General features: G+C 39.2%; 9 protein-coding genes and 2 long non-coding RNA genes across 20 annotated transcripts; 6 read left to right on the top strand and 5 right to left on the bottom strand.

Moving 5' to 3' along the window:
* Nucleotides 1–4,256: 4,256 nt before the first annotated feature.
* Nucleotides 4,257–15,786, bottom strand: LOC128253400 (sodium/potassium-transporting ATPase subunit beta-2). 7 transcript variants are annotated; one of them, XM_052981759.1, is made up of 8 exons: nucleotides 15,576–15,786; nucleotides 14,678–14,999; nucleotides 12,610–13,121; nucleotides 6,043–6,183; nucleotides 5,859–5,978; nucleotides 4,897–5,189; nucleotides 4,666–4,834; nucleotides 4,257–4,599 (listed from the first exon to the last, which is right to left on the bottom strand). In XM_052981759.1, the coding sequence occupies exons 3-8, from the start codon at nucleotides 12,752–12,754 to the stop codon at nucleotides 4,496–4,498; spliced, it is 972 nt and encodes a 323-aa protein (XP_052837719.1). In that variant the 5' UTR covers nucleotides 12,755–13,121; nucleotides 14,678–14,999; nucleotides 15,576–15,786; the 3' UTR covers nucleotides 4,257–4,495. The 7 variants fall into 7 exon arrangements, with proteins under 7 accessions (XP_052837719.1, XP_052837720.1, XP_052837721.1 ...); XM_052981760.1 differs by lacking the exons at nucleotides 14,678–14,999; nucleotides 15,576–15,786 and adding exons at nucleotides 14,120–14,435; nucleotides 14,489–14,572; XM_052981761.1 differs by lacking the exon at nucleotides 15,576–15,786 and having other exon boundaries at nucleotides 14,678–15,017.
* A 3,941-nt stretch (nucleotides 15,787–19,727) lies between these two features.
* On the top strand, nucleotides 19,728–20,388 carry LOC128253407 (uncharacterized). Its single transcript, XR_008267444.1, has 3 exons — nucleotides 19,728–19,972; nucleotides 20,037–20,231; nucleotides 20,288–20,388. It is a non-coding gene; the product is annotated as an uncharacterized LOC128253407 (long non-coding RNA).
* A 1,336-nt stretch (nucleotides 20,389–21,724) lies between these two features.
* On the top strand, nucleotides 21,725–22,267 carry LOC128253406 (uncharacterized). 2 transcript variants are annotated; one of them, XR_008267443.1, is made up of 2 exons: nucleotides 21,725–21,808; nucleotides 21,867–22,267. It is a non-coding gene; the product is annotated as an uncharacterized LOC128253406 (long non-coding RNA). The 2 variants fall into 2 exon arrangements; XR_008267442.1 differs by having other exon boundaries at nucleotides 21,730–21,812.
* A 1,740-nt stretch (nucleotides 22,268–24,007) lies between these two features.
* On the bottom strand, nucleotides 24,008–25,034 carry LOC128253404 (uncharacterized). Of its 2 annotated transcripts, none has more exons than XM_052981769.1 (4): nucleotides 24,883–25,034; nucleotides 24,775–24,822; nucleotides 24,255–24,416; nucleotides 24,008–24,198 (listed from the first exon to the last, which is right to left on the bottom strand). In XM_052981769.1, the coding sequence occupies exons 2-3, from the start codon at nucleotides 24,803–24,805 to the stop codon at nucleotides 24,310–24,312; spliced, it is 138 nt and encodes a 45-aa protein (XP_052837729.1). In that variant the 5' UTR covers nucleotides 24,806–24,822; nucleotides 24,883–25,034; the 3' UTR covers nucleotides 24,008–24,198; nucleotides 24,255–24,309. The 2 variants fall into 2 exon arrangements, with proteins under 2 accessions (XP_052837729.1, XP_052837730.1); XM_052981770.1 differs by having other exon boundaries at nucleotides 24,775–24,825; nucleotides 24,883–25,033.
* On the bottom strand, nucleotides 24,008–27,853 carry LOC128253405 (keratin-associated protein 5-7-like). Its single transcript, XM_052981771.1, is given in 5 exon segments — nucleotides 24,008–24,198; nucleotides 24,613–24,788; nucleotides 27,214–27,554; nucleotides 27,619–27,662; nucleotides 27,712–27,853. Coding segments are annotated over 4 exon segments (555 nt in total). The 5' UTR covers nucleotides 27,646–27,662; nucleotides 27,712–27,853; the 3' UTR covers nucleotides 24,008–24,187.
* On the bottom strand, nucleotides 26,620–31,922 carry LOC128253402 (uncharacterized). Its single transcript, XM_052981767.1, has 7 exons — nucleotides 31,749–31,922; nucleotides 31,580–31,690; nucleotides 31,113–31,226; nucleotides 30,317–31,048; nucleotides 27,712–27,869; nucleotides 27,571–27,662; nucleotides 26,620–26,904 (listed from the first exon to the last, which is right to left on the bottom strand). Exons 1-4 carry the CDS (start codon nucleotides 31,826–31,828, stop codon nucleotides 30,547–30,549), a joined length of 807 nt encoding a protein of 268 aa, XP_052837727.1. The 5' UTR covers nucleotides 31,829–31,922; the 3' UTR covers nucleotides 26,620–26,904; nucleotides 27,571–27,662; nucleotides 27,712–27,869; nucleotides 30,317–30,546.
* Nucleotides 28,652–30,141, top strand: LOC128253399 (D-aspartate oxidase). Its single transcript, XM_052981758.1, has 4 exons — nucleotides 28,652–28,907; nucleotides 28,958–29,170; nucleotides 29,278–29,574; nucleotides 29,633–30,141. Exons 1-4 carry the CDS (start codon nucleotides 28,705–28,707, stop codon nucleotides 29,943–29,945), a joined length of 1,026 nt encoding a protein of 341 aa, XP_052837718.1. The 5' UTR covers nucleotides 28,652–28,704; the 3' UTR covers nucleotides 29,946–30,141.
* Nucleotides 31,923–57,529: 25,607 nt separating the features above from the next.
* On the top strand, nucleotides 57,530–79,062 carry LOC128253397 (zinc finger protein sens). Its single transcript, XM_052981756.1, has 5 exons — nucleotides 57,530–58,482; nucleotides 68,586–69,405; nucleotides 70,186–70,557; nucleotides 71,228–71,409; nucleotides 77,902–79,062. The coding sequence occupies exons 1-5, from the start codon at nucleotides 58,143–58,145 to the stop codon at nucleotides 78,273–78,275; spliced, it is 2,088 nt and encodes a 695-aa protein (XP_052837716.1). The 5' UTR covers nucleotides 57,530–58,142; the 3' UTR covers nucleotides 78,276–79,062.
* Nucleotides 79,063–101,998: 22,936 nt separating this feature from the next.
* On the top strand, nucleotides 101,999–103,554 carry LOC128253398 (uncharacterized). The gene has a single exon (XM_052981757.1). It carries the CDS (start codon nucleotides 102,098–102,100, stop codon nucleotides 103,331–103,333), a length of 1,236 nt encoding a protein of 411 aa, XP_052837717.1. The 5' UTR covers nucleotides 101,999–102,097; the 3' UTR covers nucleotides 103,334–103,554.
* A 1,321-nt stretch (nucleotides 103,555–104,875) lies between these two features.
* On the top strand, nucleotides 104,876–113,498 carry LOC128253393 (HEAT repeat-containing protein 1 homolog). Its single transcript, XM_052981747.1, has 4 exons — nucleotides 104,876–106,139; nucleotides 107,258–107,520; nucleotides 107,577–111,302; nucleotides 112,281–113,498. Exons 1-4 carry the CDS (start codon nucleotides 104,971–104,973, stop codon nucleotides 113,426–113,428), a joined length of 6,306 nt encoding a protein of 2,101 aa, XP_052837707.1. The 5' UTR covers nucleotides 104,876–104,970; the 3' UTR covers nucleotides 113,429–113,498.
* Nucleotides 113,499–114,625: 1,127 nt separating this feature from the next.
* LOC128253396 (sodium/hydrogen exchanger 9B1) lies at nucleotides 114,626–127,047 on the bottom strand. Of its 2 annotated transcripts, none has more exons than XM_052981754.1 (6): nucleotides 126,823–127,047; nucleotides 120,383–120,691; nucleotides 120,070–120,178; nucleotides 117,761–118,015; nucleotides 117,017–117,189; nucleotides 114,626–116,021 (listed from the first exon to the last, which is right to left on the bottom strand). In XM_052981754.1, exons 2-6 carry the CDS (start codon nucleotides 120,677–120,679, stop codon nucleotides 114,741–114,743), a joined length of 2,115 nt encoding a protein of 704 aa, XP_052837714.1. In that variant the 5' UTR covers nucleotides 120,680–120,691; nucleotides 126,823–127,047; the 3' UTR covers nucleotides 114,626–114,740. The 2 variants fall into 2 exon arrangements, with proteins under 2 accessions (XP_052837714.1, XP_052837713.1); XM_052981753.1 differs by lacking the exon at nucleotides 126,823–127,047 and adding an exon at nucleotides 120,770–120,922.
* Between the last annotated feature and the right edge of the window lie 2,090 nt (nucleotides 127,048–129,137).

The raw sequence follows: 129,137 nt of genomic DNA, 5'->3' as shown, positions 1-129,137 counted from the left end.
AATGCTTTTCCGTAATTCAAAAATCTATTTTTCTGAGTGTACACTTTAATAAATTAAAAACTCCAAGTTTTATTATTCAAATAAAATATAAAGCAATATTTCGATTTTAAAAATAAAAAATTGATCATTTGGTAACTTTACCAAATGGAAAAAAAGGTAAAAAAGGTTGTAAATTTAAATTAAAGCTCAGTTTTTAACTATTCGTGCACGAATTCTTGTCGGAAGAGAGAAAAGGAAGCGAACTTTGTCAGGCGTAAGATTATCCTTGCAGCTATTCAATAAATTAAATTTATTTTAAAACGGCAATATTCTTATTTTATGCCTATATGCTTAACAACAGTGATGCTGTGATAGTTTTCCGCTAAATTATTCGATCGGTCCTATGGCAGCCATATGACATCGTTGTCCGATTTTAATAATAAACCATTAATAATAAACCATTACTATGTATCGAGGTATATTCAAATCAATTAAAAAATAGCCAGGACACATTTTGTTGGTGTCTTTTTTGGATTGTTCCCATTGGAGCTTTATTATATAGTCGTCCGATTTTAATGACATTAGAATCGTAATTCTTAAATATTATTTTTAAACTATATTTCTGAAATATTATTCTTAAATTATATCTCAGGAACATTACAAAAAAAAAGAAGTTATTATTTGTTTTTTATTCAGATAGCTTTAAGGCAGTGGTCGGCTAAGACCTAACTCCGGAAAGGCCTACTCGGCAGAGCAACAGCAGCGCTGCGGCAGAAGCTGTCGCGAATAGTATAGAACCACACACACTGACACACAAAGAAGTGCGAGCATGTTATACACCCAGAGCAAAATCAATGTAAACCCAAATAATTACACTTTCAATTAAATATTTTCGGTACTGATAAAATCAAAGTGTGTGACACTTTTATTTTTATACCCTTGTAGAGGTTATTATAATGTCAGTCTGAAGTTTTAAGATACATTTCCGTCCCTATGAAGTATATATATTCTTGATCAGCGTCTATATGAGAGTCAGTCCGTCCGTCCGATTCTACGCAAACTAGTCTCTCAGTTTTAAAGCTATCTGCATGAAACTTTCCCAAAAGATGTCTTCCTATTGCAGGTAGTATAGTAGTAATAGTCCGAGCCGGATCGGACGACTATATCATATAGCTCCTGTTAGAACAATGAGAAAAAAAATTATAACTTTACTGTTCTTCAATTTTATTTATAGTTCTTCGATATTTAGTAATGGTATATTTTTGTGGGATTATTTTTTAAATTTGATTAATATCGGATGACTTTATCATATAGCTCACATCGGAATATTAAAAATATTCAATGGGAATATTAAAAAAAAAATATTTTCAATTGTAACTTGTCTTATTTTAAATTTTTTTTGTAATTACGCTTTTAATTTTATTAAAATCGGAAAACGATATTATTTATCTGCCATAATAATTGAGCTGAAAACCTTCATAGCTTCTATGTTTTTAAACTAATAGGCATATAAATCGAAATTTAGATGTTTAAAGAGTTTTTAATTTTTGTAATAGCTGCAAGGCTATATAAACTTCGGCTTGCCGAAGTTTGGTACTTTTCTTGTTATTTTAAAGTATGGAAAATTTTTTTTTTAATTAAAACAAGAAAAGGAAGCAAACTTGGGCAAGCCGAAGTTTATATACCCTTGCAGCTATTGCAAAAATTAAACATTCTTGAAGACATTAAAGTTATGATTTACTTGCGTGTATGTTTAAAAGCATTGAAGCTATGATGATGTGCAGCTCAATTATTTGAGTTCCTAAGGAAGCTATAAGATATCGTTTTCCGATTTAAATAAAATAAAAAGCGTAATTCTAACCTGTCAAATAATTAAATAATCAAAAAGAATTTCTAAAAAAAATTACAAAATAAAAAGGTTAAATTTGTTTTTTTATTTTTTCCATGTTTCCATTTTTTTATTGTTTCCATGGGAGCTTTATGGCTTAGTCGTCCGATTTTAATGAAATTTAAACCGTAATTCTGAAATATTTGACCATTACTATATGTCGAAGATCTAAAAAAAATTAAAAAACAGCAAAGTTATAATTTTTTTAAACATATTTTTCGATTGTTCCTATGGGAGCTATATGCTATAGTCGTCCGATCCGGCTCGTTCCGACTTATATACTACCTGCAAAAGAAAGACAACTTTTGGGAAAGTTTCATGCAGATAGCTTTAAAACTGAGAGACTAGTTTGCGTAGAAACGGACGGACAGACGGACATGGCTAGATCGAATCTCCTAGTGATGCTGATTAGGAATGTATATACTTTATAGGGTCGGAAACGTCTCCTTCACTGCGTTGCCAATTTCTGATTGAAATTATAATACTCTCTGCAAGGGTATAACAAACGTAATCTTCAATTTTTCTTTTGAATAAAAATAGTAATAATAATAATAAAATTTGTTAATTATTACATCATAATGTTTTTAGTTTATGTTAAGTAAGTTTACTTGAAATAAACAATGTTGCATTAATGTTTAATTTTACTATGGGGTTTTACACTGGGTGTAGTATGTGGGCCGATCACTACTTTCAAACTGAGAGACTAGTTTCCGTAGAGACTAACGGAACGGAAGACGGACGGACAGACGGGATTGGCTAGATCTTCGCTTTTACTACCGGTGATTAAGAATATAAGGTCGAAATGTCTTTACTGCAAACTTCTGAGTAAAATTCAATATTAATAAATCAATTTAATAATACCCTAATGGTATACAAATATAACAACTGCTTCTACTTTTTTGTATGAGCTCCAGGCAATCGAATTTATTCCTCGTGTGCTTATGTATACATTTTGACCGTCGAGTTATAAATAAACTTAATATCAAAAAACAAACAAATCGATTCGTTAATGAATTTTAATGACGCAATTGGCCGACTTTTTATTTGGGCTGATAAAAAAATGATCTACAGCTTGCATATGTATGTACAATGTACATAAGGGTGGTAGATTCCGGTGTACTTGTATTCAAAAGCCAACAAATATTTTTATTTTTTCGACCTAAAATCACGTCGCAAAGTAGTAACATTGAATTTGAATCCATTTGACTGAGTCGATTTGTACCAACCCAATGTGGCACGAACGATATAACATTGATTTCTTAATGCATATGTGTGTCTATCTATGACTATTCTTGTCTAAATAAAAAAATAAAATAATAAATGGACAAAAGCCAATTGATCTGGCTCAAGTTTATTAATCAGTCACAGGGGCTGACGAGTGTCAGATGACGGCAGAGATTTGTGATATCGCATTATCAACTTTATCATTATCTTATCACAGCAGGGCAACTCCAACGTTTAAGTAAATCCGAAAGTATGTCATATGGCCAACAGAAAATTTGTTGTTAACAGCCTAGCAGAGCTGTGCCTTCAAGCATAAGCGTTGATCATTAAAAAAGTAATGCTACTGAAAACATATCAAAATAAATGCTATTGAAAAAATATCTTATTTGATATTTTAAAAGTAATGCTATTGCTACAGTAATTTTTTCATTTCATTTTCAAAAAGTTATGCTAAATGCTTTCATTTATTTTGTCTCCAAAGATTTTTTTAAATAAAATAAAAATACGCGCCATTTGTATCCTTGACAAGAATTTGTATCTCTCTGGAAATCATACCCAGCCCTTAAATAAAAAAACATTAATTTTATCTGACTACTTTCATTTTATTTTTATTAAAAAGATTTGAAAGTGATTCTTCTCAGCCGTTTTAATTCATGTAATATTCATAAATTTCATTCTTTGCAATTATGTTATATTATAAACTTACAAATTATCCGAAGTTACGTGTTTCTGGTGGCCAAAAAGAATTGTCGTTATCAAAATGTGATGTATAGAGATTTCACTTTTGACTAATTTATTTATAAATATGGTATATTCTGAAGCTAGCTGTAAATGTTAAATTTGTTTTTTTGGTTGACAAAATTGGTCTGTTTTGGTTACAGGTATAGCAGACTCAAAAATTGAAATCCATAAATTTTCTTTAAAAGTTTGTATATCTAAGGTTTCGTTTGTTGATTTATTGGAAATGGCAGTTTGGATTAATTGCTGTAAATTTGTTGCATTTGCTTGATTTAGTGGTCAGCGTTAAAAAAGATTCAGGCTTGGCTATTGCAATCCTGTTCACTGATTTCTCATCTTGCTTTTATTATCTGATGTGAAGCTTTCATCGTAAAGTGCATACAAAGTTCTTTAAATTTAAAAATGTATATTTTAGGCGTCGCAAGTCTGGTTATAACTTGTATTTATATGTCAAGAAAAAATACAATTAAACAATTTTGAGTTTTAAATTACAAACTGAAATCTGAACCTTTCACAATTTTCACTACAACAAACATCAGGTGGTTTGCCTCTGGTAGGATTGTCTTAGACGATATTGAACGACGTCCTCACCCCTCGGGTCCGAGATTCTTGGTCAACGGAGATTCTTCTGTTTTACAATGTGTTATAGGTAATATTCGATAAACTTTAATCGATGAGGAGCTCATAGTGGACCGAACCGATCCTCTCCTTGCGATCGTGCAAAATGTTGCGAGCCCAAGCCTTGCATTCGACGTTGATGATGATTCCGCCTGCAAAGTGGCCAATAAGCGATTAATCAGGAGACCGTGGACTCGCGGGATACAAGGACTACTCACGTTTGGGCCGCTGGAAGTGCACGGCCACCAAGGGACTCAAGTAGCCCTCGGAGTTCTGGTAGGGATAGAAGTAGCCGGGAAAGCCCCTGATTGGCAGGTAGTTGACGGCTCCAATGTTCTCCTGATCGGCTGGATTCTCGCCCTCGCACGACACCCAGATGGTGTTTAGCTGGAGTAATTCGAATGTTGAATACAATGGGTTAAAGTTCATGGTCCGAGCACTTCACTCACCTTGTGTGGCTGCGTCTTCTGTACCTCCCCGATGTAGGTCTTCAAGCTCAAAGGCATGGATTCGGGCAGGTCCTGCGAATCGTTGTAGTACTCCGGTATCCAGCCATAGATTTTGTTGAGCTTGAGGAAAATGCAGGGCGCACTCTTGTGGTAACTGTAGTTGTTTTCCTTGGTGCAGGGAGACCACGACTTGATGTCCACGTCGCACACCTGACCCTTCGGCGGCGGCTGGTTGTAGTCGCAGTTGTAGATGTTCTGGCCACGACCGGGAGTCAATCCGGGTACTTTGTAAACTGGCATGGTAAAAAATAGAATATTAAAATATAATTACGGACTTTATTTATCAATCCTTATCGCTTTAGGGGATGATTTGACCCAACAAATTAAGCTAATTACGCATATTTAGAAATTTCAAAAGGCAGATATTGCTGTGAAGCTTGAACCTTTGTTTTTTTTTTTTTTTAAATAGGTTTCATGACATTTCACATGTGTAATGCTTGGGGCTGAAAAATGATGTGCTCTGAGTGTTCTTTGTTCAACGTACATTTTCTTACTGTCTTCGATTTAGACATGAGCAGTAAGTTGTGTGAGATATTTTGTTTAAAAAAGCGTGCCCGTACACATCTTAGCCAAGGTAGGACTGATACACAGTAAAAGTCTATGCAAAATACAATGGAAGTGCTTACCCATTCAATAAACAGAGCTTGATTTGAAGCATTTTTAACAATCTGACGACAAAAGTGAGTCATTTAGTCATGAAACCATGTGTACCAATACAATAAATATCTTTATACATATAAAAACGCAAAGGGTCAGATCGACCCCAAATCAGGGTAATGTGTTTAACTTTATGTGCACGGGTCTAAGGTTAAACTAGCTGGTCTGATTGACGTAAACTGCTACTTTTATCCTGAACCGGAGTGTCTGTCTATGAGAAAAGTGTTCACTATATTGGTACTCACCCGCAAGGAAGTCATCGAGGGAGTCTGTCCAGTGCTTGTAGTTCTCATGCTGGGTGCCCTTGTACCAGATCAAGGTGCTTTCCACGTTGTCAACGGGTGGCAGGGGGCGGAAACCCAAACCTAGGATGGCAAGGCTCGGTTAGGGGGAAATTGGCGAGGGCTGCTACGAGCGGCGGCGACTCACCTGGGTTTGTGCCGATCAGGGAGCGGTCCAGGGTCCACTTGGGAATGCGAGGGTCGAGGGTTTGGAAGAAGGCCCACATGCAGATGGCCACCAGGGCGGCGAGGACTCCGTAGAAGGCCACATAGAAGATTCCAATTTTGGCTGCGAAAGGAGGATAACGGTAAATACTTATTGAATTACACCGATTAGAGTCAGCCCCTCGGCGATCACCAGTCAATTGAAGCGATTGAATTAATTAATTGTCGCTGGCCCCTCGGTCAGCATGGGTTAAACCGATAATTGGCGACAGCCGGCGCAAGTGGGCTGCATAAACAAATGGAAATGGAAATGGGAACGGTAACGGGAACGGGAACGGGAACCAACCCCCAAGCTGTGCTGCCTCTCAAGTTCGGAGTAGACGGCGAACTGACGCCGAGCTTCTCCGCTGAATCATCATTGGCATCCGAACACTCGTATAAGTCTACATATTCTGCGGAACGACACTCTTAGACTTCGGAAGAGAGCCGCCTCGTGAGTCAACTGCGCTCAAGAGCCAACTGGTTATGACCCGGTCAAAGGGTGTGTGTGTGTGTGGGTGTGTGTGCAGTGATCGCTCTTAACTCTCACAGGCACTCTCACTTCCCATCTGACATAACCTCAATTGGTCCAAGAAGTTGGATCGCAGGAGAACAATCAGCTAAGAGAGAACCGAAGCCAAACCGGAGTTGGGTCAATTGGGTATGCTATGTGCAAGAAGGTTAGCACATTTTACATCACCTTATTTACTTGATGCTTAACACCATGCGTTGGCATAAGAAATGGAAAGCTACTTTCCAACAGTTTTGATTTAATTATTTAATTATCCATATTAAAATAAATATTTGACTGTTCAATTCAAAATTGTATACTAAATATTTAAATTAAAAATGAAATCATAATTTTAAATAAAATGCGTATTAAATTTCATGGCTTAACATTAGATAATTAAATTGAAATTATTGGATTTAAAAAAACTCCCATTTGATTTAGGTACATTATTTTTGTAGTTCAATATGGTTTAAATTTAAATTAAATTCAGTCCTTGCCGAAATTGCTAAAATTGCAAAAGTAGCAAAAAGAATAACAGAAGTGTAACAATTATTCCTATGGAAGCTATAGATATAGACACATCCGATCGGCAAGCAATGTATGCGTAGATAAATAAGACTTTGAAAAATTGATGTCAGTAGCTCATACACTGCGCGAAATATCCTGAAACACATCAAATTTGGATTTCGATTTCACCCTATTATTCCTATGAGAGCTATAGGATATAAACGTCTGATCGTTACTCCCTTTTACCCTGATCAGCCATGGCTATATTCACTCCCCTATTGACCCTTGTCAAGAATATATATATATTAATTTTTTTCAAATTTAAAATAAATAATACCTGTAATGGGTGAAAATCAAAGGGAAAATATTTAAATTGAGTACAAAATATTTGGATTTACTTCGTTCATTTTTATGTCCTTATAACAATTTAAATTTTATTTATATCGGACGAATATATCATATCAGAAATATTAAATAAATAAACAAAAAATTTTACGTTCTCTATTTTTCACTTTTTTTTTATTTCTTTTCGATGTAGAATGGTTTAATAATTCAGAATTACGCTTTTATTTTAATTGAATTGGAAAACGATACCATATAGCTGTCATAGAACAATCGAATAATTGATATAAAACCAGCATAGCTTTAATGTTTTTAAACATATTCGACTTAATACATTTTACATTCTTAACTTTTCTAATAACTTGTTTGAACAAAATGGAAATGCAGTTAACAAATGAAAAAGTTAAATTGTTTAAATTAATTTTGCAGTTAATTAAAAATTACGGTTTACAGGGTAGGCCAATTAAAAGAGATTTAAAAATATTGACAGCATGGACATTGATTTCCTCACTTCGGCTGGCCGAAGTTAGCCTTCTTTTTACTTTAAATTGAAATTTGATAGTTAATCTCATATTTTTCCGCTTCAGATAATAGCGGGTCTTCGGCATCAACCAATTAGTTTTTTTTGGGTGTTTTACTAAACATACTCGGTTTGGCATTTGCACTTTCGTGAAGGCACCTTTAGTTCTTAACGACATATTCTTTTCTCTGCCAATATCTGGCCAATGTAAATAGTACTTATTTCCATTTTTATATATCTCAGCTTTGCTTTGCCCATTTCAGCATAATTGCGATGTGCACTCGTCTATATACATACATACATACATACAAATGTATGAATATATGTACACGTATAGAGGGCCTTGGGCTTGCCAACTTTTAAATGCCACTATTGGCGTGCTGGGAAAACCTTTCCGGTGCAATTGATGATAAACGCTGCAGCGGACAGCTTAACTAGCGGTAATTGATGGCGAACAAAAATAAGATGCCGCCTTTCCCCACCCTAATTTGACCCCGTTGCCGAGCATCGTTACATGCAGACGTTAATTTGCCCACTACTCTACTTTTTACGAGTGAGTGCAACTCTCGACACTTCAGGCGGTGCAACAGACGACACGTTCGCAGTGCCGTCTTATTATATTTGAATAAATTCCGAGGCACGGCTCGAATTGGCGACAGGCCCTGATTTACAGCGGGCATATGCGAAGGCGAGCAAAAAGTCCGTCAACTCGTCAGTTTAATGGCAGGAGACTGCAATAAACACGGCAACACACTTACCCCATGACGATCGATCTCGGCCCATAACAGTGCCGTCCTCGGCGTTGTATAAGAACTGGCCGAAGTTGAACGGCTTGGGCTTCCGCAAGTTGTGCAGATCCTCGTCCGCGAAGGACGGACTCATCGGTACGGGCTTCGACATGTTTGTTTCGGTGGGTTTTCTTTAAACTATAAAGGCCTGTAGACGGTTCAGTTTCGGGTTTGAAGTGGGCTAATAAATCAAATACTACGTTTATATGCCTGCAACTTGCTCTTTATACGTTATTTACAAACCGTAGAGCTATAATATTAGAAAGCATTTATCTCGTGCATATAAACGTAGTAATTTATTACGAAAAAAAAAAAAAAAACACTGCAACTGAACTGAAATTTGGCCAGCACTGATGTTTTTATATCGTAAATATTCGTTGACCGCCAAACAGTTGTACAGATGTACACAAATAGTACTCAGGCGACGCGCTCAATGACACACACTTTCTGTTGTTTTTTTTGTAACAATCCAGGTCCTTTGCTCTTAATATCTCTCGACTCTCTCGCTCGCCGTTTCACCCCTCTTGCGGTGCAGAAAATATGGCGCCTTTTTTGGCTCTCCTGGCCGAAGCGAGAGGGCATCCGTCGGATGCGAATACAATCTGCAACTGGTAGGGCTGGAATGGGCCAAAGTGGGCCGAAGTGGGCCGAAGTGGGCCAAAGTAGGCCAAAGTGGGCCAAAGTGGGCCGAAATGGGGCGAATTAGTCGGTCGGCGACACAGTCGCACTTCCGCGTCTGCTGTGGGGCTCTCAATGCCGCATTGGCTTTGACCCGGCATTGGGCATTGGCAAAACGAAAGTGGCAGATACAAAAGTATCTCGGCATCGGTTCTTTATTTAAGCACATATCCACTGCTGTGCATTCCTTTTATTTTTGCCTCGCAACCACCACAACAAACCGTGCCCTCTGCCCGCTCCCGCTCTTCGCGAACGAGCGAGCGGAGTGTGCATTGTACGTGCTTCTCTTAGCTGGCGCTCTTAGCGCTTGGCCACATACAAACAACCACACCTTTTTGAAGAAATTTTGGAGCGTTCTTAAAGACGGCCCTTGGAATTACTTATTATCTTTCACTAATTGCCCGCTTAAGGGGGCTGTGTGTGCGCAACAGAACTTTGAACTATTTGCAAGGACTCTTATTTTTGGAAATTGCCTGTGAGGAAAGCAGGGGAAACTTCACTGCACGGACCACAAACTCTTTTAATTTGTTGTTTGCAAACGAGTCGCGTCTCGACCACGTTACGAGTTCTCCGTGACACGTTTGGTCGCCGCTCAAAACAAATTTCAGACTGAAACCCGAATCTGAAGTCTGTCGATTCGCAGCCAAACAACAGACTTGGCTTGAGCCGTTTTCGTTGGCCGCTCTCTCGAGCCGAGTTTGTTTTGAGTGAAGAGCGCTTTTGGCAGCATTGCCGCACTTAAGCGTTTCCCAGTCGAGTGGAATCGGATCTGGGATCGGTCGGCTTTTCCGGACTGAGATTGGGTATCGTTCTAATTGCCGTGGAAACGCTGCCTCCTTGTGCACTCGCTTTAATTAGGCGGTGGCAATGCGGTGCAATGCGGTGCGGTGCGGTGCAGCGCATTTAGAGCCAATTGCCCGGGGTTCGATTCCAGACCCATGGGCACACTGAGAGAAACACCAGGCACCATATGTTCTTATGGTAATACCATATTGATTTATTGATATATTTCTTAATTTCTTAAAAGTTTAGGGCTCCTCAAGAGAGACTTTCTAAGGTCGCTTTGCTTCGAAACGATAAAGTGCGCATTTAAATATGGTTGGCACGCCAACATTAGCATTCAAGCAGTTTTGCTCTTGTCGTCGAGCTGGGGAAGGAACTGGTTTAAAGGCGGCCACAGGACATGGGTATTCAGGGAAGTGGGCCAAGCTGAGAGTTGCTATACATACACGCTCAGGGGTGGGTTTCGTAGAGCCCTCTGCTCCACTGGCAACTGCTCCGCTGGAGTTGTATTCAAGGACCAAACTACGGCGTGCGTACGACTGCGGGCAACACGATAGGACCACGTTGAGGATACAAAACTGCTCTAAGGAAGTTGGGCCTGCCTTGCTCGATAAAATCAACGATAAATGCAACATTTTCTAACAGTATGGTTATACAATTACGTGCAAAGAACGTTCTAATGCATACACAAGTGCAGTGGATTTGTGTAATTGGGCATGCCCAATTCCGCAGATCGGGGCGGGGAAAAATTAGTAGACTAATATAATGTATTTAACTTAAATCGCATGCAATGTACCTGACTGCCCCAAAAAGTTGCTTGAGGGGTGATATACAGGAAGAATTCAAAATTAATTAATTTAATTTATTCAGTACACAGAACATCTCATATCGTTCGGTGAATATTTATGATGTCGTGTTAATTGTAAATTGTAAATCGGTGACCGATTAGTCTCAAGTTTAAACACAAGCTTCTTATAAATTTATGTCCGAAATTTTTGTCAACAATCCTTTTTTTTCAAAAACCGCCAATTTGTCAAAAGAAAAATACACTCTTCCTTCTTTAAGGTTATATACAGTTAGAATTTAAAACAAATCAAATTTGGTTTTTCAATACACACAGACAATTTTTAAATTTCAGAGTGCTCAAAAGTACCAGTACAAAATTTAAACGCGTTCTTCTCAAAATGGTGTGTTCAAAGTCGGTTTCAAAAAGGGATATATATTTTCTAGTAATCGAGATTTTTACTCACTGACAAATACTGTTTTTTTTTTTAAGTCAAAAATGCAATTTTTTGGAGTAAACTCCATTTTGTCACAAAACAATTTTTTCTTGCTCTTCGTTATTTACTGTATACTAACCCTTTAAACACCCACGCATGCATCTGGTAGATACTTTTTGGAGATAAAAATCAAAATTTAACAAATTTTAGCAAAATTCTTGAAAATTTTCATTTTTTGGACTTCTAACTGTATATATCCCTAACGTTTATATCTTCAGGGAGATCATCTTTGAATTAACATAAGTTCTCGTCATTCCTCATTTCTATTTGCATATTTTGTTTGTATTTCAATGTCTGCCTTAAATACCCTTGCAGAGGAAAAGCAGTGAAGAGTTTTGAACACTTTCTGATAGGCTGACTTAAGGATTCCAAAATGGGATGAAGAAATTTTCGGAATACCTAGAGGCTAATGGCTATATTTAGTTTAGTTTTTTTAGTTTTACGAGAGTTTCTTTGGTTGAAACAGGGTGAAAATGGTCATTTAAAGCGAAAGCTAACAGGCATAAAGAAAAGTCTTTGCGATCGGTAAGAGCAAGGTAAGACAAACTCAGGCTTTGTTAAATCTCTTCAATCCAAACGATCTAAAGGCCTCTGGGTTTTTTTGAAGGTCAATGCTCAATCAGTGGCAATTGACCTTTTGAGCCGGGCCCAAAGGCAGCCCTAGTCAGGATTCTCCTGAACAGCCCTTACCACCTGCTCCTCGGTCCCCCCCGCTGGCCTACGACCCTCCGTCGAGATCAGCGACGGTTCTGGAGAACGGTCGCGGGTTCACCGCCGCCTGATTGCATAATGGCATAATTGACCGACATTGCGGCTCGAGTGCCCCCAGCGGCACACGGCACACCGATCTGTTCGCGCCGGGGTCGCCGCAGCGCAAACGCCATTGGGCGGGCAATCAAAACGGCGGGAGGCCGGTAAATGGATACATCCACCCACATCCACAGTAATCTGTGGCGCGGCCAAGTTAATGCGACGACAAAGAGATTTGGATAACCAGAGATTCAGAGATTCAGAGACTCGGTTGATTAAGGTCAGACCTCCATCAAGAGCGTCTATCAAGACGGGCACTTACGCAACCGCAGGCTCTGGGGCCCAGACTCACCCCAGCTGTCGATGGAGCGGCCGAAGTAGGAGTTGTCCTCCGAGTCGTAGACCATCTGCTTCAGCGACTTCTTCTTGGGCCTCTCCGGCGGCCGCGAGTAGTACTGCTGGAAGCCATCGATGCAGTCCTCCGTGATGGTCGGCATTCTTCCGCGCTTCGGCAGCTGGCGCTTCCTCAGTTCGGGTTTGGGTTCGACTTTCGACTTGGTACTTGCGACTTGGTACTTGGGATTTGGGATTTGGGATGGCGTTAGCGTTAGGGATCGGTTCGAGTGCAAGTCCAGATGAGCTCCTGTTTGATCTTGGCCTGGGACTACGCTGCGTTACTTCTGGACACTGGCACTATCACTATCACTGGTACTGGTACTGGTACTGATACTGGGACTGATACTGGGAATTTGCGCTGCACACGACAAGTTGACACCGCTGTGCGCCGCGCGACACTGATCCGAATTTGACAAGAAAGACCTAGCCACGCCGACCGGGGGTGATGATGTGTCCGAGTCTGAAAATCTGGAATACGCAAGAGTCGGGCTTAATCAAGTGCTTTGTGTGTGGGCATGTGTGTGCGGAAATACGCGCCATCGCCATCGGTGCCGAAACGGGATGGCAACCAAAGCTGGCGGCTCTGGATGGCTGGCATCTCCAGTTCCACGTCGTGGAAGACGCGAGTCGCGGCGCGTGACACAATTTTCATTTAATTGAAGTGTAAAATCGCGGGGACAACCATCACGGACCGGGACCGGGACCGGGACCGAGCAGTCGGACAGATCCCAACGAAAATTAGGCATGTACGATGAGCGTTGCACTAATTGCCGAATGAAATATGACTTCCTTTGGCACTGAACGCTTTTCCCAATTGAAGTTCGGCCCGGCCGAGCTGGCAGATTGCATTCAAGCAGGTGAACAACGGATCGGAAGGGATTGAACTGGCAACGCATCGGATTTGAGCTTCTGAAGTCAGAGCGCTGATGAACCCACATTAATGACCCCAAATTAGCACTTCCGTTGTACGCCCACTAAAATTCGTGGACAGAGAGCAGTGTGCATGAATTAGGCGGTGTCGAGAAGCGACTCTTCAAAAGACAGATTATTTTTAACACCTGGCACAGCACAGTAGGTGTTAAACTTTAAATGAGGGACTACCAGAACGAATGGAAAAAACGAAAAAATTCGAATTTAAATTTAAGCCATCGATAATTAAGAACGGTTATTATCGGTTACACTTTTCTCTGGCGCCACCTAGTCGGGCTGCGGCGGTACTTGAAAAGCGGTTCACGTCTCCGCTCAATGAGTTTCGACTGCGCCGCTAGGTGTCGGTAAAAAAAATGTAGACGTGGGCCTACATGCTCGAGAGAACTGCCCAGCACTACACTGCTTGCCTATATAAGGAAAAGTTTCGTGCGGTACACTGCTTATAGCATTAGCAAAATGGCTGGTTTCAAATTTAATTTAAATGCGGCCCGACACCCACGAGAAAATAATGTAATATTTTAACAGATAGTACTTACTATAAGACCCTAAAGATGGGTGATTTACCCCTCCTGCCCCTGAAGAAAGCCATGGGAATTAGTATCAGCATTAACGTCACCAGAAACACCGTTACGACGACGAGAATTGTGACGAGCGTCGATTTTTCTACCATGGCGCAACACTGATGTTAATATCCCAAATTGGCTGGTTAGAATATAAAGTAACAAAAATTGGCAACTGTGTCGGCGCCGCCTTCAGTTTATCAAAACCAATTAAACGGGCTCCGGGTAGTTATAACGCGATCAAAATTTAAAAATATGTAAAACACAATCATAAGCAAGAAAAACAGAATAACTATAACGAGAGTTAGAATTAATATCAAAAATTTCGTGTCCATAACTTCTTACGTTTTATTTGTCACGGAATTTGGAGATACGTTTTATGTTTAACACGACGAAGGCAGTATTGGGATTGATTGAAAGCGACCTAAGTTTCAGGACAACCACCTGGAAAACTAAGTCAGAGCACGGTTGATGCCTAAATTCAAACACTTGGACGATTCGGAAGCACTTAGAAAGCACTTAGAAAGCACTTACAGTTTTTAGCCTTCTGCGGCCGGTGCTTCGCCTCCTTCTCCGGGACCCTCTCCCGCCTCCGGAGGTTCAGTTTCCTCCTCTTCCGTCACTGGTTCTTCGGTGGTGGTTGACGGCTCGGTTGAAGGAGTTCTCGTAGTAGTCATTTGGTAGGGATTGTCGATTATAAAGTATATAAAGAGTATGTTCAAAATGATCAGGCACAGAATTACTGTTATGCCGATCACAGCTAGTACTATTTGTTGATTCATTCTGGCAAAGAAGAAGGTATAAACCACCAACCGTCACGCCGTATTGGAATGTCCCTTGGTTGTATTGCAGGATCCTAGGAAATAAATATTTCTGTTGATTTGCGAGAAAAACGAATTTGTGTATTCTTCAGGTTCAAAAATTATTTGACAAGCATTTCGATATAAAACTCAAAGCACTCTTTGGAAATATATTTTTTTTAAATTAAATTAAACAAGATAGAACGCTTTAGTCGAGTTCCCCGACTATTAGATACCCGTTGTTTAGCCAAAAAACTTCCCCCTACAAAACTATATATGTTTAGGTGGCGCCATCTGTCCAACTGCATAGCCAACACTAGAAGCTAAGTGCGTGCAGCACTGCTTGCACTTGCGGGCAGTTCTTTCGTTTTGAGGGGCAGCAGAGGTGCGGCAGAGCGGCGGCAGAGGACTTCATAACTTTCATAACTTTTAAAATAAAGGAAACACACACAGAAACCAACACCTACTTTCTAGCATGTCAAATGCCGATTTGTGGGCAACAAACAGTTATCTAATATTCGGGGAACTCTACTAAAGCGTTATTTCTTTTTTTAATATTCCCAGAATAAGTATTTACGAATATGTGATCAAAAAGTGCATAACATAAAGTAAATATTTAGTTAATAGCTTACCGGACGCATCGCATAAGCATACACCTGATCCTTATACCAGCAGTCCATTGCAATATAGGCGATGAGAAGAATGTTTATAACAACAATCAGTGTAATAATAATCGCAAAAATTATCACGATACCCTTAGTTTCCATTTTCCCGCAAAGTAATGCGTTCAAATATCAATAATTTTGAAGTGAATTTAACTTGATGTTTTTCAATAATTTAACTTGTGTTGTTTGACTGGATAAATGACTAAACTGATTTTGGCAGTAAATTCAAAAACTATTTTATATGGTAGACTATTGCTCTAAACTATATTTCGATAAGAACTTGAGAAACAGTTGTAATCTTTAGTCATGCAAATGATTTTGAAAAGTGATTTGTGCGTGTTTCTTAATTCCAAACCTTTTATACCTTAGTAGGCGAGCTTAGTTAAGTGCCCCGAATATTAGAATACCCGTACTCGGCTAATTTCAAAATAAATTATCTCCAAAGACAACCTGGTTTTAGTTGCCACCTTCTTCCTTACTGCCGATTATTAATTTATTATTATTTAATTAGTTCCGTAATCCGCACGCTGCTTTGGAATTCTTAAGTAACGGGGCTGATTTATTGTGCAGCCTTAATCCGATTACGAAACTAATTACATAAAAATAAAGTAAAACAGAAAAAAAAACCTTTTTGTAATACAATTTATTAAAAAATTTAACCAGGTCAATTTGTTCTTTAAGAAATTGAAGTTGAACTATGATATTGTGTATACGCTCTAGCAGTCAAGTCTAGTCGTAGATAAATGTAAAAATAAATATCTTATATCTTGCATATGCGGTGAAATTAAACTATCACCTACCAGTGAAATTGTGCTATTTTTATTAACATATTGTCGAATAATTGCAGAATTGAATTTACTGGTATCAACCAAATTTAAAAACAAAAATATAACAAAAATATTTCAGTAGCTAAATACCAACAGCAAATTCTTAAGATAATTAAAATCAAAATCTTTACCTAGGTAGGGTAAAAGGAAGCCTCACATTTGATTATTTAGGTAAGGTTTTAGGTACCAAAAATATACCTCGGTCCAAGTATCTATGAACACCACAACACAATTTTACAGATAAAATGATTGTCCTCTAGTCAGCAAGCAGTATCCAAGCAAGTTGCTGAGGAATGTATTAATCATTAAAGCAGTGTCTTAACATACGAAGCAGTTCACTGTTAGTTAGTTATAATTTCTGAGTATGCAAAAACTCTCAGTTTTTTCTTGGAACTTTCCCAAAATTATTGCAGTTAAGTTGAATCGGACGACTATATCATACACCTCCCATAGAAACATTTAGGCACAATTTTTTTAAAATTATTACTTTGTTGTTTTTTAATTTTTGCTTAGTTCCTTATATACTATTTAATATATTAGAGTTGCGGTTTTAGTTTTGTTAAAATTGTACAACTGTATCGTTTAAAAGTACTTATAAGTTCGTGTTTATACCCTTGCAGAGGGTATTGTAATCTATAAATTATTAGCATCTTTAGGAGAGTCGATCTAGCCATGTTCTACGCAAACTAGCCTCTCAGTTTTAAAGAAATCTGCATTAAACTTTCCCAAAAGTTGTCTTTCTATTGCAGGTAGTACATAAGTCGGAACGAGCCTGATCGATAGCATATAGCTCCCATAGGAACAACCGGAAAAAGAAATGAAATAAAACTATAACCTTTATCTTTTTAAATTATTATTTTTAGTTTTTCGACATATTGTAATGGTAAATAAATATATATTTCAAAATGTCGGTTTAAATTTAGTTACTTAATTTAATACTTTGACAGTTCAGAATTACGCTTTTAATTTTATTAAAATCGGAAAACGATATCATATAGCTGCATAGGAACTATCGAATAATTGAGCTGCAAGTCATCATAGTTTTCATATTTTTAAACATATACGCAAGTTAATCATAATGTTAATGTTAACGTTTTCAAGAATATTTAATTTTTGCAATAGCTACAAGGGTATATAAACTTCGGCTTGCCGAAGTTTGCTTTCTTTCTTGTTTATATATGAAATAATGTGAAGAAAAAACTGGAATGATGCTGAAATGGATTATGTTAATGGGGGAGGTCATCTAGCGGCCTTCCAAGTTTTGCCAGTTAGATGTCTAAAACAACACAACATTCTCAACTTTGTCATTTTAATAAAAAAAAGAACGCAATAATATTGAAAAACACCAAGTCGTTAGTATAAATAACTTCCAAATTTTAATTTATAACAATTAAAAATAAAATCGTATGGCTACTGGTAAAAGTTTCAGCAGGTCTTACAATTTATTTAAAACGGCAAAAACATCTATTTTAAATTCTGTTAACGTCTGTTAATTATATTATTTAAACTCCTTTAAAAACATTATGAAAAAAGGCTTTAATTTGCCGTTACTAATTTAATTGAATGGCCATAAATGCTGGTAATAATATTGGAATTTCTTGGTATTTTGAAACGTTCGAGACTTGTATTTTAAATTTAAAAAATGTTGATAATATAAGTAATGTAATAGCTTTAGAGTTATTACAAGAATTATATAATATACTTGAATTAAGATATATATCGAACACAAAGTTCCCTTATTCCACCATTGGAGCAAAAACCGGAAATAACACATATCGTGAAAAACTCGATAAAATCGTTCTCAAGTGGAATGGGTGCAATGGGAATTGGTCGCCCCAAATTTTTGATAAGAATGCCCAAATTATTAGGGACAAATAGAAACATTAAAAATAGGTTTTTATACCCTTGCAGAGGGTCAGAAGTCAGTCAGTCAGAAGTTTGCAACGCAGTGAAGGAGACATTTCCGACCCTATAAAGTATATTTATTCTTTATCAAGTGTGATGAGTGTGTTAAAAAAAAATTACGAATTCCTGTCGATTTTCCTGTGATTTTCCTTTTTATTTTTGGGTGGAAGCTATATGAATAGTCCTGAAAGTTTCAAGAGAGTAGAATAGAGTTCGAACGAAGAGTAGAACACAAATTTGAATTCCTTTATACATACTATTGTTCCTTTACCGATTAAGTTCTTTCTTCAGTATTATTTGTGCCAGGGTAATTGGTCGTCTTCAATTGGGTATATATATTATATGTTAGAAGTGCCGAATGTCAGTATTTATATGTTTCCAAATTATTTCTTATTTCGGCACTGTAAAACTCAGCTGCGAGCACCAATGATCGAGATAAAAATTTTTGGCAGCTTGAGAACTGGCTCAGTTTTTCTGCTGTTGATTTAAAAACTAGGCACTCTGCAATCGAGGGTCAGTCGTATTTGGCACTTCGTATAGAAGGTTGTATATTTTACACAATGTGGCATTGGTTTTTAATCGGTAAAGCTTATATTCAATAAATCAGTTTTCTTCGGATTTCCAAACTTGTGTGGATTGTCCAACCCAAGTTTAGAACTGGATTAAAGCAGGCAGTCAAAGAAATCGTATCTCGCTATACAACTGATCTTGTTACGTGTCCTTCTGCTTTTTTATTATTTTTAGGCGATTTGATATCCGTGATTTGCGTTGTCCCAACAATTGCAGTGTATCTTTACGTGGAAAAACTTCGAAATGTGCTCGGAAAGTGCATTGTCAGCAACCTTTGCTGTCTGCTCATCACTACTCTGTTTGGGATTGCTGATAATATGATTGATTTAAGCGACAAACCTCTAATATTAGGTTTGTTGTTGATTGCAGAGATTTTTGAAACTTTGCTGAGATTGTAATTTAATTAGCATTGATCGTTTTCAGAGCTCATTATCCATGACATCGGATTCGCTTACTATCTCTGGCATTCTGTCATTAGCTATCACTTGTGGAAATTGCTAACGTCACTAAGTTGCAATGAAGATCCTAATCAGTTCCGGATCTACAGCATCTTTGTCTGGTTCACAACCTTTATTTATATGTCAGCCTTTATTATTATGCTATTCCATTTAGACATCAGTTATGGTGATTTTATAAAGCTTTCATAGCTTGAGATATACATAGAAATATGCAATGTTTTATCAGTTTTTCATGACTATTCATTCTAAATAACTCTAAGTTAAAATCTGAAATGACGAAAAGTCATGAAAAACTGACAAAACATTGTAAAATCTAGTCGCCAAAAGCTCATTCCAATCGATATGAAATATTTTAGAAACGTTCGTTCGAGCTTTGGACCGATCGACAATATTTAAAAAGGTTACACTGTATCTAAACACCTATTATTTCTTTTCACAGAAACGGAATTTTTCATATGGTTTCCCGTAATTTTCAAACACATTGCTTCAGTGTTATTATGTTTATCCTAACGGCTTATTACATTATCAAAGTGAAAAGAGAACTGAACCGGTTTAAAGTACAGGAGGAGACGACGGTGACCTGCCTTAATTTCGACAGTCAGACGTAAGATCTTTTACTTTGTAAAATAGTAACCAAGCGTAATAATTATTCCGTATTTGAATTATAGATATCTACAGTTTCTGCGAATCTCTGTCTTGATGGGCGTTTTTTATATAATTTTTTCAATTTTATACATTTTTAGACAAAGCTATTTTTATAAACCGCTAATTAGGGTTGCCAACTGTTTCGAACGCTTTTATGGTGCTTTCGTTTTTTTTATGCTCATTCCAAGACGCAGCACACTTAGCCTGCTAGTGGATAGGTAAATCCTTTATAATTGAGATAGTCCTTAAAATTACTTGATTCTCGTACTTTCAGCTATCGGAAGAAGAAGAGAGACAAAAGGGTCGGCGATGCCTGTGCAGCGCAATCTTAAAAGTTCCACTGAATTGCTCCGCAGTCCTAATTTTATTATTTGCACAATATCAAAAAATAATTTATTAAAAAAAAAAATTCCTACCTAAAAAAAATTTAATATATTTTAATATTTTAATGTATTTTATTTATTTATTTATTTTTATACCCTTGCAGAGGACATTATAATTTCAGTCAGAAGTTTGCAAAGCAGTGAGGGAAACGTTTCCTACCCTATAACTAGGAGTTAAATATTTCAGAATAACGGTATAAATTTAATCAAAATCGGACGCCTATAACATAAAGCTCCCATAAGAAAAATAATAAATTTAAAATTTTTTTTTTTAAATTGTACTTCTTTGTTTTGTAGTTTTTTTTGTAATTCTTTTTGACTTATTAATATTTTGACAGTTCACACTTAAAGAAAAAATTCAGAATTTCGATGTCAAATCAAGAACGAACGATGTCAAAAGTAGGGTAAATTCGATTTTTTTTGATTCAAGAACGAAAGGCTATATTCAAATACGAATTATTCAATCCCGAAGTTCTATATTTGAGAATGAACGTCATCAATCCAAGTACTCAAAAGTGCTTAAAGAAAGTGCGAAAGATATTGGTTTGAGTACGAAAAATTCTTAATGCAAGTATGAAAGTTTCTTAACTTAAGTTTTTTAAAAAAAAATAACATAAAAACAAAAAAAAAAAAAAATAGATAACTTTGTCTGGGATTTGAGCTCGGGTTCTTAATAGCTTACCCAATGATTGATGTTTCAAGACACTTACCCCCTAGGCCAATCATTTCAAGAGCGAAGTGTTCTTGTTTTAAATTTAAAGTTCTTGTTTTTTTGTTAAATTAATAGTTTTTAATAGAGTTTAATAATTCTGATATTATTTACAAACACTATAAACAGGGATAAAGCGAAAAATATCGTTTTCTCTATGTATTAAAAAATCATTTTAAAATATTATTATTATCAAATTTTAAGAATTATTCGGCCGATTTTCAAGAACGTTCGTGCTAAAATTATTCGTTCTACTTCTTTCTGGGTGCAGAATTACGCTTTTAATTTTATTCAAATCGAATAACGATTTCATATAGCTGCCATATGAACTATCGAATAATTGAGCTTCAATGTTTTTAAAAATATACGTAAGTAAATCATAATTTTAATGTTCTCAAGAATATTTAATTTTTGCAATAGCTGCAAGGGTATATGAATGATATTTTGATATCATTTTTTTAAAATTGTGACACTCGTTGCTTCGATGCTGAAAATAAATATTTTTTGGACCCGTAAGCCGCAAAAAATAATGTTTTTGAGCACAACTTTATTTTTAGCTTTTACAGCTGGCACTTAACCAAAAACCGTAAAGTAGTGTTCATATCTTTCACATTTATCAGTATGTCTATGTCTTTTCATTCAAAACTGTAAATAAAGAATTTATTTGAGTGTATAATAAGAACGTTAACATTTCGAAAAAATTGTTGGTAAGTTCAAAATCTGTTTGGGGAATGCTTGCGAATGATTTCTTCATTATACAGGTGCCGGTAACGTTAACCATTCAGAAATGACGGGTCCACAGACAATTGTACTTTATGGCTTGATTGGAGTTCTGATAATCGTTATCGTAATCATTTCCATCATTCTTATCGTCGGATTGTACATTAATGATCCAAATCGTAGCACAACTGCAAATGCTACCACAACTGAGCAAAGCTGGTAAAACGTGGTGAAAGAAGAGTGACCGGAAGTAAAGTGGCTGGATCTGTTCAATATTTTTGGATTATAAATAAATAATGAACCATTGATTGAATTTGCACAAAGCATATTCTCAATATAAGTCAAAATTAAGCGCGTTACAAAGGAATCGTCAGTTTTATTAGTTCAAAAACCTAAGCGTGTTAGCCTCTTTAACGCAAGTTAAACGAATATTGAGTTGTAATTCATTGCGTTTAGTACAGTTTAGGCGTTCGGTAAAAAAATGGCTTTTACAAGAGTGTTAGTTTACTTGCAAAAATAATAATAAAATAATTTTTACTAAAGAGCCAAGCCATCTTTTTTCGCGAAGATAAGGCATAGATCCCTGCTTTCTAAACGGCAATACTTTATCTATGCAATAAGGTTATAGAACCAATTACAAAACTATAAATAATATTAGTAAAGCAGCGCAGTTTAAGGCAAAATTAATTTAACACTTTCAAGAAACTAAACATAGCTTTAGCATTAATATAAATGCACCCAGAGAAAAACCGCATAGTAAAATTAACATTGTTTTTCAAAATATAAACGTAATTAAAATAAACTTAAAACATAATAATTTTATTCTTTTTTAATTTAAAACTAAATTGTTCAATATTAAAAAATAACAATAACACACTTTGATTTAAACAAAACACCCCTCGGGGCTAAATCAGTACCGAAAATATTTGGATTTACCATGATTTTTCTCTGGGTGTATAATTAAAATTTTGTTGTAGCGTTAAATTAAAATTATGACTACAAATTAACTTTTCCAACTTTAAACAATAAAATTATAATTTTATTTTTCTTTTTTTTCCGATTGTTTCTATGCTTTATACGTCAGATCCGGCTCGTTCCGACTTATGTACTACCTGCAATAGCAAGAAAACTTTTGAAAAAGTTTCATGCAGATATCTTTAAAGCTGAGACACTACACTGTTTTTAATATACTGTTTAAATATTTTTTATTCAATTTAAATATTTTTCGCTTTGATTTTCATCCATTGCGATTTATAATTACTTTAAATATGCATCATATTAATTTTATTTTCGTATTTAATTTAAATATTTACAGAGTAATTTTAAATATTTTAAATATTTCATTTAAATTTGGTCCATATTTAAGTTAAATATAATTCAAAGTTAAATTAAACACTATGCTTATTTGTTTTAACTATTTAAACATTTAATTTAGCTAGAAATCGTATTTAAAAAAAATTTTTTTTTAATTTGTAGTTTTTGTACTATAATTATATATGACATTCTTAATTTGACTATGTTTTTTTTAAGTCTAAAAATTTTCAATTTTAATATGATAAAATTTAAAACAAATCGCCCAAATTTTAAACTCAATATTTACCACATTGGTTTCAATATTATAATATTTAATTATGGAATTTAATGTTTTTTATTTAATTTAAATATTTTTATATTTATTTTATGCATTTTACAATTCAATATGCACATATTTATTTTTACTATTCCATTTTTTTACCATTGTAGTTTGTGTAGAAAAGGACGGACTGACGGACAGACGAACATGGCTAGATCGACTCTACAGTGACGCTGGTCAAGAATATATACGTTATAGGTTCCAAAATGTCTCCTTCACTACGTTGCAAACTTCTGACTGAAATTATAATACCCTCTGCAAGGGTATAAAAAAATACGGGACAACCAATTACCGAACGCTTCACAGACGACGACTAGTCTAACAAAATCATCTGTTGGTGATAATCCTTAACGAGGTCACAGATTAACAGAGCTAAATAAAATAAATCTTTCCTGAGGTCACTTAATAATGGGAAGTGGTATCGGCCATGCCCAAATTTCCATTACTGCGCCCTTTGGGAATGCACTTTTCGTCGAGAGAATAGGCAGATCGATTGGAAACGCGGTAGGGCTGCTAGAAGCCCAGCCCCCAGATAGATTTCAAATAAGATTCAATTCATTTAAATTTATTGCCTAAAACAGTCCAAAACAGATGCCAAAAAATGGGCAGCTTAAATCAAGGCTGACGGTAAATCAGCTGCTCGGCATTCTAAGTCTTGATTGAAGCCAGTTTCGATCGAATCTCCAACCAAAATGGCAGCATCCCAACTGAAGACCTTTCCAGAGCCACTTAAAATCCACCTGCAAATATAAATCAATAAAAATCGATGAGAATGGCAGCTACTAGCACTACTTACACGCGAGGCAAGGCGAAGGGCGGAAAGAATTCGGATCAGGACAGGGTTCGAGACCCTAGCAACAGCATTTGGGCGGGGTGTTGTAGCAGTGGGCCTTGCACGGCCCGCACCAGACACAGGGCATGTTGTCCTTGTTCACAAGGTAGCGTTTGGGGCAGGGAGCTTCGGGAGAAGGCAAGGCGTCACACCAAGGTCCGATCGCAAGGATCGATTTCGAGACGCTGTGGCACGCACATTCAGCGTACGTGTCCGTGCTTTCCCTAGCTTCTATTTGATGGACGGTCAAACGGACAAACGAACGGACAAACGGACGGACGGACAGACAGATGGGGGCTTACATGAACGGAACCGGACTTACATGGATACGTTGGGGGTGTGTTATAGTAGTTCCAGACACGCGGATCGGGAATGCCACCTTCGGGCAGCGGAGGACAGCACATGCCCGGAGCAGGAGAGCACGGAATGGGCGACGGGGCACCGCACGGCGGACTGTGTGGGCCACAGCAGGGCGTTTCATTACAGGGTCCGCAGCATCCACATCCGTTGCACATGTTGAGTCCTTTTAGCGCTGCTGGCGACAGATAAAACTGGTTAAACGGATAATATAACACATCTGCTACAAGCTTACAATTTTAGTTGAATTTTCTTCGAAAAAAATTTAGAATTTTGGGAATTTTTGGAATATTGGGAATTAGAGGCCGAAACGACTGTTCAGAGGGTTTGGGATCGAATGAGGATAGCTTTCCACAGCCTTAGCCTCGTCCGGTTGAAGTTTCGGGTTCGGTTCCAGCTGAAAGTCATAGCCAACTTTATCCAATCTCCTGGCCTACTAATCCTCAAAGGAAAGCACAAACTTTTTTGCGCAAAAATACACTGTGTAGCTAAAAATGATTGTTTGCGACTAGTATATGCAGAGGTTTGCTTTAATATTTATATATTTAAAAAGCTTTATTTTTACTTTCGTTTACCGAATTACGAGAAACTCTCGCAAGTTTGATGAGCAAGTTAATTGAAGGGGTTGGGTCGTTGAATTTGTGACGTGAGTAAAAGCATTCCATAAAAGAACAAGAAAGGAAGCAATCTTCGGCAAGCCGAAGTTCATATACCCTTGCAGCTATTTCAGAAATTAAATATTCTTGAAAACATTAAAATTATGATTGACTTGCGTGTATGTTTACATTGAAGCTATCTGAACTTATTTGATAATTCCTATGGCAATTATTTGATATCGTTTTCCGATTTTAATAAAATTAAGAGCGTAATTCTGAACTGTCAAATTATTAATTAATCATAAAGAATTTCTAAATGAAATTACAAAATAAACAAGAAAGGAAGCAAACTTCGGCGTGCCGAAGTTCATATACCCTTGCAGCTATTTCAAAAACTAAATAGTCTTGAAAACGTTAAAATTATGATTTACTTGCGTGTATGTTTAAAAACATTGAAGCTACGATGATTTTCTGCTTATTTATTCGATAGTTCCTATGCCAGCTATACGATTGTTCCTATGGGAGCTAAATGCTATAGTCGTCCGATTTTGATGAAATTTAAACCGTAATTCTGAAATATTTAACCAATACTATATCTCGAAGCAATAAAAAAAAATTAAAAAAAACCAAAGATATAATTTTTTTTATTTATTTTTATGATTGTTCCTATGGGAGCTATATGCTATAGTCGTCCAATTTTGATGAAATTTAAAACGTAATTCTGAAATATTTAACCATTACTATATCTCGAAGTACTAAAAAATAAATTAAAAAACACCAAAGTTATAATTTTTTTTATTTATTTTTATGATTGTTCCTATGGGAGCTATATGCTATAGTCGTCCGATTTTGATGAAATTTAAATCGTAATTCTGAAATAATTAACCATTACTATGTGTCGAAGAACTAAAAAAAAAATTAAAAAATATAAAAGTTATAATATTTTTAAATTTATTTTTCCGATTGCTCCTATGGGAGCTATATGCTATAGTCGTCCGATCCAGCTCGTTCCGACTTATGTACTACCTGCAATAGAAAAACAACTTTTGTGATTGTATCATGCTGATAACTTTAAAACTGAAGGACAAGTTTGCGTGGATGGTTTTGTAAATTTTCATTCAGACAGCGTCAAAAAATAATAATACAGCTACCATATCCTGCCATATCCATATTACTGTGCTGTTTTCGAATCTACATAATAGATCGCTTGCCAGAGTCTAAATATCTGATTAGTAAGATTAAATACAGACAGTCAAATAAGCGAAACATTATGCAAACATTAAGTAGGCTGAGACGTAGCTCTTAGAAAAGAAAACAAATTATATATGTCTGAACAAATTAAGAACTAATTTATTGATTATAAAAGAACAAATAGCTTTTCATCAATTTTATATAATTTAATGGCAAAATTAGAGTCCAAAATAACTACAAAAGTTTGGTGCTTAAATCAAGACAGACAGACGGTTTTTTACAAGGTTTTCCAACAAGTTCTCGACCTTTCGAAGGTCCGGCAGCTAGCACCATCTTGATTTAAGCCGCCTTCAATTTAGTACCAGCCAAAAGTGCGCCACTCGACAGTATGGTCCGGCAAGATCCACATGAAAACCACCTGTGCCAGTGATCCTGCTTGTTGGCGTAGTGGTGTGATGGGCATGGAGCTTCTGTAAAACGACAAAGGGTTTGGTCACTACGGTCTGGTGTTTAAAAAGTCATGGCCCGCACAGTCGTTGGACATGCCCCAAGGTCCCAGAAAATGACCTTGCTCTCTACTGTTATCTACGGCTCTCTACAATACTCAACGGACGGACGGACGGGGAAGGAAACTGGGACTGGAGACACGGACGCACACCTAGACCGCACCTTAATGGGTACGTCCCGGGCGAGTTAAAATAGTTGTGCCAGACACGCGGATCGGGAATGCCGCCTTCGGGAAGGGGAGCACGGAATGAACGACGGGGCACATCTCTGTGGGCGGACTGTGGGGGCCTCAGCAGGGCGGTGGTTCCTTACAGCAGCAGGGACCGCATCCGCCACAGCAGCCGCCGGCAACTCGTCCGCCGCATCCTGCGCCGCCGTTCGGCGCTCCCGTGGCGGCACAGCGCATCCGCTTGTTGTTCACGCCCATCGTCATGTTGGCGTAGCGCAGCGGAAAGGCCGCAGGACCGCAGGTGGGGAACGGGAAGCACAGACAAGCCGGCCTGCCCTGGCAGGCGGAGCGCGGACACTTGTCCTGCAGTCCGTTCCGCTTCACGCACTCGCAGGTGGTGTACATGATGCCGCAGCGCAGCTCCCTGCTGCGGCATCCTCGCGGCTGCAACGAAACTTACGGGTTAGCGGGTCAGGTGGTCTGGAGGGCCGGAGGAGGCTCCACTTACCTCCAACGATCCACATCCGTCACACATGCTTGGTCCTTCGAGCGCTGCAGAACAACGGGTTAAACAAACACCACATATCCTGGGCACACTTACTATATTTTTTGGCAACGTCACTTGCGAATGAAAATTTTGAATTTTGGAAATTTAGGTGCGGGCCGAAACGAGATGTCCGAGAGTCTGAAAACGAATGGGGCTAACTTCTCAAATCCTCCTCCATATCCGGTTCCGTTTGAGCTTACATCCAAGGCAATCTTGTTGATAAAACACAAATACATTGGTGCGATAGTTTTTATACCCTTGCAGAGGGTACTATAATTTCGATCTAACCCATGTCCGTCTGTCAGTCCGTCTGTCCGTCCGTTTCTACGCAGACTAGTCTCTCAGTTTTAAAGTTATCTGCATGAAAATATATAAGTCGGATCTAGCCGGGTCGGACGACGATATCATATAGCTCCCAAAGGAACAATACGAAAAATAAATGAAAAATATGATAACTATTCATTTTTTAATATTTTTTTTTGCAATTTTCGACAAATAGTAATGGTTTAATTTTTCAGAATTCCGGTTTTAGTTTTATTTAAGTCGACCGACTATATAATATAGCATTGGAACAATCAAAATAATACACTTTTTTTAAAATTTATTTTTAAAAGCTTAGATTCGTTGACTAGATTTTAATTTGTTTAATATTTATAATAAATTTATTACAAGATATTTGTTGTATATATCCCGAAGCTTGAACCCTCCCATCCCTGAAAATAAACTGAATATTATTGCTTAAAATCGCTGTAGCCAAAATTTCTATTGGAATAAATTAATTATTATTGTAATATATTAGTAGACGATAAAAAAAGGGCAACACGGAAGTTGAGTTTTTTCACTGGATATCACTTAGATCAGCCACATGCATTTTCCAGTCATAACACCGATAATTCCTGTGCAATCATTTAGGAAGCTTTATCGTTGTCGCGAAAGCTCTGTTATCAGTAACTATGAGTGCGCGTACCAGATCTAGCTAGAGCCTGATAAGCAGCCCGCTCTTCAGTTCGGTCCGAGTTCCCAAGCCGATCAGATCGGATCGCAGCCATGCCGAACATCGCAGTTATCGGGGCCGGGGTGAACGGCGTCGCCAGTGCCATCAAGATACTGGAGCACTACGTAAGCGAGGGGAAGAGGCCGACCAGGGTGACCATTATTTCGGAGGACTTCACGCCCAACACAACGGGAGATGGGTCAGCGGGACTCTGGGGACCCTACCTGCTGGGCGGCACTGCGCAGTCGAAGGTCTAGTAAGTGCTTCACGTCACCGTCTTGTGCCCTGTAACTTTATTTCGAGCAGCAAGTGGTCGAAGAGTATGCACCAGTTTCTGGAGGAGATCTGGCTGAGTGAGGACGCCGGAGAGGCTGGGGTCTGCCTGCTGCCCTGCATTCGTCTGAGCACCTCCACGGTGGACACCGTCGAAGACTTCTGGCGCGACATTGTCTATGGAGCTCAGGATCTGTCCGAGGAACAGCTGGCTGCCTACAATCGAGGACGCAGCGTAAAGTTCACGTAAGGACAGGGACCGCATCCGCTACTTTAAAAGTCATTACACCTTTGCTTTGAACTCCCTAAGCTTGTTTAGGATCAACGTTTGAGCTAAGATCGAATTATTTCAGGTCAGGATTGTCCTTCGTTACCTACACCTCGGAGCCCGTTAAGCTGCTCCCGTACTTGATGAAGCGGTTCGCCCGCAGCGGCGGTGCAGTCGTCCGTAGTAGGATTACCGACCTGGAGGCTTTCATCGCCGACTCCGAGTACGATGTGGTGGTCAACTGCTCCGGCTTGGGCTCCCGCACTCTCCTGAACGACGACCACATGTACGCAGTGCGCGGGCAGGTGTCCCGCGTGAAGGCAAACTGGATTTTCTCGGCCGTTTTGGACGAGAGCGACGATGGAAACTACATCATTCCGAAGTGAGTATGGGACACGGTCCGCTGACTTACTGGCGCTTTAAAGCCATCGCAATTAAAGCACCGAGAGCGTCGTCCTGGGCGGAACTCACCAGGAGCGGGACTACAACACTCAGGTCTGCCAGCAGGACAAGCGGCTGATTGTGGGTGGCTGTCGGCGGTTTGTCCCGGGTCTGGCGCACACGGACACCCTCTTCGACTGGGTGGGTCTGCGGCCGGGTCGCACTCAACTCCGGCTGGAGGCCGAGCGCCGCGGCCGAAAGCTCCTCATCCACAACTACGGACACGGCGGCAGCGGGGTCACTTTGTGCTGGGGCTGCGCGGACGATGTCCTAGAAATCCTATTGGCATCCCAGAACTGTTCCAAGTTGTAGTCCGCATTAGGGATGGGTAGCTGAGTTTACTTACAAAATAAAGAATCGTCTCTTTACTTTACCTAGATTTACCCTACCTACCTTATACAAGTATCATAGTTCGTTACTTATCAAAATGTTTTCTTTGCCAGAAATAATTGACAGGAAGAATAAAAACGAACTGCAACTTCGAGTGATATGCAAATATTACAAATTGTACCTAAAAAATTTGTTTTTTTCTTTTTTAGAACCTTTTGCCTAACTTAGATACTTGAAAATGTATTTTCGCAAATACCTTATCGAGGCCTAAAGAACTAGTAACCCGGCCAACGCTGGCAGTGCATTAGAATTACCACAAATAAAAACTTATTCTTAATAAACTGATCGATTACCTTCGGTAAGATCTATACATTTTTATTGTCTTAGCACATTGAAAAGTGTAATCACAATCTTTATCGCACTGGCATGGGGATCGTACTGATAGGCTTATCACCGCCTGCTCGGAAACGTGCATTTTGAACACCCCTTTAAACATCGCCCTCTTTTAAGGGAGGCTGGGGGAACTACGAGGGCGAAGCCCAAAAGTAGGCAGACATGTGGTGAAGAGTGGCACAGAGACATCTCACAAGTCGTCGTCGTGCCGCCTTTCGGCCTCCTCCTTGGCCAACTTTGCCTCCAGGGCCTCGTGGAACTCCTCGAAGCCGGACATGTCGCCGTACTTCAGCAGCGGGCTGACGGGCAGCTCGAAGAGCAGCGCGTACATCTCGTCCAGCTCGCGCAGGATGTCGAAGGGCCGGGTGTTGCCCACCTTGTAGATGGAGTAGATGGTCCGTCCGATCTCGTCGTACTCGATCAGGCTGGCGGCCTCCTGGTCCACGGAGCTGAGGGCGATGAAACTCACGCGGGGCATGTGCATGTGCTGGGCCACGTAGCCGAACACATCGAAGATGGTCATCAGGAAGTCCCTGTTGAAGTACAGCTCGTCCGGAAAGGCAATCTCGTGCACGACCAGCGAGTCGTAGGTGGAGATGCCCAGGTTCGCCTTGGTCGCATCGATGAGCTCCTTCTTCATTATTATGATCTGCTGGAACAGGTTCCTGGGCATCGACGAGGGGAAGAACACCCTGCGGAAAATGGGGCCATGTGAAATTCGATTGGGGCAGTTCGAAGTGGGTCGTATAATCGTACCAGGAGTGCCATTCCTCGGTCATCCATTCGAGCAGGCCCACTGCCTTTATCTGGGTTTCGTCCTCGCTAATCATCATCACCGAACACTCGTTTCGCAGGATGTGGCGCACATACCTTTAATTACATACGATTACGATTAGGCTGTCAACTTGAACATCTATAATTTCACATCAGTAATGCATTGTCAGTGCGTAGGATCCCATAACAGAATTACAAAAGATATACATAGCTTAACCTCGAACATTTGACGTAAAATATATTCTTTTACTTCTCTTAGCTTGTATATATACGTTTTTAATAAATTATATATTTTAGCTTGTATATATACGTTCTTAATAAATTATATATTTTAATAAATATATTTATTCTACGTTTTATTATTGCTTTGGAACAATAAAAAGAGATTGAAATCATAAGCTAGATGTGTCTCAAAACAATTATCATAAATTAAGTAAAACAATCCTTACCTAGAATATGTCTCCTTCATGTCCGGCAGATCGAACAGACCGAGACTCTCGTAGACCAGGCTTTTTAAAAATGATTGCGACCACATAAACTCAATCACCATGTCGTAGTACCTGCAAAGGTTTGTCAAGATTAGACTCTAGTCATTTACTTACCTTGGGCTGCACATGCTTTGAGTTTATGTCAACGATTAGCATCCCCTCGAAAACATCCCACTGGATGTCGTACCGCAAGGTCCGCACATCGTCCATCGCAGCTTTTTTACTTCGAATTTTTAATAGCACAAATGATTTAATTGATAAATGAGTCGAAAACACCAAATAACATCTAAAAGTAAAACATTATTATGAGTTCCTAAAATACAGAAAAGCATAGCATACTTTTTGGGTGTTTCTACGGGAAATAATTTACTTTTCTTTATGTTGCGTTATCAAACGTAATTACAGTGAAAGGTGCTTTGGATTATATATATATATATATATTGCATCAAACGCCACGGCAATACTTACAAAAAGAAATGAAATCTAATAAGCTAAAGCATATTTCTTGGATGTCATTCACTTATGCTAAGACTGGTTAGCATATTGTTTCCCGAACAAGGTGATGTGCTCTTGGATTTCAATTGGATTTTTTATATTCAAAAAGAATAACCGTGAATGTTTATTTGTACAATAAAATGCTAATTTTCTGTTCTGAATAAGGTCATAATTACACAGGCGGCAACAATCAAGGGGTATACGTGTAAATTTAATTTGTCTAATGTCTCAATTTGAATAAATTGCCGCCAACATAAAAGCAAATGCAGCCCAAAAGAATGTAAATAACAATCGCACCCATTTGTGGGTGAAGCTCAGTGGACGACTGAGGAAGTACAATGGGTTTGGGGTGAAAACCAAACCAAATCCACCCTCGCAAAAAATTTCCGAAGTGGGAACACGTCCTGAGAAACACCTTGGATTCCTTATTTTAAAATTCAAAGACCATCGGGTGTCATTTACTAGGCAACAAACCAATTGAATAACCGAATTTGGCTCGGATACTCGGATCTTTGACAGGGGCTTTGTATTTGGAAGACAGCGCATTTTTTAATGTTTCACATCCTTGTCCGTGAGACAATTGGATATTTAAATACAAGCGACAGTTTTAATGCCTGGCGTCGAGTGTCGGTTGGACCGCTGCCATTCGTGGCATATACATTCCGGACACGTATGCAGCCGTCTCATGTCGCTGTCGCTCTGATAAATTCAATATTGAAAAGAAATAACTTAATTTTTGACATCTCTGGGCTGGGAGTTTGGCTGGGGACTGTGGAAGAGCATTTCATTTTTGGAAGCAGCTCGGGAGAGCTAAAGAGCTAGCCATCACCGACATTAAGCAGCGGTTTAGAAAACAGCGTAATATCGCTAAGTCCGCAGTGGACTTTATGATGTTGCATAAAGTGTGTCGGACATAAAAACGTCTCATCTGGGACTCATTTAATCCGCCAAATTGTTTGCACACACTCGCTTTCGCGCCACACCCACCGTCGGGCATCCTTTCCGCCACAAAAGGTAAACGATTCGGGCAGCAACAATAGCGAATTTGGATTCATTCGAAAATCGCTTAACGTCAGCCGGGTGGTTTAGCCTGTTTTCCGGCACACACCTGCGCATTCCCTTGGATTCGCGACCTGGGTGGTGCCATTGTTGGCCGTGACTTGCATTCGCCAAGCGACATTCTGCCGACGCTTTCATTTAAATCGAAATGCGAAAATACGAAATGAAATGAAAGGCAGTCATTAATGGAAAGGAGTAGGAAGGCAAAAGCGGATCACAACGAAGTTGAAATGTTCTTGGTCCTTCTGATGAATAGTTACAGTCCCATAAGCTCGTCAAAACCTAACAAACCGGAATATTGATAGTTGACAACCAAAAAGTTAGACTTGATCTCACAAAATATACCTTCTTTTGTTATTTTCAACCAAATAGATACTCAAATACAGGGACTGTAACAATTATAATTTTTATTAAATATATCAAGAAGTAAAAATTAGTCTTTTTATTTATTTTTAAATAATTATTATTAATTTTACTTTTAATTATTGAAACTAATTTTAATAACAAAATTCGAAAATAATTATTGAATTTTAATTATTTTATGAAAATTGAACCATAACTTTTATTGTCTAAAATTTGAATTTAACTATATTTTAAGAAGAAGGAGCCAGCGTTAGTATTGGACTTTATACATGGTCTACACATTAACACCTCTCAGATGATGTATAAAGTAATTTATATGCCTAATAAATTTAAATGCAAGCTCTTTTTTTTTAATGACTACCCTCAACATTAACATTTTTTTAAATTAATTTTGTAAACCTCTACTGAAATGTCTAATATTTTACCACAGATTAAATCAAACTTATTTCACATGTTTTATATTCTATTCCGATGGCTGAGTTTAATATGTTATATACATATCTGCATAATAATTCACTTTTTCACATACAGCTAACCCTTAAAAGAGTATGCCAAAACGCCATTTGATTGTGATGGCTGAAAAAGCCGGTTGACAGTGGATGGCGTCGATGATTGAGATGGACTGGGCTGGTTTGGATTCTGGTGGAATAGGAAGGGCTGAGAGAAGTGCACTTGTTAGCCGCAAGGTGTTTGCTACCTCATCATCAGCACCCCACATCCCTATTTGGGTGGAGTTTCGCGGTTGTTGAAACGCAAACAAATAAACAAACAACCCATCAACAAGGGTTCAACAAAAGCAAAGTGCTTAAAGTAATTCAAAATACAGAAAAAAGGGAAGGAGTTGAATAATCTCTCTATATCCCGTGTAGGGTTTTCATTGTTTGATTATTTAGCGTTTAAATAGCGCTTAATTTACGTTTACAGATAGACATTTTTCTGATTCAGTGCTCCCCAGATGTTAATGTACATCTAATCCTTACTGGAAAACTTTTGCCAACAATGATTTTCTCGCTCTCTTTGGGGAAAAGCTGCCCATGCGAAGTGATCAAAGTTCATAATTATGCTTGTAAAACAAATGTAACTTCAAGTTTCTTTACCGCCTTGCCTCAGCATGGCCTTGGTTGTTTGCCGGCTAATTTCGGGTCCTCAAATAACTTCTCCAGGGAACAGGCGAGGAGCACATGCTTGAGTCGAAGTATCAGTGTTGTAAGCAAAGCTAATTTTATCCTAATCTCTACTTGTTATATGTATATTTACTTCATTATACACTGAGCAAAAAAAAAAATCCCTTGATTTAAGAAAGTCGCCGCTAATCAATATGGACTTGTTGTCTTTTAAGAAAATGATTTTTATAAATATATGTAAGGCCTTTCTAGAAAACATTACAAAATGTTCTTAAGTGCATGGCAAATGTTCTTGATTAAGAAAACATTTCCGAGTTTTCCTTAATTTGACTATAAAGCCTATTATAAATTTTAATTTATTAAATATTTATATTTTTACAGTTTAAATCTATTCAGAAAAATCTTTTAGTAAACATAAAAATGTAATTAATAAAACACTTTTACCCCGCGATGCTCTAAGAGTACCAATTACATTTTATTCTATTTCAAAAGATATTTCAAAGCGGGATTAGTTACTAGACCAAAAAACCAAAAGTAAGCGATAGTTAAAACAAAACCAAAAACTATTTTTATTTTATATCTTGCACTGCGCTTAAAAGCTTAGAGTGCAAATTCTTTTACCACCTAGACCACGCAGTTTTCTGATTCCAATGTCGGTTTCGTCCTAAACTTAAGAAACTAAATAAAAAGATATCGAAGTTAGTTTTATAAAAACAACATGGTTCTTTCTCTTCGCCAGCGCAGCCTTTTTTGCAAAATTTACGTTTAATGGCTAAATTTACATTTTCTTGATTCTATGTCGATTTAAAATCACGGGCGCTTTTCTTAAATCCACGTTACAAAAATTAAGCATAATACAAAATTAACATAAGTACAAAAAGTTTAAAAACCAAGATAATTTCGCCGTTACTTTAAGTTTAGTCTAATAAAAAAACCTTTGACTTTAAATTTAAAAAATCCCCCTAAAAAAATCTTTAAGCCTCAGCCAGGAAATCTTTTAATATCCGGGTCGATTTTATTTACACTACATATAAGTTATTTATATCTAAATACAATAGTTTTTGTATGGGATATAAATAAAAAAAAAGCTATAAGTATATGCAGGGACTTGTGTTTTGTTAAGCTTAACTAATCGGCGCAAATTTTTGAAACTTTTTTTAAGTCTGCCAATTCATAACTACGCCGATGTTACCGCTGAATTATTATTATTATTGAACACTGAAGTACTACACTTATTTTGATTAGCAAACCAGATACAATAAGAAACCTTTAAAAAAATTATAGATTTTTCCTGACGTTTTTCATTTAGCTATTGTTTTTGCAGTTCTCAGTTGTCATCGCTGCTCAGCATCTCTGCCTTTAAGAAATACGTTAAGTAACTTCCGCTTGGGTTTTAACTCACTTAGGTCGCTTGCGACTTATGCAAAAGTTTTCAATTGCCTCTTATTACTGTTTATATTGCTGTTGCCGCGCGCTTTTTATTGTTGCGCCGGCTTAAGAGAAATGCAAATTTATTCAAAATGGAGTATAATGGGAAAGTTAGCCGTGTCTGCAAAGTCTGAATGGAACGGCTACAGCCATAATTAAATATCATTTTTTCGCGTTTAAATTTGCATTTTAGCGAACCATTTCCTTTTATTCCGCTCTTAATTTGTTTTGCCTAGATAATTCCCTTAAAGTCAGAGGGAATGGAATAAGCTTGGGTTTCAAGAAAGAATTCCAACGATTGGCATACAAAAAATAGATTTTTTCCATTAGCTGCACGCAATTTTCCAATAAAAATCTAATGGGCAAATCAAATTCTTTGAAAGAGTTGGCTGACTAGCAGCGGCAGAAATCAGTTACAACTATGGACGGTTATCTCAGCGGGTCATCTCCACGGAAAGACAATTATCGGCGGACATGCTAATTTGTGCGTGGCCGAGGGACCCTGCGAACGAAAAAAGTGGCTAAAGCAGAATACCTCAATATTTGTAGACGGAACGTGATTTGGCGCATTTGCCCACGCCGGTCAAGAACGGAGACGCCATCAACATGCGACCGCGCCCTACATGAGCACATCTAGGAGGGGAGTGCCGCACCCACCAGGAACTGCCCTCACACACTTACAGATACACCAAGAAAAAAAGGGCTTCAATGTCCATACTTAAACTCATTACCTTGTTTTAAGGTTCAAGTCCCAGCTAAGTTTATCAAAAGGAAATCGAGGGTAAAGAATAAAAAACAAGGCAAGTATCTTCTAACTTTATATTTAGTAAATATTTATACAGTTTCATTGTCTTTATACTCTATAAACCCTTGAAGAGAGCAATTAATTTTTCCAAATTATGCAGCGATATAAAGATAAATTTTTAAAAATGTAGTAAGTATGTCATTAAATCGATATGTTAAATGTAGTAGATATGTCGGAAAGGGATAGAAAGGGACGAAAATATAGTTATTTATGAATACTTTAAAAAAATATACGCAAACTCTCCGAGATATAGTCATTGTACACAATTTCAGAAACAGTGGTTTTAAATAAATAAAAGATCGGACTATTATTGGGAAAATATTAGGAACAACAAATACTCTAGCTATAGGTATTTTATACAATTTAAGAAATAAATTGCTAGTTTTTCAAATTTAACTGACTATACAATATACATAGTTGCATTGTTGCGATCGATCGATTATCGAAAACTCCAGATCTGAAATCTTTAAATAGAACAATATTTTTTTTATAACTTCGTTTACACTTTCCTGTCTTAAATACGCTACTCAAAGATTTTCTGAATTGGCACAATGCACAGCCACTTTAATTTGTCAATCATTCAACTTATTTAAAAACGAATATTTTTCTGAGCAAAAATTATAAATTGAAAACATTTTTTTAAGAATGTGTTTCCCAGATTTCGATCCCTTTAGCTAAACCAAAAAACACCAAATCCACAAGCACCTTAAAGTCGACATTTGAAAATTAATAAAAAATATCAATAATAATAAAATTAAAAATAAAAATATGAAAATTAAGGTATACGAAAGCCAGCAAAAAAATAAAGAGCAATGCAGGCCTTTTCGCGCTTCATCTTTTTTTTCACTGTACACTTGGCAATATCCCGCGGTGCGTTTTTCGTGAAGTATGCAATACGTTGTGTCCGAGCTAAGCAAACAGGCGCTTGACCAGAACCGTCCTGAAAAAACGAGAGGAAGGAACCACGAAGCGTATCCGCTGAACACGCAAGTCTAAAGGGTTAATTAATTTAATGCCTTAACGCGACCCACAGAAATGGAGCCTTCTAACTAGACTATTGAAGCGCCACCAAGTCAAGGTAAATACTAAACATATTTATGCGAAACGGAAACTAAAGGTATCTGCAACCACTCAAGAACAGCCACCATCTCTGGCACAATCCTTCTCGAGACTCCGCCTCCAAAGACGCGGAAAGACCACACCCTCAGTTTTCCCAGAAAGTTCAACGTCTTTGATGTAAACTTTGATAAAAAGAAGTTGTCGACCAGGAGGAGGGGCTACGGCGATCCTGGCCCCAAGCCATTCCTTAGCAATTTTCCGCCACGAAATAGACTTTATTTCTTGGGTACGCCCTAATGGAGTCTGATCCGAATCTTAGTCTCTGGGGTTTTGTAAGAACGAATGAAATGATTCTCTGATGAGGCCAGTTGGACTCATTTGACTGCCAATTATAAACTCATTTTTAATTAGTCAAGCCACCAGTAAGGAAATGCCAATACTTGGTCCTTTTGGGGGCGGAATAAGGAGTGCGGGGCAACCGCGCTGTCAACGCCAATTGATTGCTGGCTCTGACATTCGCCAATAAATATTTTATCAGGACATTGCCGGTGTCGTTGATTTCAATGGACAGCGAAGTAGCAAGAGCTCCTTCGTGCTTCGTGCCCACTAAATTATTCCACAAAAAACATCGATGGGAATCGCTTGGGGACACCATCCTGATCATCATCAACAGCCTATCCACCTGCCATTAAGTACGCTTAACTTGGCAACATCTTCCTGCGGCTGCGGCCCAGTACACCTATAAACATTAACTTGTCAATAAAGGTAATTCATTATGTCGCACTCGAATACTCGGGGGAGCAACTCTGCGGCTCCGCCTCCGAAGGACACGAATCCCCGACATCTTTGCATCGTTCTTCCGCCTTCGACTTCCACACTCGACGATGGTTAAATATTTCCTTGGATAGGTAATAAAAACACTTATCGCTCAACGTTAGCCGCAGCCAAACGCCTTGAGGTAACTGTTGCAAAAGAACTCATAAGGAGCTTTTATTGGCACTGGCATGATGTGGTTTTCCCGCAGCCAACGATATAGAACCGCTGCTGGGTAAAAACCAATTTTATTTATTGATTTTTTTTTTTTTTGCTGTAAATTAATTTATTAAATTTGTTAATAATTATGACTATAAGAAATATGGTTTTAAGTATATTCCTAACCAATTTATTTAAATATAAATATGTTGGTCTTTTATACAAAATTGTTAAGCATTTATTTTTCTTTTTTTATTGCTATCCTAAATAAGTTTACCGTATGAACTTAATTTACGCAGACCAACGCGAAAAAATCTAAAGCCGTTAAGAAATAAAATATTTAATGATTTCCCTGGCCCCGAAAAATATTGGTAGATTGCTAATTTTAAAAAAGTTTAAATTTAAAATAATTTTCTCCAATTTTTGGAAAATTTGTTGGTAAATAAAAAAAAAACAACTTAAAAACAAATTAGTTTTGCATTATTTAACAGAATGTTTAATAAATGTATTTATATATTCTACGTTTGAGCGGTACAAATTTGTATGAAAATTTTAAGGTCTTGCATTCGCTTTTGCCATTGGCTCAGGATAATTTAGTTTTAGGGTCTGCGCATTTTCTTTAGAGTTTTATCACTTTGATTAAATAATTTGTTTCGAATGTTTAAAGCATTAGGAAACGCCGAGAACTAAAATTTGTATATCTAAATAAATTTATTGACATGAAAATTTGTTATGCTGATCGGTAAGAGTGAGGATAATTTTTGACAACCCCAGAGCTTGTATATATAGAATGACCTAAAGCTATCGATATAGCTCATGCCCAATTTCAGTTCAGAGGATCCCACTCCAGGGAACGTGAACTCGGTTCCTTATGGCTGGATGCTGGCTCTCGGCACTCGCGTGACACGTCAGATCAATTTTTCGAAATATATTTTCTTCGAAATTTATTTGCCTGTCATTAGAGTTTTTGCGAAACGTGCTTTGGTCGCATTTGCAAGTGCTCCGCTGGGGCCGACTATGTGCGACATGGAAAGCCACCGCCCAGTGGTTGGAGCGAGGGTGGGCGTCGTGCGAAGTGGAGTGGAGTGGAGTGGCTATGCCACGGATGGAAAACCAATATAGGTAGATACAGTCGCAGGACGCTGACGCTGACGCTGACACTGACTTCTCCGTCGGATAGAGAGAGTCCGGGAAGCTGCTGGGGGACACTTGTGTATCTCACGGATACGTGTAGCTGGCGAATACATCGACACACACGTGTGTGTTTTATGAAAATTGCATTTCAATTGACAAACATGGGCGAGTGGAGCATAAAATATGGCAATTTGCCTCCATCGTGCTCAACTCTTTCGTGCTTTATGCCTCCTCGCCATATTACGTTGATGAAATTGTTTTCGTTTCGACAATTTTGGTGTGGTGCACGTGGAGTGGTGGCTGAGTAGCGGGATGGATGGGGCAACGACTGGCCAGGATATTTATTATTTTATTAGCGACGTGTGTTGCTTCGGTGGCGGGCCGTCGTTCTTGGGAGTGGCGCAATTTTTACGGACGTGGATGTGCCTGTCCGCCGATAAACCCCTTTTGCAGTTGGCCAAAAGCCCGTGTCTAGGTGGTTATGATAATTAAGTAATGGCTTCGCCGGGCGGCACATGGACATATCCGGACATCCGTAAGTGTTGCCCACTCGAGCGTCGCACTTATGCAAACATTATTCTGGATACTTCGACTTGTTTATATTTGTTTAATATTCGTTGCCCTTCTTGGTGTATGAATAATTGCTTCCAACAATTGGGGGCATTTCGCAAAGCTTCAGTTGACACATTGGCAATGATTTTGAGTTCCATTGATACAATAAAGATTATAGATTTTACAAAAATATTGTTCGATGACCACCCCAGAAGTATTTCGAAAAAAAAGCGTACTATGTACCTCCTCAAATAATAATTGTTTACTACTAGCATTTATTGTTAAATCTTAAGTCTGGAAAAACTTCGGGTGTTTAGATTGTTTATCATATCGTTCGCGGTATCCGCTTAACCAAAAACACCTTGAGTACATTTCAAACCATTCATTGGGCAATTAGAAGCGTTTTCGATGGCCACAAAACGATTTGTTAAACGATTTTTATTTATGAATTTATGTGCACATGCCACCTCAACAATCACCAGCTAGCCACCAATCAATGATAAAAGACTTGCGCCCCGATAAACCCTAAAAGCCGCAGAAGTTTGGCATTCGGCAATCGGCGTCAGGTGATGGTGATGGTGATGGTGATTGTGGGTGCCCCATGTGTGTAGGTATGGACTCTGATCTGTCCGGTTGGTTCCCATTGATTGGCTTTGCCTGTACATAGCTTAACGCCTGGCGTAGGTTTGTAAGTAAGCTGGCCAACTTGTTTATCACCATATCGGGACAGCTCAGCCGAGAGTCGGGGAGCGAGGGGAGGGGGACTAGAGGGCAAAGTTCAGAGCGCGGCACGGAACACAAAAGACCTTAGTGCTTCCTAATTGCGCACTAAATTAACAGAAACCAACAGAAAAACAACAAAAAGCTGCAAGAGTAAATAATAATGAATGGAAGGCGAACTGGACTCGAATCCGATCGTAAAGCCGTCAGCGCACATGGAACATGAAATGCACCGCCAATCAAAAAGGCGCACATAAAAATTACCCACTGAATTGCCGAAAAGAAATTAACTCCAAGCTCACACACTCTCCCTCGCCCCAATAAACGGGTATAATCTACGTACTCTTTAAAATTGAAATTCAGCATTGGTGTCTGCCATATCTGCTGGCACCGCCTCTTGTGTCACAACTGCGGCTGCTGATTTTGAGCGGGTTCCGAGTCGAGGAGTGAAACAATTCAATTCGTCTCAATGGCAATTATGAATAAATGAGCATTTGGTAGAGTATATTGCTATATTATTTGTTCGGCAATATGATGATAAGCCAGCCTCTTGGTGACACCTAGTATTTTGGGAGTTTTTGAAGCATATTTTTGGGGCAATAAAGCCGGAGGATACTGAACATGACAGCTTAAAAAAATCAATAAATCAAAACATACAATCTGATAAAAATTTAAGTAAAGAGAAAAAACTGTTGACTTTTGTTAAAATCAAATGTAGTTGTATGTAACATGTAGCATGTAACGTGTTAGACTTATAGACAATAAAATGTTTGTAAAACGAAGCCAAAAAATGGTAATTATACGTATCATTTTGTCTTAATACTTTTGTTCCTGACTTTTACGAAGCATCTTCTTCATTTGACTGTGGTTGTTTGATTAATGTTACTAATTAAAAAGTAACTATGAAAATTTTATCATCATATATCCTTCGATTCGTTTTTGTTGCTTTAAATGTAAATGTACAAGCCAACAATTTAACAACACATTTTTATTTGCAAATTTTCTTAAGCAAATAAAGCAAAACCTCGCATTAAATGCAGTAAAGAACATATATAAAAACGATATAAGGAATAACGAGCTAATTTTTAATGTTATATCAAATATATTCAGGGGCGATTCATATAGATGGAGATCTTATGGGGCGCCCATCCCCTGCCACACCCCCATTAAGTAGCTCAAAACCGACGGCCGCAATGTCATTGAGAAAACATTTCGACAGCGACTCAGCGCTATCAATTAAAATTAAGCCGAAGATTTTGTTTTAATTAAAAATCTTCAAATACGCTTAATGACAATTAATTGGTCAACATCAGCCAGTCATCGCCATCGAAACCGTGGCCCTCTCATCGATGGGTCCCAAGCGGAGTAAAAGGGGCTGTGGATGGATCTGAAGGGCAAGGTTTGGAGGAGGACGGGAGGATCTCCGGCCAGATGGCCAGAAGTCACGCCTTCATAAAGCGATCGGAATCGGGGCTTCTGCTCTTTGAAGTTACAGCTGCTGTTGCGTGTTGCGAATGGAGATTTCTTCGCCGATTTCAGTTCAATTAAAACAAATCGAAACAGAGTGAATGCAAAGGGCGCCACCCTAGAAGAATTCGTTTTCTGGTCTTAACGGGGTCTTCTACTCTCGAGGCGAGAAATTAAGTGGTTATTTAGGGAATTTATCAAAAATCGTACTCGGCCAAACATAAGGGTATGCTTTGTGAACAGTTTAAAAAAAAATTATTAAAATCGGACTAGTTGTTCTATTAAAAGTCTTTCTCTGCAGCTTAAAAGCTACTTTCGGGAAAACGCGTTACGGTGTATAACTTGATTGAAGTAGGTACCTAACGGTTAGCAGGAACATGCCAAAAATATTATTTCGACGAATCCATTTTGCGGCACATTTGCAGACACATATATTGTAGATTAAAATAATGAATTAAAATAAAAATCGATATTTGAAACAGCGAGAGTAGAAAACCCCCTTTACTTCGTACTATGGCGTAATGGCCACCCTTAAAAAGCGTGTTTTTCTAGTAGGAATTACTAACCTTGTTAAGTTGATAAATGACTTCGAAGCTTATTATTAATTTTAGTACCTCAAAACACACATACAAAGTAGCTTTACTGTGTGTGTGGGTTTTAATTAAGCCACGAAAGGTTGCTCTAATGACTACTTGTGCACTCTGTGGGCCAATTGGGGAAATGCACACGATAATCTCTGAACTTTACACTCGGCAATGGGCTAGGTGCCATCACCCAATTCCATTCCCCCACTCCTTGCAGGATAGCTGACCAGCTGGCAGTCCCCAAAGACGACACAACTGATGGACTGCTGATGACATAATATGCAAATAGAGTGCCACAAACCACAACCAACAACAGCACATAAACTACATCCCTGCCGCCCCCGGAAATCGGGGGTGATACAACTTCTTAGTCTGACCTGTAAATAGTTTTTAGCTTGATTTCTTCAGGGAATTTTGTAGCCAGAGCTTGGGTCGAGCTGACAAAATGAAGGAGTTGTTCTGCTCACAGCCCAGCTAGAGAAGGGAAAGCCAAACAACATGTATTTATAGGTTGTACTTCGTGAGTGGTGGATAAACTAAATTGTAGTGCAGATAGTTCTGATGCCCAACAAATGTAATTTATGTTGCATCAATGGCCAAGTTTTGTGAGAAAAAAGTTAAAACTATGAAAACATAAAATAGCTCTCTCAGTGTGATTCTGTTGTAACTCGAATCGTCAAGAAACATATGTTTCTTTGCAATTTGACGAATGAAAAATGTTAAATGTTAAATTCTAACTAGAAGAATCTTAGGTTATAGTAAATGTTTCTAATTCAGCAATTTAACCTTAAGGTAACTAACTAAAATATTGCATATATTTTTAGAAAATCATATGCAGTCTGAAAAGTCCAATATGAACATTTAATTTGAGGTCACGCCACCATCCCTAACCATACAGAAAGGGTCATGCATTTCGTTTGTCTCCATTTCGCTTTCACGTTCCCGTGGCCCTAGTAATTTGCTTAATTACTTTAACTTGTAAATAGAGCTGTGAGCGGGAGTCATAGTCGGAGTCGGAGGATAACGACTGCTGTTAAGCGTGCAATCAGAAGGAAGGTGCGGGCTAATCGCACCGCTGAATGAACGAGTCTGTCGGCGAGCGCTGCGACTAGCGGTGTTATTAGGTGACAGTCTTGCATAAGCGGAGCGTTTTGGCTGTAATTAAAATAATTACCCCCTCCGATTAACCCAGTTTCGAGGCTGGCTGCTCAATTTTCTGCATTTCTGTCAGTCTGTTCAGTCAGTCTGCTCCGTTTCCATTAGCCGGCCGCTGAGGCCGCCCGGAGCTGTTTCTATTATGTTGTCACATGTGAACTGAGGCATGAGCGAAGCGATTACGGAAGGCTGAAGGGGTAAACGCAAACAGGAACCGGAACTGAGGAAACAGTGGCAACCGGATAAGGACATCACGCCTTGCGGCGCTGATTGTTCCTTTTGTTGGCCTTGCCTTGTTGCCTTGTCGTAGGCTGCCGAACGTTGAGACTTACCCTTTGATCCCGGTGCCACCGCTTGGGAGAGTGAGAGTCAACCCCCCTCGGCAGTGCGACATTATCCCATAATTATAGGGCAACCGTATGCTGGGCTGGGACACGTGCGCCTTCTGTTCGGCCTGTTCTGTTCACTTGAGCCAATATTTATGCAACAATTTAACCGCAAAATTTATTAATGCGTTGCCAAATTGTTTTAAAGCTTTGTTCCGCCTGAATGTAGCTAGCGAACCCTTTTTTCGGTCAATGATGGGTTGCCATTATGTTGTGGGTAATTTTCAGATTATCAGATTGTTGTTTTGCCTTAAACGGTTTCAATGAGTCGTTTTGGGCCTTTGAAAGTAACATGAAGCTTGAAGCGAGATCAGATTCAGTTCCAAAACGTTTGATATAAGCTATGGTAATACTCCAGTTTAAATTACTTACCCCCAAGAAGAAGAATGTAATCAAATTCATAGTTCCGTCTTTTGATATAAAATCCAAGTAGGCTTTTCTTCAAGTTCCCGATAAAATTCATATAGGCTTTTCATTTGTTGTAATAATAATATCATTTTTAATTCGCGTAAAATTGGATAATACGATTGGTGATATATACATCCAAAATAAATGCAATTTATGTAAATATTAAACAAAAAAAACCTTAAGTTTAACATGAATTTGTTTTATGTTGGTCATTCATACTCACGTCGGCTCAATAACCCAGTTTTCTTGAATTTAAAAATGGTTATATTTTCGTAGAAAAGCCTATTTTAATTTAATGGCAAAACAAGTAACTTTGAAATTAGATTACAAGATAACCATGTCCATGTCCAAGTCGCGGTCCATCGATGGTAATATTTTCGCGGTTTTCGGGGGCTAGTAGCTCAAACTAGGGTGTTACATTCAATGTTATATAACTTGATGTTCAGACATTGTAACTCCCACATGCAATGTATTTTTGTTATAATGGTGTCTGAATCCATTTCCATGAACTGAAATCGCAATTACACTTGAAGCTTCTGCTCCCAATTGTTCGTCTGCTTTCTTTTCAGTTCCATAAAAAAGCAAATAAAACAGTTAAGAACAATTAAGTTTTTGAAATCATGCAAAAGTTCGAAAATGTCAAACTCCGAAGCGTGAGAAACATTTTTGCAGTGATGTTGAATCAAAACCCCCGAGAAGGATAGCTATATTTTTTACAATTAACGAATGCGACCCAGCTTGGGGAATTATGGGAGACAAAAAATTGCATTGCACTGAAAGAAACTATTTGCCCAATAGTGTGAGGAAATACATACCAACTAAATGTGATATTTAAAATATAATTATTTTCAAAACTTCGCTTTTCTGTCATAAGAAACGTTTGAAATTGCGCAAAGAATACTTCGCCAACTTTGGGAATACTGAGTAATGTTTCTTGTAGTGAACATTGTCAAGCTCAAATCGTTTCAGTCATGCGATTTTTTGCCTCAATCAAACCCAGCTCGACTTCGTCTCCAGTCCGATCCGGTCCGGCCTGGCATTGGTGTCCGGAACGTCATGTATCCGTTGCCGTTGGCAAACAGTTTCGATGTATCTGTATCTGTATCTGTATCTGGATGTGGATCTGTAGTCGCATCGCAGTCATGTCACCCTTTTCATTACGTTCCATTAAGAGTGTTGGGGGATTAATTGAATTTAATTGATTTGCCAAAGCAGACTAAATTGGCCACACTGTCTAGATTCCGGGGGCAGCACCGCAACAGATACTCGGCCCAGACAATTATCCATGAGATACGTCGCAACATAGATACATTACACCCGGAGCGAAGGAGACTTCGGCATTGGCTTCCATCTCTGTGTTGGTTGGCTGGATAAATTAATGAGCACATGAGTTTGGATTCCCACTTTGGGTGCTTCAATAACATCAGCAGTTGATCATCTAACAGTGGTTGCAAATAGTACACACACTCCGGCTCACTGAGACGTGGCCTATGCACATATGACATCATCGCCAGCTTGGCTTTTGTGCGGGTGCCCCAGTCTGTCCTCGTATTTGTTGTTGTGGTTGTCTTAATTACACAACGAGCTCACAGTTTGAGGTTCAGATACTTTACTCCTCGGCAGATACTCGTAGAGTTCCCTGCGGAGGCGTGAGATCCGACCAAATGGAGCTGGAGTTGGAGCTGGTTGGCTTTTTAAGTAACCGCGTTGACACTTTTGACAATGCAACTTGTTAATTATCTAGATTGTGGTGCTGCTTGGCCAATTAATGCATGCAATCAACTTTCAGAGTCTAAATATAGATCCTAATAATAGCATTGGGAGTCAGTTCTCAAAGTATTTGACTGACAAGACCCTCATTGGGGATTTCTTTGAATCATTTTAACCAATTTTCCAATTTTAAACATCAAACATAATTTCATATTCTTTTGTAATTGTATTTCAAATAAAGTAACTTAAATTAAAGTTATTCTAAATCAAAATCTGAGGGAAAACGAATCTAAATGGCAAGATAAGTCATGTACTAATAATAAACACCCAACCATTTAATTTGGTTGTCTATAGTTTTTGTTTATTTCGAGCTTCTTACAACATTAAGAATATTTTTGATGTTATATTTTTTATTATCAAAATGGATTGTTTGAATAAATGTCTATCAGCCATAGAACCTACACGTTTATAATTGTCAATAAAAAATCTGACAAAACATTTGTTTCTCTATCTTTCAGATAATATCAATAAATTCAAAGAATTAATCCTTGTTGCTCTATACAAGTCCTATTACGGGAGATATAAGACTGCCTTTCGTTTGAAAAGGTTTTTATACCCGTTCCTCGAACTCGTACTCGACTTCTTAAAATAATGATTTATATTTTGTGTAACTATACTATTCATTGTACATTATATTTATATTATATATACCTATATTACCATTTGTTTGTATTATTTTGAGGATGATAACTTATAGAAGGCTTCGTATTTTTTTAGTATTATTCTTTTAAGCAGGGACACGGCAAAGATTTTAAAAAGTTAAAATTTTTTGTTAAGTATATAACAACTATAATTCAAATCAGTCGCTTTTAAATTAAAATTTTGTTAACTTTATTTCTTTTACTTCTCTTATTTACGGGGACTGTGGTCCTTTAAAAAAAAAAATTTAAGACAAATTTTATTTTCATAGATTTATGTTTATTGTAAGTATGGACATAAGAAGAACAGCAAAAAAACTTTTTAAAAAAGTGCTCCCATCGGGAACTATGTTAAAAATAGCCTTAATATTCGTTTAATAGGGAACTTAATTTTCATAAAAGCTGGAAAAGCTTGCTTTGCTTCCTTATTTGTTATTAGTTGAGGTGAAAATGGCCGATTGTCAGAAATCCGTGAGTCTCTAAGGACGAATATTGTAACAAATGTTTCTTTTAAGCTTGTGATGTTTGTGATATTAAATTTATTTTTGCGGCTTGAATTTTAATGTTGTAAATAAACTTAACAAGATGGTGGCATATCTGTTTGTTTAGCTTGTTTTAGCAAACATTTTTGGAAATCATTTTCAAACGCCTTCAGTAGTGAAAAAAATCAATTTGAGACCATATGAAAATATATTACTTCTCAGAAGTAATCATTCACGTGCATGATCCTACTTTTGGTTCGGGTAACTAAATACATTTAAGACCGCTCTTACCGTTGAATACTAATCGGGAGTTCTGAACCCGTACAAAGCACGTAAAATATTTACATTAAAATCACTATTTAAATATTTAAAAGCTCGTCGGATAGTGTGAAAAGGAGGAACAGGAATAGCGTGCACATTGCACAATGTACATACACCCATTTCTATGTATTTTTTATTCGCCTAAAAAAATAAAGCTGTATAAGAGCAAATATTTTTGTTCGATTTGTATTTGTTTTACCTTGATTTGCACTGCGAGGTCCCAGACCGTTGGCTCCGCCCAGAACATGGCTCTGTAGTGTGTGTTATCACCGGAGTCTTCCTCTTTTTGCCATATGGCTGCGCTCCTTCAGCACACACAAATCGGCGTGGGCGCGCCCCACCACCCCCGCAGAGGGGCCTTGGTCGGGGCCACCAATTGGGGGTTCACCGAGGGGCAGCTCCTCCCACTCGACAGTGGGGCAATCCAATCACCGTCGACTCGCCACTGCGCCACTGCGCATGGTGGGAAGGGGGAGGGGCGGATTGGCGGGTGGGCAACTGCGATTGCGCCTCTGTTTTCAGTGATAACAAATCTTTATCGAGGCAATGGTTGCTTATCTGGACACGAATGGAAAATCAATCGATTCAATCGAGTTTCGTTTGTTTGGTAATTAGCTTTTGGACAATGTTGTTTTTTCTTCTTCTGTGCTCTCTCGTTGTTTTTGGTGTGTATTTGCATTAAATATCTCTGCCTTTGTTGGTCTATGCGGTTAGAAAAAACACACACTTTTTAAAAATACACATCAACTAGAGCAGTAAGTTGCATTAACAATAAATGACCAAGAAGAAAGTTGAATAGTTGGTTGGCATTTAATTTAAATCCCGTCTGCCATTATTAATAAAATACAGACTTAATGGTAAACACTAAAGAAAGGATTTCTTTGGTAATCTGAAGTTTATATACCATCGTAGTTGCAAGAACATTGTTTAAGAAAATACACTTATCCCACCTGCTATTTTTTTTTTATAAAATAATCTTTAAAATTTAATTATGCTTTTATAAAAAAAAACATTTTGTTTGAGAGGAATACACAACATTGTTTTTAAATTGAAAAAATTGGTGATATGGTAGTTGTTGCTTTTATGGTAATTATTATAATATTTATCTTTTTGTTTAAAAGACATTGGCAGATAATATAAAAAATTAAAATGCATAAATAGTATATATTAATTGTGTTAATTTTTGTTTTTATTGTAATAACCACAAACTACTATTTATTCTACGTTTGAAAGACATTGCTAGATAATATAAATAATTAAAATCCAAAAATTGTATATACCAATTGATTGATGGTCATATTTTACCATTTATTTATCTTATTCAAATCGGTCCAATTCTATTCAATGGATTTCTTTAAAATAATAGTTTTTATTTATACATTTTAAGAATTAAATTTTTTCATTACAATAGATTACATTTTATTATTACATTTTTTGAGCTTCTTCTTAAAGACAATTTGTTGCTTCATTACGTTTGAATTGTAAGTAAAAAACCAGAAAGGAAGCAAACTTCAGCAATCTTAAGATTATATACCCTTGCAGCCATTGGCAAATGTAATTTTTTTTTTGATTCAACTACATTTTGAATTTTATGCTTACATGCTTAAAAACAGTGAAGCTTTTATGATATTCCGTTGAATTCTCGATCGTTCCTTATCGTTGGCTGATTTCAATAAAATTAAAGCCACAATTCTGAAATAATAAACCAACATGTCTCCTTTACCGCATTGCAAATTTCTTTCTGAAATTATAATACGCGAACTAAAATATGATCACTCGCTACGACCTCACCGATTTCTGTTTGAAGAACTATCCCACTTAGAATGATGACCATTGCAACCGTATAAACTTACATTATATCTAAAAGTTTATCTGTATCGATAGCCAAAGGTAGTCCAAGCAAACAGACGTAAGCCATAAACATAATTACAACTTATCAATAAAAAGCGAGCACTAACCCGGTAGACTCCGTGTCGCCACAAAACTCATTCTACCACTCTTTTTATCAGGCCCAAACTATTTGCTTTGTGCTTGCTTGGTTCTACGTCGATTGAGCCGCGTTTACATGTTGTAAATTATACAAATACCGATCAACAAAGGTGCAAACAGAAACTCCAACCAAGTTGGATGTTGAAATGATCTGCGGGATCGTTTGTCAGCACGTACTGTTCTAGTCAAAAGAAAAACTCATAACTTGTTGCACTTTAGCACAGCAAACAAATTTGGTTAATAACTATATTTTCCGATTGTTTTAAAAAACATTTTCATGTGCCAAAGACATCTAGTTTCGGTAAATTAAACTTAACTTCTACTATAGAAAACCTAAAATCAAATAAAATACTTAGTAGGCGGTTAACTATTATTATATTTAAGTTCTAATGTGCAAGTACATCAATGATCCCAATAGCTGTCAAAAGTTCAATAAAAATTGCTGTTTGGGTAAATCGTGTTACCATAAATATGGTAAACATTTTCATCCTATTTCACCGATCTGTGCGTTCTAGTACTACTTAACCGATATGCTGCAATGATTCCGATGGGCGGGGGGTGTAATAAAACCGGAGTTTTATTTCAATCTGCCGCCCTAGGTTAAATATATGGGCCTATCGACGGAAAAGCGCAATCGATCTGTGACCCACCATCGGACGCGGCTCCCCCGATTAGATAAGGGCTACACCACCACCACCACCACCACCACCCCCACGCCCCTCGAAGGGCCCACAAAGCTGGTTCAAAGTCAGAGAGGGTAGACCCAGGGGCAGCAGCAGTAACCATCAAGTCGTTGGGCCAAGCGCGTCCTGTTTGTGCATCCCCGATCCAGAGGCAACCACAGCCGTATCCGAGCCGAGTGGAGCCCACACGAGCAGCAAGAACCATCGATCTATAAAGAGGCACTAAATCAACAATAACACCGCCGCAACACTGAGTGGAGTAAGAGCTATAAATAAATTATTTATAGCTTCGGTGGTGGAATATTGCCACCACACAGAGGTAATAGATGGATTGCCTGGCGGTATCGGTTTGGGCCCGATACGCCTCGGAATTCGTTTGGAATACGGCTGCATATAGTGGACGGAGGTGTAGCACCGTCTACCCACTGAATTGCACTGCTCTTGGATTTTCTTTCTCTCCGCTTGTACACAGTAACATTTTTGTACAATTTCGTGTTGAAATATAGAAGGTTATGTTATTATCACCAACAAGGAATCATTTTCATAAAAATGCAAAAAAAAAAAAAAAACGTGACAACACAAAGCGAAACGCTAAACGTTTTAAAGGTTAATAGCTTCTGGGACCCAATATATGCACACGAATATGTATATTCTTAACTTTAAATGCAGTTTTTAAAATTTATAATATGATAATTTCTGTTACAGGGAGGTTCAAGCCATTTTTAAAATATTTAAATATCTAAATATATATCTAAATATTAATTTAAAATTAAATGAAATGTTGTTATAAAGTTAAACGTTTTAAATATAAACCAGAATTCGAGATATTTTTGACTGTGTACGAGAATAGAGCGAGCAGACGAAAATTACTTTGATAACCGATTGTGTGCGTTGATAACTGATAGCCATGTTATTATTAAGGGTTATTAAAATTCTGATTGAAAATTCATGTCAAAAATATATTTTATTGTCCACTGTAAAACTTCATTTCATTTCGGTTCTTGATTACAACCGAGCAATATAGAATCCAATAGAATCGAAACGATTCGAATTGTTTAGAAACGATTGCTTACACTGCTATGCTGATATAGCAATGTGAGTGCACAGATAGCGTTTTCAAATAAAAGCCGGTAAAGATATCCCACTACTATATACGATGTTTGGCTTTAATACCTACACTTTGTAAGTTTCCTACTAGTTGCGCCTTTTAAATTGTTGTATATGGTTTGGGTTTACTGAATGTTTTTATATCCTTGCAGTGAATATTTTTAATTCTGTCAGAAGTTTGCAACGCAGTGAAGGAGAAATTTCCGATCCAGTAATATATATATATATATGTCCTTCCGTCCTTCCGCCCGTTTATACGCAAACTAGTCTCTCAAATTTTAAGCTATATGCATTAAAGTTGTGTTTCTGTTGCAGGTACAGGTCTGAAAGAGTTTGATCGGATGACCATATCATATAGCTCCCTTGGGAACAATCGGAAAATTAAGTCGCTTGGCTGATTTAAAATTTTTTTTTTAATTTTCCTAGATATACCTAGTAAGATATTTTAGAAAAACGGTTGTAATTTAATTAAAATATAATAGCCCTATCTTATGCAGAGTAGCAGCTATTAGTAATTAGTATGTGCGCTCTGCGCTGCTCTTCATGCTTGACTCGACTATTGATCCTGATCAAGAATAAATGTTCTTTACAGGGTCGGAAACGCTTTGAACAAAAATAAAACACACTTTAAATCTACAAGTAACGGGTGTACAAAATATTTGTAACTGTTATTCAACATAAATGTCAAATCGCAAAAATAAATGAGCAAAATTATAGCATCGCTGTTTTTCAATGTCTACGAATATACTTAAAAATACAGCAATGGATAAATGTTTCAGAACTACAATTTTAATTTTATTAACATCGGATAAATAGCATTCAAAGAAACTTTCTTGTTTTATTTAAGCATCAGTTAGCGAACTTTTCATACAAAATCCAATTTTAAGTCTCCTCCGAGTGTCCAGCACCCCTTTGAGCATGGCGCGATCCATCGGCTTTAAATCGACGCACGTCACTATTGTCTGCAAATCTGTCAGATTTTTACATGGCTCTCTAATTGGATCTGGGGCAGAAAGGAAGTTTGATGGGAATTGGAGCAGAGAAAACTCTACTTGTTCTCACTCTATCCTCCACGCACTAAATTTGGTGTATAATTCTTTAAATCGTTGCCATGTGTTTAAGAATCATTGGTAAAGCCAAGTGACACAAATAATTTGAAGCTGGGATCTGGGGCGCCCAGAAATACTCAAATCTGTGACGAAGACTGGCGGGGAAACGGGGGCTCATAACACTTATTTATGCGGCCGATGAAATGGGAACATTAGCTCTTTGTGTTTTGTAAATATTTGTCATAATTTCGAGGGGCCTCCAACGACATGTGCGCTTTACCAGAAAACCAGACGATATTTAATTTTGAGGGAATTTAAACATGTCCCCCAACCAGAGCATACTTGTTTTCAGAGTTGTGCTTTTAATGTCGCAATTAAACGCATGAGTTTTTAAAAATTAGATGCCTGTCAAAATGGTCTAATTTATGGTTCACAAATAGCTTTGCTCCAAAGACGTTCCCCAAATTAAGATGTATTTGGGGAACCATATTCTGCGGAGTACCCTGTTGAAATCTCAGACTGCAAGTGTTACAATTTTTGTACCATTACTCGTAGAGAAAACTATAAAAGGGTTTAAAGATACAGAAGCGTTGTTTTATTTTGTTTGTATTGCAAATATTTTCCATATCTGAGATTGTTACCTATACGGATCACAATAAACATATAACGCCTACTGGCAGGCAACATTTTCTGTTGCGAGGAGCGTCTTGAAGGTTGATTATCAGTTTATTTCATATCCGGGAAATCAACAAGTGTTCCATCTTGTTTATCATAATACAGGCGAAGAAAATAATAAAACTACTGCCTTAAGCACATAGATCATTATAAACATTTTTCATGAGTACCTTTTGTCCCTAAAAGCAGCTTCCTAGAATATTTTCACAGTTACAAATGCTTAATTTTTGTCTAAAATGTAAACTCTTACAAATATCGTTACAGAATGCTGGAATGTTGTCTAAAATGTAAACTTTCACAAAAAGCGTTACGGAATTCTGGAGAAAGGAGTTGACGAAGTCGAAAAAAAATATAACTGATGGCTCAAAATAAATCCTTATAAAAGATTTATATTTTTTCGTGGCATGACAAGTTGTAAGTGGGTCCATTTTTTTACGAATATAACAAATAAATTAAATTTGTACATTTTTGCTTTGTCTGAAATTTTTTTTACTGATACTATGTGGTTAATAACACAGTGCATAAATAAACTCCAATTTTTGAAATTCGCTGCTGAAAGTACTTGCAAAATCTAGAAATTCTGCATTATAACTTTTGCCAAATTTGTTCGGGGATGGGTTTTATGCTGTTATCAGTATTGTAGTTTAAAATGTCATTTGGAAGCCTTATTTGATATTTTGATAAAGATATATCTGATAAACCGAGACAAAAATGATTTTTTTTTCTTCAGCAAACTTGTAGGTATCAAATAGGAGAAAATAAATTCCAACTTCTAAATCAATACAGCAAAATTATCAATTTTAACTTTTTTATAAATGTTTTACAATTTTTTGTTTTATTATTTCGAATGAAATAATGTTTGACATATAAGGGATTCAATGTCATATAAATTTTTGTATATTCTTCAAAACTGGTGTTATTGGAATCTTCATGGGGTCCTCAAATTCGCTAATTTTACTAGGTAAAAAACGAACGGATAAATCGACACTTACAAAAAAATGCGTTGCGGTGACAGGCCATAAAATAATTTTTAAAATCTTAATTAGTTTTGATTTTTAAGAAATTAAAAAATTATTGGGTTCGAAAAGTGGTTAGCGTTGGAGAAATAAATGCAAAAGAAATAAAATCGATCTGCAGCCGAAGATATAACAGTTTCGGCAAGCCGAAGTTTTAATACCCTTGCTGACTTTTCCGAAAAAGCTTATACACTGCGCGAAATATTCTGAAAAACTTCAAATTTTAACCGATTTCACCCTGTTGCTCCCATGTGAGCTATTTATATAGACGTCCGATCGGGGCGCTTTTCAAACTTGATCTGCGTGCACATGTTTTGGGATGACTGTGAAAGTTTCAGTTCGCTAGCTTTTAAACTTAGCTCGCAAACGGTATTGAAACAGACAGACGGAGGGACGGTCGCACAGAAAGACAGACGGACGGACATGGCTATATGGACTCACCTATTGATCCTAATCAAGAATATATATACACACTTTATGGGGTCGGAATCGTCTCCTTCACTGCGATATAAAATTCTGACCAAATTTATAATACGGGTGTTAAAATGGTTTTGGTTCGTAAAAGAATGACCCATATACTTCCTGTCATTCTCACCTAATTTGAGCGGAGTTCAGGTAGGTTAGCATTTATGTTAGCATCAGCCTAATTCTGACAGCACCTTAAACACTTCTTAAAATGGGTATTCTGGTCTAAATATTTAAAACACATCGATTTTTTTGCATATTTTGAATGGGTAGACTTTAACAGATTTTTAAAAATTCGAATTATTTTAGAAGATACAATCGATTTTGTGGCCTGGCATTTTTTTCAAATCGAAGCCGTTTTGTTAATTTTAATTTTTTTTAACTGGTCAACCCGATAATGGCTTGCTTTCTGATCTCTACAAGGGCTGAAATCATGTCAACCAGGAGCAGCGATTTTTTGAGGACCCCACTCCATAGGCCTGTATCTCGGAGAATATTGGGTTTTTTTTTAAATGTCAATAAAAACCATATAAAAAAGTTTATGTAAAAAATGTTTTTCATTTATTTTTTATCTTACTTGAAAAAATGTTTCAAATTCAGGCTTCTATACCAGAATACCCCATTAATAAATAGCAACAAATATCCCGATCCATTTCCATTCCATTTCCATGATAATTGTGTAAAAGTCCCATAGAAACATATATTTTATTAGCTACAGGTTCCGCGGAACAACAAAGAACAAAATTGTCGATTGACGAAATAACTTATAACTTAGCTGTTTATCAATTTTTGTACCCCTGGGTATTATAATTTCCTTTAAAAGCTTGCACCGCAGTGAAAGAGACATTTCCGGCCCTATAAAGTATTTTAATTGTTGATCAGCATCACTAGGAGAGTCGATCTAGCCACATCAAACAATTAAGCATATAAATCGAAATTAAAATGTACAAGGGTATATAAACTTCGGCTTGTCGAAGTTTGCTTTCTTTCTTGTTTTCTATATTTTCCAGAGATTGGTTACAATTAAAAATACACTACTTTCTCAAAAAAGTGGCTGCAGCCTTTAGAGTCCATAAAATGCAAGGATCCAAGCTAACAGACTTGGCTATTTACCCCTCCTTTTAATTTTATTTAATTATCGATTAATACTGGCTCATAGGCTTAGCAAGTAATTGGTATTGAACTAAAAATAAGTATACATAAAGTTAAACGATTAAAATAACAAGCAATTAGCCATGGAAAAGAATGGAAAATCCTTTTGGCTCAGCAAGTCGTTCAAATACCATACTGTTTGCAACTAACTCCAACCCCAGGAAATCACTTAGCCACCGTTCCCCAAAGCAGAAACCATTTGAAGTCAATGGCGCAAAAACCAATCGCGAATGCCAAGTCAAAGCTGGAAAAGGCGATTGGGGGATAGTCAAGTGTGAAGCATGCCGCATTAGGGCTTGCAATGTGGTGCCAGGCACCACTTGAAATTAAATGGCGGGGCACTTCAAACGCCAAAGACAACAGCGATTACCAAATCGATGGCGGTTCGAGTTGGGCTAGAAAACAAAAAATACAAAAAGGAAGGGGAAAAACCGAAGAGCCCGCCCCCAAAGCAGAGCAGGTAAACCAAAGGCCAGCAAACACGCGCCCCGCACACGCACCACCCCCTGCCGCCTGCCCCCCGCCACTCACCACTCTCCACCCACCACCCACTCGACCATCGTTCGCTGGCCGCATTGATTTGAACGAATCAAAGCGGTATGCGCACTAAAAATACCAACAACAAGCTACCAAAAATCCAGATTAACCATGGCCAGCTGGAAGGGGGCGTGGCCAAGAGCGGGACGGCCTGAGCGGCAAATGGTGGTGGCTGTTCCGATTCCACTCGGTCGCCGCCGTTCCAATTGGAGCAGCCGTCGTCCCGCTCGCACTCGCAGTGGTTGCGGCCGCGGTGGTGAGAGCGTTTCCGCCGAGTCTTCCACTCAGTGCCGCTCCGCTCGTCAGTCGCCTTCAGACGCTCGCTGACAGCGGTAAAATCGGAGCACTCCGAACGGGAAAACAGTTGGGGAAAAGCAACGAGAGCCGTTCTCTCGCTGACGTCGCTGCCTGCGTCGACGTCGCTGCCAAATCTAGGCGAAAATCGCAACACTTGGCGCGGCACATAGCCGCACTCCGGATCCGGCTAAAAGTCAAGTGCAGGAGGCAGAGCACGGCAGCTGCGACAACTGCGGCAACTGCGGCAGCAGAGTTTTCCAAGCTCGGCGGCAGAGATTCACTCTCGGCCGGGCGCCGGCGTCAGCGTTCCACGGGATCCGTGATTAGGTTTTACGGTTTCAGTCCGCTCGATGACGCCGAAGCCAGCAGTTATGCGCCCAGCAGCAGCAGCAGCAGCCAACGCAGCAGCAGCACTAAAGCCCTAAATCTGTGACACTTCCTTCCGGTACCCACGTTGCGTATACGCCACCGTAACCGCATTCGCATGCCGTCGCGCAAAAACCAAACAGTTTCAGTGCCAAATCCAAATCCAAGCCCAAAGAACCAGAAACAGCTACGCAAAGCTTAAGTTTACCAAAGCATAAAACATAAAACAAAACCTAAAACTAAACCAAATCAGTGCTTAATCCGAAATGGACGTGGCCAAAATACAATCCACTTCCGGCCAGCATCTGCTGCATCCGGCCGCACCGCCCGCCCACCAGCACCACCTGCCCCTCGACTATAGCTTGGGCAACTTCAAGCCAGCCATTGCGTCGGACTTTCCCGGGTCCTTCCTCACCAGCCAACAGTCATCGTCGGCCTCGAATCCCGCCTCCTCTTCCGCCTCCGCCTCCGCTTCGCTGCAGGTGAGGGATCTCAGCGCCCTGACGGCCATGGCCACGATACCCTCGATACCCTCCACGTCGCCGCACGAGTTCGCGCCAATGTCCGCCTTCAAAGCAGTGCTGCCCAAGAAGCGAAACTCCGACGGTAAGCCGAAAACACTCAATAGTTTCCATATGTCTGTCATGCATTGCGTGTTTTAGCCCCACTAAAAAATCATACAAATAAATGTTATTTTATGTTACACAGTGTACATAAGTAGGTTTTTATCACTTGGAAATCAATATTTAAAGTGATATAGAGCAGCAGTCGGCACGTAGTATGACAAGCTCGCTCTTTTTTGTGTAAATAATTTGCACGGCGATACTTGTTAGTGTGTGTGTGTCGACTGAGGTTTTACTCTGCTCGTGTCGTGCTTTGCCTGTGCTCTGCCGGCAATACACTATTCTAAGCTTATAGGATAGGGCCGTGCCGATCCCTGATATAGAGCTTTAAACAAGCTATCATGAAGACAAATGATATTTTACGATATTGCGTGCATTACTTCTATTTTTCAATAAGATTACCTATTCCGTATTTTATTCCCATTAAAAAATTCTATAAAGTAACTTTTGTGACGATATGTACAATTGGTTAATAAAGTTCAAATCAACATTTAAATTGAAATTATGTATATAATATGTATAAAAAAACATTTTTATGGGAGACAAAAAACAAAAATAGCGTTATTAAACAAACGATTTGACTATAATCGCGTTTTACCATCAGCGTTTGCAAAAGAATTAAATTTTTTTTGTAATCTTCATAGTAGTTTGTTTTGTACTTTATTTTTTAAAAAAATAATATCATTACTTACATTTATTAATGGCAAAAGAGATAATTGTTTATTGCTTAAAAATATACATGCAGCTTTTTAAAATGTATAACCAAATTAAATTATGTTAAAAATGTTATATTTTCTGCCAATATTTCATATTACATTAACTTACAAGAATAAAACACATTATAAATACATTTAAAATAACGAAATCGGGGCATTTTTGAACAATTAACAAGTAATTTTAAGAAATTAAATAGTTTTAATGAATACTATATTTTTACAACAAACTAGTACTTTTTATTTTGCCAGCGCGGATTTGTCAATCGGGATTTTGGACTTGTAGTTTTATTATCAAAAAAATTAATTATTAACCACATAAATAATGAAGAAGTTTCATTTTAAAATATATATTCACAGAAATCCAGTTTTGCCTGACAAAATTTTTCATTGAGGTATTTTTAAAGCAAACTAATATGTTATACAAGCCAAAAATGTTTGAATTGAGCTATTAAAGTAACATGAAAAATTTCCAAAAAGTCCCCTACAATCTTTGCAAAACTGCTAACAAATTTAAAAACAACTCTTTTTAGTTGTATATAATTGATCAATTGTCATAACTAAGAAGCTCACTTCTTCAATCAATTCCTCTAAAGCAACGTTCGTAAAATTAAATTTTTATGCAGCCTGCGAACAGATTGGCATAAACCCTTGCTCCCCACCACATTTCATATTCCCCAAGTTAATTAAAAAAAAGAAAACATAAAGAGAATGAAATCAACAACACAGAAGCCGTGGAACACGAATCCGCGCCGAGCAGCGACAAATCCCCCAAAGACAGGTCAGGAGGCAATGTAGGAATTTTTAAAAAATGTATTTGAATAATGTGTGATTTTAAAATATCGCACTGGCCATGTCCAAGCAGAGCCCATAGGATGCACGGTGTCAGTTTAATTGAAAAAAACCCGAGTTCGGTTCGGGGAAAGCGTGGAAACGTGGAAAACAAAAATTGTTCAGGGGCAGCAGGAGCAGATATTCATTATTCCGTTTGTGTGTGTGTGTGCGGCGCTTAATGGGCAAATCTTCTGTGCGGACATGGGGCGGAAAAATGGATATCGGGGATTGAAAAATCCATAGCTGGACCACAGATACACAGATACACAGATACGGATACGGGTGCGAACGGCAAACAAGCGGACAAACTTGTAGATATGTACACAGTCCACTTCAGTCCAGTCCAGATACACAAATACAAACACAAGCGCATGTGGATGTGGATGGCCGTGGGTCTGTGTATCTTGTATCTGTGTGCAGACGCCGTTGTCATCGCCATCGCTGTTGAATTCCAAATATGAGCGTTGAATGAATGAATGAGTGTTTGCACGAGAGTTTTCGGCTTTAGTGTTGCCGGTAATCAACCTCAAAACATAGCTTAATGGGGACTTTCAATAATCATTTTTTCAGGAATCAACTAGAACAGTTTCTTAGCTTACGTTTTTAACACCTTAAACAGGTTTTCTATGCCTGATAAAATAAATGTTTAACATAAATCCAATTGTTTACTTTATATTTTATTTTTAAAATCATATAGCTACAAATATTTTTTAAAATATTATATTTTTTTGAAATACCGTAAATAAAAAAGTGGAAAAGCACAATCTCGGGAAAAGATCATCCAAAACTGTTAGTGTTTCAATTCAAAAATACTCTGTGCTTGAAGAAAAAGGCTAAGTTGACAACACAGCCCGACACAAGTGTGAGTGTATCTCTCTCTCAGTCTCCCATCCGTCCACGTTTTCCAACTCGCTCGCACACATTGAGAATGGCAGCGACAAGCGGATTTCATTTACCGGCATTACATGTATCCAACGGATATGTTTTTAGCTCTCCACCGCTTCCAACACAGACATGGATATGCGGAAAAAGCACACACACACGCAGATACATTCGCACACTGAATTTTCAATTCCGTTTGCCGCGACAAGCGCACTCCCCCATTTCCCTGCCCCTTTCCCTCCTCCAGAGAAAATGAATTTCGCTTTGTTTGTTGGAATATTTGCTCGGTTTTTGGTGGGACAATATATTGGTTGATGTGGCCGAAGCTCGCAGCGCCCCGTGGTGACTGATTGGCCCCTCCTGCTGAGGGGACAGGCACTTTGTTGAAGTCTGTAGGGCATAATAGTTCAATTCTTAAAGCTTAAAAGATTTTAAAGGATCTTTACTTTTTTTGTTTGCGTTATCATATAGTGTAATAGATTTCCACGTACAAAATTGGAGTTTAAAAGTGATCACTTTAGTCACAGCTTTGCCCCGAAAGATCAGGCTGTAGCATCGTCACATTTACCATTATGTCGCATACCCACCCATGAATGGATGATCTTAATTTTTTGTCATACGCCACCGCCGTATGACTCAATTAATGATGCCCACAGCCGTTTGTCGATCTAATTTGTGGTCAGCGAAAAAAACGAAGAACTTTGACACCGCCATTTGTGAGTCACGAATTAAGTTAAATTGTAAATATTTCTCGGCCCAGACTAGCCGACTAATGGTCTGAAAGGGTGCATGGGTTAAATGGCAGCCAGCACTCAAATTACTTGCGCAGAGACCTCGGAGCAGCATTGATTCATTTTTAGCCACTGAAAGACGTGCGCCCCCGCAGAGACATACTTTTCCAGTGATATCAGCCCAAAAATCAGAGCGGTTGCCAGCGTTCGACATATAAATTACAATTTCTGATTTATGTGCAAGGCCTATCGGGTTGTATACGATTCTCCGAGAACGTCGATATAAATTTATTAACAAATTTGTTAAGTCGTTTTCAATCACACCTAACAATTGAACAATTAAAAAAGCAATCGACATATCACATCGAATAAATAACAAGCTGACAATCGCTGGGCGGTTGAGTCAAGAGTTTGGCTTATCTCAAAGATTTATAGGACGTTTTGGATTAGTCAACCCAGAACTGATTGTTTTAGGAACGTTGAAAGTTAAGGTACTGAAACACTTCTCAGGGATAATAAAGCAAGTAACACAAATCTAGGGCAACTAATCTAAGGCAAAAACGAACTAACAGATTTCTGACACTGCTATATCCATTTGGTCTCTCTTATTGTTGTTATTTCACTGCATTCGACGCCATACCGCCTTCACGCTGGCAAAGTACATTATTGATTAATAACAAATTGTCGCAACGAAAATCAGAGCAATATTTATGAAATATTTACGACTCACGTCGTAATCATTGGCAACTCATCGCCTGTCATATATTTTTCAACTTCTCACAAGTAGACGAAAATTGGGCATTGTAAATCTATAAAGATATTTAAGTCAGCCGAGCAGCCAGTCAGCCAGTCAGCCAAATAAAAGGAAAGCCACATCCACACCCTGTGTATCTGTGTATCTGCGAGATACAAAACAGACAGCCCGAGGGTGAGAGATAGTTAACTACGCACACACACCGCACACGCGTTATGATTTACGATCCGAGGTAAATACATAACGACATCTAAACATGTCAATATCCTCCGTGGCCAGGGCCAGTTGTAAAATCGAAAGAGTAAAAGTATCATAAAGTAAGCGAGCGACCGATAAGTAAACAAAGGCCAACCAGCCACAGACCACAGTCATAGTTCGTGCAACATTAAGAAAGTACTCACAACAGGGCAGTTCCTCCGTTCCCTTTTTTTTTCCATAATTTGTTCCCATTTTGCTGTTTTTTATGCCCTCGATTGCAGTCCAGTTCGGTTTATCGTCGCCCGAATGTACCGAATGTTTGACAAAGAAAAATCCATTGGCAGTGCAAAGGAGTCACGTCCGTTGCTTGAATATTGAAATTAGAAATGCCCCGATCGATTCCCGCCGCTGATAGTATGAAGAGCTGCGATTTTCGATACCGAATTTGTACTGCCATAAAAGCTACCAGAGTAGATATCAGCTTATAACAATAATAAACCGCTCGCCGTCTGCATATCTGATATCAGCTAAATTTGTCCCACGGACAATGGGAGTCATTTGAGACTTTGAACCTAAAGTCAAAACGAACCGATTCAGTAAATTTGACGCACAAGCTTTTTGAAAGTACAAGTTTCAGAAACGAACACTGAATGAAAACCATGCTTTAATAGAACTTATAATACCACAATAGTTTCGAAATTAAATAACATCGCAGAAAAAACAATTGAATCTCGTGGGCATACAAATTTATCGACAGAATATTGGCATTACACTGTTTTGTATTGAACTTAACTTTTTACTTTGTATTGTACTCTTATTTTATACTCTCGACATTATATGTTTTATATAAGCTGTGTTTTTTTGTACGTTTTAGCATGCCTCCATTAAAACAATGTTATTATTTATGTGCATTGATTTATGGGTTCCTAAGTAGTTTGATCATCTTTTACTTAGTGTCGACGAGGAAAAGAGAAAAAAGTCGGCTGGCTGGGACCACCACTTAAGTGAAATATATCAGCGAAAGGAAAAAGGTACAAAATTGAAGTCTAAAGTTTAGATAGCCTTCTGATTTATTGCCCAGCGATAAGCAGCTGGGAAAAGGGTGCAATATACGTAGAAGGGGTGGGCGATCGGCTGGGGCACAGTCATTGCAGTGCCGTTGGAATTCTGCGGGGCGAGAGTGTACGGTGATTGATTTGCAGTGTAAAAATAAATAATGTAATTGCAATTGGCGACATTCGCGAGACGCTTCAAAGACCCGCTGCCGACGGCTCGAGACCAACTGCTTATTGCTGATTGCTGTTAGCCGATGGCTATACCTCCGTTGTAGGGCCAACTGTCGAGTGTTTGGATACGCAATCCCCATCTAATGCCACTCAACGAGTGGAGCTTATGCGGGCTAAAGAGCTCTGCTCTCTCTCCAACTGATATGCTATCGATGGGGTAGGAAATCCAAATCCAAATCCGAATCCGAATCCGAATCCAAGTCCCAATCGGAATCCCAATCGAAATCCAAACCCAAGTTGAAATCGAAATCTCAACGAATCCGTAAATCATGCACACACATTCGCAGGCGTGCCAACAGACCAAATCATGGCCTAATCTATCTAACCGTTCACAGTTTATGGCCCTCTTCTGGCCATATCGCCCGGCTCTTTATTATTTATACTGTGCTGTTTTTATTTTTTGCCATTTCCACTTTCATATTTGCCGAAAGCGGAATTTGTTTTTATAATATTACGACCACTCGGCCCCCGACTACTGTTGCCCAGTACCCAGTACGCCGATTTAATCGAGTCGATACCTGCAAAATACTTTGCACCCTCTGACGATTTACTGATTTTGTGCCACAAGAAGAGTTATAAACTACGGAGAAAATGTGAATAAGCCGAGAAGCAAATGAGCAAGGCCCATGAGTTGGCGACGGCATGTGTAGGCATACACTTGAAGCAAAAGAGTGTTTCCCACATTAAAATCTTAAAAACTTTTCAAATGTAATTTTTTTATATTGCGCCTTAATAAGAATTAAGAAAAATATTTTTACAACCAACAATAAATAATAATTCAATGCTTAGATTGCTTTTAAAATGTTTCGTTTTGGCGGAAAACCATGGATATTAATAACCAACAATATTTGAAAACCAATCTTTACATATTTTGAGTAAAAAAGCCAGTCAATAACTTATATAACCTATTTCTCTAATTTTATTGATAACTGATAGACTTGTCTTTCACATTTAGCTGTTGATTCAAGCTGTATAATAGCCTATACTTCTATGGGAGATGATTACGAATAATTCTCCCATGAAATATCTCTTAAATCTTAAACAGATAAAACTTAGAAAATTGAATAGCATATTAGGTCGGTTTTTTCTCCAAATAAACTTCAGATGAACTGCTACCCAACTTTTATTGCCAAATGCAAGCAGAAATATGTGAAGAATGTTTACAAAACAATTTTTCTAATAGAACTCCGCCAAAATTCACACACTCGCGAGTAATTATTAATGAAATTCCAAAAATTAACACCTCCCATTGGAGAACCAGCTGCCCCGGCCAACCGTCAACCCAAACCAAATTGTAATGGCTGCAAATCGCCCCAAAACAATGATAATCCTGACAAAAGCCCGACAATCGTTGTGCGTGGGCGGAGGGACACAAAACAGGGCGCAGGATAACAATGATTTCAATTACCATGCAGTGTCGAATAATTATTTTACCTTCTTCTTTTTATGTGAACAAGTGCGTGGAGTGCGTGAATATTGCTCCCGGGCGGATAAAAACAGATGAACGTCGAACCCAGAGGGCTGGATTTTCCGTGTGGGTGGGGGTGTTTGGGGTGGACGAGGTCTATGTCTAATGTGCACAAATTTATGACTTTACTGCCGACCGTCGAGGGGTCGTTGATGCTACTTTGCCAGCCTCCAGCCTTCAGCCTTCAGCCTTCAGCCTACAGCAGCCGAAGGACTCGCCCCTGGAGCGACATCGGGCACATGCTTAAGCTCATTATTATCGTTTAAACAAGTCGCTCTACGTGCGCCACCAAGAGCCACTTGTCCTGCTCCTGCTCCTGTTCCTGCTCCTGGTCCTTGGTCCCTGGTCCTTGGGGTTGCTTTGGCCGCTAGTTCGAAGCGAACGTTAAACGTTTCCAATTTTATTTCTTATATATTGCGTGGGCCCGAGCTTCCTTTTCCTCCATTATCCTGGTGGTTGTGCGAATGTCCCGTCCTCCATTCGATTCGAATTTGTTTCTGGCTGGTGGAAATGCTCTCGGGACGATTGCGTACATAATTAGAAGGGAAGGGTTGGGTTTGCAATAATGTCAATGATTAAAATTTAGATTTCCTAAGGAAGGGTACGGCGAAGTTCGCCTGGCATAAGGCGACTTTTATGAGGATACGCTTATACTCAAGGTTCTCTGCCAGTAAAAACATAAATAGGTTAAAATTAACAAAAAGAAAAAACACAATTTTAAAATTACTTGTTTGAAAATTTGTTCTATTTGCTTAGTAATTTTATATTTAGTTTGGATTATTTCGGTTTTTGCCATGGTACAATATTAATTACCATTTAAGCAATTAATAGAATTTAAGTAATTAATGTAAAGTTAGGGAATTATCATCGATATTTCAATTAAACAAGAAAGGACGCAAACTTTGGCAAGTCGAAGTTTATCTTCCCTTGCAGCTATTTGCAAAAATTAAGAATCTAAATTTCGAGTCCTTACTCATTGAAACTATGATCATTTTCACATCAATTATTCGATCAATCCTACTGCAGATATATGATATCGTTATCCGATTTTAATAAATTAAGCGTTATTCTGATTTGTCCAAAAGAAATACAAAAATATTTTAAGATTTTTCTAATGGGAGCCATATGATATAGTTATAAATTTTTAATTTTTTTCGATTTTTCCTGTGGTAGCAATATGATATAGTCATCCGATCCGGTTCGTTCCGTTATATACTACCTGCAATAGGAAGAACACTTTTGGGAAAGTTTCACGCAGATAGGACAGGCTAGATCGACACTCCTAGTGATGCTGATCAAGAATACATATCCTTTATAGGGTCGGAAAAGCTTCCTTCACTGCGTTGCAAACATCTGACTGAAATTATAACACCCTCTGAGAGGGTACAACAATTTTACAGTATGAAAATAAAACATTTTAATTCAAGTACAAGATCAAATGATCTGGGCTATGGCCAATTTCCATATTCAAAAGCACTTAAGGAGCAAAAACCGAAATCCAAAGCCCTATGTTCGAACAAAAATAACAGCAGCAACGATTGCAACAACAGCAGAAGGGCAATAAAAACACTTGACACGCTGGCAGGAAGGAGCTGGCGGGCAGCCACCCCCCATTTGTATCTGTGTATCTGATGGATACGCTTTCCCTGCCAGTGCTCAGTGCGTGGGCTTTGTTTATGTTTGCTTGGCTTTGCGTTTTGCCGCCTCACCGACTGCGGACTATGGCCCGGAATCAGGGTCCCGCCCCTGTCTTCTCGCCTGCATCTCCACCTCCCCGCCGCCTTGGCAGTTACTTTTATCTGCGTGGCGAATTAGAATGTTGTCAAATTGTTATTCTTTTGTTGCGATGCGGATTCATTCATTCATTCGATTCGCCTCAGGCCGTCGCGGTTTTCACTTGCCGTCGTACCCCTTTCCTTTCCTTTCCTTTCCTTTCCTTTCCTTTCCCTGCAACCCCTGTGCTCTGCGCCTGCGTCGATTTGCACACGCGGAATGTCGCCGGAGTTCCCCGATTCCGATTCCGATTCCGATTTCGATTCCGAGTCCCATTTCTCCGGCCCGCTGTGTGTTTTCTGTTTTGTCATGCTCCATTTAGCCGAGTGTGGACCGAACAGATGTTCTATTTAAACGCACATTATTATTATTTCATTTCGACAGGCGATAGACTCCGAGGATGTGTATTTTGCGTGGTGCACCACGCGAATGTTTCGAATTCCATTTTCCGTTGATGCAGCTGCAACAGAGTTGAAGGGATTCTGAATAATGGGCTAAATGGGTATTAAATTTATCTATTTAAAACTGGTTTATTGGACTTCTTTAATATCGTTAAGCTATGAGATTTTTATGAAAAAAAAACCTCTTCGTACATATATATTTATAAACCATGTCATCATTATATTACAGCCGTTAAATTAAATTATTAATTTATTTAATTAATTTCTAACATATTTTTTAGGTAAAAAGTATCTTTTGAAAGATGGGTAATAAAAGTTTGATAATAGTGGTATGAAAGAAGAAGTTCAGGAATAAGTTTTCTATGTTTTTGATTATTTTAGAGATAAGCGGCCAACCAAACAGTAAAACAGTAAAATCGGAAACATCTCACTTCGAGATTGAAAATCTTGTCGGGTGGCTGCTCCTGTCCAGGGGCGTGCCAGCGTCAACCCTGAGCGCCGGCGCCGTATCCGCACACGATTAGTATCTGTGTCCGTGGCCATCATCGCTGGCCAAAGATTTCGGGGTGACGATGGCGGATGATGACGCGTTGATGTCAAATGCGGAACGCGGCTCATGAGAGGGGAAGGATTCGTTGATTAGGGTGAATTAATGGTCATGTAAGGTGGATTAGGCGATTGAATACGAAAATAATTACATTTGAAATTCGATATGCTGCCAACTGGCACACATACGAGGTCATCCTGTGTGTGAGGCTGTACAGGTGGATACCCATTCCCTTTTTGTGAGTGATTGATGATGTGGCAAACGCTTTGCTCAGATTTTACTAAACGATCTTACAAATAGGGGGAAGGTTTTGCACCAAAAAGTTTAAAATCTTTACAAATTAACGTTTGGCAATAAGGTGACTTTACTTGAATACTTTCTTTAAATATAATTTTAATTAAAGTCATTTACAACTGCATCCTTTAAACAGATTTATCCATTTATGTTTTTGCTTGCCTTCAAATAAAAGTAATTTTAATTTTGTACTTTTGTGTTGCAGATGCCTCGCTAGCGTTTAGCATAAGCAGACTGGTAAAGACTGAGCAACTGACGGCGATGGCGGCGGCGGCCGTTGCCCTGAAGCCGCCGACTCCCTTGGAGGACAACAACAACTCACTCTCGATGCTGAGCAAAAACCAGCAGATGCATCAGCAGCACCTCCCACAACAGCAGCAGCAGCAGCAGCAGCAGCATCCGCTGCAGCGCTCCAAGCCGGCCTTCATCAGCGCCAGCGAGAAGCTGCGCCGCCAGTCGCGATCCCGCTCCAGGTCGAGATCCCGCAGTCCCTGCTCCTCGCAAATCGACATGGAGGATGCGGAGTCGCACCACTCGCACCGCTCCCTGCACTCCCGGTCGCGGTCCCGCTCGCGATCCCAGTCCCGATCCCGCTCGCACTCGAGCAGCTCGTCCGTGGAACTGGAGGTGGACTCGCCACCCGGCAGTCCGCGTATCAGCTCGCCTAGTGGCGCCTCCGCCTCCGCCTCCGAACTGCTGATCACCGCCAATGGCGGTGGACGCAGCATAGGGTCCAAGAAGTCGGACCTCTTTTCCGTTTCCGCCCTGCTCCGCCGGGACGAGCCCCCCCAGAGACGCACCCCCCGCAGCCCGCCCCTCGGACACCTGACCCCCAGTGCCCTGGCCATGCCCTTCAATCCGCTGGAGGCGATGCGCCAGGGCTATCCGCCCAACTACGAAGCGGCCATGTTCCAGCGGCCGCTCTTCTCCCCCGCCCTGCCCTTCTTCGCCGCCGTCGCCTTCCACCAGGGTCAGCAGCAGCAGCAGCAGCAACAGCAACAGCAGCAATCCGGCCTGGGAGCAAGGTAAGTGGCGTGGATTCTCCAGACCAGGGAGCTCAAAACTAAAATGACCCCAAGAATAATGGATACTGACATATTGACACCCAAAATGCATATGGATAGTTTCGAAAATATCAATCGCTCACTACAATAGTTGTAAATAGGGTCACATTGGCACCTAAAAGGGGAACATTGTAACGAATTTTTTTGGTTTTATTTTGAATTAGCGATTTTTTTTTTTTAAGTTTAATTTGGATAAGCGATGAAAAAAGCAATGTTATTGTTGTTGGCTTGCATCGGCGTGGAAGAGCAGACCATCAAACTTAAATGTATAGATAGGCTTTGGAATAATACTTCATCAGAAGTAGTTTCACAACACCTAGATTAGTTGCTTTTTTCTAAAAGAAATGTAATGTTTACGAGTGTCTCATTGAGTTGATTAAAAACCATTTATCTACTATTAAATATAAATACTGTTTCCTTTTGAAAAAGAATAGGCATTGCTAATATAAATTTGTTAAAGGTAAATAATATATCATAGTTTATTTTAGGAACCAATAAATGAAAAAGTCCGAAGTCATTAGAAAAAGTGATAATTAAGAACTTTTTCAAAAAGTTTTATAAAAGAACAATCAATTAGTCGGTAGCTCATAATAAAGTAAAACATAAAAACCAACTAAAGTATTTTTTGGGTGCTTGAAGTTTGCACTTCTTCTTTACCGTATTAGATCTAATTAAGAACCAGAGACTTGCAGCTTGGGACCCATTTTAATTAACTCGCCTCAATTAAATGTGTTTCCGCAGCTACCATCCGGACTCGCAGGAAAATCTCTTCCGACTGCGGAATCTGATGGTGCCACTCCAATCCGCCGGCCAGACCAACTCCTCAGCGGCCGTCGGCGTGGGCGTGGGCGTTGGCGTGGGCGTGCCACCCAGCGGCGGCCACCTGGGACTGCCCCACTCGCCGCATCTGCACCACTTCCACCACATGGCCGCCAAGTGGCCGGGCCTGCACCAATTCAGCGACCTGTACTCGTGCATGAAGTGCGAGAAGATGTTCTCCACGCCCCACGGCCTCGAGGTCCACTCCCGCCGGACGCACCACGGCAAGAAGCCCTACGCCTGCGAGCTGTGCAACAAGACCTTCGGCCACGAGGTCAGCCTCAGCCAGCACAGGTATGTGTAGAATGCCACCGCGGGGGATGTGGGGATCTGTGTTGGCCAATACATGCCTCCACTTAAAGCTTTCGGGTGAACTATGGTAACAGGGGAAGCCTAAAATAATCATTTTGCCTAAATACGGCGGTATAGATATAATTATTTTACTAACTTTGTAAAATATGTTTTACACATTGCTAAAAAAACCATATATAGGATTAAAGATATCTTAACACTCTAAGGGATTGTTCAGTTTTTCGATTTTTACCTCGCCTGTGGCGCTATAATTCCCAACTGGTTCTATCTACGTATAGTGGTTGCGCCTTTGATTTCATCTCTAGTGATCCAGATCGGTAGGACATGGCCTTTACTAAGCCGACACTTGTACAACGAATTATAAAGGTCGCAAAAATAAGCCAATCTGTTAAAGTATTGGGCTTATACGCTTTAGCTATATTTATTTCCCCGAGTGTAATGAGTGGTCGTACGGGCTCGGACAAGAGCGGACACTTTGCATTACTTAATTTAGCCGAAATGGCTGGATTTCAGCCTGACCAAATGTTTGCCTTTGTGGCTGTAGTTAAAACACGTCCACTTCCGCCTTTGGGGACTTACCGGACCTTAATTACGGCGAACGCCCTTTGCTGGGACCCCACTAATCCTCTCCCCCACCCCCTCTTCATTCCAGGGCGGTGCACAACGTGGAGAAGGTGTTCGAGTGCAAGCAGTGCGGCAAGCGCTTCAAGCGCTCCAGCACCCTGTCCACCCACCTGCTCATCCACAGCGACACGCGGCCTTATCCCTGCAACTACTGCGGCAAGCGGTTCCACCAGAAGAGCGACATGAAGAAGCACACCTACATCCACACAGGTAAGCAGTAGTTCGACTGTGCATATTTTTTAAGTGTGTAGGGGGTCAAAAGCAGTCAGAAAAAAGTTTGCAACCAAAATTAAATAAAAACAAAAACTAAAATATTATTTGTGTATCCTGAAGATAAAACAAAAGCTAAAGGCTATCATGAATCACAGACTTTCTGGGGTGGCCATGCCAAATACTAACCCAAAACAAGCAGAACTTTAAAGAATTTCGCCATAACACAAACGCAGTTTATGGGATCATGGGTGTGGGATGAGGCGTGTGGCGTGGGAAGGGGGCTCGGAGGGCAGGAAGCGTCGCCATTAAAGCACTGAACAAACCACCCCGAAAGCCGCAGTCGCCAGTTGCAATTACAGTTGCCATCAGCAGAACCAGATATAGCCAAACCAAATCTCGGGGGGCGGCGAAAAGTGGGGTTCGAAAAAAATGGAGCAGACGACAGCTGAAAGAGCACCCAGCTTGCTCTCTGAAAATCGCAAGGGAGAAAGACCAAAGAGAGAGAGAGAGAGAGAGAGAGCGGATAGTGATAAGAATCTAAAGGAATCTATATACTGGAAGGCCTGCAGGCAGCTCACAGATACTACTCCCAAGCACACGCACACACTCTTACAGGAGGTGTGCGAGAGAGTGAGAGCAGCCACGAGAGATAGAGAGAGAGAGGCGGGCTGAGAAATCACAGCCGACCAATGAAAAATTTAGTCAAGAGATTTTGATTTTCTGTTTTATACGCGCGCACTCACACGAATAACAAATACGAGGCGCACACATCGACACCGTGCAGTGGTATAGGTGCACTGCACACACACCCCCGGAAAGCCGAAAACGAAACGGAACTGAAACGCCATTGCGAAACAGGGCGAAAAGAACTGCGAAAGGGGAGAAGGCCGTTGGGTGGGGCTGACCCATTAGCATCGATTTTAAGTTCTTGATGGCTACGTGAAAATTTCGAATCTCAAATACGATTTATTCTAGTTTAAAACGTCACACACAGTGAATCAAACCGTGCTTTCCTTGGCAGTACAGTAAAGGCTCGGAAGAGTGAACTTCGTATGTATTCCTTAATGTAAACATTTAAACTGCCTACAAGCTAGGAAACCTTTAGCAATGATAACTACAACAATGAAAATTAATTGTTACCTTTAACGAGCAAACAAACCTAGTAAAACTTAGCAGCATTAGTTTTCAAACCACCAAAGATCAATTTTGTTTCCGTTGGCTTCAAACCGCCTTAACTTAATTTATCGTTTAAAAAGAACTCGTATTGTTAGAGTAAAATTGTAATAAACTAAGTTAAGTAATCCTTGAAATAAATTTTCAAGGAACAATCTTTAATGAGATGTTAATTTAATTTGTTTAGTCGAATGAAATCTGCTTAATTAACTGATTTTGTAAGTATCGCCTTTGTATCATTATCTTTTAATACCATAGCTTTAAACATATACATGCTTATATAAAGCTTGGAGTTGCTAGATAATCGAGTGAAAGATAAAAACTAGACTGAACCAGCCAAGTTAAAATCTGAACTCTGAAAGCCCCTGATTTTAAATTTCGTTTCCTTATTTATTGCCACATTGCTGAATCAAATTTCATTACTTTGTACACACATTGGATCATTAACCTTAAAAAGCGAAATTCCTGTTCGGCTGGAAATCAGTTTACAAATGGCAAGGATAATAACCTCTAATAAGCAGACTTTCCTCGCTGATGCGTCTGGTGAAATCAGTGAAAGAGAAATCAGCACCCCAGCAAACACACACAGACACAGTGAGAGAGAACGAGAAATATTCCAGACATTTTTATCTTTTGCCGTCTTCGATTTAGGACGTGTGCCCCCTCCGAGGTCCCGAAAAACATCTCCTACTCCCTCAGCCAAAGGCACATGTGGCTATGTAGCCCCAACATTTCAAGATTTCCCATCCAAGTGTTTCCGTTTTTATACCCTTGCAGAGGGTATTATAATTTCAGTCAGAAGTTTGCAACGCAGTGAAGGAGACGTTTCCGACCCTATAAAGTATATATATTCTTGATCAGCATCACTAGGAGAGTCGATCTAGCCATGTCCGTCTGTCCGTCTGTCCGTCTGTCCGTCTGTCCGTCTGTCCGTCTGTCCGTCCGTTTATATGCAAACTAGTCTCTCAGTTTTAAAGCTATCTGCATGAAACTTTCCCAAAAGTTGTCTTTCTATTGCAGGTAGTATATAAGTCGGAACGAGCCGGATCGGACGACTATAGCATATAGCTCCCATAGGAACAATCGGAAAAATAAATGAAAAAAAATTATAACTTTGCTGTTTTTTAATTTTTTGTTTAGTTCTTCGACATATAGTAATGGTAAAATATTTCCGATTTACGGTTTAAATTTCATCAAAATCGGACGACTATAGCATATAGCTCCCATAGGAACAATCGGAAAAATAAATGAAAAAAAATTATAACTTTGCTGTTTTTTAATTTTTTGTTTAGTTCTTCGAGATATAGTAATGGTTTAATATTTCAGAATTACGGTTTCAATTTCATCAAAATCGGACGACTATAGCATATAGCTCCCATAGGAACAATCGGAAAAATAAATGAAAAAAATTATAACTTTTCTGTTTTTTAATTTTTTGTTTAGTTCTTCGACATATAGCAATGTTTAATTATTTCAGAATTATGGTATAAATTTTATCAAAATCGGACGTCTATAGCATATAGCTCCCATAGAAATAATAAAAATATATAAAATAACTATCTAATAATTGAGCTGCAAATAATCATAGTTTCAATGTTTTTTTTTAGCACATACTCAAGTAAATCATAATTTAAATGTTTTCAAAAGTATTTAATTAATGCAATAGCTGCAAGGGTATATGAACTTCGGCTTGCCGAAGTTTGCTTTCCTTCTTGTTTTTTTTGCGTTCTGCTCGGTTCGCTTTGCTTTCCTTACGACCTATCCTTAATTTTCTTCCTTTTGCCGAGACGTGTTCCGTCCCAGACAGCAGATTTTTCCTCCTTTCATCTGATGTGATTTTCCGGAACAATTTCTTCGGTTTTTTCCATTCGGTATATTTCTGCATTTCCGTATTTACTTTTTGGCGAAATGTTTTATATGCTAAGTCCGTGCTTGTTTTTTCTTTTTTTTTGTGTTTCCTTTTTATTTCTTTGCCTCAGATTTTCGTTTTCGTCAATTTATGCGCTATAAAAAGACGGGAGAAAAAAACATTTTAGGATTTTTTATTTATTCATCACTTTTGTTTTCCATTCCAATGTGAAATCTTTGTTTGTGTCTGAGGTGCAAAAGGTGTTTTGGGTAAAACAAAATCAATAATTTAAGCTAAAGGAAAGCTTTTAAAGTTCCTTTGGTTCTCTCAGACTTAAATACCTAAAATTTAAAAAAAACTATAAAACTAAGTTATTTTATTTTGGTAAAGATCTATTTCGCTAAAAACAAGTTAAGTTAATCTTTTACAATTTCGTCAAAGAAATATATAAAACAGTTTACTTCTCTCACAGTGCTTAAAAGTATTTTCATATAAATATGCCCTTTATTCAGCAAAGAACCCTTTTCCTCCTTCTTTCGATCATCTGCAAGTTTTCATCAAATCATTTCCCAAATCAAACTCAAGCAATTCCCCCTCCGTATTGCCGTCGCTCCACAGGGCGTATGCGTGATTTGATTCCCAGCGCTTAGCGCAAATTGCCCAGCCACCAAATATGTTGCGGACGTGCTAAATTAGGAAGTGAGTTCAGAGTACGACTCTGGGAGAAAACTAAAGCTTAAAATATTAGAAGACTAAAAGAAAGCCATTCAGAAGGCAGCCAAGATTTAAAAGTATTTCCACAATGTGCTGCAATAAAAATCTTTCGAAAAAAAGCACGCAAAGAAACCTGGCCATGGTACATAACTATCGTATACAAGGCTGTAGCTACCCCACTCTTCATTCCGAATTGCCGTCGGCCGACGGGATTTTTTGTATTTCCTTATTTTTACTTTTTTTGGTCTTGTTAGTGCCGTTGGGTCGTTTTGGCCGTGATAAATAATAAAAGCTGCTCTATAATCTCTGCGACTACGTGACGTTATTTGTGCCGATAGTGCACGAACGTGCCCCGAGCCGTCGACTCAGTGCGAGGAACCAAGGAACCCTCCAGATTCTGCATCCAGGCATGCTCGGTGAGGCCATCTGAGAGCCTGCTCTGGCCTGACTGCTCAATTTTACTGTTGCTCGACCTTCCACTTTACCAGCCACCCAGCCACCCAGCCACCCTGCCACCCAGCCACCCAACCACCCAGTCCTCCAGCTCAAGGAAAAGGAATCCTCGTGCCCCGGGAACCGAAAGTTGAATCAGAGCACATCCCTACGGTCGAATGTTTCACAATCACGTCGCTGCAATTCCATTATATATAACGAAGCTGTCTTCCGTTTCGTTTCGCTGGCAGCCCTCTCTTTCGCCCACCGCCTGGCCGTCTCTTTCACTCCTTTTCTATGTACCCGAGTCTCTGTTTACTTTATATACACTTTCCCAACTGTCGGTAGGGAAAGCTATAGAGTCAGGTCCTCTCAAGTTAGCATGTTGTCGTCGTTATTTTGTTGCCGTCGCCCCATGTATATGTGTGTGTGCGAGTGTGGGGTGCAAGTGTGCGTGTGTAGAACATAAAATGTAGCCCAACAAGTCTATGGCACTATCTCCAAACAACAGAGGGCTACAGATAAGGGCAGCTATACGTATGAGTTTGCTGCCAGCATGGACACCAGAAAAATGTACGGGAATAAACATAATCATAAGCCAAACAACGAGAACTATAAATTTAAATAATTTTAAAGTTTTTACCATCGGCAATGCACTTACAAATTCGTTTATTTAATAAAACAAAAGAAACTGTACAAGAGTAAAATTCATTTTTATTTTCACATTCACACAAACAAAAGACCAAGATTATCACAGACATCTGTAGCTAGAGATTAAGTACCGTCTGCTCAAAGCTTTCGAAATTAAAATCGTATTTTCTGCATTTCCATCGACATTTTCTGAGATTTCATTATATCATGCGAAATTTTCATGACGTTTCTGGCTCCAGAAAAATCGTTACGAACGCAGCGTTTCTCTCAAATCACTAATGAAAAATTCAACAGCATGAAAATGAGCAATAAATGGGGTATAAAGCACAGAACTGGGGGAAGCCCTGAAACAAGAGCAAAAACCCCACAAAATGGCTTTAAAATGTTATCAGCGCAGAGGAAAATTTCGGCTTTAAGTGCGAGCACAACCGCAAAACACCACACTGATGAACCGAAAAGTTTAAATTTAAAAAACTCCACGACTCCCTCTGATGGTGAGTGTGGGCGAGCAAGGGCGGTGAATGAGCTCCTGCCTGCGGTCTGCGGAGATGACTTACATGGAGTCTTGGGGTCGAAATTGGACGGTTGGGGAATGCTTCTGTCTGGCGACGACACGCTTTTTTTGGGGGTTGACGCTCGAGATGCGATGTGTGTGCACCAAGGGGAGGAATATTTTGGCTCATGAAAGCGGGAAAGTTGCTAAAATGGCGCACACTGGTTGGAAATCCTGATGGACAGCAGTAAATTCAAGCTCAGCTCTGGAAAACCCTAAGGGCTCAAGAAAAGTGGATAAGAAGCTAATGCATTATTCGGAGAATACGAAAATGATGTGTTGTTTTTTAAATAAACCAAAAAGAAAAAGTTAGAAGCAATGAAAATAAATTATTTTCAGAGCAACCCAAATAACCGGTTGGAATCTTTTAATTAATACCAGGAAACTCTAAGCTTTTATAGACTTATGAATATGATCTACTAAATCCAGTTCCTTCATTAATAATTAAAATTAATTCTATTTACAAAAAAAATAATTTTAAATAAACAGTTATTTTTGTAGGTACCTTCAAGTTTACATAAGTAGACTACAAAATGATTAAAACTTCAGAAAAATATTAAAATCTTAAATATTTTAATATTTTAAATATTTTAATATTTTAACCCAAAACTATATGTTTGTGTTGTTTTACATTGTATTTAAAATTAGCTTTGTTATACATATGGAGTAATCTTTGTGAAAAATAATCGTGGGTTATAAAATGGCCAAAAACTCAGATTTTATGGCAATTTTAAACTACTTGTAAACGGTTATACTCTGCAAATCTTTCATATCGATTGTATGCGAAATGTATCCTTACTATTGAATAGAATATATGAATTTTGTAGTCTCTCAAAATTACTTTTAACCGATTAAACGAGTTTTAGGTGTCAAAACAGGTTTAAAATATTTTAAAAAGGAACTTTATTTCGTTACTAAATTTATTTTGTTACTAAAATGTTTTGTTTCACTTATTAAAAGAGGCTAACTCTTGATTAAACTGAAACTGAAACTTCGAACGCTCATTTTTGATCTTTGTAAATAGATATCAAACTTGCTTGTAGGCACCTAAAATGTGACATATTGACTCCTGGTTGACGGAACCCAACTAACACCTTCTACCCATCTATCGTTGCAGGTGAGAAGCCGCACAAGTGCCAGGTGTGCGGCAAGGCCTTCAGCCAGAGCTCCAACCTGATCACGCACTCCCGCAAGCACACCGGCTACAAGCCCTTCTCCTGCAAGCTGTGCCACAAGGCCTTCCAGCGGAAGGTGGACCTGCGGCGGCACAAGGAGACGCAGCACACGGACCTGCGCGTCCACCTGGGCAAGGTGGACTTCATGTCGGCGGCGGCGGCAGCGGTGGCCTCTGCGGAGCTGGGTGCGGCAGTGCCGACCGGAGGAGTGGGAGGGCCTGCGGGGAGCCAGGGGGCCAGTGCGGTCAACCAGGCCCCGAACGGGGGTCCTCCGATGGGCACACTCAACTGCCAGAAGGTGTCCCTGCTGGCATAACACCGGGGCCAGACCGAAATCCAAACCCAAATCAACCGCAACCATTGTGCAATAGACGGAAGTGAACAGCTTCGCCAGGCATTTGCCCTGGCATGAAACCAAACTCCAAAGAGAAAAGATTAAAACAATTTAAATAATTTTAAGCCAGCCAGATAAAGAAATGTTTCCAATGTTGCCAAAAAATAAAATAGCAAAGAAAAGCTAAAATCAATTAAAGCAAGCACTATAGTCAGTCTCAAGTCCTCATTAAAATGTAATCGTGTTGCCATCTTAAGAACATACCAAAGCTATTCCAGAACAAAAAGGAGTTTCCACGTTGCCCCTTTGTAATGTCAGTTTGAATTGCTGTGGCTCGCAAGCCAGTAAAAATCAAAATCAAGTTAAGAAATTCCATCAATATGAACTGTGCGTGTCGTACTCCGTAAAATGTAACAAATTAAATCCAAATGCAAGGAATCCAAAATATAAAACAAAAAAAGCGTGAAAACATAATAAAGATGTTCCAAGTTTTCGCTTCTAGATAGTTGTGAAATTTTAACTAAATCGCTGTATTATGCAAACTATTTTGATATTATATCATTCCAATGAATTTAGTCTAATTAATGAATTTTTTAACTTATTTATACATATTATGTGTATGTATGTAAAAACCGCTAAACAAATATATGAATTTTCATTTTAATGTTTAACAAAATAATGTATGTAATATTAAAATAACAATTACGAAGACAAAAACTAATCTACACTCTAAGTATTTTTATGTTTCCAAAATAAATTGAATTTATTAAGCAAATATGAAAGACCGGTAATTTCTTAGGGGTAGAATAAAAGGTGTATCTCACAAAAAGGAAAATACTTTCTCTGGTTTCTAAGGACTCAATATAATTTGAAAGCCAATAAGGTGCCAATAAGAAGTTGGACCACCCCTTTTTTGGCATTCACAAGACAAATATAAAAGGAAATTGCATAAGGGACATTCTGTGTTGACTGACATACAGAAATATTAAAAAATCATACTTTCGTCCATGAGAATTATAAAAAGGAATATTCAAAGGCATATGATTAAATCATGAGTGGGTGAAGCCCACTTGAATTTGTTTCCTATTCCCCAACGTGTCCAGCCGCAAATATCAAATATCACGTACGAGACAAGGGTAAGCCATCAAGCCACCTTGCTATCATTTTCCAACCAGCTCCAATGCCATTTACCATCTTCATCTTTGAGCTGTGTCTCTGCCAAATTTGACAATAAAAAATACATAAATTTCCGACGGTGAATTGGCGAACACATCCCCATATCTCCGCCTCCTAGAAATGGACTATTCCCAAGTCTGCAATTTGCACAGCGTCAAATTGTCTACTTTGCAAATGGAGTTGAACTGCAGCCAAACCAATTTCATCAATACGAAATATTTCTGTCTACCTCATATAAAAAAGTATGTTATTTTTCGATGCTCCGGTCTTTTCGCATATGACAATTTCTATTGGGATAAATAAAAAGGTCGGGTACGTGAACATCACGCTGCTTGTGGTTGCGGGGAAATTTAAAATGAAATGGTTCAGAATATGTGAATAATAAAAATATTGAAGCATCAAGGATAAAATAGAGCCTATTTCGTGATATTTTCTTTTATGCAAATTACTCAAAATGTTTATTTTTAAATACATTTACTTAAGTACAGATGTTTCGAGTTATAGAATATAGGAATGTGTGCTTAAACACTCCATCGCCAATAAAAAAAGCTCGAACTATATACACTTTTAGTTTTGTTAAGTTTAGTTCGAGAGATGGAAATAATATAATATATAAATACATACTACAGGGTGCCCAGGAAAAAGTTTCTTTTTTAAATAGCTATAAACAAAAGAAATTGTGGTTATTTTTAAAATATTTTTTTTTGTTTTTTGTGGAAGACCAATTCATTCATATGGGTAGCCTTGCAGTAGGTCAGCCGACTGACCAACATATTCGATCCTCAATGGCCTCAATGGCGAGGTCAATCTCGTACTTTATGTCCTCAATCGTCTCTGGATGGTTGACTTGGATGCATTGGCTTTCCAAGACGACTTGCGGATTTTCATAGCCCCAAATGCCACCTTAAACCCAAAAATGCTCATCTTTCAAGCCAAGTAAGCCGCAGTGTAATTATTTAACTTTAAAGCGAAACTTTTTCGTGGGCCACCCTATATAAAATTATATAATAGGCATGGGTGATGATCCTGATCAAGAATTTATATATAGGGTCGGTATTTTTTCCTGGTGTAACATAATTTTCAACGAATCAGGCGTGTAGAAATTCCCACGAATGGTCACATTCATTTGTAAACATATTTGATGTTGTAACTTTGCACATTTGCAACATTATTGAGCCACAAATAAAAATGAAAATACAATTGACTGGGAGAATTTTCCAAACTGAGAAGTCATATGTTAATTTATGCATTGATCGATAACATCCTGCGATTTAATCAACAAACGTTTATGCCGCCCGCAACAAAAGCAAAGCCTCAAGATCAAGCGACCCAGGGCATGTCGTCGACCGAGGCGTTGGTGATCATAAACCATTGATCAATCAATCTTAAACGATCTGAAAAAGTCACAAAATCAGCAACTTCCGTCCAGAGGCACGAGTTGAGCGAGTGGATTCGAAGCGAACGCAATGGCATAAAATAGTACGGCGCTGATCTTTGCATTATTGATTGAGCTGGGTTTTTATGATTGCGTAAAACAAAAAGCAAAAGTTATGGAGTCACAATGCGGGTTCTTTGAACGAATTAAACGCAATTAGCTGAAGGTACTTCCACTCCACGATGGGCGGGAAATGGTTCCGTCAGGATCTCTCTTTTCAAAAATGTCTGGGTTTTTGAAGTCGGTCCACAAGACCAACACACAACCATCTGCGTTCCAATGAGTTACTCGACTCAAGGCGATCTTAATGCGAATTTATTGCCGCCATCATTATTGCTACTGCGTTGAGACACGAAAATCATTTGGGGCGATGACTAAAGACTTTTCAACAGCTTTGCACCCTTTCGTGTATCTCCGATTCCGATTATGCTGGCCTTTGTTTCGTTGCGGATGAACACTTAAGCGTCGGCTAAGACAATGGATCTTAATTGCTCTTTATTTCTGGGTAAAGAACTATTAAATTACTCAAATCGTCTGCTCAAGGTGGGAAAGCCTTGGTGTTTTTAGAGGAATGAAAAACAAGAAAGGAAGCTAATTTCAGATTATATACTTTGCAGCTATTGCTGAAACTAAACATTATAAAGAAACATTTAACTATTTTCGATTTGAATAAGACTAAAAGCGCACTTCTGAATTATTAATCCACTAGTAGACTAGTTTGCGTAGAACAGACGGACATGCTGATCAAGAATATATATAGTTTTTTAAGGTCGTAAAAGTCTCCTTCTCTGCATTTCAAACTTCTGAATAAAATTACAATACCCTCTGCATGGGTATAACAATAAAGAGAAAAATATCAGAGTCAGTTTAAAATCGTTAAAATAAATACATAGGCTCAAAACTAATTTTAAATCATTGTAAATGTTGAGTATTATATTTTCTTGTTTTACCCTTTAAATTTTTATACCCTTGCAGAGGGTATTATAATTTCAGTCAGAAGTTTGCAACGCAGTGAAGGAGACATCTCCGACCCTATAAAGTATATATATTCTTGATCAGCATCACTAGGCGGGTCGATCTAGCCATGTCCGTCTGTCCATCTGTCCGTCCGTCTGTCCGTCTGTCCGTCCGTTTCTACGCAAACTAGTCTCTCAGTTTTAAAGCTATCTGCATGAAACTTTCCCAAAAGTTGTCTTTCTATTGCAGGTAGTATATAAGTCGGAACGAGCCGGGTCGAACGACTATAGCATATAGCTCCTACAGGAACAAGCGGAAAAATAAATTTAAAAAAATTATAACTTTTCTGTTTTTTAATTTTTTTTTTAGTTCTTCGAGATATAGTAATGTTTAAATATTTCAGAATTACGATTTAAATTTCATCAAAATCGGACGACTATAGCATATAGCTCCCATAGGAACAATCATAAAAATAAATGAAAAAAAATTATAACTTTTCTGGTTTTTAATTTTTTCTATAAGTTCTTCGACATATAGTAATGGTTAAATATTTCAGAATTACGGTTTAAATTTCATCAAAATCGGACGACTCCCATAGAAATAACAAATTATATAAAATAACTATCTAATAATTGAGCTGCAAATCATCATTGCTTCAATGTTTTTAGACATATACGCAAGTAAATCATAGTTTTAATGTTTTCAAAAATATTTAATTCTTGCAATAGCTGCAAGGGTATATAAACTTCGGATTGCCGAAGTTTGCTTCCTTTCTTGTTTTTTAAAGAGAACGCAGATTTTAACAAGGTCAATCTGAAACACATCACAGGAAACGTACTATAGCATAACAGGAAAATATAAATGAGAACCATTTTAAATTTCATTTGACAAATTTATTAAAAAAGGACAGCCACTCTGAGGTCCTTACTTTACCAGGTGCTGACTCAAGTATTACTTATTGCTTAAAACCAAAATGATTTAACTGCCTTTTGGCCTCCACTTAAGGCCCCAACCTCATAAGTTGACCTCTCATCGAAGTGCCCCTGACAATCCATTTCATTTGCCCCCAAACTGCCTCAGCTGGTCATCTTGGTGGCGAAACATTCCCTCCCCAGCCGGACACTTAATGGGAATTGCATTTTTATTACACAAACAGACGACGAAATGTTTATTAATGGCCCAAACCCGAACACACAGGGCCACCGGAATCATCGCATGACAATCGACAGTCGACTGCCAAATGCCAAATGCAGTTAAATTGATTCCGCCTCCGATTGCCGTAACTGCAGCGCTAACTAAGTGTAACACTATAACTGCAAATGTTGTTACAACGCACAGCAGTGGGCACCTGCTGACAATTTCAAGTGCAGGCGGGCAAAAGAACAACAACAGGCACAACTGGAGTGATTTTCCAGGGGCTGTTGAATGCCGAATGCTCAATCCTCAATCCTCGGTGCTCAATCCTCCCTGTTGATTCCGCTTGAGCGCCAGGCGAGGAAACCGCAATTGTAATTCACGGATGCGCAACATCGGGCAGCTTCCCAAACTAATCGCTCGCTCAGCGGGATCGGGTGGTGGCTGATTCCCCGGGTGGTTGCTTCTGCACTGCAAAAAAATGTGGTATTAAGCACTTTACTTTCGGCATTCATAAAAACAACACAATCATTTTTATACATAAAAGACATATCATTATCATACAACGAGTTCAATTTTAAATCGTATTTAATTATTATATGTTCAACAAAAAGTTTCAAAGTAGCATTTCATTTATTAATACATCTTTAACAAGAAAAAAATCAAACTTCGGCAAGCCGAAGTTTTTATACCCTTGCTGTTGCACAAATTAAATATTCGTGAGAACATTGCAATTTCCATTTACAAGCGTATTTGATTGAAGATATTAAAGCTATGATGATTTTCAGCTCAATTGTTCGATCGTTCCGATGGCAGCTATATGATATCGTTCTTCGATTTGAATCAAATTAAAAGCGTTGATCTGAACAATTCAAAATTTTACTATGTCCAAAACAATTGTTAAAAGAAATTCAAAAATAGAGAAGTTTATTTTTTTTATTTTATTTTTTTTTTAATTTTCCGAATGTTTTTTTTTTTTATGGAAGCTATATGATATAGTCGTCCGATTTTGATAAAATGAAATATTTAATGATTAATACATCTCGAAGAATGTAAAAAAAAATGGCAAACAGCAAAGTTATAATATTTTTCATTTATTTTTCCAATTGTTCCTATTGGAGCTATATGCTATAGTCGTTCGATTCGCTTGTTCCGACTTATATAGTACCTGCAATGGAAAACAACTTTTGGGAAAGTCACGAAATCACGAAAAAATTGTATTTGTGTACGCACCAAGATTTCTAAGCACTGCTTAAAAATGAATGTTTTTCAATAATGCTGTGTGTTAAATTTTGGCAGTGTACTGCCCCTGCACGCGGCGTTTGTTGCCAATTGAATGTCTCAATTGCTGCAAGGCTGAGTCTGTCCGCTCCTTCCCGCTGTGTGATTATTCAGCGAAGGGAGGCGTCTTGCCTTGACAAAGCCAAACAAAACGCCCCGACCCGAAGCGGAATCCCACCGGACTAATTCGAGTGTAACCCCGTTGATACCCCTCACGCATTCCTCGCACCCTCGACCCACTGAGGAAGGCGCAAAGGCTGAAAATTGAGCATTTTTGGTGTCATAAGTCGGCGTTAGGGGTGTTCGGCCTCGATAGTGCAGGGGTTTCAAACGCGGAGGCTGTAAAACTTACTTTAAAACCCAAAACAAACCAGGTGTTGCATTGCTAAAAAAAGGGTTTACTTTTATTTAAAAATGATTACACAGACCAAACAAAGTTTTGTGCAGGCCCAACCGCAAAGATTATGAAAATTAGGATTTCTTACTTTCCTTACTTTAGCTCATAAGCTTTGGTATTTGCTAAATTTTTAATTCAAGAACATAGTGCGCTTATGAGTATTCTAAATGGTCATCCTTCCTAACTTATTAATTAAGTTTTCCAAATCGCGGCAAAATTAAAAACAGCGTTTAAAAATCAAAATAAAAATATTTTCTAAAATTTTTCTGCTTTTCACCTTTCTTAAATCTATTATGGATATTAAAAAATTTACAAATGTTTTTCCCTGTGGCGAATCACAAACTGTTCCCAAACCATTTACTATTTATATACATATTTATTATAACACATTTTTGGAGTATTAGTTGCCTTTGTTTTATACACAAGTGCATATAGTTATAAACCCGTAGATTTCTTTAATATCTTTGCCGTCTTTCATGAAATATATTCAAATACGTAAATGCTTCATTTCACCTGTTACATACTTTTCAACGCTACTCTACTAGTAACGGGTATAAAAATGAGTATGAATTTTCTTGTACATAACTTTTGAAGGCAAAAAATAACGAAGAAGACCAATCAGACTTTATATTTGCTTAAATTGGTTAACCATTTTTTGTCACCATGTGTTATGATTAGTTTTAAGCCAATTACCCAACAATAATATTAAAATTGGCAAAAAGACTTACTTACTAAGCCGATTCTTGACCTTGCCAAGTCTAGAAATAAAACGAAAATAGTAGGAATTCGTTTAAAATTAGGCAACATATTTCTTAAGATTCCCTTTTTGCTCCTTTCAATGTAACTTGTCCTTGAAGTGTAAAAAAATTTTGATAATACTCTCAATTTTAGGGACAATGTTTTAGCCATAAGCTTGCGTCGCCTAGATTCAAATTTCGCTTGGAACAAGGTTAGAAGAGACTAACAGTGATATTATTAACTGAGTTTAAAATCAACCAAAAGCCCCATAACTCATGGCCAACGCTTCAGATTATAATTTTAAACACCCTCAAGTTGCCGGGAATACATCACAGCCCACATTCAAGGCCTTAATTAAAAAAAGCTAGAAAAGAAAAGTGAATTAATTTAGTATTCCTGATTTATTTGTCTCATGATTTGCGTTGAGCGGAGTGGAGCGTCTGCTCATCGTGCTGGGCGAAGAGCACGATGAGTTATTGCCGCAAATCACGTAGAAGGTATAAACTCCCAGACAAACTATGAATGAACAAGCGAGGGCGGAAAGTCGAGGACAACTGCGAACCTGTTTATTAGTCCTCTAATGCACAATAATACTTAGTGCCAAGGGTAGGAAATTATTCGGGTCCTCTGGGAATGCTTACTGAGTTTGCTGCCAAATGCGACCTCTGAGCCCTGACTCCGGCCCAACTGCATCTTGTGCCGGGTACATTCTGTTGGACTGAATATTGAATTACGGAACACGTCTCGACTTTCTGGCTGGGAAAGGCCCAACTGCCCAACTCCACGCTGAAGTTAATTTGTGCTCTGCTGCCGGAATTGTTGCTGACGTTTTTACATAAAGCGGAGCATAAATCACATTTAGCCAATGCAGAGAGTACAGAATCTGAATCTGAATCGAAATAGGAATCACTATTACCCCAACTCGCCACTTTATTTGGCAGCGATTGAGGCGAAAGTGGTGCAGCAATCACATTTTGAAATTTGAAGCCCTTTATGCGAATGCGATTAGGTGACGAACTTCGAGCTGTGAGCAGCCAATTCTTCCTATTAGCACAAATGGCCACAATTCGGATTTACTGGGTAATCTTCGACCAAAAAACGCGTAGAATTACAAATGACATTTGGCCGCAAAGCTGCCAGTTGCAGCCTTCGGCGAAATGTTGAATCCGATTTGGAAAGACGAAATAGGCTTTGATTGATTATTAGAAATACTGTGTGAGTACCTTAAAAACAAAGATAACATTTAAATAAATTTTGCATATCAAGTTAAGTAGTTACAACTTGCTTTCCTATATAAAAAACGTGTACATTTTTATTATCAAAAACTACTTATTAAATTATTTTAATCTGTAACTTAATTAGATTTTAGTAGCTAATTTAATATAAACTTTAACAAAATATTATTAAACGATAAACATTAATTTTTTCTAATAACGCTGACCTTTTTTGTATATTGATAGTTTGATAAAAAGTAAAAAATATTATCCTAATTTGTCTTCATTTTGCTCAATGACTTTTCCTTTGATACCATAAACTTCTTTAACAATAACTATAACTAATTTAGAAAATTTAAATGAACAGTGTAATGCACTTTATAAGAAACTATACAATTTTAATTAGGAGTACTACATTTGCTTGAATCAGACTTCAAATAACAAATCCAAATCCAAATCTGTAAAACTAAAACCCCGAACAGCTTTGATAATTTCCCACACTTTAGGATGACATTGCACTTGCCCTTACACATGTTATCCTTTGGCAAATATTGTTGTAGGACTCGTAGATTCATATCCCGAAGCTGAAAATCTCGTAAGTTTCGACGGGTTGAACAAGTGCCTTCCATTAACGGCGCTATGCCGGCCAGAAATCAAACAGAGTCATAAAAATTTGACACTCGCAGGGCTTCCCACAATCCGCACGCGTCAAGTGGACTGGGTCCTCAGCCTAGTCCTTTTCCAGTTTTGTGCAATCCGGAATCCGATATTGGTGGGTTTCGCTGAAGAACATGGTGGTGCTGGTGCTGGTGCTGGTGCTGGTGGTGGTGTGGCATAGCTGGTGGCCCTTACAGTGACAAGTGGTATATACATTATAGAGGGTTCGGCCAGATGGGGTAGATTGACTTGGCCCTAAACAAAGTGCGTGCGCAGGCACGTGTCGTAAAAATGGAGTAACAGGCGAAAGAAATTCCCATGAAATGATTTCCAGCAATCTTTTTTTCTAACTATTATTTTGATTAGTTATTATTTTTGAACAAGTGCATAACGAAGGGGATTTCGAAAGCTAAATACCGAAGAGGTTTGAGGCATACGCATTGGGAATTCTGTTTGATGAGGCGGTTTGATGAGGCGGTGGGCAAGAGTTTTATCAACAAAACTTGGGGCATTTAAAAATTGTGCATTGTATAATCTTTCAGCCATAAAAAGAAATGTTTAAGCCCATCCCACCTTCTTCATTATCATCCAACACATAAAATATAAACTCAAATTGGCAAAAAACACGGCCAACCCAAGAACTAATTGAATTTTCCGTCATAATTTAACAAATTTAATTAAAACTATTTTCACTTAAATTTTACGAACTGACATTTGTGGCGATAGGACTTTGAATGCGCCTGCTGAAGTTCGAGTAGAAACTTTTTACATAATTGCTTTAAATTAGTTGTTAGTTTCCATTTCCCCCCGGTCTCCATTTCCCGCTCATCATCAGGCAACCACAAGCCAAACAAATGGAAAGTGCTCTCAAAAGGCTGCAGCAACCAGACGAAAAGTTGTCAACCGAAAACAAACCATTAAGTGGGTCCAAAACACTTTTCGGTTTCTACTCAAATTAGCAAAGGGGTGTGGCCCATTTAGAACTCTTCTTTGGGCTCATCCTGTTCCATTGTCATATTGTCAAGTGTTTATTTTGCTCCGGCTGTGAATCGGACATAAAGATGAGTGCTGTGGAGTGAGGGATTAGGGTGACAACCCTTATGGTAACTCGAAAACTAATGAGTAAAGCTAGAAACTGATAAGAAGTAAGAAAAAATACAGAGATTGAAGTAAAAAACTCTCTTAAAATATTAAAATGTAAAGCATAACTTCAAAGTAGTTGGATTTACTATGTATTTGCACCATTAGTCTTACTGTTTTCGCTTATGAATTAGCTTTAAATTAAAATCTGCATTGAAGCCTATAATTACTGTTGAATTTCGAGTTCACTATATTAATAGTAGGATAAATAAATTTGCTGGATTTAAAACTCCCCCAAAAGCATATATTTAATCGCACGTAGAATGCAATAAGGAACGATTTGGATCGTATAATTAAGTCATATAACTGCCATAATCGGAAAATTGTTGAACAAAAATTATAATAGCTGAACACTAAAATAATCGTCGTTTTATAACATATATTAATTCACTGCGAAAACTTGTTTTTTTTCATATAAACGCTCAAACAATATAGTTCGGCTTTACACTTTTAAAAATTTGGTATTCATTTTGTATACTATATCATTTAGCTGCAGTGGAAAGATCAAAAAATTAACAGGAAAATAAAAAGGAAAGTCGACTTAAACTATGTTTAAACATATACGAACTAGATGTGTGATTTTAAATATACTTTTTTAACTTTCTAGAAAATTAATTTAATTGTTTTAGAAAAATCGACATACGTTTTTGGAATCATAAAAGCGTACCCGAATCATTTTGCAGGCTTTCGACATATATGAAATAATTTTTTTTTTTAATTTTTATCTTTTATGTGGTCAAATATGTACTATATTGAGCTTGAGAATAAGAACAACCTAAAAACCGATGTTATTAAACACAGTTATCCACTATTTTATATACCACCTTAAGCTATTACTTCTGCATACCCCCGAAAACTCTTTACCTACAATGCTAAATCAATTTTAACACAATTGCCCTCCATTAATGTCAAGGATATCCAAAACGCAACATCTTTCCCCACGAACTCAATGGAATCCCTCTAATACCATTAATGGCTTTTCCATAGCGGATAATTACGGGGGTTGTCTGTCTACAATTAGAGTCCTGGAGTTTGCCGTTGGCTTATTCACGCCTTTAAATTTGCATTTACCCCTCGGTTACCACAGGCGCAGACGTATGGCCCGACTCCCACCCCCCTCGGAAAACATTTTGCAGGCAGCCATGTAAATCATGATGCCAGCCAGTTGACGGCAAACAGCATTTGCCCCATGTGGGCCAAGTCGAAGAGTTGCTCGCCCAGGAAGATTCGTCAGATTCGCATAATTAATTGCAAAGCTTTCGAATGGGAGCTTCCTCCGAGCGCACAACCTTCGCCTGTGGAATTTTGATTGTGTGTCCAAAGGGGCAGGAGGTGGCTCTGCCCCGTTGTTGTAGCGATTTGTGAGCGTAATCGGGGTTGGGCTGAAAAGGTTGGAGGATGGATCACCCATCCCCCATTACCCATCACCCATCACCCCTTTCCTCTGGCCAACACAACACCTTTGCGCACAATTCCCTGGCATCTGCCTGGGCACACACAAAATTAATTGCTTTTGTCATTATACGGAATCTTGACGACGCCTCGTTTCTAATTTAATGTAGTTCATGGAACGCCGTTCGCTCCTCCGCCCATATATTCACCTGACAGTCGCCAGGTTGTCGTCCCTGCTGTTGATTTGTGATTTATGAAGATTAATTTATTGCTAAATAGTTGTACAAAACTTATTTAACATTGATTTGAAAGGGATTACTGTGAAAGTTCAGGGTATGATTTTAAAACTTGGTCTAGGATAGACGCAAGCAATTGGCCCTAATATAGTGAGCAAGCAAATAAAGCGAGATGCCTGACAATTAAACAATTTCACAAGATTAAAGTTAATTAGAAGGTACCAAAAATAATCATGAAAAACTTTGTTTTAATTACTAGGGATTGCTATTCAGCACTTGAGATAAAAATGGTTTTAATATTTCTAATTTGCATTACTGTTTTTAACTAAATATTTTCGATCCAACAAAAACCTTTTTTCACTTGTACCGCTTTTAAGATTTCTGTCGAATTCGTTAATCTAAAACCATACAAATCAAGACAACTTTCTTTTGAATAAAAGGTAAAAGGTAATAAAAAAATAAATAATAAAAAGACGCGGCCATTCCTAACAAACTTATTTAGTTTTATTATTTGATCTTTATAATTTTATAATTGCTTGTAACTAAATATATTCGATCCAACAAAAATCTATTTACAAATTTACCCTTAATTTTAAATATCAAGACAAATTTTGTACAATTAAAACCTTACCATTCATTAAATAATAAAGTAAAGGGCTTTTGCTTTCTGGGCAGTCTTGATTACATAAACCATGCGTCAACTACACAATCCAATTATCTGGACCCAAGAAACAAACAAAGATCCCAAAGATGGCTTAAGATGGCTTTACAATCCAATTTACACCAGCTGCGGTCAAGTTGAGGTTTTCGGTAATCGATGAAAGATTGTTTCATCCTTGGGACACTTGAGAGAATAGCCAATGAATGCATTTGTTATAGATGCTGCTCAACTTCTCCAAGTACCTGTCAGGGCCTTGTCAACGAAAATGCAAATTTGTTTGGGCACCCGAAGAGCTGCCTAAGTAGTCCCAGTAAATTGGAAGCAAAACATTAAGAATAATGCCCAGATGCAGAGGCAGACAGTGTGTTGAGTGCATCAATATCAAGGGGCCATGTGCTGTGCACATCTTACATGGCCTGCAATCGCATTGCCTGCGACTTTCAAATAGATTGTTGTTAGGGCACAGATTTCTAATTGTAAGCACAAACATAAATTGCAGTTGGGAAGTTTGGGGAACGACAGAAAATATGATTCTCGGACTGCTCAAATTGAAATCCCATCAGGGAATGAAAATCATCATTTACCAATAAATTATGAAGCCCTTTAAATTCTGATGACACTAAAGGGAATTCCCTATTCTGCTAAACTTTTAATTGAGAACTAAGCCTCTTTGAGTTGCGTTCTTTGAAGCTGACATTTTAATTTGTGTTACACAATTAAGTGAAAGGATTTTGCCAAAAGGCAGAGCCCCTTAGCCTTAACTCTTTCTCAACAATTTCAGATTGGCCCACGTAACATTCCAAGAAAAACTTGGGAAAAGTCTTAGGTGGTCTAATTGTCTTGTTTTATGTGACTTGAACTTCTCCCCTAAAATGCTTTCACTTTTTATTGGGAAAATGTATGTATACCTCGAAAATAAGATGCAATTCCAAATAGATTCCCTTAAGTGATAGCTACATAGCATTCCCGCAGAATTTCCTTCAGCAACACACTCTTTAATCAAACGAATTTCTAGTAAGTCCACAAGCCTTAAGTACGATTGAGTACCTTTGTTAATTATAATATCAAAACTCCCATTCTACCAAACAACAGAGGGGACAATCCAAATATTGAGTAAATAAAAACCGAATTCCCGCATTGTTTTTTGTGACGTGTGTCGTTAAGTGTTTTCATTAGTAAATTTATGGAGTATTTACTATTCCAATAATAAAACAGCGGCATTTCGTCTTAATTAAGTGTCTAGATGGCAGCCACTCAAGTAACCCAAGTCACGACGGTGGAGGCAGACGCAGACACGTGATCGGCTCAGACAAAAAACAATGGGAATGCGAATCGAAAATTGGTAAGATAGTGTGACAATCGCTCGGATGTCGCAGGAAAGTCAATAAGGGAAGCACAGGCACCCATCAACCACCATTACCCCCGTCTGCAGAACTGCTGCCAGGGAGTACCCGAATGGAAACAAACAATGGCAATACAAATATTGTACTGATGACTTAATTGATTGAATGGATAAAAAAGAGGAGAGGTGCCACCACCATAATAGTATATCTATGGGAACATTGGCCTGGGCGGGGAGTGTGTGACCCTAAGGAGGTGTTAAGGTGCGATCCTTTGGGGCGTTAATCGGTCCGGCAAGCAAACAATCATCCGATGGGAAACTCAAAGCCGGCGAAATGATGCAACCATCCTCGATTTAGCGATTATGATATCCGGTTACAGGGATCTGCTGGTCGAGGGCCTTTGATAATTAAGTTTAAGTGGTCTAGTACCACGCACTCACATATTTTAAATTACATTCTATATTTCAGCTAACGACTGTTTTTGGGTGGATAGTGGAAAAAACCTCTTTGGAGAATATATATTTGATAAATAATTCATAATTTAATGTCTGGCAGGGAAGGTGTAAAAAAAACTAGCCTCGGCAATTTCTTTAAAACATATAAATTTCGAATTATATGCGTATATATTTTAATACATTTAAGCTATGATAATATTCTGATTATCTGTTCTACCGTTCCTATGGCAGCAATATAATATCGTTTTTCGTTTTAAAGTTTGTTCTGTGTAACTTAACCATTACTATGCCAAAATAATTTTAAAACAAGAAAGAAAGCAAACTTCGGCAGGCCGAAGTTTATATACCCTTGCAGCTATTGCAAAAACTAAATATTTTTGAAAACATTAAAATTATGATTTACTTGCGTATATGTTTAATAACATTAAGGCTATGATGATTTGCACCTCAATTATTAGATAGTTATTTATATATTTTTATTATTTCTATGGGAGCTATATGATATAGTCGTCCGATTTTGATGAAATTTAAACCGTTATTCTGATATATTTAACCATTACTATATGTCGAAGAATTAAAAAAAATTTTAAAACAGCAAAGTTATAATTTTTTTGTATTTATTTTCCGATTGTTCCTATGGGAGCTCTTTGCTATAGTCGTCCGATCCGGCTCTTTCCGACTTATATACTACCTGCAATAGAACAACTTTTGGGAAAGTTTCATGCAGATAGCTTTCAAACTGAGAGACTAGTTTGCGTAGAAACGGACGGACAGACGGACATGGCTAGATCGACTTTATATGGTCGGAAGTGTCTCCTTCACAGCGTTGCAAACTTCTGACTGAAATTATAATACCCTCTGCAAGGGTATAAACATGTTTTTAAATAGAGAGCTAAGATTTTATTTCTTATATCCTAGAAGAGTGTATTATAATGTCAGTCAAAAGTGTGCAACGCAGTAAAGTAGAAATCTCTGACACTATAAAGTATTATAAATATATTCTTGTTCCGCATCACTAGGAAAGCTAGCCATGTTCGTCTCTCCGTCTCTCTACTCAATCGGCAACAAAAAAAAAATAACTTTGCTGTTTATCAATTTTTTTCTTCGATATATAGTGAAAGCTTATTTTTTTTAAATTATAGTTTAAATTTTATCAAAATCGGACGACTTAATCATAAAGCTCCAAAAATCAGAATATTAAAAAAAAATAATTTAATAAAATTTTTAATTTAATGGATAGTGGAATGGTTTAATAATTCAGAATTGCGATTTTAATTTTATTTAAATCGAAAAAACGACCTTATTTAGCTGGCAAAGGTACGATCGAATAATTAAATTAAAAATCATTATAGCTTCAGCTTGATTAAACATATACGCATATAATTCGAAATTAAATGTTATCAGAAGAATAAAACCAATTGGCCTTTCCTGAGTTATGCAGATTTTAATTTTGGCCTTTTTAAAAAGTTATTATTACTTCATATTTTGCTCAGTATTATGCACAGGCGATTTCTATAAAAAACAATTCTCGATACCGGCTTTTTAATCTCTTTATCCTCAGAGGCGACGTAAAAAATTAATTTTTATATTACACAGCACAAAACGCAACCACAAAATAAATATTGGGCTAATTGTAATGACTTAATGCTGTCTGAAATTTTGAGACCCTCTTCAAGGGTTTAACAAACCAGGCAATACCATTTCAAGTTTGAAAGTTCAATGTACGACTTACATATGTTTTGTATATATGTGTTCCTATAATTTAATCAAAATTAAATATAAAAAACCTAAGTTTTTGTTTGGAGAGTCCGAAAACCTCAGAGCCTCACATGATTATTACTATTTAGCCCGCAATTCTCAGTGGGTTCTTATCCAATTAATATTGCCTTTCATCCCATAAGCAAACAGTGTTTATGGAGTCGCATTCAAAGTAGAGCCCGAGTTTTACCAGCAACCACTTCATGGTCCGCAGAATTTGCAGCCACCATAATCAGCGGCGACAACCGAGGGCCATGCATCATCGGTCCGATCCGAGCAACATATGTCCAAATAGAGGCGAGCTTTGGGCAGGACCTCGAGGGAGGAATCACACGCCCAAGGAGGGGTGAGCAAACAACAGTGTGTGATAGTTTGATCAACCGAATGTGTAAAGGTCACGGAACAAATCGAGGCTCGTTAATAGAGAACAATTATATTGCCCGTCTTGTTTCTTTTTTCACGGGGTTCGCGATCTGTTGGCCAGTGCTAAAGCAGGTGGCGGCGTGGAAGGGGTGAGGTGAAATGAACTATGTGAGGCACGTTCCGGCTAATATACGAAATGAAAAGTCAAGTTTAAAATCATTTATCTTGTTTTCCATCTGCTAAAGAGAAAAATCGCAAAAAAAAAAACACAGAAATTGAGAAAAAATGACAAAGGCACGAGCAGAAATGATGCCGCTAAATGAAATTGGCAAAAGGGCCGCGATGTTTCGAGCATGTTGTGAATGCGAAATGAGCCGTGTGACAGTGACACCCCGAAAGTGGTAGGCCACACACAAACACCTCGCTGTCAACCCTTTTTGGCTTGGCTCTTTCGTCATATTATTCAAATTGAAACTCTTTTTCCCTGTACTTTTCGCATTTTTTCCACCGAAACTGAAATAGCCGCCCCATGATTAATTCACACGATTGGGAGTGGGACACTGGGTTTCTCTGTTTGGGACCCTTAAACGGCTGACCCATCGCCCTTAACCCTTCTCCACCCTAGACACTTGGCTCGCCCATTGCTTCTTTGACTAATTGCAGATGCGGAGGTGACAAGAACATGCAACTCGAAATTAAACAATTTGAACAAACGAAATAAATGAAAAAAAATATAAATTAAAAAGGACAAGACAACGACAAAAAATTTCGATTAAAATAATAGAGTATGCGTATAATGCAATCTGCTAATTGAAAAGAAAATTTAAACCGTTTTAAAATTTGCACATCTGAGTTCTGCCATTCGCCATGTGCAATGCACGTGTGCCACTCATTAGGATGTTGGATGGATGGTTTTATTTCGATAACAAAATCGCAATTGGCGAATCAATCAAATTTTGCAAATTGCCTTTGGATATAACGCAATGTATCAAGTTACTCAAATAGAACAGCTTAATTTTCTTTTTTTTAATATGTTAATAGATTATTGTTGATTGATTGTTTTTTGCTAAAAAAAATTGGTTTTTTCCAAAATAATCTAACTTTGTTAAGTGTATTTTATGTTGCTTGTGGTATAATCAGCTAAGTCCAAAAAATAATAACAGGGGTTCTTTGCATTTAAAAATAGAATTTATATAACAAGATTTTCCCCGTAAAACGAAGCAATTGGAATAAGAATCGCATTAAATTATGAAATTTTATCCAACCGACTTAGCTGCTCCGACTTTTAGCCCACGTCGGGAAATGCGAATACATTAAAATGATAAATGAGTGCGATTATTTCCTTATTACCATCAAATTAATACTGCTCCTCTGCTCTCTACTTTGGCTTAGTAATCAGTTTGGTTCTTGTGTTCTGTTCGCCGCACCCAGGTAAAAGGGCAGAAAGTACCAACAACCAAACGATTTATTGACTAAAAATGAATTACCACGCAGTGGGCCATCATAAAAAAGGAACAAACAGTTACCAAATTGCGCTTGAGGTACAGACGTTATAATACCTTGCACTCCAATGTATATGCATTCCTACCTATATAAAAAGAAACACTGTTACTCACTGAAAATATTTTTAAGTGAAAAATGAAAATAGCTAAGCAGATGGAGATCTAAAAATTATGTTTTACTTTTAAGAAATGTTAAGAATATGACACAAAAAGTATTCAGTTTGTATATTGGCGCAGAGTTTCTGCAGTTGTATTGCTGGAGATTTGAGAAAATGTGATAGTTGAGAAAAAGTCTTGAATGATCAATATACCCGGGTAAAGCCCAGGTAGGAAAAATAAAAATATGAAAAACCCACCGCCGAAATCAAACACAATCAACCGAATTGGATTCCGTTCTAGTCCCAGTTCGGGTTTCCTTGCTTGCACAGCCATTTGAGGTTGTCCGTTTGGTTGGTTAAAAATAATCAGACCGTCTCGTGTTGTCGCAAGGGCACCCAGCGGCCTCCCACCGCGGTAAACATCGTTTGTCAAATGCTCCGACTGCCAAGGACCCGGCCTGTCCAGCTCCACTTCCACGTCCCCCATCCTGATTCAGCTCCAGTTGCACTTTATCCGGAGGGCTAAGGCTCTCCTTCAGTCAAGGACTTACGTGAGTCGCGGCCGTGCGATAAAATAACCGGTTACAAAATATTTGTTGACATTCCGCGGTAAATTACCATAATTAGTTGATTCGAGCGACCGACCCATGTTTGATCGGGCTGTCAGGGGGCGTTGGACAACTCGGGGGTTGAGAGGAGTGGGTGTGCGTGCAAGGACACAATGCCAAACAGAGCACTGCCCACTGCTAAAAGGATAATAATTAGAGCATATGTACGGATTGAGTGCAAATATTGACTCGGGCTGCGTTTCCTTGCCCTCCATTTGTCATTATTTCGGCTCGTTCTGGTGCGTAAACTCAAGTTAATCAGCCCGATATCAATATCCGTGCAAACATTGTTCCACATAAAACATATGTAGGCATATAAGCGATACATATGTCAAAACCTTTTTGACATGGATTTGCTTCAAGGTTTTCCTCAGACGCAAGGCTTGTGAGCTGTTCACAATAGGTTAGGGGTCAAGAAAAGGTAAGTGGGGATTTGGATAGGAAATCGTTGAAGAAAATCAATCAAATAGGTTCACTATCATACGTTTTTTTTTTTTTTAATTTTTTCTGTGAAATAATTGCTTGTTATTCCCTAGTGGAGATTTTTTTCCAAAAAAAAAATTATGGTAGATTATTAAAATGGCTTTTATTCATTTAAAAACAATACAGAACACATACACAACACATATACTAAACTAGTATATCAACGTTTTCCATTGCACTTCTTGACAAAATTTCTCCACCCTTTTGGCCAGCCTACACAAGTACTACCTTAAATATTCATCTCAAATAAAATTAATTTAATTTCCTACTGTTCTATTTTTTTAAATTTTATTGTAGTTAAAATTCTTACCTAAGGGGCACTACCAGTGTAACTATTTTTTTTGGCCCAATCGATAGTTTAACATTTTTTAATTTAAAAAATCATCCTGTGAAAGCGGCAAGGTCGTGCATAAAGAAGTTTTTTAATGGCAGCGTTCTAAAGAGCGACCGCTCGCAGGCAGGTACCGCTTCACCTGAAACTTTAACAGCGTTTATCTCGGAACGCAGTTTTTGAAAACCGATCGGTTTCAAATTAACACTCAATCATCATTAATGGATCCTTCCTACAATGACCTGCAAACTTTTGGATTGGTTAAAATTCTAAAGATTGCTTATTTTTTTGGAGGTTACACTGGTAAAAAAAAGGTATAATGGTTTACAGCCTGTGAAAAATTCTTTTCGATCGCATTAAAACTCTCTGAGATACCGATAATCTCGTAATCGTTCTCAAGGCAAATCTGCGGTATGTAAAAAACTTTAGACGCGTTTTTTTTTAAAACTACGTTTTTCAAGTCGGTGCGTAACGTAACTATGCACACGTCCTTTATACAGTAAATACTTACGGATGAACAAAAGTTAGAACAGAATATGTTAAACTTTAAAACTCCGCCTAAAATTCAAAATCGCGTATTTTTTAATTTAATTTAGTTAATCCGCACAATAAACTTATATATTAAGTGAATCAATTTAATTTGTTTTTTAATATCCAGTCCAGGCTTCACGCACCGCAAGACGCCACATTTTCGAAAAGACTCCGGTATATTATTATTATATATTGCTATTAAAAAATAGAATCTAGGATACTATTGCAATATAGGCATTTACCTTGTAAAAACTTGAATATGTATGTTCACTCAGAAATTAGAAAAAAAAATCTCAAAAATAAATTTTTTTCTGCCTTGGAAACCATCATTCCCCCTCAAGTAGCTTTTTCGTAGCATGGCTTGTCAGTGATAGAAAAATACAAAAAACATTTCTGATTCACCTGTTATTATCTTTAAAGAACTCTTAATAGTATGAGCATTTACCCCCGAAAATAGGATGACGTATGTTTATACCTAATCTTCAAAATATCACAGGCAAATTCAAACCCCATGGTTCGACAATGACTAAGTCATTAGTTAACAACCCTCCCATCTTAAGGCAGGCGAAGAGCCCACGACATCAGGGTCTGAACCAATGAACCGCAAATTAATCCCAAAGCCACAGCGACAATTAATATAATATACCAAAACCCACGCCCACGAGAAGCGGAGAGCGAAAAAGAGATTAGGAAAGCCAAATGACTTTAAATTAAGCCGATGTGCGTCCGTCGATTTAATTAAAATCAAAACAAAATCTTTGCCTACCGCCACGCCCTTTGTGCCTCCCCTTGTGCCAACAAATTGACAAATAATAAAACCATAAATAATGCAAAACAATAAATGAGCAAATATTCATAAATTATTAACGCAGGAGCTGCTGGCTGACAAAAGGCAGCACAAGCAGCCAAAATATTTTGCCAAAGCATTTAAAAGGACAATGAGGCACGAACCAGATGACAGAATCCGGGGAAGAATAGCAAATCCCCGCAGCAAATAATTGAGCCTCATAAAGGAAATATCATTCATTGATTTTCCCCGGCAACCACAACAGACTCTCGACCTCTCACTTTCCCCCAGCAAGTGGATGAAGTCGTCGGGCGTTTGGAAATGGGAATGGGAGTGGGGTGGCGAACGGTGGATAGGTGGTGGTTCATGGGGCTCCAGTCAGCAGACAATATGGACAGCTGACGAAACTATCCACGGGGCGGTAAAGCAAGACCTTCACATGAATATCAAATCTATGCCCCGTCATGATTTGCACAAAAAACTTGAGCCGGCAAATTTGTCAGCGGCAGAAAGGACACAGAACTACGAAGGGAAAAGGACAAGGATAAGCTAAGGACGAGTCAGGGAAAACAAATGATAAATTATTGAGGGATTTCTGTTAATTTAATGACCCTGATGATGGCCAAGGCCAGAGTATCTAGACTGCCCATGTCTGATTGGGCCAAAGCCGAAAATTATATTTCTATAGAGTTTGGGCATCGTGCTAGAAATTATTTGGAAATAATATAAATTCGTTGAAATGTTGTGGTCTTATAATAGTAATTGCAATGTCGAATATTTCTAGAAAATGATCTTTTCACTTTAAATTAATAAGTCAAAATTTAGATGTGATGTCAAAATTTAGATGTGAATTTAAAATAGATATAAAATCTATTTTAAATTGACATCTAAATTATTATTATTAGTACGAGCTTACTCGCAAAATAACACAATATAGTATAATTTAATATAATATTATATCATATAAAATAGTAGATTAAAATATAAATAATTTATTGTATAAAAATAAACTCTTTCTCAATTGTGTTTTTTCTTATTTATTAAATACAAATTATGGTGTGCTCAAACGATTTATCATATGTTAGAAACAGGGTCATAATAACTGGGGACAGATTTATCAAAAAAAGGTTATTTTAGTTTTAGTCAGAAATTTGCAAAGCAGTAAAACATACATTTCCGACCTGTAAGGTATATATTTGTTTCACAGCATCACTAGTATAATTGATATATACATATATCAATATAAAATTTCATTTTTTTAATTAATGTATAAAATCATTATACTAAGTACAACCCATATTAAATTGCAGTATATAAAATAAAATATTTTAGATATTGTGCCAAACTTTGTATTTAAAATGGTTCCTATTTGTTTTATATGCATTGCAATTATCTTTAATATGATTTAAATTAAAAATATTTCAGATATTAAAATCTGTTCCGAGTATAGTCATTTAAAATAAATATATTATTTTCATATATAAAATGACTAAAAAACGCAATCAAATCGACAAAGGTTTCAACTTAACTTTAACTTAACTTATTTATTTAAATTAGTTACATCGAAACAAAAACCAAATCCTTCGCTCCATAAATTCATACTGTCATATTCAAATTTGATCAAAATCGTATCATAACGTTTCGATTTGGAAACAGTTTAGCCAGATTCGCTTTTTTCCTGTCAAATCAGTTTTTTAAAGACAAAAGGTAGTTTCGGGTAAAGCGCGAATGGAAATGAGGTGCGCCATGCTAAATGAACCAAAGCGCAAAACTTCCCACTGATCCAATCAATTTAATTTTGGAATTAATATCTAGACTTTTTTTATACCCTTGCAGAATGTATTATAATTTCAGTCAGACCCTATAAAGTATATATATTCTTGATAAGCATCACTAGGAGAGTCGATCTAGACATATCCGTCCGTCCGTCCTTCTGTCCGTCTGTCCGTCATTTTCTACGCAAACTAGTCCCTCAGTTTTAAAGCTATCTGCATGAAACTTTCCCAAAACTTGTCTTTCTATTGCCGGTAGTATATAAGTCGGAACGAGACGAATCGGACTACTATAGCATATAGCTCCCATAGGAACAATCGGAAAAATAAATGAAAACAAATTATAACTTTGCTGTTTTTTATTTTTTTTTTATTTCTTCAATATATATTAATGGTTAAATATTTCAGAATTACGGTTTAAATTTAATCAAAATCGAACGACTATAACTTAAAGCTCCCATAGGAACAATAAAAATATAAAATTTTTTTTTTTAATTTAACATTTTTATTTTGTAATTTTTTTTAGAAATTCCTTTTGACTATTTAATAATTTGACAGGTCAGAATTATGCTTTTAATTTTATTAGAATCGGAAAACGATATCATATAGCTGCCATAGGAACTATCTAATAGTTGAGCTGCAAATCGTCATAGCTTCAAAGTTTTTGAACATATACGGAATTCAATGATAATTTTAATATTTTCAAGAATTTTTAATTTTTGCAATAGTTGCAAGGGTATCTGAACTTCGGCTTGCCGAAGTTAGCTTCCTTTCTTGTTATTGTAATATTAATATGTCTGAACCCACATACTTCATAAATGTCGGGTCAAGATATAATCTAAGCAATGTGTGCTCTTCGTTGAATTTGAACAATCCAGACAGACTTACAAAAATTTTGAACTGCCCAACGCGTTACCCATAAAAATTTGATGTATATGTAAAGGCTCTACTCAGACTTTCACCGTTACTCTGCTTTATCGCCTATAGTTTTTTTATTAATTTTCACTTGAAATTTTCTTGAAATATTTTTAAATATTGAAAACCCTAAAATTAAGATATAAAACCTCCGAGAACAAAGTAAGTCGCTTAAAATTCCAATCAGGCTCTGTAATGTCCATCATCCAAAAATTAGCGAATACTTCAACCAGCGCCACCACATTTTCATATAGCAAGGTCTCATTCCTGAGCAATGTTGCCAGCTTTTTCGATTGCGCACCAAGCAGTAGCAATCGATGCCCTGTCAAACATCGATGACAGCGATGTTGGCATCGATGTTCTTCCACCCCTAGCACTAAATGGAAAACAAGCAACCGATGCCGAAAGCATAACAATTCGAAAAACCTAAAATCGCCAAGATGAGCGCCTACTACCGGCGAGCGGCGCTGCGCAACAAGAGCCCCAGTCGGGGATCTCTCGACGCGGAGATGAACGAGTCCGGATACACATCCTTCCGGGCGCCTCACAATTCCACTGCGGAGACGCCATTTTTGTTGGAGGACGCGGAGGGCGAGAACTGTCGCAATGCGTCGAACACCTCGGCGTTGATCCGGGGACTGACCTCGCCAAGTGGCCACCAGGAGCAGGACCTGCACTGGGGCAAGCCGTATCCCAGGTCCCAACCGTCGAATCAGCGCTCCGCGGAGGAGGAGCCCTTCTCCATGACGCCCCGTCTGCTGGAGGTACACAGTCTGCCTAAGCGGCGCAAAAAGCACTTCCAGCCACCGCACAGCAGCCCCAAGAAGTCCAAGAAGCTGCTCTTTCCGCAGCTGGAACAACCGCCGGCCAAGAACCGATTTTACGGCGGCGTGGAGCAGCTGGACATCGTGGCCAAGCTGGCACAGAAACAACCGGCCCTGGAGTGCATACTGCGCCATGTTGGCGCCCACACGCTGGACGTGATGACCCAGGTGTCGCTGGCTTGGAGGCAAGCCGTCTACCGCAGCCAACGGGACTTTGAGCGCCTGCAAAACCACCGGCTCAAGCTGAGCCTGACCAAAGAGAATCCCAACGTGCCCAAGCGGCGCAGCCATGTGCCCAAGGCAAACCAAACAGTGCCATTGCAGACCTCGAACCACAGCAGCCTGGCCAACAGTGCCGCCTCGCTAATGGACTCCGGGAACTCGAGCTTCCACCTGATGGAGGTGGATGCCGGAAGGGTTTTGCGCGAGCAGACGCAGCGCGTCAAGTGCCCGCGGTGCGGCCGTGGAAGTCGGGTCTTCATCAGCGAGGTGGCCAAGAGTGGGGACGCTGCGCTATCCCAAACGTTACCCATTGGACGCCACAACAGCACATTCCTCAGCGCCGGAGTGCCCCCGTTAAAGCGCTTCTTGTCCCTGGACCTCGACGAGATCAATACCCCACCGCAAGCACCGGCTTACAACTTCGCCGAATGCACCAGTGTCGTTTGCCAGTTCCGGTTCTGCATTAACTGCCTCTGCAAGTCGCATCCCGGCGAGCGCTGCCTGGTCACCGAACTGGACACGCCCTCCAAGCTAATGATGCCCCGAGAGCGGCTCACGCCGCCGCAACGTGCCCAGAACCGCGATCCCAAGATAAGAAGGAAGAACTCGCTCAAGCGGCTCTGCTTTTAGTTTAAGCATAGGCTTTTAATTGCGTTAAGTATTCGATTTGTCCAAATCTCATTAATTCCGTATTATGTTCACTGCACAATGTTCCATTTTGTCATCACCATACATTCTCATAATTGTTTTTAAATCGTACACTGTAAGGTTTTCCGGAAATCTATACCTCTGCGAGATTAAGTATTTTTATCATATTCGAAATATAAACATTTTTATAATTAGAGCTTTAACCACAAGAGTTTTACTGTTTCAAACGTTCTTTTTGGATGTAAATACTTTTTACCTTTCTATGAATTTAACCGTAAACTGTCAATATTTTTAGAAGGCATTTTTCGGGGATCTTTGTAAAGTTAAAGCTGTTTTTAAACTAAGAAACCTATAAAATGTTTTGATTTAAAAAATTTAAGTTTAAAAATCAAGTATGAGAAAAATATTTCTTATTTTCTAAAAAATCTTTTAACATTTTCGGATGTATGCGGAAAAGATTAGCATAATTGACTGCAACTTACAGATAAGCTTTTTCACCCGAAATTCACGATATAATGACGCATAAAAATTGGATTATTTAGCCGCAACATCGAGAAGATCTTATTGACCTAAAAATAATTTAAATATAAAAAAGTTTTATCAGCTGAACATTAATATTTAAGGTATTTTTAGATATCCAAAAAGTTAAACCTTTTCTAGTAACTAATAACTATTCGATTTAGAAAATTTTCAATTGATTTGATACGATTTGTGGGCTTGGCCAAATTTTGAAATAAAACTGCGCTGCGTAGGCATAAAGAAAAACTGCATGTTAAATTCCCAAATTTGGAACATATAGTAATAGTTAAATATTTCAGAATTACGGTTTAAGTTTCATTAAAATCGGACGACTTTATCATATAGCTCCCATAGAAATAATAAAAATATATAAAATAACTATCTAATAATTGAGCTGCAAATCATCATAGCTTCAATGTTTTTGGACATATACGCAAGTAAATCATAATTTTAATGTTTTCAAAAATATTTAATTCTTGCAATAGCAGCAAGGGTATATGCACTTCGGCTTGCCGAAGTTTGCTTCCTTTCTCGTTTTTTAATTAGTTTCTAATTTGGCACGCTGCTTTGGAATTGTTTAGTTACAAGTCTGTTGTTATTGTGCATCTTTCGGCCGATTACGAAAGTATTTTTTCTCCACCGGCCCAACATCACCCATATTCGAAAAATTTGTAAATCTGGACATTGCCAAATATTTTTGAGTATATTCCTTAAGATAATTTAAAGTTTCAGCTGCATTAGTTTGCCTTTAAAAAAAGTTAACAAGAATTGCTTAAAAAAAATAATGGGATTTTGCGTGACAATTAGTTTGATCTAATACTCCTATAATATATTTACATTAAAGGAGCGGACATAACTTCTCCTCTGGGTTACAAAAATCGGATCAGATTCAAATATTTAAACAAGTTTCAAACCACGGTGTGTGAATACGCTAATTCATAGATGGGCTATGTGCCTTTGGGTTTTTTTAGTGTATTTCGGAATGACCCTTTGGTCACACTGAAGCAAACACGTGTGGAGTGCGGTCGCCGCACATTTGTATTGTTTTTCGTTTAATCTGTGAATTTACTTAAAAGAACGGAAAAAAGCGCAATACCAAGATGAGCACCGCGTTGGCCCAACAGCTGCAGAAATTGGCGGCTCCGCAGTCGTCCATCACGCTAGCGGACGCCCGGAGTCGCGCTTCCGTGCTCTTCAACCCCAAGGAGGCGGCCACCAAGGACCGGCGCTCCATCTACGAGATCGGGCTAGTGGGGCTGCAGGAGCTGACCGACTTCAACCCGGCATTCAAGGAGTTCCAGCTGACGCTGTTCGACGAGGCCACCCTGACGCTGGAGCGATCCGTGGAGCTGCCGGAGGTCAACAAGCTGCTCGACGCGGCCATTGGCAAGTTCCTGCGCCTGCTGTCCCCGTATCTCCTGCTGCGCCCCGCCCACATGGCCTTCGAGTGGCTGCTGCGGCGGTTCCAGGTGCACGAGTTCAACCGCAACGAGGTGATGGCCCTGATCCTGCCCTACCACGAGACCATGATCTTCGTCCAGATCCTGCAGACCATGCGGCTGCGGCCGGCAGATGCCGACTGGTTCTGGCTCCGCCCGCTGCAGCGTCCTGGCGTCCCGCTGGCCAAGACGGCCATCATCAACAGGGCCGCCGGCAACCCCGCCTTTCTGGGCTTCATCTGCCAGAGCACCCAGAAGGCGGTCAAGGAACTGGGTCCGCGAGCCCACCAACTGCAGGCCCAGATCAACTTCTACGCCACCGTCGTCGTGGGCGCCCTGCAGACGGCGAGGCCTCTGCAGGACTGGCACATCACCACCATCCTGGAGTCGCTGCTCCGCGGCCTGGTGTCGGACACCATCGATTTCATGGCCGCCGCCTATGTGATCGTCGCCCAGCTGGTTTCCCGCACCAAGCTGAAGAGCAAGGTGTGCAACGCCCTGCTGGAGCGCGTGGCCAACTGTCCGTTCGAGCGGCTTCACAGCGAGTCCCTGCTGCTGCTCGTCTGCATCTATGGCAAGCAGCAGGCCGCTCTACCGCACTTCAAGCACGAGACCGTCCTCAATCTGGTCGGCCAGAAGTGGCTAATCGCGGCGCTGGCATCCCTGGCCAAGGGCAATATCGCCATCCAGTCCATCTGCATGCCACTCATGACGGGCGCCGTGACCGCCATTCGGGAGGAGGACGTCGCCTCCAGCTCGTGCAAGTTGTTTTTGGACAACCTGATATCGGATGTGCCAATGGCCAAGCCGACTGCCCAGCAAATGATTAAGTGAGTACTTAAGGTTCCATTTTAGTGTTCACAGTTTTGTAAAGAAACAATTTTATTTTATTTTTTTTTTCAAGAAAGCAATAATAATATAGCTTTTTTGTTACTGTTTAATTGCTTAATTTCAAAAATCACTTCTTTATTTTAGATCACTGCTTACCTTCAAACTCACATAAATCTTTGATTTATTTTATTCCGTTAATTCTTTTTGTGTAAAATTATTTTGTTTACAATCATATAGAACAGTCTAAACTATTAAAAAAATCGAATTCTCCTAGCAGCAGATACAGTTCCCATACGTCAGCTCGAAAATTTTAAAACAAGTGTTAAAAAAGATGTTTATGTATGTTGTCCAATAAAAAAATAGAACTTTGTGATGTTGTGCAAGTCATACAACAGCATCCAAAAGGAAACAATTCTAGAGTTTAGTGTCCTCAACGACGAGATGTTGTGTTAGTTTCGTTGCAACCAAAACTTCGCAATAAATATATACCAAAAATGTTGATCCCTTTTGGTATAATTCGACCGTAAATCAATTTTTTTTCGAAATATTTTCGTTTAAAGTATTCAACACACACAAAAGCTGTTATATCCTTTAACCAACAAATTATACTTTTTAAATATGTATATATGTATATATATATACCAGTTTTTTCAACAAAATATCTTAGAAAAGTCACCGTTTATCTCTTTTTTGGCTAAACTGTATATAAAAAGTAAATAAATACAAATTTTAGAAAAGTATATTAATTAAATTTTACTTAAGCTTAGATTCTTACAAAAATACCCGTTATTAGATACTCGTAATTCAAATTAATTTAAAATAAATATTCCGCCTGTAAAAAATCGGGTTATAGCTTGCGCCATTTGCTGAACTGCATTGACAACACTACAAGCACAGAGCGTTACGCTACAAAAATTGTTTTCACAAAAAATATTTTTTTTAATAGTGTATTTTTTTTTAAATAAATTTTTATTCTGAATTTACTTTATTTTCTAAGAAATATTCATTCAAAACAAAATAAAAAAATACATTTTGTGTTATTTAATTTAAAATTTAGAATGGTCGATATTATAAATTCATTTCTGTTGTAACTTACTTATTCTTGTTTTCATTTCAGTTGTTTTCTGGATACTTTTGTGGAGACCGAAAACGAGGTACCTGAGCCAATGGACACAACCACAGACGACAACGACGATACCATCGTTATTGATTCGGATGATGAGGCAGAAGTGGAAAAGACCAGTTTTCAGACCTGGTATACCACTTACCTCGAAAAGCTGGAGAGGCGTTACCCGGAAGCCTTCGACATGAGCGTTAAGGAGGCCTTGAGGGCCAGATCCACCACAGGCAATCGCCAAAAGGCCTTAAAATTGGCCCTAGGTAAACGAATTAGAACAAGGTTTCAAGGTTTGTTATTAAACCTATGCTTCCCCTAGGTTTCCGTCTCAACACCTCGGATGAAAAGGCGAAGCACGCCTACGAAAGGCTCTACCACTACAGCGCAGACTGGCGACTGGGCGCTGTTCAACAGCTGCTCCAAAACCTTAAGTTGGAAAAGAAGCGGGAGCGAAGCGTGAAGCTGCTGCAGGAGTGTCTGCCCGATAGGATCAACGATGACAGTGGTGCTGTGGTGTCGGCCGTCCTCTCGCTGCCCACCGAGGAGCTGGCCGAGATGTTGGGTCCTCTTGCCTTGGCCCAAACCCTGTGCCGCCTGCTAAGTCGCGCTCAGACCGAAAAGGAGCTCGAGTGGAATCCCGTGGTTCCGCTGGCCGTTCGACACCTATCCTCGGCCCCAGTGTGCGACGCGTATGACAAGAATCTAGTGCTATTGGCGCTGATGCCGCTGCTCTTCCCCAGCGAAGCCCTGGCGGAGCACGAGCACGAGGCCCTGCTGATTCTGCTCGGCAGTGACTTTGCTGGCAAAGTTCCGTTCCTGGCAGAACTGAAAGTGAGCAGCGATTTCGACGCGTTTAAGGCTAACGAGCATCGTCAGCACTTCCTGGACGTGATAGCCAGCAGCAGTGAGGAGCTGATCAGTCAAGAAAGGGCGCTGCTGCAAAGCGTACAGGATCACGGCGGTGAGACCTTTATACAGGAAGCTTCCCAGCTGACACACCTGCTGTTGCTGTTGACCGCCTACGCGAAGAGGGAGCTGCGGCCTGATGAGAGCCTGCACATGCTGGAGAGAATTGAGCTTTACAGTCGGCGGGTCCAGTTCCGTGTGGTCAGGGGCAAGCCCAGTTCGCAAACTTTTGTCCCTCTCCAACTGTATGTAGACTTCCTCTTGACCTTGGTCAAGAACACGAAATGGACGTCTCTGGCTGCGACCCCCTGGAATCAATTAACAGATGAACTTCGTCTCTGCCTGCGTCTGCTGGAGATACTGTGCGCCCAGTTCTTCTCGGATCGGGCAGATCTGCCAGAGCGTCAGGAATGGACTCGAGCCCTGCAGCAGAGCCTTCGGCTAATTCTGCCCGAGGCGCAGGACAGACTGGATCTGTTGACCAACTTCTACGTCTTCGAGAGCCTGCCGGAAATGTGGCCTCGGGACTCGGACTATGCTGTGTTCCGCTTGCATGGCTTCCTGCTGCTGGAGGCAGTGCTCTCCAACCCGAAATCCCAGGTGAACTGCAGCCTGTTTCACGTGCTGCGAGTGGCCAACGCCTGTAGATCGCCACTGCAAACACTGCGGGTGCAGGCCATCAACGCGCTGCAGTTGATCGGGAGTCGCAAACTGGTGTCCCATGTGGAGCAGCTGGTGCATTCGCTGCTGCAGCGCAAGAGCGAGTTGAGCATGGATCACGAGCAGTACGCCCTGATACTGTACACCATTCTGGAGCCAGAGAAGGCCACCGCCAAGGAGAAGATGGTGCTGTCCAAGCTGAGAAGGTCTGTCCTAGCTTTGGCCTGCGATCCCAGCCAGCCAGCCATTTGCACAGCAGCTCTGCTGGCGGCCCTCAAGCACGTCAACGATGAGCACTTCCTGGCGGAACTGCTACCCCTGGGCCTCGACTCCCTGACGAAGATCACTGCGGGCGAGGGCAGCCAGCACTTGAAACAGCTGCCCTGGCCGCACAGCGAAATCTACAAGTCGGTGTTGGAAAAGTTCGAGGGACGTGTGGGCCTGAACGTTCTGCTCCGCAAGGATCTGGCTTGGAAGCTGTTCGAGGAGAGTTTCGCCCACCACGACGCCTACGTTCACCTGGAGCAGAAGCTCCAGCCCCTGCCCTGCATCCTGCTGAACAGTCTCACCCCGGAGACCTACGACCAAATGCAGGCCAAGCACAAGGTGGCGCTGATCAAGCTGATCGTGGCGGCGGCCACTAACTCGGACAACGACAGCATCTTCCTGGCCAGTCACCGACTGCTGAAGCGGTGCCGACTGGAGTGCCAGCCCCTGGTGCCGATGCTGGCAGAGATGGCCAGCACCGTGGTGCAGAAGCAGCGTCCGCAGACTGCCGCCTCCAAGCGACGCGCAGGAGCGGCCACCCAGCTGGACCTGACCAGCGCCTCCTGGAAGCAGGGAATGACTCTGCTCGAGCTGGTGGAGCACAAGAAGCAGCTGGTTGGGGCAGAGCTGCTGATTCCAAAGCTCTTCGAACTGCTGCAGTCTTGCCTGACGCTGGAGGAGCACAGTTCCGCCGAGTATCCCAAGCAGCTGATCCTCGCCAACCTGCTGCACTGCTGCCAAACGGCCCAGGCGGCCGGCGTGCAGCTGGTCAAGGCCGTTCCCGAGTCCAGCTTCCGCATCGAACTGGTGGTGCAGTGCCTGAGGAACACGCGTAATCCGCAGACCCAGCAGCACGCCCTGCTCTTCCTGACCCACTGTGCCGGCCTGTACCCGCAGCAGGTGCTGCTCAAGATCGTCGAGATCTTCACGTTCGTGGGCTCCACGGTGGCGCGACACGACGACGCCTTCAGCCTGCACATTATTCACAATGTGGTGGAGTCGATCATTCCCATTCTGTTGCTGAAGACCGGATACCGGGAGCTGGTTATACCCGTGCTCAAGGTGTTTGCCGACATCTGCGCCGACGTGCCGGTGCACAGGAGGTTGCCGCTCTACGCCACCCTCTTCCGCGTCCTGGAGCCCAAGGAGCACCTCTGGCAGTTCCTGTGCATTGTGTTCGAGTCGCAAGTGCTTCTGGAGCAAGCCCCTCAAAAAGTATCGTCCGACAAGTCGCGGCTGGACTTTGCCCGCGAACTAACGCTGATGTTCGAGGACCCGACGGTGGGCCTGCAGACCTGCATCCGGCTGCTGGAGTACCTGGCCACGTTGCCGGCAAACAAGAGCGGCCATTCGGGGGGCACCACGGGCTCGTCGGTGCTGTCCACGGAAAAGCAGCTCTTCGATGTGCGGACCCGAACGTTCAAGCAGCTGCGCCACTACAAGTACCTCATCATGGATTTCCTGTCTGGCATCAGCAGCTGCAACGAGTGGCAGGCCAAGATGAAGCGTCCCGATCCCACTGAACTGCTGCCGTACTACCAGGACTTCATTCTGCGGACGCTGGCGTATGTGGGCGTGGTCAACGGAGCGTTGGAGGCAGCCAGCGAAACACCCTCTCTGGAGAAGTTCTGGCGGGTGCTGGCCAACCATGCCCACGATGTCCTGGACAACGCCATCGGTCTGTTGGCGCCAGAGCACTTCATCAGCGTGATCACCGAGCTGCTGCAGCACGACCACGTGTACGTGCGCATCAAGGTGCTGGAGCTGCTGGTGACCAAGCTGGGCCCCACGTCCGATTACTTCCAGCTGTGCGCCGCCGACCACTTTGGCGTGCTCTTTGCGCCGCTGCAGCAGATTATCAACGGGGTCCTGGAGGACGGTCCCAGCAGTGGGCAGCAGGCGAAGCTGCAGCAGACCGCACTGCAAGCCCTGCAGCTCTTGGCCCACCGCCACGGTCGCGAGTTCGTCGAGGAGTGCCGCTCCCTGCTGGCCACTCTCACCAAGATCACCAAGCGGCGAGCCAGCGTGCCCAAGGCCGTGCTGGGCAACGTGGTGCTCACTCTCGTCGAGATCTGTGCCAGTCTCAAGGCCCACGCCCTGGCCCAACTGCCCAAGTTCGCGCCCCAGCTCACGGAGCTTCTGAAGGAGCAGGTCCATCAGATGGCCACGCTCAAGCAGGGACCCGACTACGTCTGCTCCACCCTCGTCACAGGTAAGTCTGACAATCTCCACTTGGAACTATTCTGTTACTGATGTTTAATGAAACCATTAAGTTATTTATTCATTTGGCATCCTAGCACTACGAGTTAAACTTATTATTTAATGTGCTAATCAGGAAAAATTCAAATTTAATATCATAAAATTTAATAAAAAAGAATAAAAGAACAAAACAGGAAACAAATTGTTAGGGAATGTTACAAATAGTTGACAATTTTAAGGACTTAACAATCTGTTGATAGGGGTACTTAAATTAACTTCTCTCTTGTTTATTTTATCTCATTCGATTGTAACGATTGTGTGTCATTAATTTTTAAGCCACTGGGAAACACGTTCCAATAAAAAAAGCTCCTCTGTGTCTTATGCGTATAATAGTTCGTCTAGAAGTGGTAAAAGATAGTTTTTTGTAAAGGTAGTCAGGTTCTTTGGTGTTAATTATTTTATGTAATGACATTACATAAAATTATTGCATGACAAGTTTTGTAATTGTTACATGTATAAAACTTTTTTTTCTGATAGATAAGGTTTTAACTTTAACGTCAATCAAACTCACTATCAGGTAGAAGATTCTAATAATAAGTTTTAATTTATTGTTACTTAATTCGATATTATTGCTAGGTTAATTAATATTTTTGAATGTTAGAGTTTTTAAAAATGTTGTAGAAGAAGTGGTGATCAGAGCTGACAACTTTGTCCTTAAGGTTCTTTAGTAACAATGATTTTTTTTAAGTAGAGTCATTCGTTTTAATAATATGAATGACTTTTGGTCATTATTAAATAGCATTTCTGCTTGCACAATTATGTTTTACGTTTATGGACATATTTTTGGACTCTACTATAGCTGGCAGCATCGCAATTTTTAAATATTTCGATGCCAAAAACCAAAAAGAGGTCAGATAGGGTTTCGCAATCAATAGGCGAACATAACCAGGAACATATTATCTAATTTGCTGTCCCTACTCCCCTCTTTCAGCTTTGCACAAGCTGTTCAAGGCATTGCCGCTCTTCCTGGGACCCTACTTGGTGGACATCATCGCGGGCCTGGCGCGCCTCTCTGTGCAGCTGGACCATCCGCTGCTGCTGCAGGACAAGCGCGCCCAGGCTCTTAAGCTGCGACTTGCGGACGTTTGGGCTGCGGTGGCTCAGGGCGTGGAGGTGCGCATCCTTGTGCCCAGTTGCGCCAAGGGCTTTTCTTGCCTGCTGGAGCAGCAAGCGTACGACGAGTTGGGACAACTGATGCAGCACCTCCTGCTGCAGAGCATCCGGCACAACACAGCGGCTCAACTGCAACCGGTGCAGGATCCTCTCAGCGAGCTGTTTCTCCAGGCGCTGGACTTCCGGGTGCACGTGCGTGGACGCGGCCTGCAAAGGCAGCTGGTTTCGGACGTGGAGGCGGCTGTGGCCGAGACCTTCGTGACCTGGATCCTGAAGCTGTCCGAGACGAGCTTTCGACCCATGTATGCCAGGGTCCACAAGTGGGCGTTGGAGAGCAGCTCCAGGGAGACGCGGCTTACCTACTTTCTGCTGACCAACCGGATCGCCGAGGCCCTCAAGTCGCTGTTTGTACTCTTTGCCAGCGAATTTGTCGAAGACTCCTCCCGGTTGCTGACGGAGCACAATTCCCTCCATCCCGAGTTCGAAGCCGGCGAGCCGGAAGACGATGTAGAGCTGTTGACGGCTATATTAAACACCCTGCATCACGTGTTCATGTACTGCAGCGAGGACTTCATCAACGAGCATCGCTTCAACGCACTGATGCCGCCGCTGGTCAACCAGTTGGAGAACGAGCTCGTGCTCGGAAGTGAGCCTCTGCAGCAGGTGCTCAGCAACAGCATCGCCCAGCTGGCGGTGGCCACCAACGATGTGATGTGGAAGCAGCTGAACAGCCAAGTGCTCCTTAAGACCCGCACCCCAAGTCCGGAAGTGCGGATCCTCGCCTTCAGCAGCTGCGTTGCCATCGCCCGCAAACTGGGCGAAAGTTACGCGCCCCTGCTGCCGGAGACTGTTCCCTTTATCGCCGAACTGCTGGAGGACGAGCACCAGCGCGTGGAGAAGAGCACACGCAGTGCGGTGCAGGAGCTGGAGGCCATTCTGGGCGAACCGGTGCAAAAGTACCTTTAAGTAGGCGAATGCGAACATTTTTATAACTGAAATTATAAATTCCCATGTGGACATTAGAAAAATGTTTTTCAATAAAATACAAAATATTAAAAAACCCAATTGTCATTTATTTTTGTTTTTAATAAAACATTAAGCTTTACCAGTCTTTAAATTGGATGTATGTGTGCGTTTGAACGATTTGTTCACTTTATAAAACTCGTGTATCAATCTTAATTTTCAGGTTTTCTTAGTAGATTGCTAAAATATGAAAATCGCTACATATATTCCGTTGTTTTTCAAGATATTTGCTTACATCATAGTTTCTTGCCTTTTATTTTTGGGCAAAAAAATGAGTTAATCCTATTGCTTTTGAATAAGCTTTAAAACTCTGAAGATCAATTTAAAACTTAAAATCTTTTACAAAAAGTAAGGTTATATTTTAAAATCCCGTCAAAAACTTACAATTTTGCAAATAACGTTTAGCTAATTTTTGCTTAATTTTGTTTTAATACGGATCCGGATTTGTTGGGCAAAAAAAATTATAAAATGCTCCTCTTTCGTGCTTTTAGCAAAGAAAATCGTTAAGTAAAAGGGTTTTTAAGAAAAAACAAGGTTTCTACCAAGTTCTACCTGACCGCAAATCGTAGACTTATTATATTTTCTTTTGATTTCGGAATATTCCAAACTGGGAGAGTTGAAAACTTCGGATTTCCTCGACTTAGTGTGCATCTTGGGCTTAAAATATGCAATTGCAAGACAGAGACAAAGGTCTAGGTTGGGCGACTCTTATTTAAATAAATAAAAAAATAAAATAGGAACATTTTCTCAATGTGAACTTAAGGTTATAGGTTATAAACAGATAATGTCCAATTGTTTGGGAACGCATATTCGGTTTCCCAATGTGGTGCTTAGTTTTTCTTTCTGATAAATCTTCACAGGGTCTGTTTGTCGCAGGACTCGTTTAGAAATTTGAACAGCCAAACCTTAAAAACAAAATAATGCAAACTATTCATTATCCTTTTTTTAGACCGACAAACTTAATCTATAAAATTTGTTCTATTAGGAGTTATAACCTTATAAACCTTATAACCTCTTACTTGAGTGTAAATGTTTCCGAAAATGAAATTTAACTTTATATCAGCTTAACATGACATTGAGAAATGGGCCCCAAATGTAAATGATGCGTTAACCCAATTACACAGGTAATGTGAAAAGTCATAGTTTTTAAACTTATTTATTTCGGAATGCAGCGTCCGCTTAAGCTAGTGTACAATAAGAAAACAATCAACATTATTCTTGGCCCGACCAGAAGTCGGGCGACGTGGCAACTGGACTATGTGTTGTAGGTGTAGGAAATGGTGGGGATGTGGGCGTTGTTGAGCGTGTTGTCGTGCGTCTCCTTGTCCTCGGGGATCTCGGGGTCCTCGCGCTCCTCCTCCTCGTCGATGATGCTGATGTCGCGGATGGACGGCCGGTGGCTGCGCCGCCAGCCGCTGAGGTCCTGCGGCTGTTTGGTCTTGGTCAGCAGCTTGGTTCCCGTCACCGAGATCATGATGGCTCCGAGCGGAGCGGTCAGCACGATGCTGAACACGCAGATCGTCTGCACGATGTTCGCCCAGTTCTTCTCCTCCGGCGTGGCGTCCTCGCCCAGATGCTTGAGGGCCACCGGACCGAGGGCCGCCTGCACCGTGGCCTTGGCCATCCATGAGAGTCCCACGAAGAACTTCTCCTTGGTGTTGAGGCGGTCGCCGAAGGCAATGCCCGCCGTGGTCAGGATGCGCAGAACGGCGCCGGTGAAGATGCAGGCCGCTCCAATGGACACCGTGTGGGAGTCCAGCTCGCGAATCTTCACGGTGGCACCGGTCAGCCCGAACAGAATCGGCTCGAAGATCATCCAGAAGATCTCGAAGGCAGTGGACACCGGGTTGTCCTCCACATCCCAGCCGTCCTTGCACCAGAACAGGTTCGAAACGAAGGCGGAGAAGACCACGGCCAGCGGTCCGGCGCCCTCGAAGCCCAGCTCCTCGCTGCCGTAGATGGCCATCAGGCCGCCGGTGAAGAGCAGCAGCGTCCGCAGCGGCACCACATACGCGTCGCCCTTCTCCGGGAAGATGCGGGCCAGCGAGCCCCAGACGACCCCGAAGCCCAGCCCTCCCAGGATGCAGACCGGCGCCTGGGCGATCTGGTAGGCCAGACCCTTGTCCGAGAACATCACCGTGCTGATGATGCCGAAAATGGCCACCGACAGGGCATCGTCCACGCCGGCCACGGCCACCACCAGCGTGGGAATGCCCTTGGCCACGCCGTAGCCCTTGGTGCGCAGCCGGAACAGGCAGGGCACCACCACCGCCGGCGACACTGCCGCGATGATGGAGCCCAGCAGGAACGCCCACATCCAGGGCAGGTCCAGGAGGAAGTGCGACATCACGGCCATCACCGCCGCCTCCACGCACCACGGGATGATGCCCAGCTTCAGGATCGTCTTGTACACCTTCTTGAAGGCCTCCGGCTCCATTTCGAGTCCAGCTCGAGTCAGGATTATGGTCAGCGCGAACTTGCGCAGGTGGGCCGTCACCTTGGAGAAGTCGCCATCGATATTCGCCCATCCCACATTCTGGTTAAGTAAACATAATCAAAAGAACCTTTAGTTAAGGGAGAGGGTAAGGGCTTTTTCTTTCGAAAAATCTATATTTTTGTACCCTTGCAGAGGGTTCTATAATTTCAATCAGAGCTTAGGCACGAATCACTAGAGTCTGTCCGTTCGTCTGTCCGTCCATACGTAAAATATAATTTTTTTTGTACATTGAGCTTTAGAAGGCCCACAAAAATTTGTATATGAGAAAAAATTAACATAGAACGTTTGGGAGAACTTTTGACTAATTTTTATTTTTTTTTATTATTAGATAATTTTTAGTCGACTTGAGTGAGAAGGCAAGAAATATTTTTAGTGTACATATTCAAAATCTGCGCCTCGATATCTAGTATAACACGAAAGGAAAAAAAATTGGGCAAGGTTATATACCCTTGCAGCTATGGAAAAATTCGATATTCTTTAAGAAACAACTATATTTCGATTTTATTGCGTACTTGATTAATTAATTGAAGCTATGATAATTTTTTTGTATTAATTTTTCCCATTGTCCCCAAATGATATCTACGATATAGTTGCCCGATTTTAATCAAATTAAATCCGTATTTTCGATTTATTAATCCATTACCATTTTGAAAAACATTTTTAAAAAAATATTAAGACTCTGTTAATGTAATTGTTTAATTTTTTTTTACTTTTTCAATTTTTTATATGGCTTGTTTCAACTCATATAATACCTGCAATAGAAAAACAACTTTTGTAAAAGTTTCAAGCAGACGGCTTCAGAACTGCGAGAATTGTATGCATACAAACGGGCGGATTGTCTCTACAAGTGATGCTGATCAAGGATAAATAACCTTTATGGGATCGAAAACTTTGACTTTAATTTTAATATCCTCTGCAAGGGTATATAAAAGCTACTTTCAATAGTGAAAAAAATAAAGGAACAATTTTTTAAGCAATTGTTGTTACTTGGCTAAATTTTTATTTAACTAATTTGACACTTAGTTAATTCTCACCTGAAAGAGAATGCCCACCAGGAGCATGCCAATTAGTCGCGGTAACGTGGTCAGCGATATCAAATAGCCACCAAAGTTAGCGGCCACAGTGAGAACGACCAGGCCGAACAGCTGTCCTCCAGGGGCAGCTGAATCACCAATGATCACAAAGGCCGTGATCCAGATAAGCACACCTGTAATTCAGGAATTGGATATTAAAGTTGTGGAACTTCCTCGAGAGTTTTACAAATTTTAATATTAAAGTGGTTACATTTATTGCTATACAACACAAATAGAATGCATTAAATGCATATCAAATTAAAAACTGAGTTTTAAAAGCAACAACCTTTCCGCCATAAAAGTTTGTAGGTTGATATTTATATAACATGTTTAAAACACCGAGCGATTTGCATATTTTATATAGAAAAGCTAATTACAAATAATTTATGTTTTAATTGGGTCAGAGGTGCCTACTTGAATAAGTTATTAACTTCTAAGCAGGGTTCGTAAAGTAACACACAAAGTGCAAAATTTATTTATTTGCAAATAAAACACACGTTAAGCACTTCATGTTTTACACATTCAAAGTATAAAACAATATTATTGTACTAAAAGTTAAGTCTTAACAAGGTCCCAAAAGTCAAATATTTGAGATTTTGACCGAGAAAGTATTTGGTTTTGGATTAGTAATCCGCAAGTAAAATCCCTTTACAATCGTGAGCATTATTTTGGTCCACCAGTGATATAATTCTATATTTTACTTACCAATCAGAATAATAGAAATTAGTCGGGAGACCGTCCTAAACGTGGGACACAGCGGGTAGGGGAATATCTTCTGCCAGAAGGGCGGCTCCCAGGACGACGAGGGCTCCTCGCCGCGGCACTTGAGGCAGAATGTGTACATCCAGGACTCCTCGACGAAGTTGGCCCCGCCATTGCTGTCGCCACCGGAGGAGTGTCCCGTTTGGTGGCCATTGTACTTTGCATTGAGCACGTCCAGCGCATTCTGTCGATAGTTTTCTGTGAAAGAAGTCGGTGGCAATGTTATTAATGAATGAATCAAACTGTTCACCTCATACGCAAGCACTTGGCTCTCAGTTCACCAGACCACAAGAAAATTATCTCGTCAGCCATCATGGATCTCTAATTAGGTGATAAATATGGGCCTAATATCGAAGGGGAATGCTTGCTTGTCTTCGTCAAAGGCAAGACCTACGCAGTAAAATTAGGCATTGGCAAGCCCACTTCCCCCAGTTCGCTAATTGGTTATGTCAACTGGAAAATGAAATAGACGTAGCACCATAGCCCCTGACCAAACAGTCAGTTGAACTTGAGATATTTGCATTTTTCAACTGGTTAATTCACACCGCAATCTGAATGAGACCGTGCCAATGGGGTGCTGGCTAATGGGAAACTTCCTATCACAATTTAGAAAGCCATGCGTAATACTCATAGGTAGATAGGTTGAAATCTGGGACAATCGCGCAGTATAAAATGTAAGCTACCTACAAGATGTTAAAATGGTTTTAAAGTATGTTTTAATGCGCACAACTCAGGTGGGATTTCTTAAAATCTGTTAGATAATGTTCTTCCTTAACTCGGTTTTAATTTTTATAATGAATGGCATAGTTGTAATTCAGGTAACAAATTTATATTAAGCAATTCCGATCACAATTTGAAAAACCATGCTAGTACGCATCAAGATAGGTTGAGATCATCTCAGTGTTACACAAGTAATATTGTGCGACATTCGCGCATTAGAAAATTTAAGCTACGTGCAAGATGTTTAATTTATTTTAAAGTCTTTTTGAACGCACACAACTCAGGTCCAATTTCATAATATCAGCTAGATAAAATTCTAGTTTGTAATTTGCCAGTGGAAGATTTCGCTTTCTTAATTAATTATTATTATTATATCCTAACGCTACAAGTACAGGCTTATTACGATAGTCACTAGAGATTTCAATCAGCATTAAAATATTAATTATTTTCATAAAATATCTAGAACGCTACAACCTGCCCTCAAAAATTGAATTTTGCACGTTTTCAAAAGAATTTTACACATTTTTGCGGCGCCTGTGATAGAGTCTGAAAAAACGTGTCCGTTGCGGTACTAGACAACTGCACGCGTGAGAAGTGAGGCGTTGACAATGTACGCCGCAGAATAAATAACAAATATTTCTGGCATAGCCACAATTAACCCAGAAATAATTATTACCGATTGTATTCTTCACAGATCGCGTTAGAACCCCTCTTTTTATGGCAATGTTAAAACCAAACAAAAACACCTCTTAGCGAGATAAAAAAGTCGTGACGATCACACCTTCATCATATAAAATATCTGATTTCATATTTTGTGACGAAAAATAAACAAGCATTCGACTAAATAAATACACATTCGGACCGCTTCATCCAGGTATTTTGCCTAATTTGTTTTATCTCAGCGTGACGAATGGGAACATTTAAAATGTGGTGTATGTTAAACAACAAAAGTTGACGAATCTCAAAGGCTATAAACTTAAAAAAATAAACATAAATCGACTCTAACAATTTTTAAAAATTTGCAAAAAAGTAAACAAAAAAAAATAAATAATAATTTTTAAACAATATTATTTAGACCAATTATATTAAGGCTTCGTGACTAGCATTTGTCAATACCTTTTTCATGACATATCTCATTTGTCTGTAGCTTTACTAATTTAGAAGTTAAAGCCGTGCAAAGTTTTGCTATTTTTAGACATTTCGCGCTTAATAAGCCAGTTTTTCAAAAAGTCATAGAACAAACATTTTTTGTATCGACCTGTCCATTACAAATTATTCCAGTATGTCACTTTCACCGCCCTATCTCCTCACTTATCAATTTTCCTAAAGTCTTGGTATGCAATTCTTATTCATTTAGCGATACCGTTCGATTAGTGTATTACTCGTCACGATCGGACCATCACAGCAGATTTGCAATTCTGCGGCTATATAATAGTAGTATCCTATCCACACGCTCTTGGTGCGCATCGTCACTACATGTTCTGTCGACCATAGTGACAAAAGAAAATCTTTTTAGTGGGGATAACACTTACCATGGCTGTGGGTGGAGGCCCGATCACTGTCGTTGTCGTGGGGCGCCGTATCCTTGAGGATGCTCTTCCTGCGCGCAGGTCCTATATCCGTGTGTGAGTGTGTGGAGGTCTGCGATGGGATTTTCGGAATAGAGGGTATTTTAGGTGAATGCCAAACCGCGTTATCGCCAACACAAGTGCGAAGCGTGTGCCCATATATATTTTCATTAGGCGATTATATGGCCAGTACGCGGAAAATCCGATTTTACGAGGCACCTATCGACCGAAATGATCGCAATCGCCAGCGACTAATGAATTGCGCCGCCCCACTCACCTGTGAAATTTTACGCCTCGGGTTTTGCTCATAGGCGGGATTATCGTAGCCAGCTCCCAGCCCGCCTGCGCCGCCGATCGCCGGCGGATCGGAAATAATGCTGACCCGTCGCTTCGGCTGGCTCTCGATGACTATGGTGCTCTTGTGGTTGCCACTGCCGTTCGAATGGGGCATGGGCAAATCGCTGGGCACTGTGGTCGGGGTGGAAGCGATCAGGGACGTCGGGGTGGTTATGGTCGCTGGGGAACCTCCCAAGGAGGAGTCCTCGCGAGCTCCTGGCTCGCCCGTGGCCGTCATCGTCTTGTGGCTCTGGCGAAACGTAGTTTATGATCAGTAATCTCCATTCGACGGATGGTTTTATGGCCCATTAATGGCCGTTAAGCTTACACTAAACATCGGACGGCGATGCGAATCGGAAGTATACAAATATTTATGAGCGATACGGGAGTTTTACAACTATCTCGTTCGACGTTTAGCGATGAAATAAATTCATTACCGCGCGGTGGCACTCCACCAACTGCAGGTGCACACACACACACACACACACTCATGCAGGCACTCACACACAGAGACACCTGCTGAGGTACACTGGGCGAAATAGCGAGGCGCTAATTAACAAGCCAAACAGTTATTTATCAAGTCAATCGGTATATATGCATATAGTCACTTAAAACGTGGTTGTGACAGTTAATTATTGTTTTCGAAAAAAAAACTATTTTTCATCATTCTATATATAAATAATTATCAAATATTTGTATGCTTTGACTAGCTGTACTTAATTACATATACAAATAATGGATTAAATATAATGTTTTAAAATTTTTATATTTCTATTCATTATACCAAATTACCTATGTTTATAAATGAATGAATTGAAGCTGGAGTGATTTTAAGGTTCTCAAAATCATACAAAACAATTTTATCTTTATCAGTTATTTTTCTGACATTTTAAAAAGCAAAAACCTTAAATAAGGAATATTTGCAAAAAGTAAAAAAGTAAGTGTAAGCATTAAATTCTTGTTACAATAAGTCAATATTTATAAGCAGGTTTTTTTCCAGTGCCATTGCGAACTTGTGAAAACGTTAAGGGTTGCGTACATATCAAATAAATATTGTAAAAACTTCTAAAAACCTCAATAAAAATTAACAGCTATTAGCTTTAATTATATCACCCGGACCGAAAGAGACACCTGATATGCGCTCTGTGATATAGATATGTATGTACACACACCTCTTCCTATGAATATGTAAAAAACGGGTCGGTTCTCGCTTTGATGACCAAGAAGTTTTTTAGCGTTCAATTGTGACGCGTTTTATCTAAATAAATTCACGTGAGCTCGGTTTAATTTCTGTCTCTTTTCGCCCCTTTTTGTTTTTTACCGGCGCGTCGAGACGTCTCGAAATAATGAGGCTGAATTGATTATTTTATACAATTGCGGATTATTTGATTTTCGGGGCTTTCCGTTGTTTTTGCTATTTTTTGTTTCTGCGGCGAGGAGAACAAAATGTGACATCAAGTCATGCGGTTCGTTAGCTGAAATCAAACAAAGCCACAGGCATGTTGGTTGCCTGGCTAAATGTTGACTTAAAATGTTGTTGTCCCCCTGAAGTGGATGAAAAATTTGCTTTATTCCATTTGCTAATTTCTGGTTCACACAAAAGCTTGCAGCAAATAGCAGGTGACAAGACTGTCTGAATCTGATTGCAAGCGATTTGACGTTCAGGGACCAAAAGAAGTCAAGAATCCACGGTATTTAAGTGCGCTGATCTTATTCATAGCAATTATTTCGTCACTAATCAATTTGCAACATGTTGACTTCGTTCACGCTCTGATTAGAGCTCTAAATATAGACATTAATGGGAAGAAATAGGGAAGGCAGCAGCCGATATCAGGAAGGTTGGCGACTGAAAATGTCTATTTGCAATCACAACTGCATAATTGGCCAGCCACGCTCAATGTTTTCAATTTTCACCTCTAATTAGCGCCGTTTCAACAAAAGTCTGCTATTGATATGGGTAATTTGCTGTGAACAAATTGTTTTAAACAATATTTATGCTTGGACAGCCACCCCAGGAGCAAGTGCCGCCTGCTTTTCGGTCTCCATCAAAATCTTAATCTGGAGCGATGCCTGAAAACTTTTTTTTTTTTTTGGGGCTCGTGGCTCTAATTGACGCGTGTCTGGTCTTATACAGACCCGAGTTGACAAACTTTTCGACACATCATCATCATTATCATCATCATCGGAATATCAGCGTCACGTGCTATCATGCGAACAAATGGCGAACAAAGCGTCTTAATTAGCATTCGTGTGTCATCCGTTCGGGTTTTAGGCCTTACAAGCCAATATATCTGTCTATATAGCCGTAAGTGTGCACCAATAAACTAGGGAACACATACATTTACCCTTCTACAGGTCATCTATAGGTTGAATGTCTCTAGGGAATCCTTTGCTTTACAACTTACTGGTGGATTAAGATTTAGATTGATTTTACTACCTGGTAGTATGCTAAGTTCATTAAATATATCATATATCATATTCATACCTACTATGTAAGTACATAAATTTGTACAAGTAAGCGATCCAAGCAAAAATTGTTGGCTTCAATTCTTATTGATCAATTCTGACAGTATATAAATATTTACTTATTATTTACTCTAAACAAAATGAAATTTAAATATAATTAAGTTTAAGTTTAACTCTTACACCATTATTAACTTATTTAATTAAGTTCTACTTTATCTAATTATTTTAGTTATCATCTAAAACTACCATCGATATGTATATTTCATGCTATATATTTTTTTTAATAAATGCTTTAACTTACGAATTTTTTGGCTTAAAAATCTGGCCTTCCGCTAAACCCTTGCTAACAACATTTGCATTGACAGTTACTTTCATCAGATTTGCCGCTTTTTGACCTTGCCGGACGTTGCCCCTTCCCCTTACCTAGCCCCAGCCCAAACCCTCCTGCACCCACACCAAAAAGCATTTTGCATTGCCATCGAATGAACAACAACGGGGAATGATTCTACGTGACATGTTTGCCTGATCGGATTGGCCAAGGCATAAGCAAATTCGATGTAGTTAGTTGGCTTGGCTCAGTTGGCTCAGTTGGCTGGAGCGGTCAGTTGGAGAGCCGGAGAACTGGTCAGGGCACGGATTACTAGGCACGAACACTGGCAAGCCGTTTTGGCCCAAAAGGTTTTCCTCGAACGCCTCGAGCACCATTGTGCAATGGTCACAGCTAAATGAGGGCCGAAAGCATTTACATTTTACACAGATTTCGAAATTACGTAGGTACTCGAGGGGCGGGCTTGGTTGGCCAACTTGGGAGGTGGCTTAGTTCAGCTACCGGTGACGCGATTCATTCTCAAACCTGGTCAGACCCCAAACGCATTTGTGTTCTTCGATTTGGCTCTGTTGTTGCTCTTTCGCTATTCTATTAATCTAATCGATTGCTCGGAATGAGCATTGTCTACAAAACTGCTCAGTGATAGATAATCAGAAGAGATAATAAGTTTCGCATTCTTACACAATTAATCCCCTAAGCACTTCAGGGAAGGGAGCGTGTAAATTTTGAGAACAATTCACTTGAATTACGAGGCATTCAAATGGAGGGAAAATTTAGTTGGTATTTCTACGGATTGTTATCACGCAGAGTCACATGGGCGATAGTCAGATATGATGATATGGGACACTCGGCTAATCTCCTTGGGCTTTTTCCGGTTACGATTAGCTATTGTTAATTAACTGCAATAGGCTAAATGGAACAAACACTAGCTGCCATCGATCAATAAAACCCGAAATTTTATTTTTCAAAAGTTTAAAATTTCCAATCTTACAAGTAACTTTTACGGGTTAATTGTCTTTAGCTGAAGTCTTTGTGGGCTTGAATTACATTTTTAATGTTAATATGTGTTACTGGTTTAACGCTGGCTAGATTTCCAAAAACGGCAAAAGTAGCTTAATATAAGAAAGGGATGTGGATGTACCTTTCACCATTGTTTTTCCCAGTACAACATGTTTTCCTAATATTCAAAGGATACCTTTTAATGTGTGTATTACTTATATCAATCGCGCGGCTGTATATATTAGAAAGTGGACGGCAGTAAAATATGCAATATTAGTAAAAACTCAAATTAAATCGTGAGTGTTACCTTTTAAAATAAAGTAATTATATAAAACTAGTTATTTTTAAAAGTATATAGCTTTTTGAAAAACTTAAATTTCGTGGCTAGATGATCTCCTAGCATCAAAGTTATTATAAATATAGGAATATTTTGAAAACACTGGTATGTGTTATTCTTCCTGATCACACCAATCATCGCAGTTCAAACTCTTGATTGGGTACCAATAAAACAGAGTTTATTACCACGGATGGGTACAACTGTAAAACTTAAGAATGACGTCAAGGAAGTCGTTCTCCAACTCTCAGTTTCCTTTCAATTGATCAATTAAACTGCCTTTTGTATAGATAGGCACCAAATACGATGTTATTTCTCGAGAAGGTTAAAGAGAATTCTTTAAATAGAGCACTATAGAAGTTATCAAGTGCTAGATGGCATCAGTATAATCTTTTATTGCAGCCGGATTTCGTGGGAGCCATTCGGGGCCAAGCCTTCATAGAGTTATCTTAGGTTGTATATTTGCATTAATTTATAGCAAATATAAAAGTCTTTTCAATGATTGATCGTTGCATGTAGAAAATCCGTATATTATTATATGTTCGCGGCTTATCTGACAAACGCGGCCGATAGGAAAGGGCGCTATACGAAAAAAGATTTAGCCATAAAGATGAAATCGAGCTAGAAGGAAAATAAAAATCCACCAAGCTCTTGAGTGAGTCGACCATAAAAATCGAATGGCTATCGTTCGGTGGGCCGATAAGGGAAGGTGAAGGGGTGGGGACGACTCCTTATCGGATCGCCGGATGAGTTAATTGGCTTGTATTGCCCTACTACCCCAACTACCGTGCGGCGAAGTGTGAATTGTGATTGATTCCGAATGCTAAATAAGCAGCCGGATCGGGTCCCCTTTAAATTGGCTTCACGATTGCAATCGGATCGCGAAATATGTGTGATTACTCCACTTACGAGTGTTTCATTAACAGACCCACACCACTCGAATATCAATCAGCCATGAATGTTATTCCTATATGATCGGTTTCGGTTTCGGTTTCATTTTCATTTTTGATTTCCCCTGCCTCTTATTTGGGATTTCGGCTCAGGTTGTTTATCTCCCTCAATTGCGGGAATTGTTTATTAAAACATTATCAATATCTGTAATCCGCATTCGGTTCCACTTCACTCTGTTCAAAACGAGTGTATTGTCTGGCTTTGGCCTTTGTCATTAGTCGCGTTGACAACTGCTAATTGTGGTAAGTGTTTATTGGCCCAATTTTCGAGGCATAAGATAAGATTCGGTCTGGGTTTCTCTTTTAATTATGCATGTATTTCCTTTACATCTAGTAAGGCCGCCTTATCACAGGTCTCTTTATGAGACTTCCTCTGTTTATCTAAGCCGCACAAATTGTGAGCTTTAATGATGAGTATTTTGGAGATCTGAACGGATCTTTTCTATATAAAGTACTTTATGACACCGTAAAAGTGATTTTCTGACACGCGGCTCAGTTTGATCGGTATCGAAAATAAAGGTTTTAAAATGCACAAAAAAGATATTGGTTTCATTTTTAAATTTACATATGTTTTCTTTATAATAGTATAAGAATGATTTTAACTATACAAAGAAACTATCGGAAATCGAAATTAAAACTAATTTAATCAATAATCAATAAATAATATTTTTGTGTGTGATTCGTTTTGTTATTTTATAGATCTTTGGATTTTTAAAATTTTCTAACAATTGTTAGCACTTTTTTTACATTCGTTCCATATTCTACTATGGAACATTAATTGGTTTATACATTTCGAACTAAATAAATCTTCTAATTATGATATGCGTACTACGCATTTTGATTCCAATCTCATATAAATTATTGCGTTTTGGAACTCGTGCACTGCTTATATTAATGGCTTAACCCGCTTGGCGTGTTCAAAAAAATATAATTTTAAATTATGATACAACTGGTAGCACTGCAATTGATTTTCCTCATGCAATAAAATATTATAATGCATTCATTTCAAGTTCATTAAGAAAGCGTTCACATTCCATTAATTTCGGCCAATATGCAAACGAGGAGCAAAAAGTAAATAAGTGAAATGTATGAAACAAATTAATAACAGCTCAAAGTCGAAGACGAGCGTTTTAATCATAAGCGACTGTAATTTGCGTTTGCGTTTGCACTTGTCACTGTTTTTTTGCATCTGATATCAAAAAACACGTACTGCCAAAATGTGAAATATCTAAAGTATTTATTTTATTACAGCCACTGAACTTGAGTGGGGGAGTAAGTTCAAAAGGCGGGGGAGGCGGACCTACTTTGTATTCACACGGCAGGCAGGAAATTAGACAACTTGCGTTTGTGCCTCAAATCTTTTTGCACTTTTCGTTGTTCACTTTTCCCGGCAGTGTGGGAGTTGTCAATTAATTCAGACTCAGAAGTCGTTCTGTGGAAACTTTTCCTTTCATATTCGCACTGCGCGATCCACGGAAACGAAAACTGAGACGAAGACGATCCGCAACCTGCTTAAACACACGACTAAATCGCTGCAAATTCCTGCAAGCGTTTTATAGGCACACACACGTCCGTCTGCAAACACAATCGAAAGAATTGAATCGAATTGAAACCGCTCTCTCACTCAGTCACTAACTCATTCACTTGCTCATTCTCTCTTTCGATGCCCGAGGAGCGATGTAAGTATTTTCTTTATCTTCTTGAACGATCCACCCACCTGAAAGTAAAGGTGGGCTAAAGCCTGCTCTTTGGATATGGCGTAAATCAAGTCGATCGGTAGCCAATTACTAAGGCTACTGCATGGCTATATCTCTAACTGACGACCAATAAAATGGTCAACAAATAATTTCCTGGACGCTTCCCAAGCCAATCGACAATTGTTATTGGCTATAAATTAAGGCGGTACTTGCGGAATAATCGTACTGTATTACTTATAGTATACAGCCCAATTTATGAAACGAAAATGTATGCAATAAAAATGATTGATGACCCGAGATAAGGGCTGGTTTTTCTTTAATTAGTCAGTCAATCAATCGAAAATCGAAAATTCGTTAGATGGCTTTATGGCCAAGCTAATCAACTCCCACTGATATGGTCGCAACTTGATGTTTGCCTATCATTTGATCAACTTTAGAGCGGATTTGGTAATTGAGACACATTGATCCCGCGCAAAAGCAGGTCACTTTGTTAATAGACGGTCTAATTGATTTAACGTTGTAGTAATCGGCTGCATATTAATAACTCTAATAGCTTCCAAATACCTAAATACTCATCAAAATATTTATTTTGATTATTCATTAGTTATTTATCGTTTGCATAAAACCTAATTTGATGTTTTTTGTTTGTTTACCTCGCTTAATTCTTACTGACAAACCATGATACATCCAAATGTGATAAAAGCACTTGCCGAGCTTTTTCCAAAGACAGCGGATGGTATTCCTTTTGATATCTGTGCCATAAACTGTGTTTATGTCCATAAAGTCTTCAAAGATTTCCATTGCGATTCACTTGGGCAAACTAATTGTGATTAGCGCTATATAAGTACATGATACGAGTTTTTATAGAAATACAGTGTTATACGAAATGGAAGCGGAAATGTGCTGACAATTGATTTTGGTTAAATTGTTCATTGTTATTTTCGGCACGAGAGTACAAACTTAATCTGACTTTACCCGCATAAAGCAATGCCTGCAGAGCATTAAAATTGATTCCACTTTTTGCGTTTCATATTTGGTATTTAATATTTATTGCAAATCTGTTTATCTAATTTCCGGCAATATATTTACCTATTTTCTGTCTAGCTGCATATTGTTTTCGCTCCAATACCGCTTTGCAGCTAGCACAGTAAATGGCCAAAATCAATTGAATTTAAACAGCCCGCAAATTTTGCACTAATGTTTAAACTTTTCGCTTGGAACTTCTCTAATTATTTGAGTGGCAAACGGCAACCGTAAAATGCGTCAGAGCTGGGTCAGGGATTTGTTTGGGGTCTCCATAAATTAGCTTTGGCAAAATTACAAACATTTTCCCCATTAAAACCCGAATCACGGTGCCACACACCCTCGGCGAAGACACACACATATCCGGGATGGCTGGACGGGAATGGAGCAATTTCAATTAAAGCTAATTACAACCAATATCGACTGCCAACAATGTCAAGCATCAAATGCTACGAAACCACCCAAGAGGAGTCTGCCCGCTTGGTTGGCTGGTTAGTTGGTTGGTTGGATGGAAGCCCGGATAGTGTCATGTCTGGGTCGAGCACTGAGAGAAACTACGGTGATCCGCTCACAAGGTGTCACTCAATGTCGCTGCGAGTCCTGCCTGTGGGGGGCAGTAAGTCCTGCGCACGGGGGGATGCATAAGTTAGTGTTGTTGTCGTTGTCGCCACCAGCCACAGAGAGGTTGACATGTGGGTGGACCTCATTCTTAAGATATATCTCAGGGCGAAGTGCACTAACCATAATTTTAGACCAAAAAAAAAAGGACGAATTGCATTGCACTGCTAAAATAAATGATTATTAATAGACAGACATGAACAGAAACGGCTCCTGTTAAAGCAAGAAAGTCGTGAGGATATCACTTTCAACATTCAAAATAATAAGTCCTTAAATTAAAT

The sequence above is a fragment of the Drosophila gunungcola genome (genome assembly GCF_025200985.1).
Source record: "Drosophila gunungcola strain Sukarami chromosome 2L unlocalized genomic scaffold, Dgunungcola_SK_2 000008F, whole genome shotgun sequence".
NCBI lineage: Eukaryota > Metazoa > Arthropoda > Insecta > Diptera > Drosophilidae > Drosophila > Drosophila gunungcola.
This window is presented reverse-complemented; position numbering and strand designations above follow the sequence as displayed.

Excerpts from the sequence above, each read along its gene's own strand:
- LOC128253400 (XM_052981759.1), bottom strand. The coding sequence starts at position 12,754 with ATGCCGACCATCACGGAGGACTGCATCGATGGCTTCCAGCAGTACTAC. Across the intron at positions 6,184-12,609 it reads CCGCTCCATCGACAGCTGGG|CCAAAATTGGAATCTTCTAT; the intron begins GTGAGTCTGGGC and ends CTCCTTTCGCAG. Across the intron at positions 5,190-5,858 it reads CCTCGATGACTTCCTTGCGG|TTTACAAAGTACCCGGATTG; the intron begins GTGAGTACCAAT and ends TTACCATGCCAG.
- LOC128253404 (XM_052981769.1), bottom strand. The coding sequence starts at position 24,805 with ATGTGCAACGGATGTGGATGCTGCGGACCCT. Across the intron at positions 24,417-24,774 it reads ATGTGGATGCTGCGGACCCT|CTCCCTGCCCCAAACGCTAC; the intron begins GTAATGAAACGC and ends CTTCTCCCGAAG.
- LOC128253399 (XM_052981758.1), top strand. The coding sequence starts at position 28,705 with ATGCCGAACATCGCAGTTATCGGGGCCGGGGTGAACGGCGTCGCCAGT. Across the intron at positions 28,908-28,957 it reads ACTGCGCAGTCGAAGGTCTA|CAAGTGGTCGAAGAGTATGC; the intron begins GTAAGTGCTTCA and ends TATTTCGAGCAG. Across the intron at positions 29,171-29,277 it reads GGACGCAGCGTAAAGTTCAC|GTCAGGATTGTCCTTCGTTA; the intron begins GTAAGGACAGGG and ends GAATTATTTCAG.
- LOC128253402 (XM_052981767.1), bottom strand. The coding sequence starts at position 31,828 with ATGGACGATGTGCGGACCTTGCGGTACGACATCCAGTGGGATGTTTTC. Across the intron at positions 31,691-31,748 it reads ATCGTTGACATAAACTCAAA|GTACTACGACATGGTGATTG; the intron begins GCATGTGCAGCC and ends AAACCTTTGCAG. Across the intron at positions 31,227-31,579 it reads ATGAAGGAGACATATTCTAG|GTATGTGCGCCACATCCTGC; the intron begins GTAAGGATTGTT and ends ATGTAATTAAAG.
- LOC128253397 (XM_052981756.1), top strand. The coding sequence starts at position 58,143 with ATGGACGTGGCCAAAATACAATCCACTTCCGGCCAGCATCTGCTGCAT. Across the intron at positions 70,558-71,227 it reads GTCAGCCTCAGCCAGCACAG|GGCGGTGCACAACGTGGAGA; the intron begins GTATGTGTAGAA and ends TCTTCATTCCAG. Across the intron at positions 71,410-77,901 it reads GCACACCTACATCCACACAG|GTGAGAAGCCGCACAAGTGC; the intron begins GTAAGCAGTAGT and ends CTATCGTTGCAG.
- LOC128253398 (XM_052981757.1), top strand. The coding sequence starts at position 102,098 with ATGAGCGCCTACTACCGGCGAGCGGCGCTGCGCAACAAGAGCCCCAGT.
- LOC128253393 (XM_052981747.1), top strand. The coding sequence starts at position 104,971 with ATGAGCACCGCGTTGGCCCAACAGCTGCAGAAATTGGCGGCTCCGCAG. Across the intron at positions 106,140-107,257 it reads ACTGCCCAGCAAATGATTAA|TTGTTTTCTGGATACTTTTG; the intron begins GTGAGTACTTAA and ends TTTTCATTTCAG. Across the intron at positions 107,521-107,576 it reads GGCCTTAAAATTGGCCCTAG|GTTTCCGTCTCAACACCTCG; the intron begins GTAAACGAATTA and ends TGCTTCCCCTAG.
- LOC128253396 (XM_052981753.1), bottom strand. Across the intron at positions 120,179-120,382 it reads CGAGGCGTAAAATTTCACAG|ACCTCCACACACTCACACAC; the intron begins GTGAGTGGGGCG and ends ATCCCATCGCAG. Across the intron at positions 117,190-117,760 it reads AATTTCTATTATTCTGATTG|GTGTGCTTATCTGGATCACG; the intron begins GTAAGTAAAATA and ends CCTGAATTACAG.